The sequence below is a fragment of the Cottoperca gobio genome, chromosome 7 (genome assembly GCF_900634415.1).
Source record: "Cottoperca gobio chromosome 7, fCotGob3.1, whole genome shotgun sequence".
NCBI lineage: Eukaryota > Metazoa > Chordata > Actinopteri > Perciformes > Bovichtidae > Cottoperca > Cottoperca gobio.
In genome coordinates, this window is record NC_041361.1 from 12104287 (window position 1) to 12248180 (window position 143894).

At 42.9% G+C, this 143894-nt stretch overlaps 2 protein-coding genes across 2 annotated transcripts in view; both read left to right on the top strand.

The window, feature by feature from the left end:
• The first annotated feature begins 35366 nt into the window (after nucleotides 1-35366).
• rerea (arginine-glutamic acid dipeptide (RE) repeats a) lies at nucleotides 35367-120055 on the top strand. The gene is made up of 20 exons (XM_029435930.1): nucleotides 35367-35871; nucleotides 52149-52659; nucleotides 61589-61659; nucleotides 86045-86150; nucleotides 88091-88187; nucleotides 89493-89597; nucleotides 95167-95215; nucleotides 96024-96148; nucleotides 97243-97342; nucleotides 98029-98127; nucleotides 106937-107129; nucleotides 113328-113527; nucleotides 113770-113931; nucleotides 114021-114134; nucleotides 114471-115852; nucleotides 116513-116735; nucleotides 116823-117543; nucleotides 119131-119295; nucleotides 119406-119586; nucleotides 119685-120055. The coding sequence occupies exons 2-20, from the start codon at nucleotides 52293-52295 to the stop codon at nucleotides 119716-119718; spliced, it is 4494 nt and encodes a 1497-aa protein (XP_029291790.1). The 5' UTR covers nucleotides 35367-35871; nucleotides 52149-52292; the 3' UTR covers nucleotides 119719-120055.
• A 17792-nt stretch (nucleotides 120056-137847) lies between these two features.
• samd11 (sterile alpha motif domain containing 11) overlaps nucleotides 137848-143894 on the top strand; it is a 65689-nt gene continuing 59642 nt past the window's right edge. The window contains exon 1 of the mRNA XM_029436576.1: nucleotides 137848-137945. The gene's annotated coding sequence lies outside the window, so the exon portion shown is untranslated. The remainder of the gene's footprint in view (nucleotides 137946-143894) is intronic.

Below are 143894 nucleotides of genomic sequence, written 5' to 3' on the forward strand. Positions count from 1 at the left end.
TTGCGCCATCTAGTGGTCAGATGTGTGCAGTACACTTAACTGGACAAGAAAATATAAACCCAAGGGCCACCAAAATGTTTAGACTAAAATGGCATTTAAGGTTTACTTTATTGGGCTTCATTTAAACTTATAGGCGTGTTTCTGGAGATATAACATTATACATGTAAAATCCATAAAAGTGACACCAGTTTGCCACCTAAAATCATCAAATTCATACTAATTCAGTGATTGCACAGGTCATACATACTAAAGACAGCTCCTGGTGCTGAAATGAGGCCTGAACACATTTAATTAAACTATACAATCTGCTTTGATTTCCAACACAAAAATTAACTAATTAAACTAATTACTCAGTATTTCTAAATCAGAAGAGTTTTGCGTCTCACAAACACAATTGGTTAGGCTGTAGTTCCGTTACAAAGAAGACACAGATTGTGACTTTTATTAGGATTATAGGTTCTGAACGCTTTAATTGCAGTTTAACATAAAGATGAATTAATCAAACGAAAAGATAAAATCCAATCGCCTGTCGATAAATTCATATCTTTTGGAGGTATAAGCAGGGCTACTGTGACGGTCATGACTTAAACTATGTGGCAAGAATTATTCCATCGTGAACAGTATTTTATAAACAAACAATCCAAAATGTTATGACCAGTGTTTCTTTTGTACTGCTACACCCCATCCCAGAAAAAAATATAGAAACGGCACCCAACTGCCAGTCAAGAGGACTGTTTCAGCTGTTGTTAAAATCCTGTTTATATGTCCAATTGTGTTATTCGTTTGCTGTATGCCTTATAATAACAAATATGTTCTATTTATTGTATATTCAATACTACAGTCAAATCAAATCTCACAGTAGATATTCTAATCTATTCTGTTTTATTTTATTATCATATTGTTCTTTTCTAATTGTACTAATTGTTCTTTTTAGTATATCCATATTTTCAATTGTGTTCTGTTGTGCCAGGTGTTAAAATCTTTACCATTCTTTTATATTCAATCAGGTGTCCAGGTGTATTTCATTCCCCATTAAAGAATTCTACCCTACTCTATTTTGTGATACCATATTGCTAGATTTGTCATATTGTTCTCTTATAATTATGTAATTTGTTTACAGTATGACTTTAATGTAAATATGTTTTATTAATTGTATATTCAATACTACTATTCTAATCTATTATATTTTGTTCTATTGTAAGTGTATAGTAGTCAAATGTATATTTTTAACTTGGTTCAGCTTTGTTGTCGTGGTATTTAGCCGTATGTCTATTTCTGTGTACATTGTGAGCAACAGCATACCAGTCAAAATCCTTGTACGTGTAAACATTAAAGCTGATTCTGATTTAATGTATGTTCAACACTACAGTTAACTCAAATCTAAGAGAAATATTGTCATATTGTTCTTTTTCTAATTGTGTTATTCTTTTGCAGTATACCCTTATGTCCAGTTAAATTATGCTGTGTTCGATTGTGCCAGGTGTTAAAAGCTGGTGTATTTCATGCCCCATTAAGGAATTCTATGTGATAAAATATTGTTAGATTTTGTCATATCATTCTCTTCCAATTATGTTATTAGTGTACTGTATGCCTTTTATTGTAAATATATTCTACTTACTTGTATATTCAATATTGCAGTACACCCGAATCTCCTGAGAGAGATTCTGTTCTATTCTTCTGGTCTCACTGACAGTCTAAATATAGTCTGGCAGTATCACAGGTTTATAAGGATGAAGATAGACCAAGTGTTGCTACAGAAAAGACACCCTGAGGACTCCCACACCGCCCCTCTCCTCTGTGGATGTTCCCAGTTTTGGCCAGTGGGTGACGATATTTTACCGGTTGAACTTTGAGAACCCCCCAACTGTTCTCACCCCAAGATGAAGAAGGATGCTGTCATGCTGAGTGCCCCTCACACACACTAGTCTCAGCATTCCGGCAACGATTACTCCCTCTGTATTTTCAAGTCCATCATTTATGACAGCATTATATCAAACGTGGTCCGCTCCGCTATAGCTACATAAGAGAAGATATATACAGGTGGCACTGCAGCTGCTGTGCTACTCTGTGTGTAGTGGCGACACTTGGCTAACTAACGTTGGCTAATTGCCCCTGCTGCTGCTGCTGCTGCTGCTGCTATTGTTTGTTGTTGCAGTCTCTCATCAAACAAATCACAGATGTTGTAGATCAAGCTCTTTAAGGTAAGTGCTATGAGCTTCAACCTGCCGTCTTCTTTGCCTTTTGACGTTCATCAGCAAACGAGCAAGAAATGACAAATATGAAGGAACAGTTTGTAAACGTTGGACTGTTAACGTACACCCTTCCTTGCTAGCTATTTGGCTAATTTGCCTATTAGCTTTAGCTAGCTAGTTAGCTGATAGACTTGTTTGCCCCTTACTGTTGCTGGTAACCATGGACTAATGTTAGCAGCTAGCGCCAGTGACTAGCACTGATTGGGAATGCCAGCAAGGAGCAGTGTAATGTCTGGATACAAACAGCTCGTTGACACCGGTTAGCACAGAGCAAATGTAACACACACAACATGACTTCATTTTATTAAAAACGCTTTGTGGTTCTTACGTGCATGGTACTTTGCAATACCTCATATCAATCGTTTTACCATTTTGAATCACCTAGTGTAGTATCTCTGTTCCAGGGAGTAGCCTGAGCCCATTCAGCTATTGTCATTAGCTCAGGGAAACGTTAGCTCGCGAAGCTAACTTGCTGTCTTTGTGTGCTTGACTTGTGCCCAATTATTGTTATCTAGCTTACAGTTTGTGATTATTTACGAGCTTGTTTTGAACAAAGCGAACACTGGATAACGACACACTAATGTTGACTTTTGGATAGAAAGAAGCAAGGCTTGTGAAATCTTCATGGGAGACATTTGTCAACAAATAGAATAAGCAAAATTGGCATGAACACTTTTCACCTCTGGCATGCTAGGAAGTTCAAAACATCTGAGAAGTGGGGACTTCATAAGTTACAGGGATAGTGGTATTTGCTGGGTTTGTGCTTTTATCATTGAAGTGGTGTTTTTGCATGAGGTTAGTGTAAGTTATCATGATTTGTAAGTTTGAAAAAAGTAAACAAAAGACACTGTTTGGCTAAAGACACCATGCATAATCTGTCCTTTAAATGAGAGTCAAAGGATAGTTTGTATTCATGTTAGTATTTATAAAAGGCAAAGCCATTAATAGTGAGTGATTTATAGTTATTGAGTTCTTATGACTCACTCCTGCACATTTGTGGACTTCACCATAACTAATGAATATACACTGTGCACAATGATCAAAAGCGTGAGAAACATTTGATCTGCTTAATAAACACCAAGCTATTTTCAGTCTACTGAAAAAATGTAATTTAATGTTGACAACAAAGCCTGCCTTTCCTTACTTGTCAAAGTGCCACAACATTAGGCAGGGTATAAGGCAATCTTTTATAAATGATCTGATATCCTGACAGCATTGCGTTGTAAAACATAGACATGCTCAACACCGTGTTTAATGACTGTAAACATCTTAACATGGACACGTTTTGGTACAATCTACCACACCATTACTCTACATATCTATTCAGTCATTGCCACCTGTTTAGTCCTCCTGATAATAACATGACTCAGTCAGTACAGAGAGGTCACTGAAATGGAAAAGTTCATACACATATCACGTAACGTCTGTTACACACATGATTTAGCAACAGCGGATTAGGTAAGAAAGTGCATACACATACGTATCAGAAATGTTTTGAGAGAAATACTGCAGCTATAGGGCTGGGAGATAATTCAATATGATAATTTACTGAATTTCAATGGAATCATATCATGATGAAATCATATATTGAGATATCATGATTCACAATTACGTTGACTAAATTGATAATACAAGCAGGACAGGGTTCTCTCTGCATAATAATGGTGGAGAATAATGTGCAAAGGTCCACTTGGAACCCATAATGTTCGTTAAAATAAATTGTGAGTGGTGTTTTCCACCAGTAATGTGCTTGATTTTCATTACTTTATTCATTCAGTTTTATTGTTCAACTCCTGCCTGCTTACACCCAAGAATTCTGCTAATGGGAATAACCCAGTGTTGTTAAATTAAACTATTTTCCTATTCCTCTGTATTTGTGCATGCACTGAAGTTCTTAGTTAAATGAGACAATACTCAGTACATTTCATTTGTCAAGTATTTAATTCACAAAGGTGTGTACAAAAATAGACTTTACCATGTCATATAGACAATTTTTTTTATTGAATTACCAGAAAACATGCTATGTCGTCATATATGCCGTTGTCGAGATATGAAATGACCTATGTCGGGGAAAACCCTAAATGCAGCATTATGTTTACACAGCGAGTTGATTAGTACAATACAATAATAACAGGAAATATTCCTTAATTGCTTAGAAAAAAATACACCTGTTAAACTAAAACATATTCAATCCGCTTTAGATTTTTCTGGACTTTTCCTTTATCAAGTCATTGCAGTTGGATCTAAAGTGGCACCTTTTAATACCTTTTATATATTGTGCATATGGTGCATCTGATGTTTTGGCAGTTTTTCCTGCTCCCTGTAGCATACTAGTTGTGATTTAGATTTTCTTAAACTAAACATGCTAGGTTAGGTTACAGAAGTCTGCCATTACAGGCTATACGTTGATTACTATTTTAGCACAGCGCTGACAGAAAAGCACCTCCATGTTTGGTTTATAGTTTTTGTAGAAAGAGAATATTTCAGGTTCAGCCATGAGGATCATTTTAAATATCTTAAAACAGACCAGTTGTGCTGTTTATTATAATGTGCAAATTCCTTTTTAAATCCACATTATCTGGTTAGTTCAGGGGTCAGAGGAGGTCAGGGTGTTTTATAGTCTTTCAATTTGAATGGGATCTCAAGAGCAGCAGTGGGTAAAATTACTTTGAAACACATATCCAATGACGCACCTCATCCATCGAATGTTAATCTAGCTGGGTGGCTGTAGTAGTAGTAGCCGCAGCAGAGTAATGATAAGAGAAGCGTAATAACCCTGTTATTTTTCCTTTAATGACTAATGTGTGTTTGAGTAATGGCAGCTATCTCTGAGTAATATGTGGCGAGGCCAGACAATGTTAAGGAAAATCCCTTTTCACTTCACTCTGACACCTCTTTGTCAATACACATGCTCGGGAATTCAATGTTTACATGCTGCGCCCGAATGGCATCTTGCTGCTTTTCACCAAGATGCTGTCACTTCATCTTTCCTTTGCCATGACTTGTACTGAAGGATGATTCCCCATAATGATGCCTGGGTCTAGTCTCAGAGCTACTTCATATTGTAGACTGAGGCATTGTGTCATTGTGTTGCAGTACCAGATGGTGCTATAACCTGTCATCGGTGTGGCAAGCCTGTATTTTGAAAGGGGCATTTTACTCTGAGCAAGGCTATTGTGTTTCAAATAAAGGTGATTAGGAGGATTTATTGTGACTTTTGCTCAGGGATTTTGTATACCGTATGAAATTTATGTTGGCAGGAGAGGCAGGTAAGCAGTGAAATGTCTGCTTGACAGAGCCAACACATGAAATAATGGGTAATCAAGCATTCTTTGACATCAGATTTGTAATTAAGAAAGTGTGCCTTGTATTTATATTGTAATGACTATGTATAGATGCTGCAAAGACGTCGCAATCGGGAAGGGAGTGGATAAACTGATTTTGGCTTTTTCCTGTACAGTGTTTGATATCAATTTCATTGCAAGATATCTGGCGGTTACATAGAAAATTAATGCTCTGAACAAAGGAGCAATGTTCGCTCAAAGACCTCTTGATGGGCCATTCAAGTGCTGTATATTCATTAAAAATAACAATCTGTCAGCACTTACTGACAGCACGCACAACAAGCCAAGCTCTCTTTATTGTTCTCCGAAGATGTTTTTTAGTTCCCGTGCCAAGAGCTGGGTAATTGGCTGTAGCAAAGCCTTGCATGTGTTGTTTTAAGATATTGGACTGACACGCACAGGGCACACTGGCAGAAATGAGGCAAGCACACTTCCTCCCTCCCCCCACCTCCTCCTGGCTTATCCCAGCAAGTCAGAGGCAAGATGCTGGATGTGTTTTGTGTTCTTTGACAGCTTCCCTTCACCTCTCATAAGAGGAGATCCAAGCAACAAATCTCATCTTTGTTTGATTCAGGCCTAGCTCTGCAGCGCCACAATTGTGCCAAGGAGATAGTATCGGCAAACACTATCCATGTTAACAATTGTGAGCTGTCTTGCTGCATACTGTTGGTGGTATTTGATGTGCTAGATGTGATCAAATCTGCTTTTTCTGTGAGCTCAGCCATGGTGAAGTCGGCCTCACTTCATTCTGCAAATGCCGCCTGTGTCTTATTTGGCCTGCATGGCATAGATTCATATCTTCACTGATCAGGCACATTGTGTTTTGTGCTGTTGCCAGCCTCTTGGCAGGTCCTAGGTACAGATAAAAACAAAAAGTTCCATATTTGCCATCTTCAATTTTGTATGTGGTTTTGAGGCTATGAGACTGCAAAGTTTTGCAACTCATCACACTTCATTGCCTTTTATGATTTATGTACATCAGGGGTTGTACGGTGGAGTGTGTGGAAACTGGAAATAGAGGGGCAAACATTTGTAAGAGTTGTGAAGCAACAGCAAACATAGGACAATGTATACATGATGTAGTTGTGATCATATTGACTGCACTGCTGATTATTTTTTGTCTCCAATTTGTGGGAGTCTTAGGGATTGTTAGATTTCTCTTGCTAATTATTAGTTACAACACACCATAGCATGCTAAGATTTGCAAGAGTTGTAAAGCAATAGCAAACATAGGACAATGAATACATGATATAGTTGTAATTATAGTGACTGCACACTGCTGATCCTTTTTTGTCTTTAATATCTGGTCTTTCACAGATTTCTCATGCGTTTCACAAATTTGTTTTAGTTAAAACACACCATAGCATGAAGATGATTTCCTATTTAGAGCATTTGGGAAAGACGGGCTAATAATAGCACTTGGTTAATTAACAAAAAGCACAATTTGAAAGAGTTCAAAAATAACAGTCAGCCATTTGCCATCTCAGTAAAAGAGGAAAATGAAATGGTGTAGGATCAGCTGGCTGGCCCCTGAGGAGAGGGCGAGAAAGGGGGGAGAGATGAGGAGGAGGAGTGCTTTGCCGCTGTGTGTGTCAGTGCTGATTAGGTAAGAGATTGCCTCATGTAATGACACGGCATGGCGCTAGTGGTGCAGAAACACAAACAATACATACCAGTGTTTTACTGCGCACACCCCCTGCAGCTGCCTGCCTGAAGATGTTTATATAGACATATACTGTCTCCCTAGAATATTTCAACATCTTTAGATGATGCACTTTTTTCAGCAACACACACATTTACGCCATTCGAATAGCCCTTTTTCTCCGTGCGTTCTTTTTCTTCTGGAGCGCAGATGAAAGATGGAGGTGATTAAAGGAAAGGAGCAGAATAGAGTCTGTGCTGTTTTCTATCAGTGCTTATTGTCACTGTTTATAGCAGTATTTTCAGTTTTCAGCACAGACATGTGATTTTAAATAGGCTGCATCACCAAACCTGCCAAACCCTCTGCTGTGTTCGCTGAACCTTAAGCATAAGGGAGCTTGTCATATTCTGTATTGTGTATTGGAGCGTTTGTACACAGTAAACAGCAACTAACGATGCTTTTCTTTATAGATTATTCTGGTGATTATTTTCTTGATTAATCGTTTGGTCTATAAAATGGTGAAAAATGTCCGTCCGAGTTAATCAAAGTCAAAGATATTCATACAAATATGATACAAAACTGAAGAAACAGGAAATCTCCATATTTGAAAGGATGAAAACAGCATTTTCTGCCATTTTTGCATTAAAATATTACTTAAACGATTAATCGATTACCAAATAGTTGGTGATTCTTTTTCTGTTTATCTACTAATCAGTTAGTCTTATTGTTGCAGCTAAGAAACAATACGTTTTCATCAATTAACTTGGCTGATAATAGTCCGGCTTTAGGCTAAGATCCATAGTGTTGTATCTTAGACAAAAAGGTAAATAAAATCTGTGTTTCCTGACACGGTGATTAAGGAAAATAGACACTTTGTTGTAATTATCAGAGAGCCACCCTTATTAGCAAGTCTAAATGATGCAGTTGATTTAATTGATTGTTTTATAAATAGATTCGTCAATAACAGCTGTCTATTGTCCAGACAAACATGTCTTTATCATTAATTAAAGTGGCTGAAAATGGCTTGTTATGTTGTGTTTTGTTCTTAACAGTGCAGGACATTGATTTTCAACACTGGATGAGACAAATCATGCATGCATCTATTTACAATGTGCATGTTGTGCTCTGTGGCCTCTGTGACTAATACGGGTATTGCCCTGATGTTGTGACTGCACATGAGGCACAGATTGTTTGAAGAGCTGCAGAACCCAGACTTGTGACTGATGTTTTAATGGAGACGGCACACAAGCCAGTGGTGAGCTCAGGGTTCATGCAGCCGTGAGGAAATGACCCCGGTGACATTGTGGCACTATCCTTTTCACAAGGTGCCTCCGATAAACTGTGTCCTTGCTCGCCCTTGCGGGTTAGGCATACCTATTGAGCCTGCCGAGCCTTCAGTTTAGGTGCTGGGACTTACGGCTGGATCGACCATAGGTTTAAGGATGGACATCTTGTCTCTGTGCGTACCTCAGTACCAGCAGCCGGCACAGAGAAAATGAGTTCTGAGGATTGGGTTTATATTTGCCACTGTAGCACTTCAACTCTGATACACTCCAGCTACCATCAGGGGATGGCTGTCAGAGAGAGAGGGGGGGGGGGGTGAGAAAACAGCGAAGCACAGCAGTGCTATCTAATAGATCAATTTGTAATAAATCTGTTGCCTCAAGCTGTTGTTGTTCGCTTCTACTCAGTAAAAGGTGTCTGCGTTTTTCAGGCAAGAAAATGCTTGTCAGGCAGGGCATACAGACCTATCAGTGAATGAGACGCGCCTAAAGCACAGTAAATCATTTTCTCTGTGCTCAGTTTACATAGGTTTAACACATGGCTCTGTTATCAGCACATTCCATTGGTCAAAAAGGGGGGTTATAACCAATCGATGGGGCTGAGCGCCGAAATGAGGAAGTAATGCTCCCCTCACATTAAATTTCCCCATCATTCAATATGACCCATTAATCATAGTGAAGGACCTATTGATTAGGCTATCAGCCATGGTTGGTCAATTTATTTGCCAAGAGTCATTCCACAATGTAAGGATCTGTGGAAGTAGTGCGGCTTCACAAAAAACCAAGCGGCAGAATTGAAATGGCCCCATTATTATGACAACAGTTTGATCTTTAAGGTAACAAAAGAGCGGGCCTCTATAAGTACCACAAGGGACCTCTCCTGCTCCTCCTCCACCAGCAGCCATATGGACCGTACTAATTGTGTTTTACGCCAACCATTTTCACTGATCCATCGGGGACTTGTGGAAGTGCTGTAGCTATAATGTCACCAGCAGTGGGCTGGCTCATGAAAGAAACATTAGCGAGCAAGATGAGAAGACAGGAAGGCAATACACTGCAAGTCAACACAATTATTGATTTTATTCAAATGAAATCTCTGGTTCTATGTTCTGAATCTGATGTTGGACGCCTTTTTAAATAGGATACCTATTATTTCTCTTCCCAATTGCTATTGTCAGAGAGCAGCATTCAGTTCATTTTCACGCATGCACTTTGTCAAGTGGTGAAATCTTTTTAAATCTAGGCATTCTGCCAATGTTTAAAGATGCAGCTAAAAAGAGGACTTGCCCTTGTAATCCCATATATCTCCAAAGATGTTTTATCCTATTAATTCACATTATGATCTTTCAAGGAGGTAGTTCATTCTGATTCTAACCAGCACCACATTTAGCCAGCTGTAATCGCAATTGTCTATCTCCGTTTTGTTTGGTGACGACGCAAACGCTGAGGTTTGAATGTTGAATGTAAATGTGACATTCACATATTTGCTTTGCCCTTCAGGCCAGGGATTGGTTGTAAAGCATTTGAAGTGCTTAGTGTGTGACTGAGGAAAATCAGTGTGTGTTTATAATATGCAATCATGAAAAGGGCACATCTATGGAAATTAGATCCTATGAAGGAGGGGAGGGGACGGGAGGGGAGGGGCGTTGGAGTGGTGACGGTGGAGAGAAAGAAAAGAGTGTTTGTGCGTTTCATTGTGTCCCCGCGAACAGTTTTCTTGTAATTATTGAAATTGATGTTTGCTCCGAAGCTGTAAATCTGCAAGATCTCTTGTTAATAAAGCAACAGAGGCAGCAGAGCCGTTAGGCTGGGAAATAAAAGGCAATCAAGCCTCCAACATCCTGTCCCTCTCCCCAAAATGAAGCAGCAGAAATCCTAATTAACTGAGAGGATGAGCAGCTCTTACTCCAGTGCTCGGCTAGTCGGTGCCAGAGCTAGCTGCTATACTCTAATGAAGACACTCTGCTAGCCGCCCGCAATCTCTCTTTCTCTCGAATCTCCTCCTTCCTCCCTTCCAGCCCTCTCTATCTGGCTCTAGGTTGCCTGAGGTATTTTCTCCCCCTCTGCTCCTCTCTTTCGCTACCTCCTCCTCCTCCTTCTTCCTTGTGAGTGAAGTTGTGGATGTGACTGTTGCACTGATGGAGTGAGGGAAGCTTTGTTGCCTGGAGGTGTCCTGCACAGGAAATCGGTGAGCTAGATGGCCTCTGTGATGCGTATTGCTGCTTATGTAAAGTGCTGTGAGAGAGCGGGAGAGACGGCATTGATCTCCTCCCATTGATTTCATAGATCCTCTTTAAGATGACAATAAAGTTGTCTTCCTGTGTCATTTTCAAGTGCTTCTTTTCAAATCAGTGATGTGGCAAATTGCTCCTGTCATCAGCCGCCCATATTCCAACAGCATTGTGTGATCATTTGTGAGTTGTGAGTCAGGTTAAATCTGGCTTTGCACACTTGATATTTGTTTGTGCACGTGTCTTTGCAGCAACACCACAACTCTTTGAAAATGTCGTTCAGTAATACGTTGGTTATGTATTACTGCTTTGGTGTTAACTAAAGCTCTTAGAATGTATAGGCCTTCAAAAGAGCTGTAATAGAAAATAAGATATGCTCTGTGTACTGAATACTGAGCTATAAGCCACGTCTTTGTTGTTGTGGAGTGAGTGGTGATAGAAACCTGAGCTTGCCTCAGCGCCCAGCCAGCTGCTTCTCACTATTTACCTGTAAACTTGTCCTTTCTGCTTTTGCTTTGTGTATGGATGGCCGCAGAGCTCTTTCTCTTTCACCTGCCCCCATCCCCCCCCCCCCCCCCCCCTCCCTTTGTTGTACCAAGCAGCCCAAAGGCCTCCAGGGATGAACAGACAAATAGAAGACAGCGAGAGGTGAGGCTCGGTCCCCCAATTCTCCCATCTATCTTTCTCCCTTGCGAGCACTCTGCCAGACAAGTTTCCAGGCACTCAAAAGCAGCAAATCGACTCACTGTAGGAATCACTGTCACTTAGCTGAGCTGGGGCATAGCGGCGCACTAGGAGGCCAAATCCTCCTCCTCCTCCTCTCTCCATTTCACCGCCTTCTCAAATGAAGAAAATACTATTTGGCATGGCAATGCTGAGGCCTAGTTTTCTGTGTAGATGAGCTTATTCCAGTCAAGCGCCTCAAAAGCTTCTTTCTTTTTGCCTCCTCAGTTATACATTAGTGGGGTGCTACTGATGACTACTTGATTTGGTGCTTGTGGAAGGGTCTAGTGAGCAGCGTTCTATCTTGATTTGCTCTGGTTAATTTTAAACAACACAATTGGCTGGCGAGATAGTGCGTCGCTATGGCATGAATCTCTCATCAAGGATGGGGATGTTTTGTTTGTGCACAGATTTCACGATTGTGATTGAGTGCGAGGAGAGCACTGTCAGAGTTTCAGTCTCTTCCTTTATTCTTGGCACAAAGCAAATGATCTGCTCGGCACAAAGCCAGTGCTCACTGCAAAACCCAAACACAGTAAGCGGAGTGAGGTGGCGTGTAGCTTCGTATCACCCTCGTGCACATGCACTCAGATGCATGCACAAGCATATAGACACATGCACTCGGTGTAATGAAAGGCAAAAAATGTCTCTCCTCGGCGCGACAGCTTTGTCACAGGGAAGAGATTCACCACCACCTCTGGCAGCCCTCAGAGACCTTTCCTTGGAGAATCCGCAGTCCTCCCTTTCTTCTCCTTGTTTCCCTCTTCATTTAGCACTCAGACTTTTCCTCTAATCAACGACAGGCTTGTGAAAATCTCTACATAAAACAATGCACAAAGCTGCTTTAATTCTTTTTTCTCTTTCCTTCTGCCTGACTCTTCCCCAGAGTTTTTTTTGTCTTGCCTGTGCAGCTGCTGCTGTGAAGAGGATGACAATAGGCAGAGAAAACTAAAAGGACACGTCGTCTTTACCCCCCCCCCTTTTCTTTTCTCTTTTTTCGCTTCTCTGTAAGCAGCTGCTTACATTACACAGGGCTCGTCCACCTTGTATTTGCTGTTACAGAGCGATAAAGACGATGAAAGTGAGCAATACATGTGATGTTCTCTGGGAATTTAGCTTAAGAAAGCAGGTGTGGGTGTACAAGAGGATAGAGGTCATAGCAGTGGATTTATTTTATTTTGATTTGTGTGCATTTTTGTTTGTAAGAGTTCGGACGCTCCTGGGGCACAGGAGTCGACAGGCGTGTTTTAATTGTTTGTGACAGAAACAATAATGTGTGACTAGTGGACCCAGGAGATTACAATTTGGTCAGCCGCTTAAAGGAGTGTCAGAGAGATGCATTACCACATCTTTGTCTCTTTCTGCCCCTCTGAGCCATAAGCCACTCACGAGCATTAGTGTGTGTGTGTGTGTGTGTGTGTGTGTGTGTGTGTGTGTGTGCGTGTGTGTGAGCGCGTGGCCCTGGTTCTCGGCAGATCTCTGCAGCACAACCTGATTTGACTTGGTAATGGGCCATTGATGAGTCTTGGGGGAAATCGGAAAATGAGCGCAAAACACTACTGTGAGGCAGCAGTAAAGAGTTTTCTCAATAGCAATTGACAAAAGAGAGGATGAGGTAAAAATGGAGGACTGTTGAGATATAGCTGTCATCTGTTGATGCCTACGGTTGCCTGCTCTTCCTGCAGCGGAAGAAAAAAGCTTAGAGGTGGAGATTGGCTTCAGCACCCAGGCTTCAACTCTATTTGTATTTTTACTGTACTGAAAAAAGCTGGTTCTCTCTTCACGGCAGCAGATTATTTACATCTTTAGCAGAGATCATTGCTCACAGAATATTGAGTTCAGTGTGGAGGACATAAAAGGTAGCTAAGCCAGGAGTAGTAGGGGAGATAAAAGCAGGATCGCTTAAGCACTCTGTTATTTGAAGCACATTTCTACTGCTGTTGATGTAGCCACCAGCCTAATAATTCATCTTGTCTAGTTTTTATCACTCAGTACACACACACACGCACACACACACACACTCACACTCACTCACACACACACAGAGTAACTACTCACAAACACAAATTCCCCTCTAATAGGTAGGCACCCTCTAATATAAAACAAGCGATTCATAGATGAAATGCTCATCATTCTGCTGCCTCACCATGGCCGTCCAACAGATGAGTAGTGCTGCGAACAAAAAGCTTGGGCTGCCTGCGCTCAGCTCCCTCACAGGGGCATCTTGTCTGTGTTATCACTCCAGCTAGTGCTGCAATTAATATTAATGTGCTTTAACGCACGCTCCAGCAGCCTTGCTTCTCTCTCTCTCTCTCTCTCTCTCTCTCTCTCTCTCTCTCTCTCTCTCTCTCTCTCCTCTCTCTCTCTCTCTCTCTCTCTCTCTCTCTCTCTCTCTCTCTCTCTCTCTCTCTCTCTCTCTCTCTCTCTCTCTCCTCTCTCTCTCTCCTCTCTCTCCTCTCTCTCTCTCTCTCTCTCTCTTTTATGCGTGTGTGTGTGTGAGAGACTGTGAGACTCAGGAGGAGGAGAGCAATAAAGCCAGCGGGGGATAAGAATCTAGGCAGGATATGACTGTCCTCATGTCAGCTGTCTTATAGCTGGAGGGATATGTGGATAAAGACAAGGGATGAAACCGAATCACAACCAGGCTGACAGGCAGGTAGCACGGCGAGTAGGTAGACACTTCCAGCCCTAACAGTGGCCGGGCTGGGGCTGTGCACAGTCTGTTTATTTAGTCATGTTGTAATAATGCTTGACCTTTTCTTTCAAGTCCACGGCCTGACCTTTAGCACCTTGTGTGTGTGTGTGTGTGCATGCATGTGTCTCACACACAAAGACATGCAGAGAGGGAAACGAGCACCTCCTTTGCAGGGAGCTTCATGGTCTGCCAACTCCAGGAGTGGATTGTACCAAATTAGTATGCATTAGGTGGTTAGTGCAAAGCATTTAATTATGCGAGATGGCACTAAACTGTCTATGTTATGATTAGCCCAACACGTTACAACCTTAATCTCTTCATTTTTTTCCCTATCTCTTTCCGTGGGTGAGAAGGAGGTGCAGGGTGGGCTGGGGGTGGCGTGATAGGCTGGTGAAGGAGGATGATTGGGGGGAGGTGAGGGGGGGGATTGCTTTAGACATGCTCCATATTCCATTAGATGTTACAAGTATCCCCAGTATCTCTGCAGCTAATGTTTTTTCCCTAGAAGGATTTTGATATTTTCTTGTCTCCCTCCTCCTCTCCCCCTCTGCATGCCCCCAGATACTTTGTCAGACGATATTGAATCAAGTCACTTCCTTTTATGTGTGTATGTGCACGTCGCCGCTCTCTGTTTTCACTGAGCCGCTTTTCATGGTAGGCAAAGCTTTTTAATCTTGGGCAGCAGGCAGTGGTGGCAGAAGCGGCCGGGGCACAGTCGGAGCGAGCCAGGCTGCCATCCAGGCAGGCAGGCAGTCGCTGCAGTGGAGCCCCAGCAGCTCCCCGGAGGAGCCCATTATACAGGAGTGATATCAAACCATGAATCATTTACGCCAGTCCTCCCCTCCCTCCTTTCTCCTGCCATTGCACGCAGCCTTGACGTCTGGCTGGCCGCCTGCTTGCCGCTGTCTGCATCTTTAATGAATGATTATTGCATTTCATAAACATGGGCTACAGTAATTAAAGTGTTATTGATCCTTTCCATGTTGGCTTCAAGGTGGACAAAAATGTTGTTTCACCCTCCTTCACACAACATCTTGTTTTGTCACTATGCTGGATAGAAAAGGTCCCTTAAGGAACAGCAGACGGTGATTTATTTAGCCTGATGGTGTGATCCCTCTCCTGTTTAGGCATTTCAAGAATAGCCTTCATTCAGGGAGGAGGGTGATACTGATAATACAGCAGGGTGGGGTTTTTGGGTCATTTTCATTGTGCAGTGTTGTGAGTGTTGGTGTTTTGTATTTTGCGTAAAAAGTGCAGGGACACGAGGGTTAATGTGCTGGAAAAGAGTGATTTAGGTCAGTGGTCGTGTCTGCATCTGTCACTCTGACAAGCTGGCGCTTTAGTAGCCTGTACGGCGTTGAATAAAGGACAGAGTGAGAGACAAGTGAAGAGAGAGCTGGCTCTTTCAAATGGAAAAGAGGAAAACCTGACTTGACTGTGATTTGTGCTCTCAGCGACAGGCACCGTGTTACAAGCAGCCGTTTGATATAAACCTAATCAGTTTCACCTCTTTATTGAGGATCAAGACCGTTAAAGCCTCTGCAAATAAGTGCACGTCTCCTTGCCTTCCTCAATCTGTTTTTCTCTCCACCCTCCTCAACTCTCCCTGCTGTCATTTCTCCTGGTCATTTTTCCTTCTCTCTTCACACTTTCACTACGCTTGTCTCTCTCTCTCTCACGCTACATCTTTCCCATGTTTTCTCATCCGCTATTTCAATCAGGAGTGCACTTCAGTTTCTGTGTAAATATCACAATCACCAATGAGGGAAAAATTGCTGCCATCTCCACAGGGGGATTAGAGGAGCCATTTTGTGTATCACTTATTAATGTGTCCATCTCTCCTTTGCGCTATTTCCCCCTGAGCTGTATGGATTGTTTCTTGTCATACGTGCAAACATATAAATCTATTTGCAGCAAGTTTTACCTCCATAATTGTTTGAAGAGTTTAGCAGTTCAATTTCATGGTTGTAATAAATGTCTACACTCTTACCTGTAAGGATTTTTCAGAGTGTTACATTTTGATGGGATATTGGTTACACCTAATTATATGTATTCACAGCTGTTTTCCTTTTTCCTCTTCACAAAATCTGCTCAATAACACGATCATAAAACAATGATCGCTAAACTCAACATAAAATGTGACGATCAGATTGATCCAGCCATTAAAAGTCTGTTTAAAGTAGCCTGTGCTGATTACTAGCCTCCTTTCCTTGCCCTATGGCTTGTCCCTTTTGTTAGTGAGCCACATGGCTCTCTGCAAGGCTTAGTCTAATCAGTGCTAAATATTCAGCGGTAGCCCATAGCCTAATCAGCCAGAGCATAATCATTGTCAACCAATTGCATTCCTCTTGACCTCCCAGATGGAGGTAAACTGCGCTGCCTCTCCATAGCGCTGCCTCAATTACTGCAGCAGTAGTGGTGATAAAGAAAGACCACAGGCTCAAATGAAAATGGCTGATTGATGTGGACACACATGGCTAATAATAGGATTATGAGGATGGACGTTAATGGTGTTAGGGGCGTCATGGTGGAGATGGATCCTAAACACTGACCAGGTATTTAGTGATTTAGCCATCCTGCCTCCTCATCTAATGCAGTTGTGCATCACAACAGTATCGTCACGGGGCTTGGCACCTAAAGCGCAACCCTCTTGTCCCACTCCCAGTGAGTGTGTGTCTGTCGGTGTGAGAGAGAGTGTGTGTGTGTGTGTGTGTGTGTGTGTGTGTGTGTGTGTGTGTGTGAGAGAGAGAGAGTGTCTAAGTGTGTAAGTAAAATGCTTATGTGAGCTGCCAGTAACTGGCTCTCTTATGCTAGTGACAGCTGTGGGTTCAGAACAAAAAGCTGTCTATTTCTAAAGCAGCAGCTCTTCTCGTCCTCCTGTACACACACACACACACAGTCAGTGGGAGAATTTGGGGAGATGAGAACGTTGTCCTACAGTAGTTTCATTGCAGAACAAAGCTGCGACTAAAAGTTATTTTCATTATTAATGTTTTTAAATGATGTGTTTTCCTAATTTATTCTCTAGTCTTCCCTTTCACAACGAGCCACAGCTGAAAGTAATGTCTTGAAATCTATTATGTTGTCTGACCAACATTTAAGGTTCTTTATACAGAATGACAGAGTCGCCGGCTAGCAGCTAACAATGCTAACAGTGAGTTAACCGTGTTATCCTCCGTCGGTTGGGACGGCGTTATCAGCGGTAACCGTCATATGAGCGCTGTTTAAATTGGCGGCCATTAACTAGCCACACACAGGGACCGGACCGGCTATGTAAACAAAGCACAGAGAAGCTCTGAATACAACACCCACTTCCTTCTTTGCTCAGGAGGCCATTACTCTACTATATCTTTACATAGCAAGTTGTTGTTTGCTGCTACATTAATGCTCTGAATGTCGTATATAGAACCGTTAAAAAACAAAAGTATTACATTTACAATGAAATGAAATGTAGAAAAGCAGCAAATCCTCACATTTCAGAAGATGGGAAGACTGGGACATGTTTTAGTATTTTTTTTATTTGATTAGTAAAAGTAATTTCTGTAAATGACTAATTGGTGTATCAACAGAAGGAGAGGCTGGTCAGTCTTGTTGCTGGGGATTTGAGGTTCAGCCCTTCCCTTGTTGTCAGACTGCACTCCATTTATTTCTGTTTATCCTAATGGAGAGCGTTGAGAGAGGGATATAATTAATTGACCCTGGTAGCTCAGGGGCTGTGGTTGAGTCCGGGAGCAGGTGCTGACTGCTGCCCACCATCTCTTTCACTAGTCCTCATTTCAGTGTGCATATCTCTGTCGAATGCCCAACACTCACGGCTGACCGATTGGCTCTTGGTAAGTGCAATGATGCTGGATGCCTGAGCCTGCGTGAGCGGCATAATACCAACCAATGCCTGAAGGAGTGCTCTGCCTTCAGCTGCTGCTTAGCCAAGCCTGGCCAGTGCAAAGCCGAGTGCCTCTTTTTCGACTCTCACTCTGCTCTGCCTGGCAGTTTATTAAAGGGAATACTAGCTTTTTCCTCGCGCCCGGGCGTTTGATTTCAACAGCAGCAGAGGCTGTCATGGCAGATAAAAGGCAGCGGGCCCCAGAATTACGGTGCACACAGCATCTGTATTTACTGCGTCATTCTCCCTGCCTCTGACAAGGGAGGAGGAGGAGAGGAGGAGCAAATGGAGGACAGGCTGCTGCATTCATGTGTCTTTACATTGACATGTCTCATCAGGGAAAGAGGTGGACAGACAGTCTACAGTGAAGCCATCAATCAGCCCCTTTCAATACGCCTGTCCAGCACACTGTAATACTCACACAAAGACTGACAAAAAAGGCATTATTGCTACTGTTGACATATCTTTATAAACCCCTTTTTCAATTGGCCTTGTCAGCCGGAGTAAAATAGTAGGGTGATTGTGGTGTGTGCTGGCTAAAAATGTCAAGAAAGCAGTTTTATTTATTTTTACTTAGAAGCCGTGGATTGATATGATTGTTTTGCTTTGATTTTTGTTTTTCAAATTTAGCACGTAACAAGCGTATAAACCATACAATCACCATATATTTATAGACATATAGTGAGAGAGGTGCTTAATTCTCATCCTGGGTGTAAATTATTTTTTCAGATGTTCTTCTGTTTTATTTTGATTTCAGTTTCTAAAAAGTGTTTTCTCTCTAAGCCTCGCCTTGACAACGACTTAACAGAGTGATCAATTTTCCTGGCAGTAGCCCTCACTGAGACTGTGGGTCATGCAAATTTTTCATCGGCATCATTTTATTGAGCTTTAATTAACACAACAAGGATTCGGTGTCCTCCAGTGTCATCCACTCAGACAGCTAATACAAACTCATTAGCCTAACTCCCAGCATGTCTAAAACAAAATGTTATTACACTGTTTACTGTTTTGGTTTATTATTAGAATTGATTATGTTGATGTATTCATCCACATAAATGAAGGTTTTCAGATCATATCCTCTAGGCCTTCATCTGTTTAGGTCTAATACAAGCCTCTATTTAATACAGTACAATACAATCCTGGTGCTAGTTTGCCTAACCTGCTTCAGCAGCGTTTCAAGCAACCAGCTGTCTGTCTTATTCATGGGTCTCGATGCTCTAGCCCGTGGTGACAGCAAGACTAATGTATTCATGGCGCCGCCACGGTAAGAGGTATTACTTTACCTTTGCTTAATTGAGGGGAAACTCCCCTGACACCTGCTTAGCACAGCACTAAGCTAACAAAGCGGCCAAACTCAACCCTAGGAGCTGAGGCCGCTGAACCCTGACTGAGAAATAACACAACCCGAGACCACCCAGGGACTGCCGAGGGGAGAAATGATTTAATAATGTTGATGAGATATTACACCAACCCTTCCTCCACTGTCTCCACCCTCTCATTACTTTTTACCTGGGGAGGGAGACGGCTCTGACTCTGTGCCTGAAGGTGTATTTAGATGGGGCTGCTAAATATTGCACACCCTAAAGACAGACAAGTGAATGAAGAAGAAGCAAAAAGGGGGGGAAAAAATCAGTGCAGAGGGTTTTGACATGGATTGTGGAGGGAGGTTAGGGAGTGTAGTCAAGGGCAGTCAGGGCAGGCTTGTAATTGGCTGACACCAGAATATAGCGGTGGATTTGTGTGTGTGTGTGTGTGTGTGTGTGTGTGGGGTTTGTGTGAAGTGAATACTGTAATGCCAAATATATCGCTCGAGCCAGTCTGCATTGCTTTCAGTGTGTTGATATGCTGCCATCACCTTGCACCATAGTGAATGTTGATCTCAAGCACAACAGACACAGTGTATTATTTTCTTTGGGCTCCATTACCAAGCTCCCCCTACCTCTGTAGCAATACAAGCAAGGTCCCATCTGAGACTCAGCATGACAGCTCGACTGAGCTCCTGCCTCGCTTTTTTTTTTTAATTGTCCCGTGCCCCAGGGGCCGCTGGGAGCTAGCTGGGCGGGGTTGAACATTTTCTCCAGGGGGGTGAGAAGAGGTGGGTGACAGAACACTCGAAGTGTCATGTGCAGGTGCGGAGAAAAGAGATGGAGAGGTTGCTGACAAGCTTACTGGGGAGAGCCAAATAGTGGGAAGTCACTCACTGGGATGGGAGGGGAGGGAGAGCTTTATATGAGGAAAGCACACAGGAGGCATCTATCACCCCGCTCTAGCACCACTGCTCTCACTGATACATATTATTTAGCTGTTATCAGCTGGTCTGTTAACAGACACCACTGCTAGAAATTTATGCAAAGAGCACAATGTGGCCTTAGTGGTCCAGCAATAGATCTTTGCACTGTGACTGATGGTAGCCTGTGTCTTTTTGTTCAGACACGGTTTTGTTGTTGCAGGACTTTGAGAGTCTTTTGTCTAGTTAATTCATGGCCCAACACTTCCACTAATGATAACATGTGTCTGCTGGACAGAACATCATCCTGGTAACATTTTAAAGCATAACAGTTTAAAGCACAACAGTCTGCTTGATAATCCATTATTCATTTAAGTCATTATTAAAGGAAAAATGCAATGGGATATTTTGATTGTTTTCCTTGTTTTAGAAACTATAAACTGAATATCTTTTAGTGTTTGACTGTTAGGGTTAGACATTTCACAATTGTTTTAAACAAATAATAGATTAATTGAGAAAATAATTTAGTTGCAGCCCTGGATGTGATTGTGTTATCCTCTACATTATATAGCCTGCAGCAATGTCACAATTGACCTGATTCTACATATGTGTTTTTATTAGCTGTTTATGTAGGTTACTAATTTCCATTTACATGATACCCGGCATAACCCAATTAATATCTTAAGACACGTCCTCCACATTATGTTCCAATATCAGTTTCCTTCTAGTATTCAGCCTCGTACCATTATCTCTCCGTCAAGTTGCTACTGTGTTATAGCCTTTGTACAGATTCTGGAATAACACTCGCTTTGTACTATTCATCTTGCAGCAACATGAAAGCTGAGTCAGATGGTAGTGCCTGTTTTATCAAGCAGTTGGATTTCTGTAAAATACTGTCAAAGCTCCGATTGTGATTCATCACTCCATTAAGGTGCGCGCGGATCTTAAATGCTGCTGAATAAAGCAATTGTAATGCACGTTTTAATGAGATTATGCTTTCTCTGAATATTAACGTATTCAGGTTAGGGTAATTAGAAAAGTATTTACATGGTGATTTATAATTCATTGTCAAAATTGGGTAAACAATTGAAAAATTGCGGTCCCTGTAAACATAGTCAATGGACTGTTCCGTCTTTTTTTTCTTTTCTTTTTTTGCAAAACGTCTGAACAATAGCAGAGCTGTTCAGGACTGCTGGAATGAAATGTTGTGCAACCGAGAGGAAGCAGCGGCGTGCTTCTGGGTCTTGCTCTTCCTGTGTTGCTGGCACAGAGACGTCATCCAGCCAGTCACGCTGGGGTCACAGGCTCTGAAAATAGCCCTAAGGGGATTCAGGCTGCACTGATAGCATACCTGCTGTTACGCTGAGATGTTATCCAACTGCAAGCCAGCCCAGGCTCCCTCCCAGCTGCTTTGGATTGTTCTGCAGTACCTCACGTAAAGATGGAGTGGGACCATTACACCTCTGGCTCTGTAACACTCCCTGCAGACACACTCAAATACACAAATGCTTACTTGGGGATTTTTTTCCTTGTGCGGTGTGACGGTCTAAGGACGGAGGGTCAGGGAACATAAAGCACCCTGAGATAAATGTGTAATTTGTGATATTGGGCTAAATAAATAAACTTGATTTGATTTACACCTGCACAAACAGTGCAGCCACACACAGCGTCACTGCATCTAAGTCTTTATACGGTTGTACGACGGATCATGCGACCACACGCACACGCACACATCAAACCAGATTACGCTGTCAACACAAAAAGCTTTGTAGCGGCAACACAGGCAGCCTGGCTTTTCGCAAAGGGTCAGAGTTGACTGCAAATTACAGCTGTTGGCTGACCAAGGCTGGTGATGGATCTCAATGCACTCTGTGTTTACCCACACACCTGCACCCCCACGGATAGGAGAGACGGCAGCACAGCCGAGAGCACACAGCCATTTTGTAACACCTCAAGGAACTCTCTCTCCTCTCCCTGTATGAGGAATAGATGAGGTGGTGCCATTAAGTGAATTTGCTGTTATTTCCCCAGGCTCTTAGCTGAAGATGTCAAACCTCAGCCAGCGAGGCAGCCAAGGATGACTGCCGATTCAGACTGAGGCAAACGCACACACACACGCACCGCACTCTCTGCCACGCAAATGATCAGCTTTCATGCTTCTGTGTAATTTATCAAATTGCTTGGGCATGTGATGAATGGGCCCAGATCTCAAAAGGAGAAAAAAAAAAGACATTTAGTTTGCATTAGGTCGCTGTTATGCCCATGTAACAGCTTAGAATTTAATTACAGTAAATGGTAAACATCGTATTCACTTTTTCTGAAATGATAATTCTGTAGACCTAATTGCTTTGTAGTTTTTACAGACTTACACTTGAGCGATTACACAAGTGGAATCGGCTTCTTAAACAAAAACTGTTCAATCCTATTACTTCTACTACAGACTGCTATATTCTCTTAGCGTGTGGAATGATCAAGTATGCTTAATGCTCTCTACATTTTCTCACAAATGCCCGCACTCGCACAGCCTTACTGTAGAAGAGGCTGGTTCTCTCCTGGTGATTTGTCACAGTTCCCCATTGTATTACACACCACCTCTCCTTCACACTCCAAATCCCCCACATTTTCTTTCTCTCCCTCCCCTCCCTCGCTCCCTAAATCATTTCTTTACATGTGTGGGTGCCCCCTCTTGCTGTGATTCTGATACTTCATAACGGCAGGAGGAAATTGAGCTGACCTTGAGGCTGCCGAGCTCCTTTATAATGCTGATGTATGGGGCTGTGGGCGCAGGCAGCCAGTAAGTGAGAGGCATGTTTTTATTTGCCGGGGAGCAGGGACCAGTGTCAGGACACATAACAGGGTTCATTTCTCGCCCACTCGAGCTAGCTAGTATGCCAGGAAGCTTAGTGTCAAGCATTCAAGTCCACTAGGTGTGATTTACCCACATTAGCCTTTATATACTGGAATAAGTTGCATCACGCTGCTTAAAGCCACAGATAGAGTTAACCCTGTGGATAGATTGGCCTCACTAAAATGTGATTTAGATGGTGTTGCTGCATTGCTAAATTGTTATTGTCGCCAACGCTATTACCTCAAGGTTGGCCTAGAGATCAATTCATACAGGATTGTTTTTTGGTCAGTTTGCATTTTTTTGTCACTCAGTGCATTTAAAAACGATAGTTTCTTTGACAACCTTGCGTATATCACCCCGCCTGTCATTGATGTCATAATTTGTTCATAGCGGATGGCCCACTTTCTTCTCTTTAGCAGCTCTCTGCTCATCAGCGCAATCAGCTGCCTCCTAACACAATCAGCCTGCTCTCAAATTACAGTCATGATTGAGACCAAGTCGGTCGCAGGAAAAGACGAGACCGCTTATGATTCAAGCATGAACACTGTTCAGGAGGTGGACACGATAAACTCATATCTGTAAAATGCAATGCAATCCAATGCAATAGCCCTGCAATAAATGGCACCGGTGTGATGCTTGGAAGATGCAATTTTATTAGAGCGGTGTGGATTTAACTCTGTGGCAATTTAGAGGCTGCATTCTCTTGTTTTGTTATATTTATTTGTATTATATTGTCAGCTGTTTTGTTTTAACAATTGGGTTTAATTAATATCTCCATCCCAGCCAAAATGAAACTATAGCTGCAACTAAAGATTATTTTCATTATTGATTAATCTCCAGATTAATTTCTTAATTAATTGTTAAATCTATAAAATGTCAGTAAATTGGGAAAAAAAGGCAATTAACAAGTTCCCAGAGCCCATGGAGACATTTACAAAGTAAAAAAAAAACAGAAAATCCTCACAATTGAGATGCTAAAACTAGGGTTTGAATGCAGATTCATTTTCTGTCAATCAACTAATTGTTTAATCCACTAACTGTTGCAGATCTAAATTTAACATTAAGCCTCACACAGTTTATTAATCCTGACCAGGACAGCTTTTTATAGTCATACCTACACATACAAATGACAACATTCAGTTTTCATAATTCAGAACTTCATGAAATATTTCACTTCATGCTACAAAAGAAAAAAGGAAATGTTATCTAAATGTCGCAAATCCACATCCTTCGTTGTTTGCTTCAGATTTAAGACAGTTTAAAATGTTATAGTGTAAATATGAACTCTAAATTTAGATCTCACTCTGTCCTACAATCGTAATGCAATATTAATGCAATGCTACTGAAAGAGTGTAGTTTACTATGATACTTGCTTAACCATGCATGTTGAACAAAACCAATCTGTCTTTGCACACATTTTATCTACTTGTCTGCTCGTTGCTTGTTACATCGTCGTCAAAAATAAAACCACTTTGACATTGTGGTTGAGTGACATTTTACAATGACAAAAAGACAATAGAAATGATTTTAAAGTATTCATTTGTTTTCACTTTGTCAGGAATGTTAAAGAGTCATTTCAACCCTAATGTGGAGCTTTGTGTATAATGGTAGTGGCTGTGGTTGACATTAAGATGAGCGCAGGAAGCTCATCAGCCCTGCCAATTTGACTCTCTTCTCATATGGCACACATCCACTAACATAACCCCATGTCTGGATGCTGCACTCTGAAAACAGGCAAGGACCCAATTCATTCACAGCCTATCCAATAACACATTGACTGTGTGCAAAAATATGTTTTAGGAGCTTAACAGCAGCAGACTAATCAATTGATCCAGATTTTGCCGTCCATTGATCTTGGCACACCCTGGGTCCAGACTATTACAGTGCATGTATGATAATGATATAATTAGCAGCCCATTGCCCATCTATTAGGGCAGGGGAAGTGAGAGTAAAAACCACCCAAACCATGCATAGAAACATTTGCACTGCTAAATGCTGGGGCGAATAGTCCAAATCTGCTTTGCAAATGACTCCCTGTCACTCTCCCTCCCTCTCTCCCTCCCTCCACCTCACCACAGTAACAGTAGCGTGGCAGAGAGGCGGGTGAGCCTGCTGGTGCTGCTGACTGGCATTCTGTGTGTTGATGAATGTGCCGGCCTGACTGCTCAATGTGCTTACCTAACAGGAGCTGCTCTACTGTCACACTGAGTTTCTCAGTCTCTCTCGCTCTCTCTCGCTCATGTCTTTTTTCTGAGGTATTAAGGAGAGCGTTTCACTTGACTAGACACTGCCGCCTCCATACTGTTTCTTAAAGGTTAATGGAGCTGCCTCACAACGCACACTAATCACCAGGTAATGTCTTGAAAGCTAAGTTTGGCTGTGATGACCATTTTGGATGAGGGAATCAGGTTGCCAATTATGATTATTTGTTTTTTGATTCTTGTAACAATATGTTGTCTTTTATTTTGAAAACCCCTTTTGGAATCATTGCTCATATCGCAACACACTTACAGTATGGAAATAGTGAAGATGCAGCACAGGCTATCTTTGTGTTCTTCATGTTGTGTTGTGGAGGTGTTTTGAAGTGGTTAGCATGAGCCTGGTGTTAAAATAGTGGCTTTTCCTGACGAGCATGTGGTGGACAGCCAGAGACACTGACAGACTGCAAGGCGGACTAAAGCCATGAGAGCGAAACGCTTGTCTTTGATGTCAGCCAGCTTCCGAAGGACCGTGGTGGTCGGGGGGGGGGGGGGGGGGGGTTTCAGCGCGGGATTAGGGGATTGTCGTGTCAGAAAGGTCTCACTGGGGCTGAGTGTGTGTGTGTGTGTGTGACCGCATGCTTATTTGTATATGAAGACCGAGACCAGGCAGCTAAAGAATGAAAGGCCATTTTGTATATGTTATCATCTACATCAACTCATGGTGCTCACATATAATAAGCCTCAACTCGCAGAGCATGGAAGTGATCTTGCTCTCACATGAGCACACGTATTAGAATATAGGAATGGACATTTCTAGGTCTGTTGAGATTGTTTTAGTTGCTCTGTTGTGACACTTGGGGGAGAGACTGGATGGATGGGCAGTTTGTTTAAGGAATGATGTTGCGTGCCTTGTGCTATTTGGATACAGCTTCTAAACCGAGATATGAGCAGATTAAAATGAAGATGGGTTAGTCACAGGCTGATTTTTAAAAACTGTGATAAGTGTGTGTGTGTGTGTGTGTGTGTGTGTGTGTGTGTGTGTGTGTGTGTGTGTGTGTGTGTGTGTGTGTGTGTGTGTGTGTGTGTGTGTGTTTTCAATGGCCACATTGTATGTCCCCTTGGAAATTCCAGAGTTACTGAAGGGATTTCAAAATAAATGTGAGCTATTCATACACAGATCTAATCCTCAGATTTGCTTCCATTTAGTCTGTGGTTATGGCAGGGCTCTGATGGCTCTAATGCCATCAAACAGATGTCCCTGCTCAGCCACCCAGGTTAGGCTGCACCTGGTGACACCATTGAGCCCTGGCACTAGGTGGCCCACTGCACATTTCATCTTCTCCACTGGTGGCAACTATTGTGTGCACACGTGCATTATAGTGTCACAAAAATCCAGCCAAATGTTTACATCAAACACCTATGACCCCCAAATCCTCTTTGGTTGAGTTTGATCATGGTGTGATCATAAATGTTATGTGCTTATCTGTATGGTTGTGTATTTGTGCTATTTTTGACAGTATACTCTGCTTGCTGTGATGTTGAACAGTGCTGAGATTGCTCAGGCACAAATGTATGATTTTATTATTTTATAGTTATTTTCAAATTCATAAAGAGAACAGACCATTTCACTTAAAAATGCAGGCGGAATTCAGGAAGCGTATTGCATCAGAAGCAGGGAATGAATAATAACAAACGATATCAGTTGGGTACATCTGCTAAATATCATAGGACGTTGCCTTGTTTTGTAATACCATTGCCATTAAGAAATAATTTGTAAAGAAACCTGCCACAACCTTCTTTTTAAAGAACAATAGCTCCGACAAAATCTTACACATATTCATCATACGGTGTCCTACATATTTATTAATCGCTCGTCATTGTGTCATGTCTGAGCTGCATATTATGACATGCATATATAAGCTATACTATATCATTCTAAAACGTATTGACAATTTTTCTAACCCTAACCCTAACCCATCATTCACTTGGTTTTGCAACCAACCAATAAAGAGGCAAACCATTGAATCACATGGACTTACGTAATTGATGGATGATAATTGACTACAATGGACGCCACTCCACACTTCCACAAAAACAAGATCTGCCTCCAACAATTAATTTGGATTGTTGCACCTTGTACCTGACTGCAGACACACATGCAGGACATACATGCACACACCCCCCCGGTCTGTGCAGTATTAAAATGCTTGCATTGAAACCGATTTATAGAGCGTGTGTTGCGTTTCTGGGAGTTAAAGAGAGTAAATGTAGGGAATCTCTCGGTGTGCGGATGCTGAATGTGAAATGTCAATGTTATTGAACAGGTGCTTCGAGGCAGAGCTGTGATGTTTTTATTTCCAAGCTCTTGTCAAGCAAGACAGAGAAGAGAGGGCTCATGGGGAGGTTCAGGGATGGGGGGGGGGGGGCGACGACTGTGTGTGTGTGACGACTGTGTGTGTGTGTGTGTGTGTGTGTTTAACAGTGTGTAGCAGCAGGTATGAGTGCATAGATCTGTGTGTATCCAGAGAGGTTTATTGAGAAGAGGGAATTCTGAATACTGGCTTAGAATAAATGCTCAATCTCCTCATAGAAAATGTTAACTGCACTGTGAGGGGTATTATTATTTTTTGTGCAGCTTCTTTCAGTGGCTGCATTCACCTTGTGTTCGACATGATGCCAAATATGGCTTCCATTTTCACCCATGCATACACCTCTACTGTCAAGCTGTTATCACCTCGTTTGTTCCATTTGCACATCATTTATGTTTTTTTTTTCCCCCCCCTGTCTTCTGTGTGTGTCTGTTCTTCCCCTTCAGTTTTTCTCTTGCAGACTGTCGTTGTGTCAATACTTGTTGAGAGGCAGTGTGGCAGTGAGCTAGGAGGTGAATGCAGTCAAGGTTAGTCAACAATGCTTCGTGACACTGGAGCGCTGACTAACACAGCGTTTTTTTCCTTTCCTCTGCCCTAACCCCCCTCTCCTTCCCCTTAAAATGTTTCTATTCCTGCCCCACCCAGTGGACCTTGATCATGTTCTCTACCTGCCCTTGGTGCTCTCATCCTCACCCCTTATTGTGCTTCGTCTTCTTCACTGTCTTCCTCCTCCCCTTCGCAGCCATCTTTCCCCCTACTTTCTGTTCCAGTAGAGAGAACAGCTCAAGCCTGTCAGCACTTATTCATCCTTCAACTGCTAACTCATGCTAACCCACTCCTGTGTTTGTTTCTCAATGCATTTTTCCCTATGTTTGAGCATTACCTATATGCGCACTTTTCTCCTTCCTTTGCAACCAGTGCAATGCTGTCTTTGACAACTTGATACTTTTAAGCCGCCGATCCACTGTAACTCTACCAATCATGTTTATTGAGGTTTCTCTTGTGATTCTATGTTGCCCTTTTAATTCCAATGAACGCATGTGAAAATGTGATTACAGTCTTGCCATTACCTCTTCTGCCATTTAACAAAAAAAAAAAAGCAAGGAAGAGAGAGCAGCGCCTATCTGAATGTCCAGAACAGCGGCAGAGAATCCAGTCACGATATTGAGGGGGGCTGCAGTTCAAAGCCGACTAGCAGGTTACTTAATGAGTTTGGTAATTGGCTTGCTGTGGCCTGCGCGCATCCCTGCCCTCCTGCTGCTGATGTGTGCAGGAACAGGGAGAGCGCTACGGCTTTCACTTCCCTCACGTGACCCATCCATCTTTCCCTCCATCCATCCCTCTTCCACGAGCTGACTTCTGAAGCTAATGCTGCACCAAGCCTCATCTGTCTATTCCCCACTGTTCATATTATAAAGACAGTTAGCATTCTGCATGTTAGGTTTCCTCTCTGCCTAATGTCGAATATCAACGGCGTTGGCCTATCTCATTTCCCCAGTCTCTTCCACTTGTACGCTATCTTTTATACACACACACACACACACACACATCTATAACATGTTGGATGCGGCATGCATTATGCAGAATATGTGCATCCAAACAAGCAATTTGCAGAATTTACAGCTCACCACTTTTGATTAGTAATGCCTGTGTGTGTCCACAACAACATAATGTGAAACACACTTCCATGCTCAGTTGATTCATAAAGTCCAAACAATAAAGACAAAGAGTAGCTGGCTTGGCATGTAATCATAAATGACTCCTAACATATTATTCTCAGATTTCGGAACATTATCTCCTCACCAGAGACATCAAAGGGACAGTTATTGTTCTAGTCTCATTGCTGTTGTGATAATGTACGGTATGGGGAAAAAACATTGTCAAATCTGGTTTGAATCTCATTAACTCTCATATTAAATTGTAGTGATAATAGTTGGTGGAAAAAAATCAATGACCTTTTACAGTTTATTTGTAATTGAAAGAGGTATAGTTTATTGCTTTGTTTGTTTATAACAAGCCTCTAAATTTGGTGCCTTTGGGGATCTGCACTAGTGAGGCTAACATAATATATATTCTGGCTAATGAGCAAGCTTCCTACCTATTCCCATTCATTTCCATTTTGTACCTTTAAAAAGCCATAAACAAAGCCTGCATGCATTAGTAAATGTAGCCGTCTCCAGTTGCAAGACTGCTGCCTAGCTTTTTATCTACTCCCACAGTTGAGCGGTTGATTCTGAACGCTGCAGGGGTTAGAAGGCCAAAGCACAGCTAAGTGGCTCCTCTTGACCTCAGCACTGATCTCCCAACTGTCTGCTCCGACTGCACACAGACACAGTTTACCATTTCGCTCCCACAAAAACAGTCTAATCTCACAACACAGCCTCAACACCCTGTCTGTGTGCTGTCTTTTTGAATAACACATCCTTTTTTCCATGCGCCCAGTGTTGACATGCTGACCGTACATTTGCCTTTGAGATTACTTCTCTCTGCTATTATTCATGCCAAATTGGGAAAAAAGGGAATGTGATGGAAACGAGATGGAAAAATTCAAGATGTGAAAAAATTAGCTTGAAGGACTTGAGAATCGTGTTCCTCTGACTTATAATGAATTTGCTTATTCTAGTTATCACTATCTATCTGTAAACTAGATGGCTGAATCATTAGCTTACAAACTGAGAGCAGCCAAGTGTGACCAGAGGAGTAATTGATTTCTGAATAAGCATTGGTACTGGAGGGGGAGAAAAAAAAGATACAGCTTTGTGGGCCATTGCACCATATTGAGCATCTTAATACGCTTGTCATGAATTATAGTGTAGGGAGTTCATTTTTTTTGTTTTACACATCATGAGCCTCTGACTGCTCCCCCACTCCACCCCCTTCTTTAAATTTTAGCACAGCAACAGCATGAAGCTGCACCTCCACTCGCTGTCCATAGGGTGGCAGTGTATGGAGGTGAGAAAGCCATGTGCTCTGTGTGAAATGGAGCAGTCACTGGCTATTTGAGCCGATTAGCTTGGAGACAGTAACCACACAGGAATCACACACCCCAACCGCCACTCTCTCTTTTGCTTTCATGACCATGGACCCCATTCGCTTTGCTGCCTGCTGATGACTTTTAAACACAGCTTCCTTCCCCCCCTGCTGGAATAGGGTTTTACTAACTGCTTCCAGAGCTAAGCATCAGACACATGTACTGTTTGTTTATCTTGATCCGTCTTTGTTCACAAAAGGATTTGCCTGAAATGTAAACTTCCTCTTTTCGCCACAGCCTGCACTCTGTCTCTCTACGGCCTTCTTGGAAATACAGTCTCATTCCTCAGAGTCTGTTCTCTGTGCAGCCACGGTTCAACTGCTCTTTTATTCAGATGAATGAGGCCCTGTTTTGCTTGGAGAATCAGACAGACACAGTCCATGTGAGAGCTTAAAGAATGTGGAAAATCAGGGGCTTGGTTAAAAAGCATTTAAGTTATTACACGTGAGCATTTGTTTGTGATTGTTTCCACTTTCTATGTGTGCGAGTTTATGGCCACACAGAGTTGTCTTTGCTGGTTCATTAGCATTTCACACGCTACTCTTCCTTTATCTGAGCTTCTTTCTTCATTTCAACAAGCCGAGATCTAATGGAAACTGTTGACAATGGGAGATCTATAAACAACAGTTTGCTTTTTGCTCTCATATATCAAAGTCTGCTAATGAGCAATCAGGTTTTTCATGTCTTTTTATAAAAAGAAAATGCTCTGATTCCTCTCACTAACATTTCTCTGCCAGGTGGCAGCTACCTCCATCTGGAATAAGGTTTACTTACATTCAAATTTTTAATATGCAATAGTTTTTACCAAATGGCTGCTGCAAGCAAGTTTCACTCTCTTGAGTAGCTTGTGTAGCTTGGCAAAGAGATTAGACATATGTAGCCTACAAGTGTCTTGGTTTTCAGAATGTTGCAAGGCTGCCAAATGTGACTGTGAATAGCTATGTAAACAAGATGGCTATGTGAGGCTAGACCTTGCTCTGATTGCCTAAAGTGAAATGCCATTCCTTGGCTTCTTTCACATTTTTACAACTGTGTTAATGATCGCAAATAAAAGGCTCGATAGGTAGCAGGTTAATTACTAGCTGTCTGCTTGGATTGTCTCCAGAGGACATCTTGATTTTCAGTTAGTCTTCTGTCACCATAATAGGGCTGTTTAGAGATCATTGTAATCTCTATTCCTTAAGGTCCTTTTTTCTTTTCCTGTTTAATGAAATTTTACTCTGTCGAGTACTCTTCTTTTTAGCTAAAGCAATAGTCCTTGAATCTTCATATCCACAAGCTTGTAGTTAACCATATTTAGTTGTATAATTTCCTTGAGTTACTTTGTTGGGAGATTGTAGAGGATTGTTTTATTGCTTCCCTTTCTCTCAGCCCCCTCCAGGCAAAGTCTGTGTTTTAATTAGTCGTGTAAGACCTTATTTTCCCTTTGGATTCCCCAAACTTGTAAAGTGCTCTTAAGAATACTTGAAGGCTAAAAGGGGCAATGAATGATTTGAAGTCAGCGGTTTTTGCTTGCCTACCAGCAGTGAAGGGGGAGGCCTATCGGCACTTGCTGCAGTATGAGGAACAGTAACTTCAAGCAGCAGTCACACTGAGTCTTTGTTCTTTATGGATTTAGTATGTGTGGCGAAGAGAGAGTCACTGCTTTAAAGCCCCATCTGGAAAAGCACTGTTCAAGTTTTAATATGAGAAGAACAGCTCCTGCAGATAATACCTGCCTGAGAATGGTAAAATGGTCTCAAGGTTCAATCTAGCACATCCGTTTTTTCCTCCTCGTATTATGTTTTGGCAGCAGGGAAGTTAGCTTGTTACACTGTAGAGATTTAGTCATGTGTTAAAGTCGAGCTTCTGAAGTACACCCCCACCACCACCGCCACAACCTACCCCTCCTTTTGGTTTACAAGTCTGTTTTCTTCCCGCAATCCCTTTTTCCTTCAACTTGTCTGCTCATCCCTGGTGAATGTATTAAATGAAGTTACTAGATATGAGTGCTTAAGAGGCCAGGGCCTCTGAGGCTTGCCAAGTCTCTCACAGGCTTGGCTAAGTCATCCATGTCGCTTTTTCTGTTGTTTCAGCTACTGGCTGACTTACTTGTATTGCCGAGCACTTTCCCTCTGTCTCTTTCTCGCTTGTTCTGTGTTGTTTCGTTTTTTTTGCCTGTGAGTGGCTTGTTTTTATCCAGTGTGAAAAAATCAGGCTAAAGCAAACAGTGTGTGTCAGCCACAGCTTTTGTTAAGTATTCATTTTTAATGAGCGTAAGTGGCTACAGAATCCTATAAACCATAAATGGAGTAGTCAGACTGGGGGAGGAGGGGGCCATGTTGGCCTTTGAGTCAGTGGCTGTCTTGCAGTCTTTTTGTTTAGTAACACTTGTACTAATTATGTTTGATGTGGATGAAAAAAATATATTTCAAAATGTTAGTTTGTGTTGCTTTATTGTGCCTCCCCCCCCTGCTCATACGCCCCCTTTGGTTTAGCCATTACATGGAATTGTTCTCTTTTAATAATCTTTAGGAAAAAGTCTGTCGCAGAAAAGTGTCATTTTCTCTTTCGAGCAGCGCGCAGCTCTGTTAGATTTAATTTCCTCTGAATTCAGAAAGAGGCACCAAGTAAACCAGGTTTTGTTCTGTCGCGATCGAAGGCACTGTAGCTGTAGAAGGGGGGTGCTCAGGGAAAAGGTATTGTGATGGGCCGTTTGAATGCTGAACAAAATTGAATAGACACAGTCAGCTTCCCAGATACATGCTTAGGCCTGTAGAATGTGGAGTGCTTTGCTTGTAACTGCACTGGTTGTCTCCTTTCATTATCGGTTAATGGTGCCCAACTTGACAGAGCCATGTGATAAACAGAGGAGCTGTGAAATCCTGGAGGTGGAGTTCTCGTCTGCCTGATAATGGGATCTCATCTGCCAGGGAGGGGAGCCTGCCCCGCCAGCCAATCCAGCTTTGCACTGCACTGCCTTCACAGAGGATTCACTGCACTCACCCTTCACTGCTGTCTCGGCCCAACTTAAGCCTCACAAACCGACTGAAAATGTTGGCTGGTTTCTTCTTGTGTAAAGCATGATAGAATCATTTCAAAGCCTGAAATGTATATTCTTTTTTTTTTTACGCTTTGATTGAGCTGCAGAAACGGAGAGACATTCTCATTATCAATCTTGGATCCTCTGGTGTAGCTCAGGAAAGTAGGCAGACTGTGTGTAAATATCATAAACATTGACCTTGTGAAATGCATACATACTGTGATAAGGGTGGAGCTGTGGTTCCTGTGGTGTTAGGTTACTATGTGGAGGGGGAGTACGACTTCTCAGTACAGTTGCCTCAGGAGCTGGAAAAGGTTTTTACCAGCACTTTGTTGCACTCCCCCACTCTCAAACGAAGACGACCAACATGGTTTGTAGCACAATGAAAGACCCCCTGCACACCACCCTCAACTCAATTGCTATTGATCCTTACTGCCTGTCTCTCCTGCTGGCCGTGTTTGGCTTTAGTGCAAAAAGAGCCCAATGCTCAAACTATTTGCTTTAGTTAATTGGATTTCTGACAGTGATCCAATATCATGTTTAAGACTGAAAATGTGTCAAGCTACTTGCTCAGTGAAATGGAAATCATCCTATTAATTTACAACTTAATGCAGTCCATCTTTGTTTTCACGCACCTCTTGTGTGAGGGAGGTTGTCAAATGTATGATAAAGAGAAAAGACATTGTAATGTATCATTTCTACCACAAATTGACACAATGAGTTCTGAGTCTATGGAAAATAACCAGGATCACATTTGATGTGCAATGCTAGCTATTTTAAATCAGCCTCCCAAATATTGCTAATGGACTATTCACTATATCATCCCAGCTTGTTTCTGCCTTTTTAATGGGTGGGGTGACTAATTAATTCATTATCCAAAAATGCAAATGAGCTCCAGAAGCCTCGGCAGCATTCAGTCTCTTTCCTCTTGTGTATTTTCCAGCAGATGCTTCTAGCTACTAATATTTTCAGATATAAATCAGCAACCTGTATTTAAGATAATCATTTTGTGTATTTATTTATTTATTAATCATTTAAACGTGTCATTACTTTGTGGCAATGTGCAGAGGGAGAGAAAAACATGTAGGGTGTTATTAAGCCATTATTAACAAGGCACTACTTCCACTACTACTACTACTAGCTTTCACGCTTTTCATTGTCTGGCTTTAGTGTTTCAGTCACATTCCCATAAGCGTTACCATTGATCGGTTGATGGGTCGGGCCACTTTGGCTGCCGTGCATCTCGCTTCCTGATGCAGTTGCAAGCAAACACACGCACACACGGTGCACGCAGCAGTGTTTCCCTACGGGGCTGCCATCAATCAACAGCCCCATTGGCGCCCCCCCCCCCCCCCCCCCCACCACCACCACCACCACCACCCTTTTGTCCCTGACTATTATTTGAATCCAGTCCATGTTTTTGTTTCGCTCGGATTTTTTTCTCCTTTTTTTGAGTGTGGTCGGGGTAATTCTCCTTCACTAGTGTCTGGATAAAGAAAGACTAGGTCAGCCATGTGGATGCGTCTGTTGAACAGCTGAAGAGGAGGAGGGGAGGAGAAGGGGGGTTTCACAGAGACGAAGGGAGCGATAGGGAGAGCGTGGAGAGTGTGTGCATAGGAAAGAGAGGGAGAGAGAGAGAGAGAGAGAGCGAGCGCGCGCGTGTGTGTGTGTGGAAAAAGGAAGCGGAGCCTGTAAACGGTGAACTCGCTGGTTTCCTACCCCTCGAAACAACTATCAGCGCCGTGTTACTTTTCATGTGGACACTATCTTCGACAACAACACGGCCGAAGGGAATAGGAGCAGTTTCGAGGGGGGGCCAGCTAACGTTATAGTGCCTTTGCTCGGCGATTTCGGACGCGAACAGTAAATCAGTAAAGTGAAACCGTCTTTTGTTGAAGCAAGTGCTCGCCTGAGCCCCTCCGTGCGAGCAGCGGGTTTAAAAGGAGAAGAAGAAAAAACCGGGGGGATAAAAAAAAAAAGTGTCCGTGTTCGACTCGTTTTGTCCCGGTTCTTGGATTTGGCCCAGCTGGCTTTAGTTCGGTGGGTCATCTCGGGCAAGGATCGCGTTTTGAACTTGTTTGCAGCAGTCTCTGGGACTCCAAGAATCACCAGACTGGCGGGTGAGTAGTTGAATACAAAAAAAGATTGCAGGACGGTTGTGGTTGGAGGAGGAGGAGAGGGGGGGGGGCGCGCAGACAGAGAAAGCAATGCGTGGGTGATAAATAAACGGAATTTAGGATATAGTGATGAATAAAGCCGGGTGGCACTTAGACTTTTAGCTAAAAGTGTCCTAATTTTGTTTATACCAGGAGTAGGAAGCGCGTGTGACCTCGAGTCAAATGTGTTTGAGTTCTCCAGCGAGCTGAAAGTTGGCTGCATTGTTGTAAAACTTGGCTCTCTCTAAACTGTGAAGCAGACCCTCAGGCAACCTCCATGACCTGGCCAGCCTGTAACAGGGCTTCAGCAGCTAATGGTTTTTAAAGCAGAATAATGAGGTAAACAAATGAGAGCTTAAAAGGCAACATTGCTGCCCAGGAAACATGCATCAAAGATGTAAAAAAAACAAAAAACTATTAGGGTGTGTGTATTCGAGCAATCAATCAACTTCGAGGAAATAAAAGTTGCACGTTGACAGGAAAAAATGTTGAAATGGATCTTGATGAGTCAGTGGCACATACATTTTTGATAGGGGGGGATTTCCCCACGTTTCACATTAAAATAATTGGCTGTTGGATTTACAGCCTTGCTGGTGTCATAAATTGATTATTGGACTGCACTAATGGGAAGAAGTTGAGTGTTTTTGAAAGAAGGGTAGGGAGAACTTGTGCGGGACACCGGCTGAACCAGCAAACTGTTGAAGGACCACCAAATTAACTTGACTTCCCCCCTTCAGCACCCCAGAGGCTATGAACTCTGGCCCAAGCACATGCAGCTCTCACTGTGGGGGGGAGAGAGAGAGAGAGAGAGAGAGAGAGAGAAGATCTGGGCCTGTTGTTGAAAAGAGCAAGGGGGGCTGGTGGTGTGTGTGTTTAGGAGGGGGCAGTTTAGGATTTGAAAGCAGACTACAGTTATGTCTGAAAGGCAGCTTATCAAATGTTTTCCAGTTATAGTAGAAGGGGGAGGGGGGCTTGTTTACTTAAATCACTGTAAAAATTGGTCATTGTAAGTTTTCATGTGACTCCAGTCAGAAGCTGAATCCATAGGGTATGTAGCCACATAAGCACAAAGAACGCCTCAGCCCTGAAACAAGATACAAATCCAGGATGGGGGGGCATTGATTGCCTTCAATCTCCGCCATATAAAAACAATCCCTTCCTGAAATCCTCCCCCTGCTGCTGCATTTTTCACCAAGCTATTACATGGACTCAGATGTTGCATTGCTAATTGTGAGAAGCTAATCTCCAGCATGCCCAGCTTCCTGTGGCATTTTATTTGTCCCCCCTGCTAACTGCGAAGTGACCTCTAGCTTAATGATTCAGTTGTGATTAATCCACTTGAGTGGGACGTCGCTGCATGGGCTAATGTATGGCACAAGCACTGCAGATAATGGATTGTTGCTGGAAACATAAAGGACATTTGCTCCACCTAAGAATGGTCTTAATATTTGAGGCTCATTCAGTTCTAAAAGTCACACAAATGTAAATATAAGACATTGTATATAACACATGGTGCAATTATAGTTGAAAAGTTAACAGTGGTTGTGTTTCTTAGTGTTCCTGTAACTCACAATGATGAACTGCCAGCTGGTGCTCTCTAACCCTAAAAGGAAGTGATCTTTGATTTAGATATCATTAGCAGATAGAGTGAGAGGACTTTACAGTCAACACGCGTTGTTTGATTTTTTTATTGATGATTTCCGTTCGATTTAACTTGAGTTTATTTGCGCTGCCAGTATTGACTGACAACATGGCGACGTAAACAAGATGGGGTTTAAGCATTCCAGTCACATCGGTGACACTGAGGCTTTTTCTAGTTCATTCGTAGAGAGCTTTTAGACCATAAATGTTTTTTTGTGTTTGGTGGCCACTGAATCGAGTAATATCCCCGTCTCTGAATTGGTAACCAGAAGTGTGACAAATCATTTTGGTTATGTTGATAGGGTGCACTATCATGTGGGAAAACTTGCATAGCCTGTCTTTCTGAACACATTTAGAAATGGCCTCTTCCTCACTTCCCCAGAGGTTAGGATAGCTATTTCGTTTCTCTACTTATCGAGTGTATGAAAGAGGAAGTGGTCCGACCTCTTAATGGAGTTGTACACAAGAGCCCAAGTTGTTCTGCAGTGTGGAATTTGTATGGGAAGACAGCACTGAGGGTTTCACGGTAAGACTGCTATCAGATGTGAATATAGCAGTCTTGATCTTAATTATGTACACACTACTATACCACTGTCTGTATCATTTCACATCATCTCTATTTGCAGTGCTTCATACCAGTGTTTGTGGGAAATTAAATCTGATGTGCAATTTGATCTGGGTCTGAGTCCGCAGTCTGCGCTGTTGATTCATGTAAACCAAAGGGAATCATAGTAGCGGTGTGAGTCACCCCCCTTCATAAACACAAGTCTTACTGCTGACAAGGTACAGAGATCTAGTAAACATTCAGCTCACATACAGGCGCTTGTATGAGTGTCACCTCTGAGGAATCTGAGGGGCGATATCCGGATCAAAGAGGCTGTTTCCGACCATACACAGAGAGAGATGCTTCATAGAGTGAGGCAGTAACGGCTGTCTAGCTGCTCAGAGGCGGCTGAATGTTTGACAGGGCATTGGAAAAACGTTATTTAATCTGCTCGCATGATGGCCCTCACTGGGATTGCACCATGCGGCGTCGCTGCCCCTTTTTTTCCTTCCTGTGTCAGGATGATGGCAGTTGCTGGCTGGTAGAAAAACACTTAGTCTTGTCTGTGAGTTGTTGTTTTAACGGCATGATGTAATGCATAAAGAATCAGAGAAATTGTAATTGATACAATGTTGGCGGGCCTCTAATTGTCTTTCTAATGAGTAAGTCTGCTGGGCTCTTGATATCTTTTCCATTGGGGTAAAAGTCTGTATGCCATTGTAATTACAAAGAAATTACACAGTTGTTATAATAGTAATAATAATAGTAATAATAAGCTACATAAATGAAAACAGATGCAATGTTTGACCTTTTAAACAAGCTGTTTGTAAGCTGCTGATCAAATAGATACAGGTAAATTACAACTCTGGCGTTTTTGCTTGTGTGAATGTGGCTTAACGGCATACATCTCAGCCACATGAAAGGCACGGCTCGCAGCAATCCTCCCACTTTTCACCCTAACAATACAAAAATGCAAGAGCCGCCTTGTCATAAAGCTAGGTGGAAAATCAATGAGAAGTCATGGCCTCTCATACCATTGTTGGTATCATTTCAATCCCCCTACACAGAAGCAGACTCATGGTTTTGAGGTGTGATGATAAATCTCTTCAGGTCTTGTTGATTCTTTGGACAGGTTTCATTTCTTAATGGAACGAGCCAGCTCGACACTTCCTGACCTCATGTCCTTGCAGATAGTGGTTCACCGGTGACACATTTAGAATACATTAGCCACTGATTGACATAGTACACATGAAAAAGTGGTAGCACTGCTAAGGAGGCAGTACCCTCTGGTGGGTGACTACTGAAATAGAGAGAGATGAAGGACTGGAGAGGTGCTTTGATTGTTCATAGAAAACTCCATCTAATTTGTTTTGTGCACAGTGGAAGAGCTGATATCTTTTATTAACATAAACCTTGGGAGCCAACGATGAGTGAGAAATTGGGATAATTGAAAATAGGCCCGTCTCTTTTCCCCCCACTCTGTCTGTACATCCTTAAAGCAGCTGAGCCCATCGGAGGGCACTTTCACACATGTTAAGTGGGGGACATCTGGCCTCGTTAATTCAGTGCATGGTCATAAAGTGGAATGGCGGTCCCCACAGGGCTGCCCGCTCTGAACACCGTCAGATGGAGCCTGTGCGTCCTCAATGCCTCCTCGTCCTCCCTGTTGACTGTCCCTCTGACACCAGCTCTGACACTTCAACGAGAACATCCTCACAATCCCGCTGTGATGTTTAAACAACCATGCCGATGTCCGAGGGAGATAGAGGGACAGTACATCAATTTTCATGTGCCAGAAAAGAAAATTGTGTATACTGTAAGGCTGTAATGTGTGGCTTTAATGATCAATCATACATTTCATTTACTTGGTACAACAAAGAAACGAGACGCTCTATGGGATTTTAGAAACCCCCTACACAAGAACAGTTTATTTTCCCCACACCATATATTGGATATCAGTAGCCTGTGTCCATTAAGTGTATGTGTTATGAGTGGGCTGTCAGAGTCTATATTCCAGTATCCACCTTACGTCTCTGCATTCTCAGCAATGGTAGCAGAACATCGAGTGACAGCAGCAGGGAAGCATTCATGCTGCGCGTTCATATCCTATTTTAGCAAGTAAACATTTAATGTGTTTAAATGTATCACAGCTTTATTTATGCATAGAATCTGCTGTTAAGTCTGAATTATACATTAGCCAATGAATAATGCATCAGTGCCATTCCTTAATGATTATTTGCCAGGCAGCGAATGGTAATATTTGCTGATAAATCTACCCATTGATCTTGCTTGTGTTTAACCAGGCTTGTAGAAATGATGTTCGCTCCATTTTGTGTTTAGGGAGGGTTTTTTTTTTTTGTCAAGGATGTAATCAAAAGCAAGATAATTGTCTTTTTTTTTAATAAGACGTCTTTTAAAAATGACAAATGAGCCCAAAGGAAATAAAGCAAAATGGATGCAATCAGAATTCTCTGAGAATATACTACTTAGCGGTTGTAGTTCTCAATTCACCCCTTTTCTCTAACATCTCAGTAAGGTTGGTGCGTTTACACACCGGCCGCTCTCTTCATGGCTGCTCTTTGGATGAGTTATTTATCCTTAGACCTCGACAGATCAATGTCCAATTACAGTTTTGTCTTTGTTGGCTTGTAGCCCTTCCACGACAAAGTATGTTTGTTTGAAAGTACAGAGTCTAGACTGTGTCTGCTGAGTTCGTAATTTAGCCCATACGCGGTAAAGGTTGTCTTTTGATACCACGTCTTTATTAGCACTGGTCTGAAGAGCCGCACTGAGCCAGATTATTGGCACATTATCCGTATAATGCTCCGAGTCTAGCATTGTCTAAGCCTTGAAACACAGCCTGTTACTGTGCAGATATATTGCTTGTCCACACAATGAGAAAGTATTGACTTGTTGTCACTCACTCATTTGATTAGTTGTGCGGGTGATTCTGCTTTTCATTTGTCACCCTGGCAACGTCAATGGGAAAACACAGCAACAACCTCTTACCATTCAGTAATGAAGCACTGGAGCATTGCAGACTATCACATCTGGAAAACCTCTCTCTAAGCAGGAATGAATGTCTTTATCACTCACGTTGTATCATTGGCACTTGTCAGCTCAGCGAGTATCCACAAAAAGCCAACATTTGACAGCTTTTCTCACTGCAGAATGTGCAGCTGCGTGGGAGGGATGTACTCCAACAATTCCACTTTGATTTTACAGCTTAGTTGAGTGAGATTTATCCGTATATTTACAGTGCTCCATTTTCTTTTGTCTGTAATAAGAGCGGCTTAGAGCAGTGTGTGTGTGTGTGTGTGTGTGTGTGTGTGTGTGTGTGTGTGTGTGTGTGTGTGTGTGTGTGTGTGTGTGTGTGTGTGTGTGTGTGTGTGTGTGTGTGTGTGTGTGTGTGAGAGCCAGGTCATAACGAGAGCACCTTACATTTAACCCAACTGGATTCATCAGTGGCCTTGTTCTTCCAAAAATAATGAGGTAGACAGTAAAGGCTGCCCCAGGCTGCATGTAGGGAGATGATCTCTCTGAACCGGCAAATCATTCCTGTTTTTTATGCTAAAAAGACAGGCTAATGACTATTCTTGATGTGTGTGTGAGTGCTTTTAGTTAACTAGCTTTAATTCACAGAAAGATCTAATGGGCTTGATTGTCAAGCTGAGTCAAGGCAGTCAGTGAGAGTCTTGTGCTCGGGTGGGGGGAGTGTAATAGTTTTTTCTCTTAGGATGGGATGACTGCACAATCCAGATATGTAAACCAGAAGAAACTGAAATTCAATATGCTGATACCTTGTCTGTTTCCTCTTGATCAACCTTGCCTTTGAGATGAAATTCCTAAGCTCTGCTCAAACACTCCTTGGATTCAGCTTGGCAGTAATGGTTGCTTTACAAACCTGTGTATGCTCAATTAAGCATTTCAAACATGTAAATCATATATGGAAAAGGGAGATCATTAACTGTGACGGCGCACCATAAAACAAAGAGAGGGAGAGTTAAAGACAACAGATGCTCAAAGGGTTTGAATCTGCTTATTGGAGCATGACACTTATTTAGTGCAGCGGAGAATCTCAATGCGTTCATGGTAGACAATGATGCTGTGTCTTGCCAATGCCCTGCCAGTCATCTGCTCTCCAGAGGCATTTGCAATATTCATTTACAGTTTTTTGCATTCATCCAAACCTAACATTTCTTTGTTTGCTCGATCCTGGTGTCATTCCTTCAGAATCAGGTTGCTTGTTTGTCTGCACAAGACACCTTGTAATGTTTATCAGGCTGTAGCAGAGTACACTTCCACCTCTTATGTTTCATAAATAACAAAGCCGTTCAGCCCTGCGCCAGTAAAAGAGGAAGGTTGCTATGATAAAGAGAGCTGACTCTATTGGCCTGATAAAGATCAACTTAAGAGCCACCAGGAAGCAGTCCAGTTTGCAAACACAAGGTTTTTTGGGGTTAGTGTTTGAGTCAGCGTCGGGGCAAGACTGGACATCTGTCTCCTAGTGATCTATAACGCCCACAATCCCTCCCACAGACTGTCGGCTTTGGCACTCGAGCAATACACCGGTTGCTGTAGTACACACAGCAGCCACCCACAGCAGTGGCTTATCTCGCTAGCATAACAAACACCGGCCTAACAAAGAGGATAGAAAGCAATAGGACACACAGCAACAGAGGACCTTAAGAGCGCTGTACCATCATAACTCCACTTCAAAATGGAGGCCTTTGTTCTGAGATTGCTGGAGAGGACATCATAGCAAGGTAGCAGCACATCTTTTCATCCTCAAACACACTCACTCCCACTCAGTCTACTGTCGGTGAAGGAGATCCTCTGCCTGATAGGGCTTCAGAGAAAGGTATTCCTCTGGGACTGTTAAAAGATTTCTACAGTCCCCACCATGTGCTGATTAAAGGAACACTTGTAGATAATCCTTTTAAAAATAGGATCTTTATTGTGGCAGTGGTGAAGTGAGGTGAGGTGTGAGGGGCAGCAAAAAGCCCCAGATTTAGATTTTGAAATGGTTATCACCTTGGTATGATCGGCAACTCTGCTAAGATAAATATTTAATGACAGGGTGGCTTAAATAGAGCTGTTACTGACTGCTGGTGAGAAATGGAGCTTCTATTTAGAGCCCATACTGTTCCATAAAGTCATGGCATTGGTAGACAGCCCAAGGTTATTAGTATGGTATGAGAGTAGTGTGTGTGTTTGTGGTGTGTGTGGGCTGCTGAATAGTTCTCACTCACTCTTCTTGCTGCAGTGATATGAGGGAGAGAAATGCACTCAGCTCGTTATTGAGCATTCACTCATGAATCCTTGATGGATTACGGGTGCGTGTATGTGTGTGAGAGAGCGCGCTAATGCACGACAGAGATACTATTCAGGCGCACTTCACTTGAACTATTTCCACAAGCGAAACAGCTGTATGTTTTGCCCTTTACTACCTTAGCTTTGCTCTGTTTCATTTCACATGCTCCCTGCCCTCTGGGTTCTTGTTTGATGTCATTCATGTCATGCAAAATTGATTGCGAAGGCTTGCATCAATGCTTGCTGCAATGAAGTTATCACAGAGTAAAGACAGATTTCCCTACATTGATTCTCCTAACCTTACACTTCCACACTTGAGTGAATAGAACCTTTTAAATTGATGTCAGCCTTGCTTTTAGATTTTTGGCTTGGATTATGAAGTGAAGCCTGTATTAGGACGTGAATGTTACCACACAGCTCATTTACACACTGATCTTGGCTCCGCTTGATTCATCCTGTTTACTTATTACATGATAGCTATGGCGAAAGCAATTACTTTCAGCTTTCAAGTACCTTGCTTTTGGTCACACTGCGGCTCTTATTCATTTCACTGGAGCTCCCATGGCCCCGTGGTTTCCAATCAGACCAGTGAGTGGAGTGCACTAACATCTTGCCTCTTTGTGTAGGAAATAGGTGGGTAAACACAGCAGAGTCCTTGAAGCACTTCCCATCCATGCTATTGGATTACCAACTGCCTTTCCGGGTCTCATCTGCTGAGATGAGTGCCAAGATCAATGGAGCTCTTAGTGCAAAGCTAATTCGATCAGGACTGGCTTTGCTACTGCTGATCAGAGATTATTTTTTTATACGTGAAACAAAAACTTAATCAAGTCAAGCACATGTCCAATAGCCTGTATTTTCAGCCGCTCCAACTCCCATAGACATCAATTAGGAGGCATTTCATATTCATTATTGAATTGTTGAGTTGGCCTGCTGAGAAGAGGTGTGGAGATGGAAGTAGTGAACTGCTGCGTAAAGTGATCCGGCCAGTTTTGCTGAGTGTAGCAGGAATGCTGCCTTTTTCTCCGGCAGAGCAACTGGCATCATAAATAAGCTAAGAGCATGTTTTTTAGAGGGATGAGGTGTCTCCTGCTTTGACGATGAGCAGAGAGAAAAGGGTTGAAGGGCATATTGACCCTCTTGTTCTGGAAAACGAAAAAAGCAGTGCCCCTTGTTCCCCATTAATTATTGTTTGATGCAAATAAAGGAGGGGGGGATGGGGCATGTTATGAAACATAATTATTCATTGCAGCATTTCCCCTCGACGAGCCTTGTTCCCCCTCCCCTTGTGCTTAGCGAGGAAGCTGCCACGGCTGTCAGTTGAGTACAGCAGGCAAAGATGTCCCCTCAGCCTTTTAAGGACGGGACAGGAGGGAGCAGGGTGAAGGGCGCCATTTGCCCAAGTGATATATGAGGAGAGACAGCAATATATGTAAGGAGCTGCTGAAAGAAAGATAGAAGGTCAAGGCACATTACACTCCAGCCATTTATTGGCTGAGCTCATAGTCTGACCTGGACTGCAAATACAGTTGCTCAGCAGCAGCAGCAGCTTTTTATGTTTATATATATATATATATATATATATATATATGTATATGTGTGTGTGCTTGTAAGTGTGCGTGTCAATGACCTACACATTTTAGATTGACACGTGGGTATACACTTAGATGAATGCTGCACTGTAGTGAATATGCTCTCAGTTGCTTTTTATAAGCTTGCAGATGCAGTGGGAAGCTATTTTAACAAGGCTGTAGCTCCACAAAGGTGTCCTCCTAGATTTCTACTAAGCGACTGCGATGGCAGAAGCACTAGAGGCTGATTTCATATGCATGAGCACAGCATATGGTGTGCTTAAACACAATGCAAGCATGGGATTAGTTAACAATTGTGTCTCATAACGTTGTGGTAATTGAGAGCAGTTTAAACAGTTACACCAGCACTATACTATACATATATTTATTTCTTCTGGTGTTGTTGTTTTTTTGCTAAATATCGAGAAAGCAAATCATTTAGTTGATGTTCTCTATATTTTAAGAGAGTGTGTTATTGGCACAGGCAGGCCTAAGTTGTATTTTCATTGTCATTAATGGTCCGGTGATGAGAGGAGAAGTCTGAGAGACTGCCATGGTCAAAGCCTAACATTAACATTCCAGGAATATCTGAGGCTTATTCACAGCAACTCAGCCGAACAGCCAGCTGCGTTCACCTTCGGTTTAAAAAAGACAACAGGCCTATAGTCAGCCTGAGTTATGTTATCGGGCGGTGTTTTTAATGTGCCATTGTTGTTACACAGTGAAGGCGGCAATGTGTAATCCACTATATTGCAGTTTGTAGGTGTTTGTAAAGATGAAAAGTATGCAGCTTGTGTTTGCTTAAGGCAGAGCACACTATCAGTCAGGGATCAAGTCTCCATTTCACACATGAATAGGCAGAGTTAATCTGTGGATCACTACAGTACACTGCGTAATTTCCAGCATCTATTCTCACATTTTCCAAAAAGCTTAGTGTTTTAGCCCCCTGCTGCCAATGTTTTTTGGAAAATAGTAACTTTTGTAACTAGTGTGTATTTTTAGGTTAAGACCTGTGTGTGTGTGTGTGTGTGTGTGTGTGTGTGTGTGTGTGTGTGTGTGTGTGTGTGTGTGTGTGTGTGTGTGTGTGTGTGTGTGTGTGTCTCAGGCAAGGTGCACTAAAATGCTACTGCTGCTGTAAGAGTCCCAGCCACTGCATGTTTTATGAGCTGTCCTCAGAGGATATGGGAGCTCTGAGCTCAGATCCTGCATGTTCCAGTAGTGTTTTCATCACTCCTGGCCACTTCCCCCTAGCTGTTATTTTTTCTCTTTTTGATGAGGGAGAGGAAACGCATCCAGAATAAGGCAATATTTACAACACGGCCCCATCTGTAGCGTGGCTAGCTGCATGGAGGCCCTACAGAGTCATGATTCATATTCTATTCCCCCCATGCGCACTGCAGAAGGTGCTTTCCCCTCTGCCTAAGATGACTGGCCTGCACGACTGAGATGGTGGATGACAAGGCTGAACGCTACACTGAATATTCCACTCTCCTAGTCACCTCCACCGCTGACTGCTTTCTAAAGCCGTCTTTTTCCTTGAACAAACACATCTCCAACTGGTTCACTGACGCTGTCTATTTACAGTGCTTGCACATTGACTTGTGAGTTATAGCTCTGGTTGGGAGAATACTGAAATTAGTATGGAGGGTAACAAACAAAAAGGGATGTAGAATCCTTTTGTTGTATTTATTTTGTAAAGGCAGTCAATCGTGATGGTTGGGTTGGGTGGCTGTTGGTGGTTAGAGGAGATGTGTTTGCATATGAAATAATAGCCCTTCCTAATTAGAGGTAATACCATCCTGTGGTATCTAGAGGTGGAGGTGTTTTTTGGCTCAGATCATTATAAGACATTGAATGGAGGGAGCCCCTCCCCCACCCCGACCATCTGCTCGAGTAAAGGGAAGAATTTGCCACCACATAGCTAAATAATTAAGGCAGAAAAAATGGTTTTGTGTACTGACCTAATGGCTTTGTTTTTGGTAAATGTTCCTGAAGACATCCTTCAGTGCCCCTGCCGGCCCGTGCTGTCAGTCTGAAACCTCAGAGCTGTCTTATCCGTCACTCTAATCTATTTATGTTGTTTTTTCCTCTCTGTTGGCACGTCACTCTGTGTGGCATAGTGATTAGAGTAGCTGGAGGATGTAGGGCAGCCATATGAACACATTTCCTCCTTACCCACGCTCATTTAGACTACCAGTTGGAGTTGAACTGACGGATAGGATCGTTAAGCTGATAGGCAGAGCTCGGAGGAAGAGTGGGGATGTTTGATTGCAGAATATCAGTGCAAGTGGTGCATGATTGAGTGCTCAAATAATAAAATCTCAAGAGTCCTTTCACTCTAACAGACGACAAAATCACTGTTGTTTTTTTCCCTTTCCCAGTAAATCTTTTTACTATATATATATATATATATATATATATATATATATATATATATATATATATATATATATATATATATATATATATATATATATATATATATATATATATATATATATCCTCAGCTCTGCTCCATTTTGTAGAGATAAATGTTTGAACATACATATATGATACAGATATTTTTTAGTGCAAGTCAGGCCTGAATGTGTCCCCGGTGTGTATTTATACCTCTCCTGACCCCAGTTTTACCTCTGGAGACATTTCCATTACAACAGCATAATTCACCAAAAATATTGAATTGTCAGTGCCTCTCCAGAGGTGAAAGACACTAGAAATCCTTTCAAATCAGGCACTTTATTCACACGGCAAAAAAAGCAGCCCACAGATCTACAGGGAAACTCAATTAAGAGCCACATTCATGATAGCGCCGTCTGCTGCCACATACCTCACATTCTCCTGCCTCTCTTATCAATGACACATTGGGAGAGGTCCTTTACTGGCCGGCTCACAATTACATTTCTCAGGAGTGCCTCATCTAGAGGAAAGGGGAAGGTTGACAATGGACAACGCTGGCATTTCCCTCAGGAGCAGTGTCTAAACATGATGCCTGGTGAAGAGCTGCTGAAATGGCCTTCAGCTTTGCTCCAGCCAGACAAACGTGGCAGAATGGGAGGAACTGTGTCTTGAAGTAGCTGGTATTAGGCTGCGAAATGAAGTCCTGCTCACAGACCCTGTAGATAATGGACATCTTGGGTTGTGGAGGGGTCCCCTCAGGGCCATTTCGAGCTCTCGTATAGAGCACACAAACAGGGACTAGAGGAGGATTTAGCCTTCCTTTAGAGATGGAGTAGAGGCTTAGACCCTGTGGAGCTCACAGTGTGATTCTCATGTCTGTGGTTGAAAGTATCTGTGGACTGTTGGACAGAGAATATGTTTGACTTAGAGGATATCGGTTTATAACACAGAAAGAAGGTAACCAATTGCTATTGTTAGCCCAGGGAGATTTAGTAAATTATCCTTATGTTTTTAGACAGTGATGGTTTATTGTTGTGCACAGTGTCATTGTGCATGAGACTCTGCTCTCGCGTAGCCGTGCTTTGCCTTTTACCATGGGAGTCTCTAGGCAGGTTTAAATGTTAATGTTGGAAAGCCCCAAGCAATCTTCTCTCGAGCATGGCTTTTACCTACTAAACTAACCCCGGATGCGGTCTAAAAATAGAACCTTTGTGAGCACAGCTTTAGCAGAGGGAAAAAAGATGTGGTTACTCATCAGTGAATTGAAAAAACAAGTGGAGCAGACAAGTGTCTTTGCCCTTCCAGTGTGAACTAAAACAGAGAAGGCCTCCGAGAATAAAGCAGGCCATAATTGCACCAGGTAAGACAAAGCAGGCGGCGTGCAGAGACCACAGAGAATCCCTTATGAAGTGGCCTACCCCTTGCCTCCAGCTGAGCCTTTCACTGTGCTGTTGTTTCTAGGGGGCTTGGATGGCAGTTTAGATTAGATCGTACTGAGTAATGGTTTGGAGCTGACGAAAACCTGCTACAGCTCAACATCACCACAGCCAGGATCCGTGCACTGCTGAGGATCTGGCTGGTTTATTCGGATCAATTTGAGTTGCCCTCATTGTTAATAACCCTGGTATATTCATGCTTACATTGTTCTCCTCTAATCTGTATTCATGTGAGTATTTCATTCAATCCCTTTGCAAAGCCGACCCTAAATCCTTGCCAATCACATTTTGCTACTTCATAATTCTCCAATTGAATATGCCATGAATGACTTTTTCAGTCTCTCTCTCAATCGCCGTGCTGGATATATTGTTGTTAGATTCTATTTTGCATTACATGTAGAAATGTCTAGTTTCTCTATTGTTTGTTCTATAAAATGTGGTAGGAATAAATGTCCAGCTTTTGCAAATTTAAAATCCAAGATAATCAATTACAAAAATATGACAAAAGATAAATAATAAATAAAATAAAACCCTACAGCTGTATAGGTGCTGAAGCAAAGCGTGATAATTTGGATGTTTATCCATAGACGGGTTTTGATTTAAAAACTACAGAGATGAGCTTGGATTTGGGTAAATGTGGGAGTGATTGGAATGAATAAAACATGGCTTTTCAAAAGGCTGTTCGGAAAACGAAGAGAGAGCGGGGGAAAAAGCTGTGTTTAGTAACAGAAACCTGCTGTGTGGCCATTGTGGGGGATGATGTGTTAATCGAGCCACAAACTGTGTGGTTTTTCAGGCCAGAAGTCTCATTTAAACAGCCATGGAAAAGAGAAATGTATCTTAGCAGGCCCTGCTGGCTGCTGGTCCTTGACTCCATTGCAGTAATGTAAATGGTGGATTAGGTGACGTTGCCTGGGACCCCCCCAACCCCTCTCCAGCCACGGCCCCCTCCTTCTCTTTTCCATTAAGACAGCTGGTATCTTTCAAAGGGTCCTGGCCCAGTGATTGATGTGTAATAGCTCCAAGCCTCACCTGCCCGCTCTCAGCGTTATTCATCGGCCAGGCAGCCAGCGCTGCTTTCTACTATGCACTTTGTTTCCCCGGTTGTGGGTGGAGACCCTTCCCTCTCGCTTTCTCTCTCCGTCTCTCTTCCTATTTCTCTTCCCTGTCAGCCATCAATACATTATGACTTTTCATTGCCACAGTGTTACTACTTCTATTTTCACTGATCCACTCCTTTTTACTCACTCAATTTTCAAATTGCTCTGTTATCTGCATCATACGGCAGCTACCGATGTGCAACAAATTAACCATGGACACTTGGACATATTGTTAATTGACTAGCAACAGTCTATTAAGAGCAAGTGCATGTCTGTATCAAGATTTATTTTTTAGATAATTACAATTATGTTAACGTCAGCAAGGTAATTGGAGATACAAACTTTGGAATAAGGGCAGTATCCAGATGCAAACTAATAGCACCTAGATTGTAAAGATACTTATAGAGGCTTATAGCAGCCCACAACATCAAAGGAGAATGGGCCAGCCCTCCATTTGCAACAGTTCAGGGTCCTCGTTGCTCTCAGTGGAAGAGGCTTATGTTACTGATTAGAGGAGAGAAGCGGTGCTTAGCTCATACACAGATTCTGGCAGCTCCCAGGATTAGAGCTGTGCTATCAAATGGTACCTTCATCAATGTTCATGTTCCTCACACCTTCGAGACATGCTGCTGGATATGGACACAGAAGGGGCCACAGTATGTATTTTGGCACACCAACGGAGGTGTGTATCCGCCTTGGGTGTGTGTGCTCGCCCTGGCACAATGCAAGCACATGCGTGCAAAATCTCCCGAGCCCTCTCGTCCTGTGTGTGCACTAATGTGTTCTTGTGTGTATATGCCGGCAGCCCGTGGTCGCCGTGGTAACTCATCATTAGGTGATTAATGGGGCTGTGACGAGGCTGCGGTTTAATCAGGCCCGGTGTTGGTGTTGAAGCCGACGACAAGAGCAGCTGCCCTGTCAGTTGGTGTCTGCTCACGAGATGACAGCACCCACTTGTGTGTGTGTGTGTGCCTGCCAAAATCCTTTCTTCTACCTTCCTCTTTCCTTCTATTCTTCACCTCACATTCTTTCTCACCCTCTCAATAAATGCACATCCAACTTGCAGACATGCGGTGTAATTTTCACTCGAAGTCCGCTTTACCTGGCTCAATCTCAATCCCTCCTCTTTTTTACACTCTCCCTCTCCCACCCTGCTATCACTACCATGGTAACGCGGGTGCTGATTGCCTGGTCTGATCCCTCTGGGTGCTGTAATAACTATTTCTAGTTAATTTGTTGCGGTGGGGGTGGAGGGGTAAACACTGGCAGTAAATGAGAAGCCTCCTTTGTAGGCACAGTGTGTAGGGGCAGTGTGGAGCAGACAGCGTGCTGCTTCGGCTTTGCCTACTTCACTGTTTATGGAGGATTTCATTATGGCACGAGAAAGCGGTAGCTGGGTTCCTTTTGAGTGAACGACGATAGCTGAAAATGGCAGAGGACTGGGCATGGTAAATGACTGGCTCAGCCTCTCTCCTCTCCCTTTCCTTACCCAGTGGATTGCTGTGTTCTTCTCTCCAGAGCTGTCACTTCATATTAACACAGTGCTGACTGTCAGCCAGGGCAGAGGGGAGGGGTGCAGTCCAGTCCAGTAAGCCAGAGTGTACACGCACACGCACACACACAGATGAGTAAAATTGAGCCTGGTGTCATCACAGATGGTCTGCAGAGAAGCTAGCCAGTTAACTCCGTCATTGAGTGTTATGCCGTGTCTCTCCCGTGGCATTGTAAACGACAAGCAGAGTCTTGTGCCGAAAAGCCCCTCGACACATTATCTCTGAGGAATTCTATTGGCTGCCAGCCTCATACTCAATGCAGCACTACCTCTTTATGCTTATTCAGTTATGACTTCCCTTAAGCTTATTGTGTTACAGCACTTGTCATTCTAGTTTTCTCACTCTCTTTTTTTTCATTCTTTTACCCTTTAATAACTCTGTTTTACTGCCTCTCTGAAAGAATGGAAATATGTTTGCGCAGGAAGCTAAGAGATTCTGTTCTTTGATAAAGCTACTCAGTGCTCTCCAGAGTATACATGGTTGTGGAGGGGAGTGCCACCAATTACTGTGATGTGGAGTAGAGTCAGCACAGCTGCCTGATATCTAGGAACTAAGCTCTTGTATTTCTTACCCAGAAAAGATCTCCTCTAGCACAAAACAACCATTTTACTTGTAGCATATTTTCTGTAAGGATAATAGCTATTGACATGGGGTTATGCTAATTGTCCTTCTTCTCTTATCCACAGCTTTTCTGAAACACTGGGGTTGTTGGTGTGGCCAAATTTTCCCTGGATTTGACTGGTAAATTCAGAAGACTGAAGCCCAGGCTCACAGTCTACCTTTCACGGAGGCCCAGCCGTGAGAGGACTGAGGAAGGCACGTGGCGGATCATGACGGCCGACAAAGAGAAGGAGAGGGAGAAAGAGCGGGACAGGGACAGAGACAGGGACAGGGACAAGAGAGAGTCTGGTAAGTCCCGCCGACAGGACGGGGACCGAGGCGACCGTGAGAGCGAGAGCTCCAGGCCCCGACGCAGCTGTACGCTGGAGGGCGGGGCAAAGAACTATGCAGAGAGCGAACACAGCGAGGATGAGGACAACGAAAATGGCAGCACGGGTGGAGGAAACGGCACGGCCGAGGATGCTGGTAAGAAGGGCAAGAAAAAGACTCCTAAGAAGAAGTCACGCTACGAGCGCACAGAGAACGGAGAAATCACGTCCTTCATCACAGAAGACGATGTTGTTTACAGACCCGGAGGTAAGTCCTCGTCACGGCTAATCTAACTGTCAGCTCGTATCCACCAACTGCAGTGAACTGCAGTGTCAATCTCCATTAATCAATTTCCCAGTTTACCGATAATCATCGTCTTAAAATCACATTCACTATATCCAAATCTGTTCCCAGTAACTTTTTAGGAATTAAGACACACATTTAATTAGTCAATGATTAGTTTCCTAAAGAAACAGTCATCTCTGTTACAATAAGCTGCGGAGTTATTGCAGATTCTCCAGAGTAGCAACTCTCTAACAGCAGAAGTACTCCCTCAGGCTAGAGGCCAATGCATCATACAATCAATTCCAAGTTGACCCACTCTGTGCTTTGTCTTGGCCTAAGTCAATAAAGCAAAGTGGTGCTTCACTAGATGATGTGATAGTGACGACAGCCATGATAATGATTTCATCCCAACACCATCTGACTCACTGAAAGTATGCTATCTCCATTGGGGCCAAAAGGGTTTCCAGTTTCCTGGAGAGATGTTTAAGCTGCGGTATAATGTCTTTATTACATCTGATGCGTGAGGCTAAAAAGAGAACCAACCTTTGCCGCAGTTCTAAACATGGCATCTCTTTCACCTACTGTTTACAAATTGGTTGTATTAGAGGGGGAGGGGGGGGGGGGGGGATGTCAACACTCACTGTCAGAATGAAGCCAGGCTTACTAGTTGTGTGTGTGTGTTAGTCTGCTACTGCTCAGTGCTATCCACCTTGCAACTAAATTATTGCAGCCCTCATAGCCTTTTCATTTATCTAGCAGCTAGCAAAAGGTCAAGTATGGGGGGGGAACCCACATTGCTTGGATACTTAATAGGAATACATTACAGCCAGTATGTTAGGTTATTTTCTTCTCTACCTACCTACCGATCCACACAACCACTCGGCCCTACTTTTTCTTTTCAACTACTAAAGAGACAACTTCAAGTAGGTGAAGTGAAACAGCCAGACCTCTCCACCCTACACGTTCCTTCTAGCTGCGTAATCTTGTTGGCTAAATTATCTCTGCACTGGCATCAGTGGAGGTCTTCAAGCAAGCAGTAACGATGAACCCAAGTGTTGTTGTTGCTCACTCTCTATTTCTGTCTCTCTAACTCTCTGCAACGGACTCCATTCAAGCATTTTTTGCGCCGCATTTCATGTTTAATAGAGAGAGCACCGGCGCTTTGTCTCATAGTTAACCATGCGGAGAGGGGGGAGCAAAGAGGGAGAGAGGGGGGTGAAAAAAAACGGAAGCAGTCAGTCACATCAATGAAACATTCAAAAGGCATATAAACAAAGTCGACCGTCTCAGTGGATTAGCCCTGGCGAATATTTATATTTCCACATCCGAGCGCACAGCACAGCCAGTGTCTGGTTGATGGGGAATATTTATGTTTCCTGTCTTCTCCTTCAATTAGTTTGACAGGCCTAGAGCGGCCCAAGTGTCACAGCCTGCTCCCTCCACATAGACTGTAGCTGCTGTTAGATTGGTTTAGATTAGGGATGAGCCAGGATTGGGTGGTGGGTGGCCCCCAGTACACTAGTTTGTAATTTACCTCCTTTTGTGAACGTAGAAGATCCTCCACCTCAGCTACTGACCTCCTGCTGTCTCCTCTGCTCATTGTTCAAGTGATAAGCCGTGAGTGTATGTGCATGCGTGTGTGTGTGAGTGTGTGCATGTGCAGTGCACATTTTCCTTCTCCTGGTTGGTCATTGGTAGCAGCCTTCTTGCAATCAGATTTGATGTGTGCAGCTTAGGCAGGCACAAAGCCTGCAATGGATTATGCTTTACTAAATGTTAAATCCCTTTATAGCCGTCTAGTGACACACAATATGTAAAACTAACCACCCCTGGAGAGGGATTTGCACCGCCGCAGACATGGGGGAGAGGGAAGAAGTCTGTGATGGTAAGCGGTGCAGAAAAGGAAAGAAATTGTGAAACAAAATACTGTTTTGATTGCTTTTGTCACAAGGAGCTTTAGAAACACACAGGCCCATGTCATCACATAAGAAATAACAGGTAAGCTAGTATTGAAACGGTCTGCACACTCCCAATCGCCAGCCACCTTCCAATCTCTCTGCTCAGCCTTTCTATCCATTGAAGATGGGTTCAGGCGGCTTAGTGCGTATCGATTGGATGGGGAAGGCTGGAAGGAGACGTGCAGTTGGCCAATAGCTGGACCTGCAGCTAACTGTAGCTCTGCTGCTGTTTAAAAAGGATGGAGGAGTGTGTCTGTGGTGGTGGCCAGGGGACTCTGTCCCGGGCCATTGGTATGGTCGGCTGCCGGGGCGAACAGCCTGATGCAGCACGAACAGACATGCCAAATCGATGTGTGCCCTGTGGCTGAGCTCTCGCCACTGCCCCAGGCTCGGTCAGACACCTCCAGAGCCTGTTCTCTGCACTCATCTTCCCCCCCAGATTATAGATCCTCTCTCTGGAGATTATACACACTGCCATGGGGGGATCAATAGGAGACATCCTAGAAGCACAGAGACACACAAAACTTGTCGGTACACACACATACACGGTACACTGATAACCAGTATTTCTGCACACTCACAAGTGTACTGTAACACATATACATGCACCCACCAACACTTATACAAGGCATGCTTTTAACAGTCACAGACACGGTTCCTATCTCTGACAAGCACACTCCTCCAACACACACAGGCTCAGTGAAAAGCACACGCACAGTACTATCCACATTGCTCATCCCTTCTCTCCACTGAAGCAGGACTGCATGCGGCTGGTTGCCATAGCATGTCTCCTTCCTTCCTAACTGACTGGCTGGCTAGTCTGTTTAAAATGGAGAGAGCTAATGGAAACCACCTGCCCCCCTCCACTCCTTCTGCTCCTCCACCTCGCTTTATGTCACACAACATGGCTGCCACAGCCAGACCACTGAGTTTCAGGGCGATAAAGATGAGATTTGATTGGATTCAGTCATTTTTTCTTTGAAAGTGATAGGTTTGTGCTGTGTGTGCAGTGTACAATACAGAGCAATTGCAGGCTAGTCTCAGAAAAACACCTTGTGTGTATGAGTGTTGGGGGAGCTGTTGATGTGGACAGCTGGCGCTTCTTGCCGCAGCCACCACAGAACCCTGGGGAGTGTGTCTGTGTGTCACTGTATGTGTCGTTCACACAGTGCAGCAGGAGTATGTCTGTCACAAACATGTAGATCTGGATAACCAGCACTCCCTCCTCCTTTCTTTAAACTGAAACCAACTGTTGGCAGTCGCACAAACCTGCCATGTTCTTTATGTTTGCAAGGACTTCAGTTTTTATTTTTTAAATATATGTCAGCTGTAATTTTCTTCATGTTGTATATAGAGTTTTTCCTCATTACTGCTTATATGGATAGGCGGAGAGCTCCAGTCGCTCACGACACGGGGGGGAGGGGGGACGCCGTTCCTCTGCACACACTGCGATGACATAGACATAGATATTGTTGAAAATCGGCAAAGTATCTCTTTAAAGCAGGGGTGGGGAACCTTTTCCCCATCTAGGGCTATTTAAAAAAAAATAAATGTTTACAACATCCTTCGAGGGCCATACTAATTATTGAACTCATAACCTCTGACACAGCCCATTCATTTCACTTTTCATTTATGCTGTGCAAAAAATCTACTTTTTTATCCATGTATCTTTCTGTTTTATCAGAAATCACAGCAAAAGAACATATGAAGTAAAAAGGCAGTACACAATAATTAAATAGAATAAAAAATAATATGTTGGGCCAAACTCCGCCAAAGAGCGTTAACTTTATCCAAACGCGCTCGTGCAGTTTGGCATGTTTCGTGCTGACGGTCGAGATTATTTTTCATCACCGCAAGCTAACTAGACACACAAACTAGTCTACAACTACGCACAAACTAGGCACACTGGCCTTTTACTTCCACAAAGAAAAAATCGTTTGTCCATTTCTCCTGGAAAGTGCGACATTCCGCATCCTGCTTTCTCTGTTTTACACTCGCCATGCTGCGTTCACTGATGTCAATGACCGTCTCGTTTAATATTGAAGTTTTTTAACATGACCACGTGATGACACGTTCTGTTCGTGTTGTGTTCAAGGACCCTGACCTTGGCCAGGAAAGACGCCCAAATTATTCTATTGCAGTCTAGTTTTTTTTCTAGTGGATTTTTTTCGTGCTTTTATGAATTACGTCGTATACGGCCCGGAGGTTCCCTACCCCTGCTTTAAAGGGACAGTTAATCCAAAAATCAAAAATACGTATTATTCCTCTTACATGTAGTGCTATTTATCAATCTAGATTGTTTTGGTGTGAGTTGCTGAGTGTTGGAGATATCGGCCGTAGAGATTTCTGCCTTCTCTTGAATATAATGGAACTGGATGGCACTCAGCTAGTGGTGCTCAAAGCGCTAAAAAGGAATCACATTTAAAAAAAAACAACAATGTATCTTTTCAGAAATCATGACCCTCAAGATAATCAACATACCTTGCTGTGAGCAGTATCATATAGAAATGATTTATTTTCCTACCAAACACACCTGCAGATATGTCCAACACTCACACTAAAGTGTAATTTCACTAAAGCTCTCTTACCAGGACAGCGTAGGGGCTTAGCTCTAATACACCAAACCTCTAAATATTGTTACATTCTGCCATTTGGAGTTTGGACCTTAATCTTTTTAAAACGTGAAATGTATTGTAATGTACCTACCATAGAATTCCATCATCTATCAGATTTGCACTGCCGATAAAAAAAATAGTTTGCTAGTTAAGTGCCTTTTTTATATTACATTATTATATATTTGAGTAAAATAAATACACTTCATAGGAACTCAACACATCTGAATTCTGCTTTCAGTACGGATCCTCTTGAGAAGTCCGTATAATGTGGTTCAGTATGTGTTAGATTGGTTATTCTAGAGCCAAGGCTGGAGCTCGATTAGCATAACACATCCTATGTGCTACAAAGGCTAGCTGTCGATCAGTTGGCTGTTTCCAGTCAAGCTAACATTAGGGACAAGCCCTTGGAGTCATCTCATATTGTTACATAGCAATACATTTGTCGCTCACTGAACAGATCTATTTTAAAAATGCCCTCTCTGCTTTCCCATCTCTCCCCACGCTAGAGACTCTGGGAAAAGGGCTTTTTAGTGAAATCCAACCACCTGCCGACTGCTAAATGAGAAAGCGTGAGCTAGCCGAGAGGGAGAGGAGAAAGAGTGGGGGGTGGGGGGTGTTGTCAAAGAGCCTCTGTTTTCCCCTAGGAGCTCAGTCAGCTGTAGGCCTGCCCTATTGTAGAGAGCTGATGGTATCTCTTGCCAGGTATTTCCCACTGCTTTTCCAGTGAGAAGAAGGGACAGTTGTTGGGCTTGTGGATGAGGAGAGAGAGAGGAAGGAAATTTGGTGAAGAAATCTAAATGTCTGTGTGCCTCAAGGCCTTGACTGCCTGTCGCGCCACCCCACTGGGACCAGCCCAGCAGGAAGTGGCACAATGTACCCATGGTCATCAGCTGGTTTTCCTTGCAGAGCCACTGTGGTCTGTGCTGGATCAGTAATAACACCAATCTCTGTCTTCCTTCCAAGCTCTCTTTCTCTCTTGGCCCCTCACACCCCTGAGGTTCCATTATTACATTCCTTGTGCTATTTAATTTTAGGATCAGTATACTCAAGGGGGGTAGCTTTGCTAAAGCCGTGCACTACTCTACTGTGTGTGTGTGTGTGAGTGTGTGGGTGTGGAGAGCACCCCTTTTAACAATGCAGGTGCGTCCTGCCTCATGGCTAACACTTACCACCTGCAAACACAGCTTAAACAAGCGCTCCTCTTGATTTAATAAGCCTGTCTTGTATCCTAAAATATGCTCATATTCTTGATGTGTGTAGCTGATCTCATTCCACAGCACCAACCACCCCCCCCATCCCTGTTTACAAAACATTGGCATATATGACGGTGTTCACAATGTGACTTTTCCATTGTTGGCGGCTCGTAAAAAGAAAGCCAAGCTGATATTATCTAGGAACTCCCCCTCCCCTCTGCTGAAATGCTGCAGCAAATTAAACAGCATCTTATTTGCTTGATACAGAGAGTAGGACACAGCTCTTCTGCTGAGGCTAGGTGTGTTTTAGATTAGACATGCTTGGCAGCCATAAGAGAATGGCTGTCTGAACAATGAGCTACAGCTGAGAAAATTGCTGTGTGTATATGTGTGTGTGTCACAAGGTTATAACAATGACTATTCTGTCGCTTGAACTCAGCAGTGACAATGTAATTGGAGAAACAGTGACTGCCTGGATCAGGTTACAGTGAAGTGCTTGGGTCTGAGGAACTGCGCTCAGTAGCTTCATGATTATCTTCCTGTGTCAAAGTGTTGAACTTTCTCTCGCTCTCTATCTATCTGGGTGGCATGGCGTGGCAGCAGTGGATTGGAGGGTGTAGAAGAAGTTAAAGTTAACAGCTGCGGAGGGAGTGAGAGCCCTCTACTACAAAGGCCCTGCTGTGGTTCTCCCTCCTACAGCGAAGGCTCCATCCATCCAACGAGCACACACTTCAACCCCTAAGAAAACTGCCCATCCCCCCACATAGACCCCCGCCACAGCTAAACCTCTCGTCCCTCCCCTTTCCACTTCTCCACTTGAGCGAGGAGACCCACTTCCAAATGCACAAAATGGCAGGAATGTTTAACAAGCTAGGCAGACCCTGGAGGAACCCTGTGGCCCGCTTTGACGAGCCCCCCACCCTCACCCCACCAAACCTCCCTGAGCTCCGTCGCCTCCTTTTCGTTCAAACGGCAGAGTCTGGAGCATTAACTGGGTTTTAGCTTTCACATTCATTGAGATTCGTGTTATAGTCGCTCTCACAGAAATGCCCTTGAGGTAGTCGACTTTTAGTGCCCAGGATGAATTAAAAATGTGCTTTTGACGTTCGAAGAATAGACTTGCTTGCTGTCTGTGAATGATTAAACTAGATCCCGGCCTCTTTTTTCCCCACCACCTATCTTTTTCACTCGCTGTCTGTTCTTTATGCCTGTTGATGTCCTCTGGGGTGTAGACACGGAGATCTGGCCCCTCTAAATGAATGTGCCTACGAGGTGAAGGGACACTAAACCCTAATTCCCCCGATTTGACTCCTTCGAAACATGTCATCTCATTCAGATTAGTCTCTTTTGTTCTCGGCCCTCCCCCACTCCCTCCCTTCTTGCTCCCTCTTCTTCCACCCGCTTCTCTCCGTCCCTCTCAACACACACACACACACACACACACACACACACCAACGCACACTGTGTTACTCAAAGATCACACAATAGCACTGATGGATATTTTCATTCATGTTATCTTGTAAATGACTTCCAGGGATGGCGAAGAGGAGGGAGAAAAGGAATGAGCGGGGAAAAGCGAGAAGAGGGCAGTAGTGAGAGAGATATAATGCGTCACTCAGAGCCAGCAAGGGCGATAAACCCCCCTCCCCTTAGAACAGCTCATTCAGCCCACAGCAGATAACAAGCCCACCCTGGGGTCACACACACACACACACACACACACACACACACACACACACACACACACACACAGAGTGCCTCTCAAAAAACAAAGACCATGTCACAGACGCACTCGTACACACCAGCCCCTCTACAAATGGTATCTTGGGTGTCATAGCCATTTAATATCTTTGCCACCACTCTTTTCCTCTGCAAGCGGTAAGATAAACCACAGCCAGATCGATAACTCTGTTGACACAAACAAATAAATAACAGATGATGGCAGTGTCGGTCACTAAATAAAGCTAGCCGCTCATCTGTTGTTAGGGAAAGGATAACTTAGTATTTCTGCAAGGAACAGCTCAACGTTCTGTTTTGGTGGAATGAGCACCTGCACTTTGTGTTGTCAGTGGCTTTTTTTAATCAACTTAAGATATTATCCATTTTCATGGCCTTGTGTGCGTGTTAATGTAAACAAGAGTGCTATGCTCCGTTGAAACAACAGCTTGTTGCATTGCTTCCATCTGAAATGAAGGTCAATTTTCAGTGTGTGATGTATTTTTCAATCAATTAAATCTTGGTGGCTCTTGATTGCTTTCCACGTTGCACTAGCAAGAACGGTACTTTATTTAAATCAAAATAGACCTTTTTTTACTCTGTTTTATCACACTCCTGGTTTTGTGTTTCAGCTAAAATCAAAAGGTGAATGGGAGACTATTATGCTAATTTGCCTTTTGTGGATTCAAATCAATTTTTCCTATAATAATTCTAACCCTGGGCTGTTTCTTGAAAGTACTGTGCCGGGCTTAGCGGTAACCATTAGCCATGTCCCCCGCCTTCTCTTCCTTTTCTTCTCCACAGAAGTGGCTGTGTGTTTTTGTCCTCTGCAGCGTGAATGTTTTTGTTAAGGGGATGAGGGTTCACGACCTGGCCATACCACCAGTCACATTCAATTTAACAGCACAGCCTGCCAGGGCCACCTCCTCATACACAATGTGAGGGGGCTGCTTTTAACACTTGTGCGGGTTATGTAATTGTGCAACATTTTAAAACATGAGAGGACAGAAGGTGAATTTCTTGTCTTTGTTTAACCGCTAAGCTAACTCAAAGTTATTTGGACATATACAGTATAAGTGCAATGACAGAAGTTGTCATTTTGTAGGAACGGGTTACAGTGATGACTCGGGGGGGGGGGGGGGGGGGGTTAAAGCCAGTATTACTCACTGGTGTATAAATGAAGTGGAACAATAACATAATTCCCCTTGGGCGTAATGTTTGCTTTGGAAAGGCAACCTTGTAGCGCTCCAAAAGTCCTTAATCCTATTACTTGCATTCCAATTGAATTTGACTCAAGGAGAAAAATGTCTTTTCAGCAGAGGTAGTGGCACCCAAAATAATATATTACTGTCTGGCTGCATAAAAAAACATTAAAGCTTTATGAAGTGTGAACATCTTCTTTTAAAATCACTTTTTTTTTCACTTGCAGATTGTGTGTACATTGAAAGTCGGCGGCCCAACACTCCCTACTTCATTTGTAGCATTCAGGATTTCAAGCTGGTGAGTACATTTTCACTTCCTGTCTGTCCTGTTTTATGACCTTGTGTCCTCAAACTGGCCTGAGGTTCACCTCTAATCTGTCCACCCATCCCGTGTTGCAAGCTGGAAAACAAAACACTGTTGTTCCCAGTGAACAGAAATACCAGAAGAAATCAGGGCTACAATGTCGTGTGCACTAAAATAAAGAGAGTTGCACATTTTTGTAACACTGTGGTAGTCTGATGAGAACTGCATACAAATCATAGTAAAATGTAAATTATAATCAGTTTATATCCTGAGGTTTCTTTTTTTGAAAGGGTTGTGTGGAAAAATGTATATCACTCTGAGTATCAGGCTTGAATATTAACCACCTTTGCGATCCACTGGCAGTGTAATAATGCTTGTAATGGAAATAAAGATGTTTGTCGATGCACTTAATTGATTTAACGAAGGAGACCGTCACCAGTTTTCAATTGATTTTTTTTTTTTACAACCTAATGTGGCCAAATTGCCTCTTTTGCTGAATAAAGAAAGAAATTACTTTTTAATTTGCTACCGAGAAAGGCTGATTCATCAGGCTCAGTCAGTTTAGTGAAGTGGTGCTTTGTTTCCTCTGCAATGAGACACCTAAAATGTATCATGCACACACAGACAAATTGATTTTCCCACACTGCATTTTCTCTGTTTGCTAAAGGGGAAGTTGCATTTGAGGTCACCCAACAGATTTGTCTTTGTTCATGTTGATGAACAAGGATGTAACTGAAATGTGGTTAGATAGCTTGCTACACTGTAGTCGACTCTAACGACAGCTTTAGAAACCATGAACGTCTCACAGCTACCTGCAAGCGATTCAGACTAGCCTTTAAAAAGAAATCCATTTATAATCTTGAATGCTGTATTATCAAACTGGGTGTTTTTTACACGTCCAATAATTATTGTTGGCTCAATGTGGGATTTTTCTCAGAGTTCAGTGCAACCAAACAAGTGTTTCTTTTGGCTGAGGATATTTGCCGGTCAAAGTTCACAGAAAGCAAACTTACCGGTGAGGCTTGAAATTGATTGTTTTTAATTGGTGCTTTGTAAGGGTTACAGCTGCCATGAATAGAGAGCGGAACAAATTTCGGTGCAGGTTTGCCTGCCATTTAATGTGCAAAGACTGCTGGGAATATGTTATCGATGGGTATATGTTGCCAAATGAAGGAGCACGCCTGCTGGGGTGAGCATTGCCTGTCTTTTAACAGATTGGTTGTCTAAGCAGAGTGCAGAGGGCTCGGTGAGGGGGCGGCCAGGCCCCAGGGGGCCAAAGTAATGGCTGCCAACAGCCAGGGTGATGATGGGAGGTCAGTTCCGAGGCCACACACACACACCACTTTTGGAAAGTGTGTGTGTGTGTGTGTGTGTGTGTGTGTGTGTGTGTGTGTGTGTGTGTGTGTGCATGCATTTGAAGTAGGTGTGTTGACGCTTTAGTTTCATGTGTGTGTGAAGGGCAGTTGCTGTGTGTAGAAGGGGTTTTAAGGTGAGCTGGAGGCCTTGCAGAGGGGAGGACAGCCAGGCCCCACAGCAGTAGGGCTTTAATCGGATTGCTGCTAGAGAGTGCTGAGGACGGCAGGAACCCCTCCTCGTACAAACACATGCGGATAAACACACTCCCACAAAAACCCCACGCACCTGCACCTTGATTAAGAGCGCCAGAAGAGGTCTGGGGCAGACAGAGGTAATTGTCCAGGGAGGGAGAGAGAATACAGGCTCCATTAGCTGACCCTCTTTTCTCTCTTTCTCTCTCCGCGCCTCTCGCTCTCTGTTACTCCCTTCCTCCCCCCCCCCCCCCCCCCCCCCCATCCATCTGTAATTAATGAACAGCCATCTGCATGCCTGTATGTGTTTGAGCAGACTGTACCCTTGTCCTCCTATGTTAAAACAACAAGCCCCGCTGGCTCTCTAAACAAGTACAGCGTATTTCAATGAGCTCACTTTGTCGCTGGGCTACAAATCATAAAAAGATTGGCACTATGCTAGCTACATTAAATATTCCTAATCTCTATTTACTAGACCAGCACAAAATCCTCTTTTAGGATGATAGTTTGTAGGTTGTAATTGCATACATTGATATAAAGTACCATCTAGCTGGCCAAACTAAAATGTACTCTTGTCACCCTGCTCTCAAAACTGGGACACAGACTTGTGCCTTTTGGGAGAGAGAAAAATGTTCATCCACTCATTCTGCTCTTTTGTGGGACATAATGGTCAGTGTAATCTCATTTCCTTCTATTGCCACAATATATTGAAAAGGAGAGACAACAGGCTACTTGAGATCCATGTATGTGAACCACGCATTAGATGTCAACTCGTTCTCTTTATTTCCTATCCTCTCATCCCCTCCCTGCCTCCGTCTCCGACCCCCACTTTTTCTTGCCGCACAAATTATCGATCAACCCCCCTCTGTGTGGGGAAACAGGGCTTTGGAGGCGCAGCATAGGGGGAGGAAATTTCATTGGTCCTGAACCAAACAACCTCATCAATATTGCCCCCCCTCTCTCTCTCTCTCTCTCTCTCTTTCGCTCTCTCTTTCGCTCTCTCTTTCTCTTTCTCTCTCTCTCTTTCTCTTTCGCTCTCTCTTTCGCTTTCTCTCTCTCTCTTTCTCTTTCGCTCTCTCTCTCTCTCTCTCTCTCTCTCTCTCTCTCTCTCTCTCTCTCTCTCTCTCTCTCTCTCTGTCTCTCTCTCTCTCTCTCTTTCTCTCTCTCTCTCTCTCCCTCAGTCTTTAGGCTGTAACAGTCTCACTCGTGTACTTTATCTAATGACCTGTGAATCCAATTAGTGGTGTGTAGAAATCCTGAATGCAGCCATCAATCTCTCCTGCGTTGGGAAGAACAGGAATTGAAGCTCGCCTCTGTGTTGCTATATCTTTCTTTCTCTTACTGTGATTATGAGACTAGCCTTGTTGCATGTACGAGTGCTTCCTTGTTGCTTCTGTACACAAACAGCGCTCATTCAGCAATACCGCATGCAAAAAAAAAAATCAACTGTACCCCATTATTGGGGTCATTTTGAACATTTTCACATCAATCCCCCCTAGTTTGTTTACTCAACAGTGGCAGCTGTGGTGCCCACTGTGACCTCTGTGACATATTGATCCAGCCATATAGATTTCAGTCTCCTGCCTCCCTCCTAAAATGTCTGCCCAGATACAGAGGTGACCAGTAGGAGGCCATTTTAACCGTTATAGGTAATAAACGTAATAAAGTCGGGAATGGAAGCAAGACATTGAATTTCAGTCAGTCAATAATTTATTTTCTTCCATGCCAATGTTTAGATGAATACAAAAGGTGAATAATTGATTGAATAACATGAATAACAGTAAAAATGATTTGCAAAACTACATGACAACAAATTTGAAGCAACAAGACAATGGCACTACAAGAAAAATATACGATGGAACAATTAAAAACAGGACTAGAATTGTCACTACAAATGCACACAAAACCAGTCAATAAAAAAGTGTATTAAAAAAAATCTGTCTTTTAATCCCTGTCATGTGATCAATTAGGTCAATTACGTGCCAACAATCCTCCAGTGTGTTTCCCCACAAGGGCTAGTTTCAGTTTACACCCGGTGCCATGACCTTGTAATCTGTTTACAATCTATATTTGATGAGAGTAATGCAGTGAGCTGGCCGACCATGGACGTGTGCATTGTGTGTATGTGTTTAGACATGTGTATGTAGCCGTTATGTTTACATGCAACTTCTTTTCAATCATGCCTTTTGTGCACATATATATGGTTCAACACTACACTTGCACACGGTGAGTTGCCTGTTGCCAGACAATATGCCATCTGACAGCGGCTGAGCACTGAACAATCTTCAGCCACATCTCCCTGTTGACCCTGGCTTCACTAATCCATCCTGCTTTTCTTACCTCGATTGTCTCCTCCGTCTCCATTTCTCTCACTCTCTCATGTGTCTGTTTTTACACTTCATCCCCCCCCTCGTCCCCACTTCTCTTTATCTGCTGTCACTCACCTCCCTCCCTCGCTCCTCCCATCCCATGTTCTAGTCATTGTGTCGTTGTCCTCGATGCTCATTGACCCCCCTCCCGCCTCCCTCTCTGCTTGTATCTAACCTCATTTGCTGTTATTGGCCAAGTCAGCTGTGTTCCGTCCTCCCTCCCTCCCTTCCCCATATCCCTCTCTCTTACTCCCTCTGCTTTCTCCCAGTATCCCTGTCTCCCTCTCTCTTTCGCTAATGGAGTGATTGCAGCGTTTTTCCCTCCGGGAACGCGGGATTGAGGAGCCCAGTACGCCAACGCACACACAAACACACACACACACACACACGCACACAAATCTCTCTGTCACACACAAACACATCTCTACTCCCGGATCTCCCTGCTTATGGACATTTAATTAGATGCCATGTACAATGCAATTATCGTGCCAGGAGTCCAGCTCAGATGTTACAGGCCTGATCAGCTTAAAAGGATGAGGGATTCTCTTTGTCGTATAACCACCACTATACTGTGTGTGTGTGTGTGTGTGTGTGTGTGTTGTGTGTTGTATCCATTTGTTCTCATTTTGTGTCATCAGTTTAAAATCACATTGTGAGGTTATAGTCCTCTCAAGGTTGAGCGTGCTTTGTTTGCACTGTGAGATGTGTGCAAGCAGATCTGCGTTTTTTGTCGGTTGAAAACGTGCTGTGAAGGAGTGTGTTTGTTCGGATTCAGCACTGTCAAACAACATTCCCCTCACATGCACATTTTATGTGTGTGTGTGTAATTGATGTGTGTCAGTCTAATTGATGAAATGTGTTTAAACAAAAGGTGTTTTTGCAAAGAAAACTGATTTGCCTATAAACCGTAGCTCCCATTCAAGATTTGTTCATGTGTGTCACGCAAACTCTGGATGCCTAATCAGTAAGGATGCACATGATAAATTGTTTTAACGGACGCTAAGAGACATGCATCACTCATATTGCTAGTGTGATTTCCAATTTATTTTACATATCGCCCTTTATTCATTTTGATTCTCTTGTAGCTGGGAACTGTCAAATGAAGCAGACATGCGTAGTATTAAATGATCTCTTCAAAATTGGCGTCAGCTCTGCATTTATCTGCTAAGAAAAGAATTTTGGCTGCAATAAAAATTCATTACATTTTCCCAATAACTGTTTTAATAGCATTTGTGATTCCCAGATGCTCACCGAGCCATGTACACTCGGCTACATTTAGAAGCTATTTGACACATTCTCTGTGACACGTGAACCTTTCTGGAAAAGATATCGCCTCATTCATGTTTTTCGAATTGTTGAAATGATTGTTGGGAAAGCCAAAACAGATAGTTTGAAAATTAATGTCAACAAAAAAAATGCAACACAGCACAAAAATGTTTTGGACTATAATAGAATTTGCAGTTATGTTTTAATGAGGCACAAAATAACAAGTTACTACTTGTTCTGCAGATAAGTGTTTTTTTTTTTTAAACAATGCAGATTTAAAACAAAGATTAAATTCCCTGACTGTTCAAATGATTTTATCACCTTATGAAAATGCATTGATTACTTATAGGATAGTTCTCCGTGTGTAGCCAGTTCATATTCACTGTCCATGTTACATGTGTATTCAAATGTAAGTTTGTGTTAGATTAATATAACAGCATACCTTTCCCAGTTGTCATGTAAACAACATGCGTACACCTCCTCGACACACTCCAAATATTTATTGTATCTCACAACTGTTTCACGATTAGCTGGTGCTTATCATACGGCCTTGGAAAATGCCACCTATTCAAAGCACATAGTCAAAGATGTTTGATGCAAATATATGTGCATAAATACGGATGCTTAACAGGAGCCGTTATTAGGTTTTCTGTGGACCCTGAGTACAGTCCTAATGGAAGTGCTGAGAATTAGCCTAACAATGGGATCCACAAGCTAATTATATTGCGGATAGCTTGTCTGCGCAGATTCAGATCCATGCAAAAAAATAATCACTTAATGTACAATGTGGCATTGATAAGTGGAGTTCCCTGCTATCCGCCTGATCCTTCCTCCGATTTCTCCCTTTATGTAAAGCTGCAGTGTCAAAGTGCTCTGTGATGCATGCAGCAGTCAGTCAATGAAAGGAGAAATGTCAGTCTGTGATGCACAACCGGCATGTTTCTTTCACCAAAAAGTCTCTGATTGGTGGTGAGCCATTGAGATGATACTAGAAGGTTGACTAGACAGGCATCACTTGTCTCTTGTCATTGAAGGCTGAGTTCCCTCTTTTTATCTTCCCATTTCTCCCTGCGCGACCTCCCTCCACCCACCCCATCGAACATTTTGAAATGCAATTATGGATCAGTGAGCACCGCCATCAGTCGCACTTCTTGTTAATATTTATCGAGTAGAGCAGCAGCCGCCGCTGCCATCTCTTGAGAGAGGGGCGCTACCCTCATTAGGGGCAATTTTATATGTATACGTGTGTGATCCTCAGCTTTTCCTTTTTATTCCACGGTCCACTCAGCTGCTTTAAGCGAGCTGGTACATATTACAGACATGAACACGTGGAGGTACAGCCTTTCACAATTGTGTGTGGGGCTGTCTTAAGTGTCTGCTCTCTGTGTGGAAGCTGCTTTGACAAGGGCATCTAGGCGTCTATAGACACGGCCGGCCAGCCGAGCCTGCTGCAAGCTGTTTGATTGAAGCATTCTGCCTGTAATGTTCCCCATTGAGTAGCAGCCTTAAAGCAATAGAGCCACAACACAACAGCTTCTAAACCCTGAATGGCCGTTCATTGTCACTTACCTACAAAAGGAAAACAGACCAGAAATTGTAGCTGACATTATACTTCTTAACTGTGGTCGGCTGGAGCAGGTTAACGCATGAAGTGGAATCATTTTTTCAATCTGAACACACCAAATCATGTTCAGATTACCTCCATTTATCTGACAAATAGCCCCCCTCCCTTTCCTCCCCTCACAGTTGGCTGTGACTAGACCCTGTGAGCAAAGGATTTTTTACTGCTGCTTTGGCTGTATCAGGTGACTTTCCCCATTATGACCGCGTTGATTAATGCTCCTCAATGAGGAGGTATGCACCCCCTCCCATTCCCTCCCTCCTTTGCTGTCTCTGCACACTTGAAATTTCATTGAGGTGAAGCTATTAATGCCGTTCTTTGTGGTAACATTAGGTCATTTAGCTGAGGTGTCGGGGTCACTAGCTGCAGCAGCTGCTGTTTCTAGGCAAACACGTTCTTAAGCGCACACAATCTGCAAGACTGACTAGTGCTAGTCCTTCTCTGGTGTCAGTTTGCAAGCTCTGTGCATTTCTCAAATCAGATGGAGACAGGCACGCATCTCTCAAACAGCTACACAGCTCTGTCTCTCTTTGGGGAGGCAGGTAAGATTGATTGTCCACAAGAGCGCAGCGATGAATAAATAAAGCAATACAAATGGCAAGGTTGAGATAACAACACAGTCCAGACTCAGCGAGCGCAGGAGGCTGTACTCCTGCTCTGCTCGTGGGTATGAAACCGAACCCCCCCCCCCCCCCCCCCTGGCGCCTCGCTTCTATTCTCCCTTGTATCCCCCTCTTTTCATCTTTTTGGACAGATAACACTTTTTTCTCTCACCCCCACTGCCCTCAATGTGCATTAGCTAAATGCTGCTATGGAAACTAGTTGTTCAGCCAATAGGATGATCTCTTTCTGTAGGCTAGAAGACGGTAGGGGAGGGAAGTAGAGACGGACTGAAATCAAAATGGGGTTTTGTGTGTGTTTTTATGAGTGGTGATTACCTTCCCAGATGGAGAGGGTGCAGCCTCAGGACAGTGGGGGTTGGTCGGGCTTAAGGGCCAGGCTAGCGGCCATAGCATTTTCACAAGACTCTTTAAAAACTCAATCAATAGCCACCTCTCTGACCCAACTCTGCTAAATTATTCAGCAAAGAAGCCTTCTGCCTACTATTCCCCCTTGGAGTTTAATTTTTAGTTGAGTTTACTTTCCCCGGCTTGGCTACATCGCTCGCACACACAGATGCATGCAAATTTGTCAAGTCATTTTTCAGTGACGGATGACATTTGTACCTTGCATATAATGTATCCAAGTGCTAATTTCACTCCTTGTTGCCGAGTTGTTGAAATATTCAGTGGCTCCTCAGACACTTTTCTTTTTCCTTCTGGCACATCACAAGTGAAAATGTCTCCTCTGATGTGTTCACTAACATCTGAAGCAAATTCACTGCGCTGCGGTGTGGAGCACTACATTTTATCTTTAAAGCAGAAGAGCAAACAGACAGTGCTATCTTCTTTGGCACCAGCTTTGATGAGAAAGTGGGAAAACAAATGTAGCTAAAATGTCAAGAAAGGCAGGCAGATTTCACACTCTCAAAACCTACAGAACACCCAACCTGGTTGTTGTATATGAAAATAATGACAGGGCCTGTTTAATTACCTGACCAGGTCTTCCTTTGAAATTAAAACAGTCGACTCCTCCATAGGGGGTTGCGCGCTAAATGAGAGGGTGAATGGTCCTTTGAAGTAGGCTAATGTTCACAGTGTCTATCAATCACTGGGGCTTGATGGTTTCCACTGTAGATACCATAGAATTGCAGAGGAGTCCCTTCATTATTTAATTTTCAGCTGCAAGTATCTCAGGTAGTATCTGTGGGTATTGTATTTAGAGGAGAATCTCTTGTCTCTCCCTGGCCACCCAGCGTTGAGTGCAGTAACCAGACACTAAACGCATTTGCGTGGATTGGTCAAGCTTTAATTGGATTGGCCTCTGCTCTTAAAATGGACGGCTAATTTTACCCCACCTCCTCGTCCTCTCCCACTTTACATTTCCACTTCCCTCCTGTCCCCTATTTTTCTCCTTTCCACCCTCCACTTTTCCCCGCTCTCTCAGCTTAAGTGGGTATCTGGCGTGCTTCACCACTGGTTCGCAGCTCAGCTCAGTGTAATTTCCAGCTTGTCCGATGTGTGACATGCCAATAAAAAAAGAATGAGAGAGAACAGGAGAGGAGGAGAACGAGGAGGAGAACGAGGAGGGGGGGAGAGGGTAACTGTGTGGAAGTGGAGATTTACAGTGGTATCGGGTTCACACGCTTCTACTAGGGCCCTACTTTTCCCCCTCTTTCTCTGTTAAAGAACACATGGAGCAAATGAACTCGCACCAGTTGAGAGCGCAAAGGGAGGAAGGAAAGAGGGAAGAAGGGCATCGGTCAGAGAGAGGAGCAGACACGACAGGAGGAAATTTCAGGGATTGCTGTGAGGTCTGAGGAATGTCGACACTTTGTACCTTGGAGCCCGCCGCCTCGCATAGCCATTAAAACAACAGCAACACCACCACAGGCTGCCATCTCCAGCAGCTTCCCTGCAGCAGCACAGCATTCTCATTCAGACCCTCTGACATTCTGTACATGTGCTACAGCTTGATTCACTGCTCGCTTTATCTATTCTCCATCTTTAAGTGCTTGTTCATTTAATGCAACGCAACTGCCTCACATATGCTCATGTTTTGATCATAAAAGGGGAATATCACTCTGTTTAAGGGCTCTCGTATGCCATTCCTTTAGCACAACGTCGCCTAGTCAGTATATGTGAACAAGAAAACCCCTCTCTTAAACCCAAGAACCAAGAGACTTATCAGTCATGTCATCAAGATTTAGACACTGGAGCTGCTCCATAAGCAACGAACGGGAGACTTGACGGGCTCACAACTCAAGCTTTTACTGTCAAATGAGGATTTTTTTGTAGATTTGTAAAATCCTCATAAGGATTTGCATTAATGACACATTTAGACTGGCTTTTCCTGGGACACAGAAGGATGATTGTGTGTTTTCCGCCTGTAGTGGCTGTGACTGCCATTCCATGTGCTTTGATGGGCGAGTCTAAATTGTGTTAGCCAATGGATCACATGGACCGAAGGAATCACAGCAGTGAGGGCTTGGAGACACTTCACCACACACTTCTGTGCATAGGTGTTTGTGTATTTTTGTGACTCAAGCACATAACTTAACATCCATCTCCCTCCGTCGCAGCTTCATTTCTCTCCCAAAGATCATCTCTACTGAGATTTCACGCTACTACCAGTTGATTTGTTTTATTGTTGCCTCGATCTTAAACAGTACGCTATGAAGCAGCATAAACACTACCCGCGATGGTAAAGACATTTCCTGGCATCAAAGGGCCGAGCTGTGCTATCCCCTCAGTAGCTGTATTCATTTCTGCTCCCGCCACGCTCAAACGCTCTTTGTTCTTCTCTTTATAGGAATGTACTTAACAGTTTGGCAGTGTTGTGTTTGTGAACAGAGCTGCCTTTGTTACAGCAGGCAGTTAACACTTGTGCACAGAGCAGAGGGAGGAAAGTCTGCGTTATTAAGCCTACTGTTAAATTAGCCTAAGCACTATCTTAATGAAATGATTAAGAAAATACAGACCTCCCATAAGTCCCCCTTTTTTTTGTGCAGTTGTGAAATCCCCATGTCTTTTATCCAATGGCTTCTCCTCTACCCCTATACAGTTGTTAAGGCAATCTGTGTTTGGAGCTTTGTCTAACGCGCTGCTTGATTTCCTCTACTTACTCGCTCTGGAGCTAATTGAAATAATCAGAGCATTTTAAATAAAAAAAATTAATCCAGAATGGCTGAGTGTTTATGGTAGGACTAACACAGTCAGCTATATAGACTTTCACTGCAGCGTCACGACAAGCTAACCTTGGGCTATTGAGCTTAACGGCCCATTTATAGATCGCCATAATGCCCTCCCCATTTGAGGGTGAATAACTCTTTATAGGCTCCCATCATTTGCTCTTTTCATATCTTACGGCATTCCTCACCGTCTTCCCCATTATGTCTCTTCAACTTCTCCTCTCTTCCTCTCCTCTACTGTCTGGTCCTTGTGATAAATCTTGTGCCTCAAGGCATTGTGGGATGGGGGGGCTGATTTGGGCCCATTACTGATGGTGACCCAGCGAGTGGGCATGTCCAAACCGGTTCACACACAAGCTAGAAAGGACAGTGGAGAGAAGAAAAAAACAACTCTCGCCTTCCTCCCACCTCTCCGTCTCCTACCTTCACCCTCTCTTCTCCATGTGAAATTGAATGATTTAATGTTGTAGTGGGTAATGGAGTTGGTGAATAAGTGCGAGAGGCTCTCTCCATCAGCAGGTGGAGTGTGTGGAATGGTGTTGGAGGTGATTGAGACCCCTGTCTGTAGGTGTACTCCTTGTATGGACAGTGACCTCTGACCTTCTCCTCCCTGCAGAGCGAAGATGCACACATTTGCACAAAACACACACCTCATCTCTTCAGCGTGTATGCCACAGTGGAACTTGTGCTTATACTCCTTTAGCTGTAGACTTGTGACAAGACCCGTAGGGGACTGATGGAGCTTGCTGTTAACAGATGGCTGACTGTCTCTTGGAGCACATTTTGGCCCAAAACGTCATCTTTAAAGATACCTCCCTGCATCTTTTGAGTTTGAGTGATAATGAGACATAGTGTTATTTATTTGTCAAAGCACCACTTTAGCTTATTTAAAGCTGCTAATTGAGTGTGTCATGCAGGTTAATTTAAAACTCTGTTTATCAGTTCACACAAATGAAATAAAGTAACTTTGAGCCCGTCGAAGAGGTTATATTGCAGTGCATTACAAATACTATTCCAAACAGTGGAAGGTACAGAGAGAGGGAGAATATTGATTACTACTATTGATCACACACTCACACTGTCCTTGCGCTCTCCCCTTGTCTTTGGTTTGACTGCTAACATTTTAGATGTTGTCGAACCCCTTTATCAACATTCACATCTATTCCACCTCAGCATTAAGCCTAAAGGCAGAGGTATTGGATAGCCTTAAGAGAGTACATTTAACAGCCCTGCTCTTGTGTGGATTGCTGTTTGAGACTCCTCTTTAACTCCAGACACAGCAGCAACTGGCCATAATTAGGTGCAAACTGTTTGCTGCCACACTAAAATGCCATTTAAATGCCAAATGGCAGTGAGGGTGTGTATAATATGTGGGGTCTCTGGCTCTAGTGGATGCTCTGCTGGATTGTTGCTGCTGCCAGAGAGAGGTTACACAGAGATAAGTGGTTGTTACTGTGGCATCGGCCTACACTGCCCTCGTTAGCTCATCAGTTAGGACTCCCCATCCAAATACTTTAGCACTGCAGCAGCTATTGTTAGCAGAGATGCTATCTGGTTAACAGGAGAAGGTTTATATTTAAGTAATGTGCAAGTACTGGCACAGTTTAGCCAAGCTCAGATGTTGGTGTGGAAATTCACTGAACCATGTTGCTTTTCACTCACTTAAGAGATATTTTTTTATTATTCCCAACCTCAGATCTCCTACAACTGTGCACAGCTGATTTTGGCTCCTTGATAAAGTCTTTTGTCTATGTAGCGCTGACACCCACTCTGTGCCGTTTCATTTAACTGCTCTGACTTTGTGGGCTAGCTGCAAGTCTATTGCTTGTGAGCGCAGCACTGCAGGCCCATATAAGGAGTGTGTATCAGCTCTGTGTGATTCTGCACAGTATCACAAGGTGTCTGGAGCCCACCTGTCAAGCCCTACCACAGCCATCTTTAGCATCAGCCCGACAAAAACCACCAGAGCTCAGCCGACAGTACGCCAGCCAGCTGATGTGCTAGCTAACATGCTATAACAACAATGTTTATTATGCTAATATGTCATGCTAAGCTTGTCATTGGTTGCCTTAAATGAAAAGAAGCAGTGTTTTCACAGGGCTGGTGCAGCAGTCGCTGAGCTTTATAGCCTTTAAAGTAAAGCTACACATCCCCACATCCCTACCAAAGACTATAGTGTGTGTGTGTGTGTGTGTGTGTGTGTGTGTGTGTGTGTGTGTGTGTGGCATGTGTAATCACTCTTAGCTGGCAGGCTTAAAGGGAGAGGTGGAATCAATGCAGTGGGCTATGAAGAGAGGAGAGGGAGGAGGCTGATCAATATCATAGCAGCAGGGTGGGGTAATATCCACTTCATGCCGCGATGCCACAAACCGAGAGGATTGTGGGAGTAATGCAGGGGACGCAGAGGAGAAGAACAGAAACGAGAGAGGAGGAGAGGGAGGGGTAAAAAGATGCAAATCTCGGTGGCGCCGGTAAACAAGAGGCTTTGTGTCAATCACCAGATGAAGTGGCACATTTAGCATTCTCCTCTCCTTTCCTCAACCATTCCAACACTGCTGGAGATTGTTAGCTCGGCAGCTGCCTGCTCATTGGTCCAGGCCGGTTACGGGGCGTGGCTGCACGGTGATAATGTATGGACTTCCATTGCAATGATACCCGCTGTTTAAGAGAGTCATCAATAACCCCGCCCTGTTGTATTCCACAGACTGTTAGTCATTGTCAGCTGGATCATTCCATCATCAGCCTATAATATCACCTCTCGCACACAATCTATTACAAGCATCCGCTCTGTTACAAAGGGCCAGCTGTAAGAACAGCCTAATCACCCAGCACCCAAGGACAGGTGGGTGTCAATCACACCGCCCCAATAGAGCAGGAAAGGCGAGAATATGCCAACAGAACGGGTTGAAAGACTAGCTTCACACACAAGCTATAGTACATAAAGCTCTCTTTGTGTCGCCACTGCTTTGTCGTTTGAGGATGCGTGCGCAGTACCAGTTCTCATGCTGATGCTGATTGCATGGTATGGTGAACTGTGTCTCCTTTCTGCTTGATTTAACTTCAAAGCCGTGACTGGGCTGAGCCTAGTATGCTTCACATCGTCGTTTAGAGCTAGGAGACAGGATGTGATGGCGGACATTTGAACTGTACACTGTAAACGGAGACTTCCTCTGCGGTGGGTAGGAAGTCCCCGCCAAACCATATGGTCACACTGGGATGCACAGATCATCTGTGTGTTTGTGTGTGGGTGTGGGTGCATTCCTTGGTTTTCCTCTCAGTGGGTATTTGAATGTGTTTGTGCATGTATTGCTAAGTTCCTGTATATAGTATTTAGCCCTGAATATGCTGTTCCAACTAATGACCCGGCCTATTATCTAACACACCATACAGCCATTTTTAAAGACAGATGCGTGTGTCACATTACAATGATGGCAGGGGCAAGTGAGGGGTGAAAGTGAAGCGAAAGGTGATTTGCAGAGCAGAAAGCACTGTCTCAGACACAGCACTGACCTCTCTGTCTTTTCTTTCTTTCTCTTTTTTGTTCTCTCTTTCTTTCACTCACTGCGGGTAAACAGTCATCCCCCTCTCCTCCCTGACAGAGTGAGCTGAGGCAAGTAATTCCCCCGTCTACAGCAAAATCCTTTACCTCCCCTGCCCAGCCCTGGATGCTGCTGCACAAAGCGAATGCTGTGTGTGTGTGTGTGTGTGTGTGTGTGTGTGTGTGTGTGTGTGTGTGTGTGTGTGTGTGTGTGTGTGTGTGTGTGTGTGTGTGTGTGTGTGTGTGTGTGTGTGTGTGTGTGTGTGTGTGTGTGTGTGTGTGTGTGTGTGTTCAAAGTATGCCTTTTGATTTACAGGCACACACACAGATAAATGGGCGGAGAAGGCTTTGATGTGCCTCGGTTGCAGAGAGTAGAGATGTTGGTGTGTTGTTCAACCTCTTTGTCTTGCGTTCTCTCTCGGTGGGCGCTCTATCCGTCCGTGTGTGTGTGAACGATAACCAATGTGTTGGACACACTATGCTCATCATGACTCCAGTGTTTCTTCCCCATGTTCTCCATTAGTGAGCAATTGTTTTCTTAACCATTTTTATTGTGTTAGTTTGGTGAGGGAGAAGCAGAGACATTGCAGGGGGCTGCTTTTTTAAGACATGCTATTTTCTGTTCTGATTGTCACCTATTGATCCAATACGTTGGCAGCTTAATGTTCTTTTGGTACATTGTCATTATTGTAAACGAAACAAAAAAAGAAGTAATTTTTCACATTCCCTCTAAAGGAATAAATGACATTTAAAAATATAATGCATCATATTACATTATGGAAGATATCAGGCAGGTTCTTGTAAGATGTGTCTAAAAGTGTATTTTATTCACTTGGCAAAGACGATTGTGTTTACAGCATGTCTGCTCAGTTGACGCAAAACAATGGTATGCATGGTGTCTCATTGTTTCTGTCTTACTACATTCAGTCATTTATACCTTCCCACACATTTTTATCTTGCCCTTACACCACCCATTTCTAGTTTCAGAATATTAATCAGTTATATGTAATTTAAAAACAGTGTTTTGCTTGCATTGTTGTTTTTTATTCAGATCATTTTCTTTATTTACATTTTCTTTTGCCTCATTAGCTCATTTGACTGTTAAAGATAAACAATAGACAAAATATCCCTTGATTTTTTTTTTTTATGTGCTGGAAAATGTAAAACCTCTAGTGGTGTGCGTGTGTATGAGGAATGCATAATAATTTCAAACAATGCTACGATTACAGAGATTTGAACAATTACAAATATACTTTGTAATGAATAAAACAAAGCAGGAGTGCGGAAATTGTGTCTCCCCCCCCTCTGGCAGTGAGACTAATAACTATATTGTGGAGACCGTAGTGACGGAGCAGCAACTACAAGTATGACGGAAGAAATGTTTCTTGGTTTAAAAAAAAGAATCTCGGAAAATTGCACGGAAAAACTTTAAGTAGGCGCTCCTGGGTGCAGTGGAGATGCGCCGAGCTCACCTGCACTCACACAAAATGTTCAGACAATGCTCTTTCAATGTGACTTTGAATTCATTTTCAGGTCGAATCAAACGTGCTTCAAATGGACTGAGATGTGGCTTTCTGACACTCAGAAACTCCATCCGTAATCATGCTACAATATGGCGGCTGTTATTGCCGGTCTAGACTGAGAGTCATGCAATACAACTCCTTCTAGCACTGGGCCAGCCTTGTTATTGCAGCTGTGTTGTCTACAATACATCTCTTGTTTCTGCACAGCAGGAGGCTGCTCAAAGCTTCTGGCCTCTGTGTGTGTGAGAATATGTGTGCACACGTGTTATAGTCACATTCTTCCCCCAGCAGAATTCAGAATACAGTCGTTGCGAGTAGCCTTTTGATTTTGGGAGCTGCAACTGTATCTGGTGAAAGGCCTAGTATCTTTTGTTTAACACATACATATGATAGCCTCCCGCTTTTGCATCCCCACTGATATATGGTCACACACATTGGTAGGTAATTTGCATGTGATTATTTGCATATTGTACAAAGCAAGAGTGCCTGACAGACCACCCACTGCTCTGCTAGTGCGGCATCTGGCTGATACACAGCTTACATGATGTATTACTGATAGGGCCAGTGTCATCAGTAGAGACTGACAGACAGGCAAGGTCACCTTCAGACGCAGAGATAGAGCGGAGAGTGTCGGATATCTTCAGAAGCAGTGGCCAGATAAAACAACACAATCACAACTGGTTGAGCTCATGGGGATATGAGCTCTTCAAGGCCGTCTGCAATGCTGTCTGTCCGGTTTCACACGCCGCGTTAAGGTCTGTTTTTGCATGCTTGGCCTCTTCTTTGCTTACTTGCCTTCATCTCCAGCTGTATATCGCCACTCCTCTATCTCTCCTGGGTGCGTGCTTGTGTTCTTACACAGAACTGGTTGCATGTGTATTTGTTGAAATGAGCTTTTGTGTGTGTGTGTGTGTGTGTGTGTGTGTGTGTGTGTGTGTGTGTGTGTTAGAAGGATCATAAATATTCCTATTAGCTGTGTATCGATGCTGACCATACAGAGCAACAATCACACAATAAGCCTCTTGCTTTCTCTGTATCGATGTCACTCTCACACAAACTCCCCATAGATACACTTCTCATGATCTGACAGCTGCTCTTACATTGAGAGGACCTCCAAAGCCTTCACAGAAACTCACATAAATACACACTCTGTTCCTTTTTTTACAACCCTCCATCATCCCACTCAAAGCACATCAGTCTTTGAAGTGGCACACATCTGCAAACACACCTTTCTGACTCCCCAGTGAGTTGTTGACTGAGGCTACAGCCACACTTATACTAAAATGATCTCTGTGCACACAAGCATTTTAGCACCGTTTCAGAAATAAACTCCATCCATACTAACACCCCTGAAAACGCATATCACATGACTGTTCACATACACGGCAAGCGTGTGCCGGTGTAAACAGGATAACGCCGCTGGACAAGGCATTGTCACAATTTGCTTGAATAATAGCTTGCCTCCTGCGCATGTAGGCAGTAGTAACATTATAAACAAGGTCAGCAACGCCTGTACGTCGTTAGCCATGTTGAATAAACCACTGACAGTCAAGGCTGACTTTCTTCTGGAAAAGGGTCATGTGATAGGGGCACGACGAATCAGGGAAGGACATGCCGTGACTGATGGCACCCAATCAGGAAGCGAAGACTTTTCAAAAGTCTCCATTTCTGCCCGTCCAGACTAAAACGTAGTCAGCAATGTTTTCAAAAGTCTCTGTGCTAGGGGTTTCACAATGACGTGGTGTGGACACTACATGTAAACGTAGCTAAAGTTATGCGCTTAAACTCAAACATATTAGTGTGGATATAGCCTGAGTTTTAATGCACACACACACACACACACACACACACACACACACACACACACACACACACACACACACACACACACACACACACACACAGCCTTTCACACATGCATATCCTACCCGAATCCTATTTGCTTTCCAAATATATTACTACTGCATTAACCTACATATTGGCCTGAAATATGTGTATGTGTGAATTATACCGAGGGGGGATCGATTAGCATTGGCTTAAGCAAGCCTTCTCATTTCCTGTCTTCCATTGCAGTGTTCAATCAGCCCACAGTTCCTTCCTTCTTCTGCTCAGGAGGCTTTCACTGGTAGTCGTAAACACACACATACACACGGAGGGTCTGGATTAGCTGGCTGGGCAGACGTCCAATATGACACGCACACACGTCTAATATTCATATCCTTTCTGCACACCCCTCTCAGTGAGCAGCCCCCCCCCCTTCTTCCTCCACAGCAGTCGTCCAGTCAGTATTAGTAAGATGTCTCATTACCTCACTAGGCTATGCTAACAAGGCAATGCTAACACAATGGATCACAGGCAAACAGGCTTCCAAACAAAACACCAGGCCGTTTAAACACTACACAAAGGAAGCCTGTGTCGTCCAAAACGCCTGCATTCTCGTGCGTGTGCGTGTGTGTGTGTGTGTGTGTGTACGTGTGTGGCATTACCTTGAGTCCAGACAAGTTTCTGCTCTCAAGAGAACATCCCAGGCTACAGAAAACACACACACACACACACTGGCAGACACGCACAGGAACCCAGGTATCAAAGCGAGATGGCTTTGAAGCGGCTAAATGAAAGGCTGAAGGCAGAAATGACAATGTTTTCTGGCAGGCTCTAACTGTACGTCTGGCTGAGAGGGAGGGCTTGGGAAATAAAGTCAGTATTATGATCTGAACACCCAGATATGAGCTCTCCTAACCGGCTCCATCTGTCCTTGCACAGCCTACGTTTGAAGTCTCACTTGGATCTGCATTCTAGTCTATACCTTGCTCGTGCTGCAAGGATTTCTGTCTGTGTTCTTAAAGAAAGAAAGAAAAAGAAGTGCCTATTTATTTGCGTGTATCCTAAATCACTGAACACAAGTTGTCAGGTCCCCGATGCTCTGTGTCTGTGGTCTGCAGATAATGATCATCATTAGTGGATGTATTTTTTATATTCTCTGTCCTTTTGCCTTTCACGGTGCTGCTCTCTGTACCATCACTTAACTCGTCTTAAATTTCTTGGCTATAACCGCCGTGCAGCAGGAGTGTGTTGGAGGCAAAGACAAATATTTAAGTTGGACACAGCCTGGCTATTTTATGGAGCAATCAGCCAAGGCTGGGTTTCTCTACCTCACTGCCACTGTCTGTCTTTAGAAGGAGGGCAACATGGTCAACATCATACATCCTTCTCATTATTTCTGCCATTCATTTTCTTTCTCCTATTGGGACACATTTGAAATCAAGGAGAGATGAAACGAATACTGGTGCAATTAGTCCTGCTTGTTATCAACATGGGGTGAAACACAGTTGTAGCAGTCATGAGTGGTGCTTGTGACTCTGCAGTGTGTAAAGTGTGCCTTTTGGTTGGCATTATGATCCACCAGTAGTGGCCCTCAAGTCTTAATTAGTATCATCTGTGAGTTCCGCGTGACTCGACCCTTTCTCTGCTTTTTCTTCCTTCTCTCCATCTCTGCAATAACCCTTCCTCTTTTTACCCTGGATGACAGGAGGACCTGTTAACATCCTCACATGTGTCGTCAATCTGTACAATGACACGACTAGTGAGTCTGTCGTGAGGTGATTTATGCGTGCCTGCTTGATTCCTTGAAGGGGGGGGTTAAATTTAAGGCAGGCGTGGGCGCTCGTGTTCAAAGGCACACACACAACACACACGCAAAGAGCAACAAGAGCAAATCTGCCTACTTTGAAAAGGCTAATGCTCATCCAATCCAATATGGAGCCGGGCTGACAGATGGGCCCAGTGTGTTCAAAGCAGAGGTCGCCGATTTAATATCCAAGCAGGTCAAGCCAGAGAGAGGCAGATAGAGAGACACCCCTGTGTAGGCACGGCGCAAAGGTCTTGCCAGCACCGCCACCACAGCTGGGACTCACGTCACCTCCTCCCACACTCTCTCCATTGGTTCTTGTTGCCAGGCGGGGAAGCAGACTGTGTACAGTTCCTTATCGCAAACATTATAATCAGCATTTGTTTAGTGTTATTATATGTGCCTAAGAGAAGGAGGCTTGAGGGGTTATCCTTCCTTCTTCCAAGTAGCCGAGTGCTCACTGTGAAGCCCACAGGGAGGATAGGAGGATGGCAGAGTGGAATCCTGCTGCCGCTCGCTCTGACAGCCTGATTTAGAGGTGCTTTTTCTTACCTCTGACACCTGAGTCCCTGCCTGCCCCGATCTACTGCAGGGTTGGAAGAAGAATAGTGGTGCTTATCCTGAAAGCCTGTTATTTGTGTGCGTGTTGTGTGTGTGTGGGAGAGAGAGAGAGAGAGAGAGAGAGAGAGAGAGAGAGAGAGTGCATTGGCTTGGATGTGTGTGTTTGCTCACACAGCATGCTGGCATTTCTTTTTTAACAATCTCCTTTGTCAGTCACTGAGATGTTGTAGATTGCGTGAGCACAGCAGATCTCTTGTACCTCGCCAGTGTACGTTTATACACACACACACGCACACAGTATTTGAGTGTGTGTGTGTGTGTGTGTGTGTTCCGTCGTCCAGATGGAAGTGCTTATTGAGTGCTGGCAGATATCTCTGTCTCGGAGTGAGCGGGAGAAAATAAGGAAGAAAAGAGGAAAATGATGATGCGAGAAAGCCAAGTGGAAAACCCTTCCAATCAGATCCTTCATCTTTGTGTGTGTGTGTTTATGCGAGTGCATGTGTGATCTTCCCAGCCAGCTCTTCCTGCCTCCCTTCTCTAATCTTATCATGTTGGAGCAGCAGATTAGTCCTTCCAGATCCCATCTCTGCCTCCAAATGCCACAATCAGCCTTTTGTTCTTTGGTTGTGCTTACTCTCCTTTTGCGGCTCGGCAAGGTGAACACTCCCACAATCCGCCATCCGTGCCATTTTGAGCCTCTGCCTGTCAATGTCACACCGCTACCAGCCCTGATCCACCGTACTCGAGCCTCCCCTGCCCCTGGGGCGTTAGCTAACTGAGCTGTTAGCTCAGGAACCTGCTAACCTTGCTGAACTGCTTGACATTCCTTGCTAACACTGAGCTGCTGCTGCTGCTCTTGTCTGTTTGACCTCCCCCTCCTCCCTCCCTTCCTCGGTCTCTGCGCTCTCCTTTGTCTGTGTCTTTTGGATCTATCTTTCCTTCCTTATTTCTGGCTGCCACCTCCTGACGGAAGTCATAGATCCTGGCTGCTGATGTCACCAGTGAGGGGAGGGAGGGATAGGAGAGGGGTCACTAACAGGGTTAGCAGAGGAAGAAGAGAGTGTTTGAAAAGCAGAGAAAATAAACAGAGGTTTCCTGTTAACGAGGTGCACTGGGGGCCTGTCGTGTGGGAGCGGGATGGTCTGGTTTTGTTTAAAGCAAAACTCTAGTGTTACAGTGCTGGGAGGAGGACGAATACGGCATTAGGTTTGAGGGTTACAGGTTGTAACAACCTTCTCTTGGTTTTGTCACAGCTCTGCTTGGCTGCGAGGCAATGACCATATTGTAAAGGCCACTGTGAGCAGATGTGGGAGAAAGCCTGGGCTCGCTTCTACCGCCGCGCCACTCTCCCAAACATTAAACGGCGTTGGCGTCGTCATTGGTTTTTAATTGAAAAGCACCGTATTGATTTCACAGTCTTAGTTGAAAACAGTCAGTCCATCTTTTAAGTGTACGCCTAACAGAGCTGGTTTTCTTTTCAAATTTAAAGCCTGTTCTTGTTAAAAAGGAAAGTCTGCCCTCTGTATTTCCTTCTTTCCCCTAGTCTTTGTAGTGGTGTGGTCGTACACGGGGGCCCCAGCTCCAGAGTTGACTGCACACACATGCAGCCACACAAAGAAAACTGCACAGCCATTATGGATCCAAGGAGCCAGCCACCTTTAGCTAGTCAGAGGGAGAATTAACAGACTCACACAATGCCTGGCTTCTCTTGGCTGCTTTTAGAACAGTGATGCAGATGAATACATTGATTTGTATTTTATTAATAGTGGTTTTGAATGAATTCTACAAGAAATGCACTACCTCATATATAACCTTTTGATTGCCCTCCTATAATCCAACCCCTGTCTGATGTGTGTGCCCAAGAATGCCACAGGCGAGGCTGAGCCACTGGAGGGAGGAGGGGTACCATTGTGCTCAGCCCCAAAGCATGACTCTCAGATTTATATCTCCTCAATGAATAAAGGGGCAGCCTTGTACCCTGGGGGTTTCAGTAAAGCAGGAGGAGGATAGTTTCAATTTTAAGTATGAGGAAATGAGAAGGTCCTGCTCCTCCTACCTTAATCCAACTCCTCATTTCCCCTCCTCTATCTCCTTTGCTCTGCTTCCTTGCACTTTCTCCTTTTTTTCCACCTTGTTTCATTTCTTTCCCTCTGTAGTAGGTTAGTAAGTCTTTTGGCCTCTCTGCAGTGAGCAGCATTCCCAGGGTTTAGGGCCCAGGAGGAGGGAGGGCAGGGCCATGTTTAGCCTCTGGCAGGACAGACAAAGATGGCTGACATTGTGCGGGGCTCAGCTCTCTACAGGCAGCGTGGAATGTCTCTAATCAATTCAGCATTGTGGTTCCCTCTTATATGTCCTCTCTCTGTTATTTTCTATGGCAGGCTTAGAAACAACCCAGACAATAAAACTAGTAGTTCGTATGGCGAGTCTGAGCTGTCTATCATCCCCCTTCATATTCTCCTTGCGTTATCTACTCATTTTTCCAACCCGCATGTTTATAGAAATGTGATAATTGAAAGCTATGCTTCACTCCCACTACGTGCTCCATATGTTGCACTCTGTCTTTCTCTCCATCTCCCCCCCTCTTTTGCCTGAGAGGGCTTAACGCCGCTGTGAGCTTCTAAACAGCAATCTGCTCGGGAGAGCGACAGCTACTCTGTAGTGACGGGGATACTGATGATAGCTGAAGTAACATTCACTCTCTGCTTTGGTGCGTTTGGTTGGTTTAAAATAATGCAGTCTCATGAATAAGGTGTTGTGTGTGTGTGTGTGTGTGTGTGTGTGTGTGTGAGACTGCGTCTTTCCGCCTGCTTGTGCTTTGTGTTTGCATCAGAATCGATGTCCCTGCTCTCTGAAATCCCTTTGATTTTGTGGTTTTACAGGCAGAAAATGAAATGTACAGGTAACACACTCGCAGTATTTACAGTCTCCTTAAAGTATTAATTATGTATAAGCAGCTGATAACTTCTCGTTCTGCTCTGGCAGGCAGCCTGTTAGTCTAGAAGGCAACAGTGTCCGTACACTGAATAGACAAGAGGTTGAGATGGGTGGGCTAACTGCTGGGAGGGGGAGGGACATTACGTCATTGCACACATTTCTTAAAACACGGTATATCTACGTGCTTGGGGGGGGGGGGGGGGGGGTGGGTCTGTGTCTCAGTCCATCAGTAAGGCTCACTCTTGAATCACAAGCAAATAAAGTGTGTGTGGTTGTGTGATGTTGCGTGTATACTCACACAATCCTCCGGAGCACTAAACGCAGCTGACTGACTGCGTGCCAGCTGCTGTTTAACACGTCCAGCCTCACTTACTCAGTCATTCCTTCTCCCTGCTCAAGGTTGGAGAAAGGGAGGAATGAGGGAAGGAAAATTGAGAGGTGGTGGAGTGGAGGGTGGGATGAGAAAGATGGAGGGAGAGAGTAAGAGGAGGAAGGAATGAAGAGAATGGTGAAACCAGAGGTGCGCTTGAGGGTTTAGTGAGGTGATGATTTGCTTGGCTGCATGTGCTCAGCCTCCTCCCCAGTGACATAACAGAACAATTTACTCTAAAGGCTTTAAATATCTTTACTCTGACCTCATGTTCCTGCACACACAGATACAGTTGAGAGCCTGGAAAGAGCGGAAGTTACACTGTCTGTCTTAGATTACCATAGACTTTCCCCCTTCTTCCATTTTTTTTCCATATGCTCATTGCTCCTTCACTCCACGGGTGGCATCAGTGGTGGTGCAGGTGTCTCCGTTGGTTAGTGCGGTGCAGCATAGCCGAGTCCCTAATAAAGATGGCTAGTATTGTGTCGCATTCCAGCACCCAGCCTCCTCTCTAATGTTCTTTCAAACCACTGTGACGGTCAGTTGGGCTTGTGTGAAGGCACAATAAATATTTTATAGCTTGAAATGAAAACACTATTTTGCCCTTTTCATCTCTCACCTCAGCGCTGGCCTCAGTTTTCTTCCATCCCCCCCCTTTCCCTCCCTCTCTGTTGTTTTCATTGACTGGCCCTGGAAAAGCTCTCTTCTCACCTCAGTGCTGCCACTTGCTGGTTATGAAAGGGATTGCAAGCCTTTGCTGATTTACACTTTATCAAAGAGCCAGTGGGTGGCAGCACTTAAAGACAATAAAGCCCAAAGCACTGTAAAGAGATGCATGCCTGTTCATGAGTAAACTTTAAAAGCCTTAATAGTATTTTCATTACATAAAATCATTAGAGTATTGTCATTAAGTGAAGAGAAGGCAGAGGATTGAATTGTAGGGGATTGAACACTCATGATTCCTCTCTCTCCACTTCCTCCAGCAACGGCCATCCCACTGATTACTTTATTAAGGCTCTAAATGCTCTTCAATCCCTTTTTAATTGACTTGGTCTCTCTGCGTGCTTTTTGGCACCAGCATGTGTGAGTCATAAACAGTGCTACCGCACAGCATCACTGTTTGCCAAGAGGCCAGTTTGTGACGTTGTAATCAAACAAAAATGATGTCTGTTTATCTTTGTGTGCCATTTTTTGTCTCCTGCTGACTCGCTCTGTGTCTCTCTGTGTTGCAGAGTAAACGGGACCATCTGCTGATGAATGTGAAATGGTACTACCGCCAGTCAGAGGTGCCCGACTCTGTCTACCAGCACCTGGTGCAGGATCGCAACAATGAGAACGGTGAGAGTGCCTTTTGTTCTTTGAAACACATCCGCACATGTGCATATATACAGTACACACACACACACACACACACACACACACACACACACACACAGAAAGTCAATACACTTACTCAATCTGTAACACAACACTCTCCTTCACAATCACACACACATCTGCCTCATCTCTCCAGGCTGCTGGGGGATATAAGAGCGAGCTGTTTGCATTTCAAACAGAAACCAGAAGACAGTGTCCCAGGCAGCCGAGCCAATCCCGTGGCTCCTCGCTGTTCCCCGGGTAACACTCCTTCAGGCCAGACAGCAGCACTGTCGAGTGTTAATAAGCCGCAGTGTCATTTGGCCTTTGAGCACACACTCTGAACGCCATCAGTGTCAGTGGACTCATCACGCTCTTAACACATTCACATCTACAGGAACATAAGCACTGTCCCTGTTCTTTAGCAGCTGTGATCAAACCCTGATGACAAGAAGGAAATGTCACGGAGGAAAGTGTACTTGTTGGGATAATCAGTTGATGAATAAGAATTTGTATTTTACATGATAGTTTCTGCGTTTAACAATATTTTTACTGTGGTTTTTTTATTACAACAAAAAACAAACATTCATCAAATACCTAAGTAATTTAAAACATAGTAATTTAAACAGAGGTGAATATATACTTATATTACAATGAACAGAAATCACTTTATATTCTAGTTATAATGTTATATATGTTCTTGTATTGTAGCAACTTAAGTCGCATGCCTGAAGACTTGAACACTGGCAAGTGTTGGGTTGTTCTTCTTCTTCATATTATCTTTTGGATTCTTAACTACGTCTTGATTAATAAAGTCGTTACATATTTGTGCATGTAAATCTCTAAACGGCGTGAATTTGCCCTCAACAAGTTATTAACTGATCAGTTGCTTATATCCATCAATAATATTTTCACATTCCTCCTTTCAGTCTTACAGACAATATTGTCTTGAAAGTGTTGGATGTTGTACTTTGAGTTTTCTCTCTATGAAAAGTGTGTTAATACTAGATACTTGCAGTTTGCTTTTAGTTTTGTATTTGGTTTTAAAAGGTTTATATTTAAGGTGTAATAAAAGTGTTCACTCAGTCTCATGACACACACTTAGCAGTTCTGGTTACTGAAAAAAATACCCAATCCAATTAATCAATTATATAAATTGTTTCACATTTAATTGAATAGTTAAAAAGAGGGAACAAGCGTGCGCACATCCAGGCAAAAATACAAAAATAAATCTTTGACGGGGCACAAAGGAAGTCTGCACACTGTAAGGCTCCCAATAAATAATTCATTTTTCTCTTTGTGGCATGGCAACATTTCAATCTGTAAGATCTTCTTCAGGCAATTCATTTAACAGTTGACAGCGATTAATCTTTGCATCTCTACTGTTTTCTCTTTCTACGAACATCCAAGTATCTCTTGCTTCATAGGAAAGGATTAGTTTAGGTATGTCATTAAGGTTATCAACCAAATCCACTGTATGCTGTTTCCTCCAGGAACATCTCCAGTGCAGCGCAGTCTCTATCTCGCAGCAGAGATTTAAAATTATTAGAATTAATGTCACAATGCCGGAGCACAGTGGTCGCACCACGCCATAGCTCCGGTCATTTGTCAATGACGAGTGCCAGCTCGTCTCCGTGCTGATGCGTCTTAACCCCCCACCAGCATCTTTTCACTTGAGAACTGAACATTAAGTCCTCTCAGGAGAATGCACTTTATTCGCCTTATTGAATTATGTAATATTGACCTCTGCAGAGGCACTTGTTACTTACGCAGAACCGTGCTTGTGATTTTCATTACTGAGTTCAAATACCACATCTACTTTATCTCTGTTCCCTCTTTGTCATAGAAGAATGAGTTGGGTTGACTTAAGTATTATATATCATGTGGATCTGTTCAGTACAACTGTGTTTTTCTCCCTCCAGACTCAGGCCGGGAGCTGGTCATCACAGACCCAGTGGTCAGGAGTCGAGAACTCTTCATCTCTGACTATGTGGACACTTATCATGCTGCTGCTCTCAGGTAAACAAACATTAACAGACACACACAAGCTCACTGAAATGTTCCGCGAGCTCAGGCTGAAATTGGAAAAACTCTGAAAAATATTCTAGGGCTTTTTTCTTTTTCACATAACTGTATTTTATTTTACATCTTAAATATCCAAATGTATCTGTCAAATGATTTTCCCTAATTGAAACGTTTTAAGGAGACAAAATAAAGACTTAACTACAAAGTATCTGTACCTTTTTAGAACAGTGGCAACATAATAGAAATAGTTCTGCATTACTGCTGTGTTTCTATTAGATGCTCATGAACCAACTTTAAAAGCAATCCCAGTAAATTGTTCTCTTAATTTAAAATGACATACCATGCTTTACTGCTGTGAGCAGGTGCTGTAGAAATAGCCCAGATGTGTAAAGATGCAAAGCCATGAATGAGACGCATGCCTCAAGCTGTCTTACATTAAAACACTGATTGAAATGGCTGTGCATCAACTCCCCCATACACACCTGTCAGAACACGAGCCTCTCGAGTAAAACTGATAGCGCTGCTTAATGTCTTCAGAAAGGAATACAGGATTAATCTTTTATTTCTTTGGTCTGAAATGAGATATTCTGTGTTCCTGCCTCTTCATCCATTCCTGTCTGACCACCTCTCGCACTTCCCCTTTTCTTTAACCGAAACCATCTGTGAGGCGCGTAGCAGCAGGCAGTCAAAGCCATGTCTCCCAGAAACCACTGATTTCAAGGCAAATTAGCTGCAACTTCTCCTACACAGAGCACCCTTTGATTTGACGTATTTTCCGGGCTTTAGATAAACGGGAGGGAATTCCAGTGGGATGCTGTAATGCCGCAGCTCTCCAAAGACAGCCCTCCTTGGCGCTCTTTATTCTTTTTAGGGGGAGGAAGATACCGTTTCTATGCGAGGCACGCAGCACCATATGCCTGTGATATCTGTTATTTAGATAGAGCCAGACACCAGTGTGCTGGAAACAGGAAATGGTATCAAGATGTGGTCAGAGCTTCACCCCTCTCGGCTCATTGGGGGGGATTGTGCCGGTAGGGAGGCGCACAGGTTGAATTCCTGTCCAGATTCCTGCTGCCGCAGACAAGGCTGGACTGGCATGTTCAGCTGGTATTTATGGGTTATAGTAGCCAGAGCCTGATGTCTCACCGCAAAGTCAGCAGGCACTGACAGGCACTACATATCTGCTGCTGTATTTGTCACCTCCGATAGATTCTAATTAGGGCTGCTCCTGCTCCTGCTAGGGTATCACTTTGTCATGCAGTTGTTTTTGTCTAATAAAGCCCGTCTTCTCTCTCACAGGGGGAAATGCAACATTTCCCATTTCTCCGACATTTTTGCTGCCAGGGAGTTCAAAGCCCGCATCGACTCCTTTTTTTATATCCTCGGATATAACCCAGAGACCAGGTGAGGAGCTTTCTATCCACTCAATTCCACTGATACAGTCCCCTTCTTAATCCTCCCACACCCAACAGATGCCGGGTCACCTTTCTGCAACTCTCATATAATTAAATTAAAAATAATGGCTGCAACCAGCCATTATTTTCTTCATTCATCAATAAAAATGTTGTCAAGACGATGTAAAAAAATAATAATCAAAATTCCTTCTTCTTCAAAACCCTAAAATGATCCATTTACTGTCCCATAAGACAAAGAAAAGCAGCTCACAATTGAAAGGCTATAACTGGATAATGTCATTTTTTTCATTATTACTTGAATAATGACTCAATTAATCAATTATGAAAATAGAATAATCTATTTGACTAATCGTTTCAGCTATGAATATTAAGTTTATGGGTACGTTCAATTTAATGGCAAAAAAACTACAGCCATTAGTTACAGCTGAGCAGGATACTGATATAAAATTATATGAGACGAGATGGTGGGGTTTTTATTAAGTAATATCACAAAAGATACTAAATAGTACATCCCTAGTTGGATTAAATAGTGTTTGTTGCACCAATTTGATTCAAAATCTAGTATTGAGTCAAAGATATTGGGATATTTGCTTTTTTGTTCGGTATTTCTCATCCGTTGCATAAATACTATTTAAATTGGATGCATTTTTTAGAACAGGAGATGAAAAAAGTAAATTTTCTCAGTTTCACAACACATGAGCTTTGTGCTTTTTTGGCTTTGGTTGCACCGTGTTCTGTCTAATGATGCTTTCTTCTCATTTCTGCTGTCAATGTTATCAGTGCACAAAGAATGGTCCTAATGTGGTGTCATTGTGGGGAATGAGCCGAGGAAACCCCCGTGGCCTAATGATTGTTGGGGCGTTCATCGATATTTGTTTCAATTACACGTCAAGTTTTAAATAATGATCTTTCCAGCAATGGTATCAAAGCTTGTTTGATTAGGCTGAAAGGCCTTTTTCACAGAAGACATTTTGACACATCACAGTATGAAAAGCACAAGTGTGAATAATAAAAATAATAATGTTTCAGGATCCTGGTGTTTGCTGGCTCTGTCAAAATGTCTGCAGTGAAAAACACTTAACCTCTCGCACTAATTATCAAATACTACATGCGTTTCATCAAGTCTAGTGGCATTGTTGATTTAGTGGTCATTTTGTAAATTATTAGCATAATCATAATAATTTTAGTTTTTGGATATCAGTACAGTTCAACATTAATGTACTGCTGGAGTTTTACATTTAATTTTAATTTTAATAACAACGTCTCCTCACAGTTGAGATTTAGTTTAGCTGAGTTTATTATGAGCCCCATTAGCTACAGCATTGCAGCAGCTATTCTTCCTGTGGTCCCATAATAGACTTTACATAGTGACAACGCAACCATGTGCTTACATCATAACCATAACATTACAGAACAACCAGGACAAGACTAAAACACAGACAAGACAAGCTCCTGACAATTCAATAATCACACAATTTGAAATAGTCCGTTACACTCTAGTGTCCCCAACTCATTGCAAATCATAGTATGGTCTGTTTCACTCTAACATCCAGAGATGTTGGTGTTCATGCGCAAAGAAATTGACTTCTGATTTAAAATAGACTTTTAATCCGTTGTTTGTTATACACGACTAATATGTATTGGAACACGCCATCAGATATGTTATTTAAATGCAAAAGTACATTACATAATATTGTTGTTTGTTGCTAGAAGAGTATGGTGAATATCTAGGCATATATTTCTTTCCAGCTTTATTTGAATATTTTAACGTTTCAATTTCTCATTTGTATCTTATTATTTACAATGTTATCATTTATGTTTTATAAAGTTGTCCCTCACTTTGACTTAATTCAAGTTATTTACCATCATATGCAACACTTAGAGAGAAGCAGTTGTTGAATTCCCTCCAACAATGCTCATCAAATATGTATAAAAAGAAAATCTCACAAGTAAAAGCAAAATGAGAATCTAAGACGTAAAATATTGCAAGTAAAATAAAATATAAAATTAACAAGCTAATATAAAAGTAACACATATTCCTAATAGTACAAATGTGTCTACTGTAAACACTTGTTGTTCGGTGCTCAAGCGATATTGGTGATTGTTATTGTGCACTGGTGGTGTTTGGTGTCTCACGTGTTGCAGTGACTGCTGTCCCTGTTATTGGCACTGAGGGTTGCCTGTTGGGAACCCCCTCCTTCAGGGCCCTGTTCAGGCTCAGGCTCCCTCTCCCTCCCTCCCTCCCTCCCTCCCTCCGCCGCTCGTTTGGTATTCTGAGCGGGCTGTCTGCAGCCTTGCAATTTCACTCTTGTTTATTATGGCACAGGCATAGGAGATGAATTCCGTATCCTGCATGCGTGTCTGTCTGCCTGCCTGTGTGTCTGTACGTGTGTCTGTACGTGTGTGTGCTTGTGTGAGGTCGCAGCACATGCTCAGTAGCGTCTATAGAGGAGCGAGCCGAGCTCGAGACGCTGTACGTGCAGGCTGAGGTCACAGCACAAGCTCAGTGAATACCTCTCCGGAGCGAATGCGTGGTTCTCCATTTTGATCACCTAGAAATAGGTGGGAGAGGGGAGTTAATTCCAACGAGCATTATACACAGTGTCACCACCCAACCTTAGGGCTCGATGTCGGAAATGGACGATTTGTTCAGTCCCCGGAGGTAGGTTTGCGATCATATTATCATGCTTTCTCGTGCCGATATTAGTTGCTTCGTGAGTGTTGTCTCATTTCCAACGGTGTGATGTTTGCGAGCTGTCCACATCACTGTCATTGTGTTAACCGACTGTATTTGTGTCGGGGAAGAAGACAGCGAGTGTGCACATTGTGTCAGTAGCAGGAGAATTGAATGCTGTTGAGCATGCAGGCTGTCGTTGCAGAGCACATACCGTTACGCGTTTGCGCTGCAATAATGGAAATGCCGTCGTATAACACCTTCATTAATATGTTGCAGATGAATGCATATTGGTTGCGATGCATCCGCGTGTATTGGGCTGATAAATGTGCACCCTGTATGCTTATATGACGGTTATAAGATCCGGAGAGGCTAACGTTACCCTGGCTCCATTTTGCAGCTCCTGTTTACAATCGCGACGACATGGCGTATGGAGCAATGCTGCTCTGCACACAAAGCTCAACCGGCTCTGCTGCTCACCCCTGCGACCAGCTGTGAAGTGTACACGCTGCTCGTCATGGTAGTTAAATACCATAAAGTTGAGTCTGTTTTGCTGTGCTGCAATTATGTCAGTGTGCCACAGACTCGCGTCGTGATTGGCTGAAATTGATAGAGGGGGGCGGGGCTATCCTTGATTGCATACGCAGACAAAGTTGACCAGACTGTCACGTTGTTGTTGTTTGGGTTTAATAAGTAAGCCTGTAATTATTTGGGAAGACTGTGTGCTAATGCTGAGTTGGCTCTACACTTGTGTGTACAACTGGGAATGTTTTGCATTGTTTAGTGTGCTATGCAACAGGCTTTGTGCAGCTTATTAGAAGAAGAAAAAAATAAACATTATTAAAACAAGTCGGTATTAATAACATTTAGATGATGCTTGATGTTTGCCTTTCTTATCTACATTAAGAGCCAGGAAATTAAAATACTAGCTTATGAGTCATTTCCTTTTCCAGATTTGTCTGCAAGACATAACTTTGAACATGGGTATTTGTGATGGACAAAACTTGGTACTTTGCCTCTTCTGTAGGCTGTTTCTGATCAGTCTTTATGGAAACTCCTGAGAGCTTCCTGCTGCGATACATCTGTATTCTGCCTCCTCTCTAAGGACCTGTGCAGCATTCCATCTGAATGTAGACCGTCTGCTCTCAGGATTTGCCTGAGTAAAACATGGCTGTTCTTATTCTGGTGCACAGGTCCTCATTTGTCATCCTTACAGCCTCCTGCCAAACCGACCTGGCCGACTGCACATTGTCAGGAACACGTTTGTAGAACTTTTTCTCTGCAGGAACACAGAGCAGATTCACATTCACGCAGACCGTAGACTACATGCAGACATTCTTTTGTTATAACTGTTCAGCATTGTAGATGTAAAGTATATCTGTATGTAAATATATGCTTTAAGATTTCTGTTTGTTAGTAAAAAGAAATGTATTTATTTTATTCAAGCTTTGTTCATCTCTAATAAATCCAAATAAATTGTTATTAAGTTATTAGTAGGGCTGCAACTAACTATTAATTTCATTGTTGATTAATCCGTCAATTATTTACTTGAATAATTGATTAGTTGTTTAATCTATAAAATGTCCATCAGTGTTTCCCTAAGCTCAAGATGACGTGCTCAAATGTCCTTGTTTTGTCAACAACTAAAAGATTAAAAGTCGTAGATGAGTAAAGAAACCAGAAAATCTTACCCATTTTACAAAGCTGGAATCAGATCATTTTAACTTAAAAAAAGTAACTCAGAAAGAAAGAAAGCGATTAATCCGTTATCAAAATAGTTGGCGATTAATGTAATAGTTGTAATCACTATTTAAAAACTTTCAATGGAATAACGGCGAAAGAAAGAAACTATTTACCCCTGTCTGCCTAATTCTTGCTTTACATTGCGTTTGTCTTATCTGCCGGGAATGTTTGTAACAAAATTGAATTAAGTATTTCGACATGTCCTGGAGCAGCAGGCGTTCCTGGCAGGCCGGGGTCATTTACTGCAGCTGAAATTCAGGCTTTTTTTGTTGTTGGCTTGTGCAGATATCATCTGTGCCAGTGTCTGTCAGCCGTACTTCATAAGAGTATATAGATCACTCCTGTAATCGCTCTCCCCTGTCTGAAGGGAGGTGGAGGTCTGTTTAAGAAGGGAAAAGGGCCGTTGGGTCAAATATGTTCCCGTCATAGTGTTTTGTGGTCGGAGGACTGTAAAGACACCAGACGGCTGTGGCCTCTCAGGTTTCCGCCAGGTCTCCATGATGGGGTGTGAGCTTCTCCGGGTGCAAATCACGCTGACAGATTCTGGGCCGCCCCGCGTTCGGCTGTATGAAAATTGGCGCTGTTACCTAGGCAACAGAGGGAAAGGCTTTTCAAAAGGAACATCTTGTCATTTTCTTTAATCCGCTGCAGCTGGAGCTTCTGAACACTATTATTAAATTGCAGTTGCTATGGCTACCAACATTTGCACCAGCAGCCGTTTCACCCTGCATATCCAGAGCCAGCTCCCCCCACCTCCACCTCCTTTTAGGGGATTCTGTTTTATTGCTGCATCCACAATATCAGGCGTGTAAATGTGCTCCCCTCAGCTTGCTGTGCAGGAGCAGTCAACTGGGAATATTCTCCTGAAATCTCTATTTGTTTGTCAGACCAAAACACTACGCTTTTCTCACATGCCCGTAAAGACTTCCACAATACAAAGCACAGCCCTCGTGCCCTCGCACTGTATCTGATCTTGTCCAGGTCAGCTTCAGTCAGTCAGGATACCCAGTTGTGACTTTGTAGTTTGTGCCGTTGTTTAGCTGATTCAACAGGAACAATGCAGACAGATTTATTTCAGCTAGCTTTGAAATGTTGCCAAGTAAATATTTAGTTTCAATCTGCTCTCTCTGTCTCTTCTCAGGCGACTAAACAGCACACAAGGAGAAATCCGAGTGGGACCCAGTCACCAAGTAAGTCATTGTACAGCACGCATCCGCCGCCAGCTGCTGACTTCAGAGATTTCTCTGCTGTTGTTGGAAACGGCATGCAGCATCTTTGTTACAAAATGTCTTGGATGTCTGGACCAAAAAATAAATCAAAATTGGACTTGTCTCTTACCTCATAGATGCCATTTAGTGTGATTCATGGTATAGTTTGTCATTTAAGATGTAGTAGAATAATAACGTCTTGCCATTCAGCTTCACCACAATTTCTCCCGCTAAATATTTTGAAGCTGCTGATAATAAGCTAGTTTGGTTTGCACTGCAATGCTATTCCTACAAAGACGAATAATGACATCCAGTACATCTAAAACTTTCTATCTAAATGTTAAAACAAAAATACAACAGCAAGTTTATCAGGTAGTGATGCAAGTGCACGTAGTAGAAAATAATATGACACTTGTAAACACCGGTGGAATCAAGTTTGCATGATACTTTATTAACCGTAACAATTGCATCTCTCATGTTAACGTTCTGTAGCTTTGGGTAATTGCTACAAACTTGCTTGAGTTTAGAAGTTATTCATGGTACCACCAAATTAAGGGAATATCTGCTTCATCCTTACATATGTATAAAGAAAAAAGGGAGGTCATCTGAGTACTGCCGTTCTGTGTTGTGTTAAGATATTCATCATTCATTGTGGCTGTAACTTGTCCCCACCCCGCCACTCTGTGAAAAGTTGATGACAGGGGGTTGAAAGCTGATATTTTGTTCAAGCTTGCTTGCTATTTGTAGTGTGACACCATCTGTCCCTCTCCTTCTCCCTGGACCTAATTAGGCCAAGCTCCCTGAGCTGCAGCCTTTCCCCTCTCCTGGTGGCCACGCCGTGACCGAGAACGAGGAGCTGGTCTGGATGCCAGGGGTCAATGACTGTGATCTTCTCATGTACCTCAGAGCCGCAAGGTGAGTGAGTTCCGACCTGGCAGGGCTTGCAAAACTCTAACCTATGTATACAGAGTTCTTTCTAAAAGATGCAACTCCAAACTCTCCCTTGCCCTCACTGTATTGAAATGATTTGGTACTTTCAAATATCAAGATATCAAAAACTTGCCTTTTACCCTGTTTCTGTACACAAGCTCAGTCGAGCCAAATGTCTGTAAAGGTTACTTTGTAGTCTCAAGAGTGCAAGGTTATAATAGTTTTTATTTTCGTTAGTTTTCAGAGTATGTGTGCTAGTTTTACTGTAGTTTTAGTTTGTTTTTGTTAGGGCTAGGTATAATGTCTCAGAAGTATGTCGCTTCATGTACATACAATATACATGGTTGGAGAACTGTGTAGGAATGGACATAATGGTAAGAATGTTTTGATTTGCTAAACAAGTAGATTACACATCACTACCACACCGACCTTAGTTAACATCAGACCTGAGCTGAATAGCTTGATTAAATGGCCTCTGATCAACTGCAATATTAAAATGTTGTTGTTGTGTCAATTCTACAAGGCTATACTGCATGTGAAAAACAATCGGCAATGCAAAGAGTGTTATATTAATACTAATTATTAATGTTACACTTCATCAGGTGTTGTATATCAGGGATAAAATCTTCCATCAGTGTTCCCTGAGATGTTAGTTGCAGTGAAAGTGATGTATGTTAACGGGTTTCTGTGTCGTGTTGTAGTCAGGGGCCACAGTGTAATAAATCTGTCACTTTGACCGAGTTGTAAAAATTCAATCAAAGTCCATATTTATCCATCATATTTGTTTTCATGCTTACCAGCTTTACATAGATATACCTTGTGTTGCATGTGTTATGCATACGGTATACTGTGCATTATAGCGCGCTTAATGTCAAAGCCCTGCTCGTAACAAATGTTGAAAGTATTTTTTCTTGCGGGAAGTATCAAATGTGCTCAAAACAAAAAAAGAAATTACAATACTATGCCCATAAGACTTGATAAGAAATGACCTACATGGAAGTTTAGAGATATAGAAACATCTCTGTAACCAGACGTGTGTGGCCGTATTAATGTTGACTTCACGTGTGTTGTGTCCACAGGAGCATGGCTGCCTTTGCAGGGATGTGCGACGGAGGCTCAACAGAAGACGGGTGTTTAGCAGCCTCTCGAGACGACACTACATTAAACGCACTTAACACTGTAAGTAGCCATAGAATAATAGAATTACTGGAAAATGTGGCGTTTGAATTGCAGGGATTCCACTGTTGATGCTATGATGCAGCTCTGCAGTGATGGGCAATGATAAGGCCCCTGAGCCCGTAGAGTAGCCCCCTGTAGTAAACCCAGCCTCAGAGGCTTACAATGCATTAGGCGTAATGAGAGATTTGTCTGTCACATTGACAATGAATACCGAGGAATCAAGCACAAGAAAGAGATTAGAATCATCATAAACAGGGCATTTATATTCCGACTCTATAAACTGCAAAATTAACATAGCGAGCAGGTCACTGTCTCTCGACCTTAGTTTCTATTTGCAATTCCAATGAGTAATGCTTGTTTATTCTCAGGAGGTAGAGCTCCAGCGCTGCGTGTTTCACCAAATTGAATGTGACACAGGGCTTAAAGCTGTGCGGCGATTGCCTTTGTCACCGTGGTGTTTATTTCCAGGCTGGTCCTTGGATTTTTTGAAGAACATTTCCTCTTGATGCTCGAAGATCTCTAGTTAAAAAAAAAAAAAGTTCAAGCACAAATCGGCTCAATAAAATGTGTCTGTAGAGCTCAAGATGTCCCTCCTGTGTCACTGTAAAGAAGCTGGCTCCTTTAGTAAATGTTAATTTGATTATGTATTTGAATTTAAAGGCTGATTTTGTTGTGATTGTCCTCAGCTTCACGAGAGCAGCTACGATGCAGGAAAAGCTCTCCAGCGTCTGGTGAAGAAGCCTGTACCTAAACTGATAGAGAAGTGCTGGTCTGAGGATGAAGTGGTAAGAGAACCCTGCCTTTTCATTTGGAAATGCATTCAATTAATTATTCAAAGGATACAAGTTGGCATACACAAGAAATAGAGTTTTCTTGACGTTGGTATTAATTGTGTGGGTGCCTGCTGTCTGTCAGAGCTTGGTTTGAGTCTTTAGAGGGAGCTGTTGAGAGAGAGTTGAAACACTGCTGCCCTTGGCCCAGTCTCACAAGACATCAGGAAAAAGCACTCGTCAGTTTCCAGCTCCTTCAAGGCCCAAAAGCAGCTGCATCCTGTTTATCACCCACAGAATAAATCTTGAGTGTGGAAGTCTGGAGAGGGGGAAAAAGATTGAGGGCTGGTAATGTTCGCCTCCATTTGAATTTAGATGTGGATTTTACCACAGCTGTTGAAGGGCTGAAATCAGAAAATGGCAGCCCTACTGTCAAACGGCACGGTCATGAACGGGTAGGAGGGAGAAATGAAAGTGCTGGATGACACCATGTCAAAAACAACTCAGAGCTGCGGCTTTGGCCTTGATGCTTTATGGCACACTGCACTACATGTTTGTACACACAATCCTTTTTAAGGATAACAATGCTGACTGATCGGACTGACTGTTAGTTTTCCCTTCTTCTCTGTGTGACTTGTGCTTTTTCCACTTTGCTAATGTTTGTTATTGCTGATGCTTGGCAGTGTTTTGTTGAGCTTTGAATGCAGCAGCTCGGATCCAGAGGAAGTGAATGGGTGTATTTGTCTTATAATTGAACGAGATGGGCACATTTGAATAAAGCCAGAGCTAACTGCAGGATAACGATATATCGGCCGATAGTTATTTCTTATGTGTTTTTTATATGGAATTTTGACCACTGAGCGACATTTTACAGTATAAAAATAAACTTCAGTGCTCTCTGGTGGACAAATTATATAGAACAATGTAACTATCTAAATCAGCGGCCAACCTTTTTTATGCCACGGACCGATTTCATGTAAAACAATATGTTCGCGGACCCTGGGGGGGGGGAATAAATATGACGGGAAAAAAACGATTCGGCCTGGCATAAAAACAAATATGAAGCGCATAAAAAAACTCACCATTACGCTGAATTAGTGGGAGCCCTGATCTTGTGTCTCTGCAACGAGCCGGTCCAATATAGGGGTATAAATTCTTCACCAATAGTAAAAGGTTTCTTCTCTTAGCGATACAGTTAGTCACTAAGTATGATGCTCTCAGTGCACTCACATGTGCTGATGTGGTGCCATCAGTAATTGTTTATGTCCTTCTTGTTCGTGTTTGTTCCTTTCAAAAAACTCCAAGGGCTTGTCTTTTAACGCCGGGTGCCTCATGTGCGAGCCTGTATATTCTGCAGAGCGGCGCATGAGAATCACCTGTAGCGATAAACACGTATTTTAAGTGACTCCTGATGTCGTCTTTTAAATGTCTCCTCATTGGGTCTTTTCCCTTTTCCAAAAAAGCTCTTTAAAGACGTTTGTTTTCCTCTCATTGTTGCTTGTGGGCTTAATTTTTTGAAGTAAAGTATCACGTGACAGACGAGCGTCTTGACGTGTGTCAAGAGACACAGACGCACAGACAGATGTTATCCGGTGATTTTTCAAAAAAATGTATTCAATCTTTCTGTGCGGCCCAGTGGTTGGGGACCACTGATCTAAATGACCTCAAACCTAGTTTGTCATTTCCGTACTGACATTGACCTGGCCGATTTTATTGGTCTTGCTGTATTAGTAGTTTATTTAGGTCCATATTTACAGTTTCCAAAAATAATGCACATAAATAACAAGGTACTAAATTAAAGGGAAGACTCAACAAATATTGAGGGAATAGGTGTAGTTTAAAGCTTAAGCTCATTATACCTTTACATATAATATGCTAATGGAAAAAACCTCTCTCTCCTAGCTTTACAAAAACCAAGTTCCAACCATTTCATACACAATAATAATCATATCTCAGTTTTCTGTGTCAATCAAGTGAACGACACATTCTTAATTCCCTGTTCCAAAAGTGAACCTGCTATGATCATATTGTTACAAAAATATTTAACTCTTAAGCCAATAACATTGAATTATTGCCCGGCTCTGAGACCTTAGCTCGTTGAATTAACTCTGTAACCCGGGTCAGGGCAACTCCATCCACACTCAGAAGAGTTTCATCATGTTCAGACAGCATCATGTAACTGAAGTGGAGGAGCTGTCGGGGAGTCCGGTTCATTGTGTTAGCCATGTTAAGTGGCGGCGCGTGTTTTGTGTCTGCGGGTGGAGGCGGTCAGCAGGCCGTTAGTGCTCCACCTGCCCCACAGTGTCCACTGCCTGGAGCAACGGCAGCTTGACTCTGGCCGGCCAAGGACAAAGCCCAGCCCACTGTGATCTGATCACAAGTTGTGCCTTTTCAGCCCTGCAGCCTTGAGGGACAGGTGTAAATGTAGCACCAACCTTGACACACTCGCAGAAACCAGCCCTGCTGCTCTTCATTTATTTATCACCCCTTCCTCTGCCTCTCATCCCCTCCAGGACGGGCTTCATTATTCCTGCCTGCATTCCTTTAGAGATGTGAGTAAAAGTGACAGCGGGGGCTGCTGAAATGACAGAATCAGCCTGTCTGCAGGGTCACTTGTCACCCTCCCCCTTTGACTTCTCTTAGCACACCCCACCTCTCTTCTGTTCAGCTGCTGCCACATAACACTCCCTACCTCTAGACACATATCTATAATGTCTTCCCACACACCTCCCACAGAGAGATAAGACGACTGCCATGATCAATTTCCAGCCGTTTCATTACTGCGGTCGGTGGAAGTGACAACCTTGTTTAGTTTTTATTGTCTTCTCGCAGGCACAGAAAATAATTTCTCTTCAGTAAATTGTGCTGCCGTCAAGTCTGAACGATCTTTCACTGTGAGATTATTAGTACAACTTTGAGTAACTGAAAATCCATCTCCTTGATGTGAGCACCACTCAAACCGTTTCGTGCATCAGTAAGGTGATAACTATAGATTACACCAAAGACAAATATCATATGATACAAAACAAATTAAATATAAAACTATAAATATTTCACCAGAAACATTTACTGTGCAGTATAATCTGTAATTATGGTAGACAGTCAGATGTGGAATAGTCCCCTGCCTTTTCTAAAGTCTAAGTGAGAGAGGTAATCCCACCACAACACTTCTTTATGTGTTTTATCAGAAGCCAAAACAATGCTGCCCACTCGCTTCCCATCCTTTTGATTGTGTGATAGTCTCAGTAAAAATAAACTCTTTTAAACCGAGAACAAAAAGCACTTCAAGTGAAGTGCGAAATAGCAGGAATGTTACAACACTGACAGGATATGATCATACACCAGTGGGAACAACAGCTTTTTACATCAGTAAACCCTGTTACAGATTGTAAATGGACAGTTTTAGGTGACTCCTGGGCTGCAGCTGGCCACTGCTGTTACTTTCTGGCCAACTACAGATACATGTTTTAGATTCAAATGCTTGCACATGCTCCATATTATGAAATGAAGTTGTGGCTCAAAGATTGTGGAATCCTTTAAGTGGCAAATCCACTTTGGTTAATAATATGATAATTTGTAACAAGACGACTTTGGAAAATAAAGATGCTACCCAGAACACAGGCGTTACTTTTTAATAAAGTGTTTGTAGACTCAAATCATTTTTCTTTTCATTGATTTATTTATTTATAAGGACAACAGACATTAATCAACATTTCTGTAAATGTGACGGTGTTAGCCAGCTGGCTAATCTTCAACTGCGGTCCTTTGACAAGATGTTTTGAAACCAGTGAGGTGATGTCTCACATTTACAGACGGAAGACGAGGAGACACCATAAAGACAGCAACAGCAAGCTAGTGCAGAAGCCACGCAGAGAAACATGAGCAACAAAGTCCACTATTCAACACTTATAGCCATGTATCATTTATTCTATAGTTGTGAAATGTGTTATATTATTATACACAGATGCCAGTTTAAACATAATCACCCTCCTCTTTCCACTGCCCACATGATCTTTACTCAAAGTGTTATGACAGGATTATGATGTCAGAAAGTAAGAAATGATACATAGTCTCTCACAACCACCTCTTCTCCCACCCTCCCCCCACCTGAAATAATCTTTAAAGTAATATATATGATAATAGTTATGCATATATTGCGTTCAGTAAGTTGATAAACTGATAAAATAATAGATTTATAAAAAAACAAGATATGACCACAAATGAATTTAAACTTATATGAACATATACATTAAATACATTATATCTAGTATCCCACACAAATATTAACCCTTCAGTTCTCACCTAGCCCCAAATGCGTTGCTTATGTCTGCTGTTCAACCCTGTAGAGATCTTAAGCTATTGTTGACCTAAATCTCAAAGAGAATCCAATGAATTGATTTTATTCTAAAAGTGATTTATTTAAATGCACTATATCTAAATAAAAGTCAGCATTACGTCATCTGTACCTGCAGACTCGGTGAAGGTCATTAAAGGATTCCTGCTCTCTTCACCTGAAGCTGCTGTCAGTCCTGATTGTAAATAAGTGGTGCTAATAATGCATCGGCCAACAGGAGGTGCCATATAAACCATCAGCAGCGGCGGCAGTCGTGCTATGTGTCGCCATGTCAGAGACGGAGAGGTTGATCTATGACTGCTGTGGGGCGGCAGGTCTATTCCTCCGCCAGCTGCACTGTGCCGCGGCTTATCTCCGGCTGCGTCTTTAGCTGATGGATGACTGGAGCAGGCCGGTGACAGCACAGAGGTGGGAGGGGAGGGAGCAAGATGAGGGAAGGGAGAGAGAATAGTGGCCCCCCAGTGGCTGAACACAAGTCTACAGACCGAGAACACACTGCACAACCAAAAACACCACAGGCGTATAAAAGACAACACGCCGCTCTGCATCCTCTGCTGCAGGCTGTGGAGTATTTTAAAGTTAGATGAGCAGCTTTACTTCAACAGTTCTCGTCTGCCGAGGGAGGTCTGTCTGCTGCACGGAAGATTTATAACAGTGCATTTTATAACCCTTATGGTACAGTGCCAGCAATGCTTTTTAGGTTTGTTTAGTAACTAAATAGCAGGCAGGATGGGTGTGTGCTGGAATTTCCTGTCACCTTTTGTGTCAGTACAAGCGATGGGAAGCAGAGGACATTACTTTGCCTGCTGAAAGTTGGCAGAATATCTCCATGTTTTAAAATATAATGTAAATATAAAAGCAGGACTTCTCCTCCTGTAAAAGTATTTTCTGGGTTTTAGGTTTTTTAAGAAGGGTGTCTAAACAAAGGCTATGTCTCCTTCTCCTACATCTACATACATCTTTCTAAACATAGCTTGTTGTCTTTATGTATATTGTCAGAGCAAAGAGGATGTGGGTAGTCTGGTGTCTGTCAATGCGATATCCCTGTCTCTTCTTCAAGCATGTTGTGATTTGCTCTCTGCACACCATGGCCAATCTTATTACTAGCTGATGTTTCATAAGAGTCGGCCGTGTTTTTCCCTTTGGTTTTGGCTAGCTGGCTGATTGTCCGCAGCCCTCAGAGTTTATACACTGCAGGCTTTGAAAGGTCAGCTTTTAACAACGAGTCAAGTATAATGACTCGTCATTGAGTGAAAGTGGCTTTGTTTGCTGTTGGACGGTCTTGCGTCCGTGTTTTTATGGAATGACATTTAGCAGGAATTATGTTCCATGTGCGAGCCTGCGCCCTGTTGGTCATCATGATACTATCTTTGTGCGTATGTCTGCGTTTTACAACAATCAACTCTCAAGCAGGAAGTGCGCACACGCAACAATGGCCTATTGAATCATTTTTTCTCTCGCTCTCCTTCTTTTATATGTCTCCTCTCCAGCCTCACAATAGTGCTCTGTTAGTCTCCGAGGGGAAACTTTGGGCGGGTGAAAAGCGCCCGCTCTCTGGAACACACTCGCAGAGAGAAGCCTGTTGTTTCTGCACAGCGGATGGCCATTTGGTAGCGCTTCCACCCAGCCCCCCCCCCTCCTCATCCTCTCTCTTGCGCTCTCTCTCTCTCTCTGGCCCTCTCAGCCCCTCCTCCGCCGCTGTGTTGCCTAGCAACGGAGGGCTGGAGCAATCGGAGCAGGGGCAGAGCGATTCAGGGAGCAGATTGGCGGATGATTTATTAGCTGGGCTGTAGAGCAGTGAGCCCAGGCAGCTGAAATGGAGCCTTAAACTGGAGCCGACGTGTGGAGAGGGGAGGGGGGGGGAGCCAGCGAGAGAAAGAAAACAGAAGGGGGGAGAAAGATGGGGGAAGGAGAGGAGGGAGGAGAGAGGGAGCATGCACACAGCTCCTCTATGGAGACGGACGGACAGGCTGTGTAAATAGTACAGTTGGGGAACATAATTAAGGTGACATAATTAGGACAGACACACAGGCTGTATGGGCAGGTCTAATTATTGACTAGTCCTGCCACCACTGCGAGGCAAGAAATCTCAATCCAAACTCTTCTCCTGTGCGGTCCCTCTGGGATGAAACCAAACTCAATTCGGTCAGCAGACTCCCCTCCGTCTTGTAAAATAGAAGATCTACCTCCTCTAAGAATAGTTTATTACTCACCTTTAATTATCTTTCTGACTGTCTCGATCTCTACATCCTTCTCTAGCTCTTTAAAACAAAAAAATATTATTATTTTAGAAATATGATCATTTTCTAGGTACTGTATGTTCCTTCATGATTGTCACTTGTGTCGGGGGGACATGGAGCTGAGTGTAGAGGCACTTTTCCAAGTGAATATTTAGCTAGTTTTGTCATCGCCTGTCAAAGAAGTAATGTTGATCCTCTGCATCTGTGCGGTGGCGTTCCACTAGTTATACGTATCTCTGTGGAAGTTTGACTGACAGTCCAAATGGTAATCTGCTCTTAACCCCCTCGAGTGGTTGGAGATGGGTGTCGGATGTTGGGGTGGGGGGGAGCACTTGTGTTGGAGACGGCTCCATCTACTGGCTAATCAACCGTTACACCTTCGGTCTGATTAATGCAAATTAACTGCTGTCTCATGTCACTGACGAGGACGGGCTTTTTTTATTCAGCTGTCAGCTCTTTAACATCTAGCTTTGGATCCGTTCTCTTATGTTTCATTATTTAGTCTGGTTTGAGTCAGACTTATACTTTAATATTTAGTTCCTAACAATTACACTGTTAAACTCTAAAACTTGAGACTATTGAGTTAGTTTGCATAATGGAGATAAATACAGTCATTCTTTCCTGTTGTTGAGATACGTCTTTCTTTGTCGCCTGTAATTTTCCCTCCTAAAACACAGTTGTGTTTTGCAGCTGGCGGGGTTACTTCTGTGAATTTGGCCTTTGTTCCCCACCAAAATCTGGGTATGTAAACAATCTGTGGTTACATAACGTGCTGTTCATGGCGTGGAAAATGAACTCCTGTCACTCAGGACAGACTCCATGTCTGGTTTTCCTTCTCACTTGTCTCTTTCCACCATGTCCGAGACCTTTCTCCACACAAATTGTATCAGCCTTCCTCCCCTCTCCGGCTGGCAGCTAGTTGAGTTTGTGCCTCTGTGTGCGTGCTCACCCCAAAGCTCTGAATGCATTTAAAGGACTTTCGTCCGTGGTTCATATTGCAATGAAGTGTGCAGCTTTGTTGTAGTTCTAATAACAAAAAGTGTTCTGGCTTTTCCCGTGTGGGGGGGGTAGAGACATGAAGCCTGCTCATGCAGTGTTAGAGGATCAAGAACAGACTGAAATGAGCGCCGTGCTCGACTCTAACATGAAGCACAGGACTCCACTCCAGGTTTTCCAGCCTGCTGCGAACCAGAGGCTCTCTTGCAGAAAGATCACATGTAAAGCCTTCCCCTTTGTAGTGGAAGAGCAGAGAGTGACAAGCTATTTCTTGCTTGTAAAAGAAAAGCAGAAAAAAGGCAACGTACCATCGGAGACATTGTGGATTTGCCCCATAATTTTCCCTTTACCTGTGGCTGGACATAGAGATTTGTGCTGTGCTCCCGGAGGACTTTTCCGTGCTTTTTTCTGGAGTTACTTGGTGGAAACGGTCGGCTGAGATCACTGAGGAGCGGGGCTCGCCTCTGGAACAAGAAAGTAAATCTGTTGGTTGTCTGCTTCGCTGGTTATGAATGTTTTCAGCCTCCGCTTTTTATGGCTCGCGGTCTGTGGCTCTTAAAGGAGAAGAAATACATTTAGGTTGTTCTCGCTTTCTGCTATTTATTCTTTTCTGATGTTGTTTTCATGCTCATTGAGGTGAGGTGGCATGCTCACATTTCATGTCAGATTAAATCCGATGTTTGGAAGTAGCAAATGCTGTCATCATGCCGTTCATCTCCTTTTACTCATGTACGGTTATATTTGTCCATTTAAAATTTTGACTTTTTTTTCTGTGCTTTTAAAATTGCCAAGATGTAAAGACAAAAATAGAAACTGTCCTCCATGCACAGCGAGGTTATTTTCTCTCTTTACAACTCTCAAGTTTAGGCTTAAACTTTTCACTTTTCACCAACAACACGTTCAACATGTATACTCAAGTATGTTTTTATATTAGATTATATATATATATTTTCCCTGCACATGAAAAGAGGAGCTTAATCTCAGCGTCTCTGCCTGCCTTACTTGTCATTTCCTTTCTCGTTTTGCCCTGACATGGCTGTGTTTTCTCCGGAGTTTAAACGCCGACAGAGATTTTTTTTAGAAACACATTAAACCTCAACCACAGACTAGAGAAAAGAAAACAATGTTTTTTTGTTGTGGTGTTAGCCTGAGACTTCACGCGGTCACAGTTTAGCTGACTTCACAGATACTAACTGGTTTCTTTTTCTCTCTTTTCCTCTGTGAAAAATTTCAGAAGCGCTTCATTAAAGGGTTGAGACAGTTCGGCAAAAACTTCTTCAGGATCCGGAAAGAGCTGCTGCCCAACAAAGAAACGGTAATACCATTTAATTCTCTCTATACTGTTGAACTTTTTCACTGTGTGTGTGTGTGTCATTTGTTTTATAGCACTGAAACGTATATAAAAACGAGCTACATGTGGTTTGCTCGTAACTAAAGCGTGAGCAGTAAAACATTTTTAGTGTGATATTTTGATTTTTAACCAGAGGCCTTATTGATAAGAAGTAAGTGCTGCCTGCCAACTACTGTGCTGCAGTATTGTCAGATCTCCCTTCAGGCTGTCTGGGGGGGGGGGGGGGGGAACATCTCGTTTTACCTGAGAAGAGAAAAGGCTAAATGTACTTTTACAGAATGAAAAACACTGAAACCTTACAAGTGACATGCTGCACAATAATTAGCACGCTCTGTTAGCGATCAGTAAATAAGTTGTGCAGATGTGATGGCAGCCACTGTGTTAAAGCACATCTCAGGTCTGAAGAGCAGCCTGCTTCATCTCATGTGTGTGAGGGTTACAGCAGCACGCAGGATTGTTTCGTTTTTTTACATTCTCACCAACTTTTGGAGTAGTTAACTCTAAAGTGCAGCATAATGGCTTCCACGAGGATTAAAAAGCAGGTTACGTTGGGAGACCTTTTAATAATACATTTAATTTATATAGAGCTTTTCTAGATACACAAAGACGACTTTGAACAACAAACACAAATTGTTGTGTTTTTAAAGGAAACAATTGTATCTAGTGTCTCTAAGTGGCAAATTAAAGTTGAATTATAGACAGACATATGCAAGATGTAAAATTAGCTTTTATTTTGTGCATTTCTTTCTCCACTGATCATAGCTGAAAAGCCAGGCCTATCAACAAAACTTAAACAGCATCCGAAATTATTTATAACTTAGAATATTTTTGTTGCTTTAAAGTGTGAGTCGTTGTAGTGTGAGACCTGAAAGTGAAACTTGAATTTGGCGTAGGGCTCACTCTTCTGTTTACATCTGGAACACAGATTATTGAGTGCTTAACTATGTTAAAGGTTAAATTATAAGGTGTGTTCTTCTTGCATTATACTTCTTCTATCTTGGTAGTTTTAAAATCACTGAAAAACATTTATATTAAAGTGATTTAATGTCTGCCGCGCTTTAAGGAACTATTTGTGTTGTTTATGTAATCGGGCAGTAGGATGTCAGTTTCCCTCCTCTGTGTGAGTGTGTACACACGTCAATGTGTTAATCATTGCTGAACTGTGACTTATTACATGGTACAAATGGGTTAAATCCAACCTTATTATATGTATTCATATGTATTCACAGCAACCACCTAGTTTGTGTTGTTCCTCTTCGAGATGACCTGCAGCATTTTACTAGAATATTTGTCTCATTATACCTGCACAAGGAAAACTAAGAGCTTGAGAAGTGCTGGATTTTTATCTGGAGATAAAGGGAACATGCTGTACATGTTACTTCAAAGTCCTCTACACCTTTGACTAAGCTGTTAAATTATTCTTAGATAGGCATTTTGATTCATAAAACAGTGCAGACCTTGCGGTTTCTGTTATGCTGCTCCTGCTGGAAGTATGCCGATACAGTGCTGACAAGAACATCAAAGGCAAATCGAAGGTGTTTGTCATACTTCTCTCCACTTCATTTCCTTGTCTGCTGTAAGCTGAGGAAGTGTCAGTCCTGCTCCTTAAACACCCCCTACATATCATGTAATATTTTTACTCAAGAACTCTTTAGTGTCACCTCCTTTGTGCTACATGTTTTATTCCTCAAAACCAATTTGAACCTCTTGAATAAGAGATTAAAGTGTATGAACACAGTTTCCTCGCAGAGGTTTCTTCAATTATTCTAGCTGGTTTTGAAATATACGACTAGTCCAGTTGATTGGCTATAAAGGAGGTATTAATGTAATTCAACCTGGAGGGTGAGTCTACTTGGCAGGAGAGGTAATAGACCTCTTCCAGGATCTAGGCCTGCCACCACCACAGAGCAGCGAGAGATTAATTTTCCCCCTACAAATGGAAAATAAACTGCCATTTAAACATGTGAAAAGAGGAGAAAATGACTAGGAGAGCACAGGGAGGGTAGCAACAACCGGAGGAGAAGGGGTATGTGAGGCGCTAGCTCAATATAGACACTGAAAAGCCTGTGTTGTCGCACAGGAAAAAATAAACTCTTTGCTTATGATTGAACTTGCTTTTGTGCTGTAAGACTAATCTGAATGAGTGCCAGTCAATACCCAGAGGAAAGCTCCATTTATATTCTACCTGCTGATTCCCAAATCCTATCTGTGGAACATGAGCACAACAAGATATTTTAGGTCCTGAGATTTTCCCATTATCTCCAGTCACAGGCATGCGTTTCTGTCATTCCACTTGCATGACAAACCATCAAAAAGAAGCTGTTGCAGAAATGAGTTCCTGCTTCAGGTCCTGCCCGAAACACTGTTGTTGAGCATGAGTTCAGAGCATAAAGCCCTATGGGCTGATATCCAGAGGTCCAGTACAGTGTGTCTGCCCCTCACTGTTCCTCCCGCTAGCCCCTATTAGCTGCACTGCCCCTGAAGTGCCAGCACGGCTCAAACACCCAGTGCCAAGGGTAAGCACCCAGCGCTGTGCAAACACACCAGGCCTGACTAGCACTCAGGAATGCTTTATATAAAGTCACATAAAGGCCCAGAGGGGGGAGTGGGTGTGTCGTCTGACCGTCTGCAGCTAGCTCTGCTGCCACCATTTCCTTCACTCCAGAGAGGACGTCATGGAACATGAGCCTCCAGTGTTTAAACAACTAAATATGCTGAAATGGCAGATCAGATAACTCTGTTCCTGATATTTTCACTGGAGGCTTTTTCATAAAAATGTGGTTTTAGGGGATAACAGCGCACAGTATTTGCCGAACATATAGCTCTGTTTGTTGTGCAGACAAACGGAGGAATTGACATTTGAAAATGAGATCGAATTAGAAAGTGTTGGCTTGTGTCCATACAGGACTGAGCCCAAACTGTTGATGGGAAATGATACTGCAGTTAATTTGCAAGTTAAATGTTGTTGAGATGTTAATGTGCAAATAGGATTATATCGACATCACTATTTTGTTCAAATGAATTTCTTTATTTTTTTTGTCATGTGCGTCACCGAGTAAAATAAAACTGCAAAATCAACTCGTGCCTGAAACTGTATTCAGTACGGCTTGTGTCTTTGTGTCCTATGAGAGAGATTATGAGTCTTTATAGTCACATATCTGTGTATTATGTTTTTTGATTTATAAATCATAAGAAATGTCTCACAATAGAACACAGAGGAACCGTAATCTAATAAACTCGATCGAGTTCTATGCTTGTAAATAGTTTTCCCTTGCTTTTGTGTATGTGTGAATGTTTATCAGTTTAGTTTCCCCCCCGAGGCTCCATTCCTGCATCCTGTTGTTTATTCTCTCGTGACTGCTCCCCTTTAAATATTGAAGTTCCTACAGTATAGGGGCACAGAATTAGCTTTAGCACCAACATAGTGAACTAATCGTATTTAAGTTATACTTTGTAGAAATTGGGAAGAAATTTTTTAAAAACAAGTTTAGTTATATTAATCTATATAGTAATATAATACAGTTTTAGTGATGCAGTCAAAGCAAAAACATCAACTACAAGTCATGTAAACTTATAGGATCGGGGGGGAAACGGCATCTTAGAGACATTCTTCTGCTGCTGGACCTGCTTTGTTTTGGCATCGAGGTGGGAAAGACCGAACGGCAGTGTGTTAGAAAAGCTAACAAAGGCGAAACCACAGTGTGTTTATGGTTTTTGTTAACAACACAAGTCAAACAAGTGTCTCAGATGGCAAACAGCTTGATTACAGCAACAGGAAAAGTAGAAAAATATACCTTTTTAATTTCCAGTAGTACTGGTGGCCTGATTTAGCAGCCTCTTGTGATGTGTGCTTATTGTTAGCTTTTGGGCACGCTGTGACTGTACGGCATGTTTAGTATTTTACGGGCATATGGCTGACCTGAGCTGTGTCTGATTTTTAAAAACGCTGCCCTGCTTGTGTCGACATCCAGATCAGCCAGGAGGTGATGTGCTGAGCGGCTCTTGCAGCATCTTGTTCTATCTGAGCAAAGAGAGCACTCTTCTTCTCCCCCCCCCCCCCCACCAGGCCCTGTCATTTACAGGATGGCCAACAGGAGAACAGTGTTCTCAACACAACCTCGCAGCAGATGTTTGCCCCGGTACAATCTGTACAAACGTCAAATTGAATTCATTGCCATGTCCTTAGCTCGGCAGCGAGAACCTTGGGGATGACTGTGATTATAAATACTTTGGTTCAAACACTAATTAAAGCAGCTACAAACTACAGGGGCCCGGTCCAGTTGGCAGCAGCTGTCAGTAATATGACAGAACAGCTTTCGTGTTTGGTAAATGATATAACTTGTTTAGGCAGTGAAATCACTGTCGGCTGACGGAAGCTCAACCAGCACGTATTGATGTTCTTTTAGCAGACCACAGGCAATTTAGCGCGGCAGAGTGTGGGCAAAATAATTTTTTCAGCCTAATAGACGGCAATCCGGAGCTCCCTGTGTAATTGAGTTCTTTGGTGAGCTTCATGTTGTGGTTTTTGGGGATCCAATCTGCTTTCACTGGCAAAAGCGCTTACAGCAGGAAAAACACGAGTGCTGATTCTTCAGCATGTGCATCCCTGACCTGTGAAAGTAGAGCTTATTCAGTCATTCTCCAGCAGAAAGGCACTGCGCAGCAGGGAATGGCTGTCTGTTTAGCCGCCTTTCACATGCACTCTGCTCCACCAGCCCAGGCCCTTTCACTATTCCATCACAGCTTTTTTTTATTTAATTTGACCCAATATTCGTATTAATTTTTGCAGGAATATTTTTCTAAAGTTTTATTTGCATATTATGTGACACATTCCTAGGGAACTGAATGGAGCACGAATAGAGCAGTTTTGTCATCAGTATCCTAAAAAGATTAATTTAATAAAAAATGTAACATTAATAGGAATGTTGTAAAAAGACTCGCGATAAATAAACACCCACTTTTTCCCCTTCAGGTCATGTCAGATGACTCTGCGTGCACCGCAAATACACTTCTACCACGATAGCGTTTACTAAGTTACCCCCTGCAGTTAGAGTCAGCGTGAGGAGGACAGAAAAGTCAAGCACCACTCACTGAAACGATACACTGTACAACCTGTCATGACTGATGAAGAATACCATGTCCAGGGGTCGAGCACATACATAATTAAACCCTGGTTTGATTTATCTCAAAGAAATACATCCCCCTTCACCTCACCGAAATGAATCAGGGAAGCAGTTCTCCCTCCTCCGGCTGTAGGCTGTGGAGAAAGCAGGAGGGAGCACAGGTTCATGCTGCACTAATGGATGTTTACACAACTCACTATCAGCCACCAGAACGCAGAAATCACAAGCGCTCTGCGGCTACACTGCTCACCTTACGTTTTTAGCAGACGTTTTTATTTGCAGAGATGTTTCTTTAGGAAGTGTTGTGGTTGGATTTGATGTCGATTGTCCATTGTTATCCTCTGCTGGCTCTTTATTCCTCCCTCTCGGCTCTCCTCCACACTCGGCCCTCCCCCTCCTCAGCTCACCCCTGTACTCTCCTCCTTCCCCTGCTCTTGCCAGTAACGGCCTTAACCGTTTGGCTTCATGTCAAAGCAGGGGCCTTTTGTGGCTCTGTCACAAATCTGCCAGGAAAAACAGAAACCATCTGTTCAGGCCTGGGCCTGAGAGGGGATGAGGGTGTAAATACACAAGTTCAGCCCTCACCCTCAGCCCTGCCCACGCACACTGGACCACGAGCCCTGCAGAGGACCCTGCACTCCCACTCAGCCTCAACCTGCACTCCCACCCGCAAATAAACTGTAGTCTACAGAGGTTTCAAGGTTAACCTTATTGAGTCTAAATCTTACAAACGGGAACATGAGATGGTATACAACGGAGTACAAAACCTGTTGACTTCTGTTTCAAAAAAAATTCACTTGCCATTAATGAAATCTCATTTTATTCGAATGATGAGGTTAAAATACGTTAATATGTTTATTTAAATAATATATATAAACCGTGTATTCATATCTAAAGAGCACAGATCATTTTTTAATTAATTTATGCTAATTACAATAAATAGAAGAAGAGTACACATCTTTGAATGATGGATGTACAGATAACTTATCATTGATTCATCTCCTGCATGACAAACAAGATTTATATCATCAGATATACTGCAAAGTTACTTCCTCTATATTCTACAATATTTCTGTGGCTCTGTGTGATGTGTGTTCTTCTCACTGCCTGTGAGAGTTTTTGATTTCACAACTGTAAATGGCTTTCCCCAGCCTCCAAGGACTGGCACCACGGGGGCCGGGAGAACATCTTGCTGTGCACAGACTGCCGCATTCACTTCAAGAAGTACGGTGAACTGCCCCCCATCGAAAAGCCAGTGGACCCGCCGCCATTTATGTTCAAACCTGTCAAAGAGGAAGAGGATGGACTCAGCGGGAAGCATAGCATGAGGACCCGACGGAACAGAGGCTCGGTGCGTACAAAGATATCTATCCCTCTATTTTCACCTTCAAGAACCACAGCAGAGTTAGACGCAGCAATAAGCTTATCATCAAGCAGCACAGGGAAAACACTTTGCCATGCATTGTTTCATATGTTTGGTTTTAGAAAGATAGTCAAAAAAGTGGGATTTGGATTTGTAGGATTATGTCTATCCTAATTTCTTCTATCTATTCGTCATGATTCATGTTGACTTTTATTGTTTGTTTTTATCAGATGTCGACGCTACGTAGTGGTCGTAAGAAGCAGACAGCCAGTCCTGATGGCAGAGCCTCACCTACCAACGAGGATTTGCGCTCCAGCGGACGTACCTCTCCCAGTGCGGCAAGCACTGACAGCACTGACAGTAAGATAGACTCCATGAAGAAGCCCAGCAAGGTAAACACAGCATAGAGTGCTTGAAACTTTTTCTTTTTCTATATCTCTGTGAAATGTACCCTAACGGTTCTGCTGCTTTGGTTCCACAGAAGATTAAAGAGGAGGCTCCTTCACCTATGAAGAGCGCCAAACGGCTGCGAGAAAAGGGAGCCTCAGACACAGAGGAGCCCGAGAGGGCCAGCGTCAAGAAGTCCAAGACACAAGTGAGTCCAATGGTCTTTGTTTTGCTGTTCGGATCTGTCCATGGAATGCATGGACTTGGTGTTATGATTTATCGGACAATAACCGTGATATTTAAATTAAAAAATGGTGATATTATGTTAATAATACACATATGATAATATTGTGTAAATAATCCAGCACCTCTTAAATAATTGTAGTTTCTTTCTGTTCTCGCTTTTGCAATATGATGGCGTTATTATTATTATAACATTTTTTCAAATGCGAATTCCTTTGACTACAATAATCGTGTAGTGAAAATCTGTTGCCGAGACAGCCCTATTTATGGTACTCATCCTTCTCTCTGCTTTGTCCCACAGGAGCTGAGTCGGCCAGACTCACCCTCAGAATGCGAGGGAGAAGGGGAGGGTGAGGGCGAGAGTTCTGATGGGCGCAGCATCAACGAGGAGCTCAGTAGCGATCCTAAAGACATTGACCAGGACAACCGGAGCTCCTCCCCGAGCATCCCCAGCCCCCGTGACAATGAGAGCGACTCAGACTCGTCTGCCCAGCAGCAGCAGCTCCTGCAGAGCCAGCACCCTGCTGTCATCCAGTGTCAGCCAGGCACCTCAGCTGCCTCCTCGGCACCGCCTCCGCCTACAACCTCAGCCCCCTCACTGCCCCCACAGGTCTCCCCCACAGCGGCCTCCACCTCTCTACCTCCCCAGCCTCTGCCCCAGCCAAGCCCCATGTCTCTTATCCAGTCAGGAGCATCCCTCCACCCTCAAAGGCTCCCTTCTCCACATTCACCTTTGTCTCAGGCTCCACCTCCTGGTCCCCCAGTCCCACCTCCATCATTACCCAGCTCGCATCACGGGCCTATGCCTCATCCGCTGCAGCCGGGCCCCTCACACATGCCTCACCCTCACTCCATGCCCCCTCAGGGCTTCCCTGTGGGTCAGTCTCAGGTCCCGCCCATGCCAATCTCTGGCCAATCACAGCAGAGGCCGCATTCGCCTCCCTCCCAGTCCCAGTCATCAGCTCAGAGTGGAGGCCAGCCTCCCAGAGAGCAGCCACTGCCCCCTGCCCCAATGTCCATGCCTCACATCAAGCCCCCACCAACCACACCCATCCCTCAGATCCCCAACCCACAGTCTCACAAACACACGCCCCACGCGTCAGCGCCTCCATTCCCTCAGATGCCTTCGAACCTGCCTCCACCTCCTGCCCTCAAACCCCTCAGCTCTTTACCCACCCACCATCCTCCATCAGCACACCCACCTCCACTACAGCTCATGCCTCAGGGGCAGCAGCTTCAGCCGCCTCCAGCCCAGCCTCCAGTTCTCACTCAGTCCCAGAGCCTGCCCCCATCAGCAAGCCACCAACCTCCTCAAGCTCCTCCTGTGCCGCCCTCCGCAGCAGCAGCAGCAGCAGCCTCACACCCCAACGGACCACCACAGCCGCCATTCACGTCGCATCCTTTCAATACAGTTCTACCTCCAACCGGCCCTTCTCCTTCTTCATCAAACTCTATGCCTGGTATACAGCCTTCATCTTCCTCCGCTCCACCCTCCTCTATCTCCATGCCACTGCCTGCCTCAGTCACTTGTGCCGGCCAGGGCCCGGTACTACCAACTGTACACATCAAAGAGGAGCCTCTAGACGAGTTAGAAGAGCCAGAGAGCCCCCCACCCCCACAGAGAAGCCCCTCCCCAGAGCCTACCATCGTCAATGTGCCCAGCCATGCCAGCCAGTCAGCACGGTATGTCTACACACGTTGATTCCTTCCCAAACACTATCTGTAAAAGAGGAAAACACACACCTACACAAGCTGTTGTTTATCAGTAGTCTGTGGAGCTGCTTACTGTCTTGTCTGGGGATGCTGATTAGCTCTCAAACACACCAAACAACAAAGAGTCGCTGCCTTCAGAATTTTAAGGCTTTGATGTAAGCAACAAATCGAATGTCCTCAGCAAAACAGGCATCCAAGGCCACAATTAGCCTTGAGCTCTGAAGGGCTGATGGCGAGGAATTATCGGGGATAGAGAGCGGGGAGATTAATTACAGTGAGATGCGAGTGAACCAAAGCATCTGAATATGAGTATCTGTAGTTGCCTTGTGCTTAAGTGGCGCTCAGACTGTCAATGAATAGCAATGAGGGATTTAATACATACTCAACATAGCAGCAAAAGTGAATGCCAAGGGAGTTTGTTTCCTTTTGAATAATGGACCCATGTAAGCCAATACAAAACGGTCTTTTCATCTAATGGGACATTATCCCGGCATTCAACATGCAAAATTTAACATGAATATCTCTTAAGGCTATTTTGTTTTGTTTGTAACAAGTATTAATTTATGAACTGGAACATCTTTCTATTTTTCTGAGTGAAAATCAAATGTTTTATCTCAACCATGACCACAGGTTCTACAAGCACCTGGACCGGGGTTACAACTCGTGTGCTAGGACAGATTACTACTTCACTCCGCTGGCTTCATCTAAACTGGCCAAGAAGCGAGAGGAAGCTCTGGAGAAAGCCAAGAGGGAAGCAGAGCAGAAAGTAAGGGACGAGAAGGACAGAGAGAGGGAGAGGGAAAAAGAGCGAGAAAGAGAGCGGGAACGAGAAAAGGAAGCAGACCGGGCTGCGGTGAGTGGTTTTGTTTTTCTCCCTTTAGTTCGCCAGTGATTTATTTAATTTTTTATCTTATTAAACTTGTTGTTTCTTTGCTCACAGAAAGCCTCCAATTCCTGTCACGAGGTCAGGATGAGTGATCCTCAGATGATCGGCCCCATTCACATGCGTCAACAGTACGATGGCCCCCCCACTTCGATCGCAGCTGTTCCTCCGTACATCGGCCCTGACACTCCTGCCCTGCGCACCCTCAGCGAGTACGCCCGACCCCACGTCATGTCCCCCAGCAATCGAAACCACCCCTTCTTTGTGTCCCTCAACCCAGCAGATCCGCTGCTGGCCTATCACATGCCCGGCTTGTACAACGCTGACCCGGGCATGCGGGAGCGTGAGCTACGGGAGAGGGAGATGCGTGAGAGGGAGATTCGTGAGAGGGAGCTGAGGGAAAGGATGAAACCAGGTTTTGAGGTTAAGCCTCCAGAGATGGACACACTTCACCCTTCCACAAACCCCATGGAGCACTTTGCCCGGCATGGAGCCATCACGTTGCCCCCCATGGCCGGACCTCACCATTTCGCCGCTTTCCATCCGGGCCTGAACCCATTAGAGCGTGAGCGGCTGGCCCTCGCAGGGCCCCAGCTGCGATCAGAAATGAGCTACCCAGAGAGGTTGGCTGCAGAGAGACTCCATGCTGAGAGGATGGCCACAGTGGCCAATGACCCTATCGCCCGTCTACAGATGTTCAACGTCACGCCACACCACCACCAGCACTCGCATATTCACTCCCATCTCCACCTCCACCAGCAAGATCCTCTTCACCAAGGTAAAAGAAAGCCCTGTATACATGCATGCAAAGACCTCTGTGCTACTTAACATTACGCAATACAACAAATCGAATTATAACAACTATATCATACATTTTATTATGTTCAAAAACATATATTTAAACGAATTTGAAAGGTTGAAAAAAACTATAAATTCTTGGACGCTAATTGCTCATTATTTGGCAAACATTGTCATGTTGCCTAAAATGTATTTGGTTGCAAATTGTTAAAGTAACGTTAAGATCTTTCCTTTTTTTTTTATAATGGCAACCATTTTGTCAGAGTAGCTTTTTTTATTTCCTTAAATGCATATCTCATTTTCAGCGTTTAGTGCTATCTTTATGCATGAAACAGTAATGTCAATATTTTTTTCAAACACTTTTACTGACACAATTAGCCTGTGTTTGACACGTCAAACTTTTGTATAGTTCTATATGTTTTGATATGTATGAATATTTTAACTTCATTTTCTGAATGTTTTATTGCGTAATATTTTTTACTTATGCATTTTTACATAGAAAGGGAGATATGTGTTATCAGCACAAGTATAAGAAAAATATATTTATGTAAACCTTTGGTAAATATGAATTAATAAATAAAAATAATAGAGGACCAAGAATAGAGCCTTGGGGCACTCCCCAGATTAATCGTTACTTATTCAAGATGCAGCAATTTTGGGATACAAATAGCTACTATTTAAACTGCTATCAAGCCATTTTAGTAATCCATTATGAAGTAAAACCTTTCTTGTAGTATTGTTTATATTGTGATTAACGGTGTGAAAGATTTTGAAGAGAATTAAAAGGGTCACAGTAATCGGAGGCAGTAGAAATCTTGCTAGCCAGTCGGTGCCAAAAGTTATAGGAAGAGAAGTTTCCTGGAAGAATATTTGAAAAACAAAAATTCGATTATAATAAAAGCAGGAATGCCTCCTGATTTGTATGAGCAAGTTACATAATGTACAATATGGACCGAGAATTAGGTTTTGAGGAGGTTAATATTCGTCAAATGTCTTGTGCTTTAATATTAATGAAGTTGTCTGTAAATAGAATTACTGTATAAATACAATATATAATACTTCTCTCATAACAGTGAAGAGTGAAGGGACTTTGAATTAAAGATAATTGCACTTTCATCTTTTTTAGTTGCATTACATTTTACATTACAGGTCATTTAGCAGACACTCTTGTCCAGAGCGACTTACAGTGCACTAACGACAGGGACAGTCCCCCTCGAGCAACTTGGGGTTAAGTGCCTTGCTCAGGGGCACAATGGTGGCAGCCTGGTATTGAACTCACAACCATCTGGTGTTGTATTTGAAACGCCAGCTCATATTTTATTATTGCTTTAGGATTGTACAACATTGACATATGAGCTTGGATAAAAGCATATTATAACGTCACTACATTTCTGATAGCGCCAGCAGATGCTTTACAGCGGATAAATATAGTAACATACTCTCAACCTTGAGAGGAGTAACATTATATAAAGCTGTGTATCACTAATAAAACACCAATGCCGGTTGCACTGTCTGTGATACATGTGAAATGAGTGTACCCTGAACCTCAGTGTCTGACACACAATAGGTGGGGAATGTCTTGTGTGTCCTCCAGGCTCCGGGGGCCATCCCCTGATGGATCCCCTGGGAGGAGGACCTCACCTGGCTCGCTTCCCTTACCCGCCCGGCGCGATCCCCAACGCTCTCCTCGGGCAGCCGCATGAACACGAGATGCTGCGCCACCCAGTCTTCGGTAGGCTTTCTGCCAATATCATCTCTCATTAACGGCAATATCACATCCAATCTATCAATACTCGCTCTGCCAGATTGCCTGATCAAATCTTATGTTTATGCCTCCTCCAGGTACTCCATACCCCCGGGAGCTACAAGGAGGTCTGCCACCGCAGATGTCCGCAGCCCACCAGCTGCAGGCAATGCATGCCCAGTCCGCTGAGCTCCAGAGGCTGGCCATGGAGCAGCAGTGGCTACATGGACACCATCACATGCATGGAGGTCCGCTGCCTGGTCAGGAAGACTACTACAGGTCAGATAAACGACATAAATTAGACGAATAAACATTTAGATAAACTGAGTGTGTGTACCTTGATTTGCCAAATATTAATACTTTGTTGTTTGTTTCAGCCGGCTGAAGAAGGAGAGTGACAAGCAGCTGTAACCAGCCAAGGGAGGCAGCGACTGACAGGTGCAGGACACGGGAAGTTGTTACAGAGTTGTTCATTCAGTTTTGAAGAACGGAAAAGGCCAAGTGGATCGTCTGAGAATTCTTCTGATATTTGCTTTTTCTTCCTGTCAAGGACCTTTTTTTTATTATTATTATTTTTCAAGACATTGACTTTCTTTGGTATATAGCCAATAGTGACAACGTCATCGAGACTCCTGCATGACAAGCTTTTCTGACATTTTTTTTGTAGGTGCTAGAACAAGACACTGTGCTTATCAACAAAAAAAAAAAAAAGACAAGACCGGTCAGGCCGTTTATGGAAAAATAACAAGTGCTATCTTAAACTCAACATTTATTTTAATACGTTGTTGAAGGTTTTTCATAATTTTAAGAAAAGCTACAGCATGGCGTTTTTGAGTCTGTAAATAGTATATATAAACATATAATTATTATTATAATTATTATTATTACTAGGTGTGGACTCCAAACCAAGTCGTTTCAACCTCCGATATAATTGTTTTGAAGCATTATCCCTTGTTTCAGAGGGGAGCACCATGGCATTATATGAGCAGTTTCTGAGAGAGTTGTGGTTCAGTTGTAACGTTCCTCTGACATCACTGTGTTAGATTTAGCCCCACATACACTATGTAAAGCATAAACCTGTCACACACACATCCATTCATCACACACCTTTGACACGCAGCAGGTTGTCAGAATGTGTAAACTCAACGCATTGAGTTAATGATTTGAAACACTTGAAGAGGTGACACGGAAGTCACCGAGGTTTCTGTGGAGTGCACACTGAAGCCATGGATTTAAAAGAAAAAGTTTGCACTGAGAGTTTCCTTGAGCTCCACTCGATTTGGTTTTATTCTTTTGCTTAAAATCAATATTTAAGTCCAGACATTGGAGTAATACTTAATTACTTTTTTGCTTTTACAGAGTTATTTTTATTATGATTTTAAACATGAGGATGCCAGAAACATATTTGGCTGAAAGAAATTTAAAAATGCTTCGAGTTTTTCTTAAATGACCAGGACCTGGATTTTAACTTTGTTCACTATATCAGGAGGCTAACAGGACTTCAGGATTGTTTTAAATGTGTGAATGGTTTGTGAGTCGGTGCTAATTGTGTTGTGGGTGTCCCCTTCTCTTCACCTGGTCCGGTCACCCATGTTCGTTGCAGGGCTCATGTCCGACTGAGACATCCTCCAACTAGGCTGTAATAATGTTCACTGTGACACTAGAGGGGGGCCTGCCGACACGTGACGACCAGGAGGTAGAGGGTCCATGATTGTGTGCGAGCGCGCGTGTGTTTTCCTCACAATGTTTCCGTATGCCTTGGTTCCTTAGGGATACACACACACTCCTGGGCCTCAGAAGTGTGTGTGATCGTGTGTGCCACTGACTGTTACAAGTTGTGTTGACCTGTCATACCAGTGCACATGAGCCCAAGTTTTTCTTTTTGCTGTAGCCATGACAAGAGTTCTGCTTTTGTTCCATGCACTAAGACTGTTCGACCGTCATGGACATTTAAAAAACTGTGGCTTTTTTCTTTTCTTTTTTTACCAAATGAAGAAACTGTACTTGCATTTAAAAGTGACCATATCTTCCCTTGGAGCACTATAATTTACATTTAAACGCGTGCAAACGTCATCAAGCTCACGCCCCCTTTTTAAAAATCCAAAAAAGTCTTTGAAGCCCCGACAAGAACCCGTCACTTTGTCTTGCCATCTCCCACCAATTCCTGTCTCTCTTCTGACGACGTTCTCATCATCTTCATCATCATCATCATCATCATCTTTGCCTCGTTTTCCTGACGATTCCCTTGCCTTTTACTCCCTCTTTTTGTGTCTCCAAAACCTTTGATGTTAAGTGTTGTCAATGGTTTAGCTTCTTGTTTCAAAGCGGCAATAGCAGAATGTAAATTCTGACTGCTAAGATTTATATATATACTGGTATCTTGAAGCTTATTGTATATATGAGTAGTCGCCATGGGATGACACAATGTAAACAAAAAGTAGAAATAATAAGAAAAATTGTGAGTCCTGTGTTCTCTCCATTTGAGTATTTTGTAATTTTTTTGAAAAATTTGTGGAATTAAAATAAACGACTAAGTTACACCACAAGAAAATGACTTGATCTGTTTTTATGCCTTCTGATACATCATATTAATTTATTTGTAAACGCATTTGTTTGTACGTTGAGGTAGAGCAGACTTCTAAATCCCGTCAGCCGTGAGACGCGATGATTCTGTTTTAGGGGAAAACATTTTGATTACTCACTGCTCATTCGCTAACAACAACCAAAGAAAGCAGAAAACGCTCTTAATTCTTTCTGTTTAGTTTTTTTTTTACATTTGTGAAGTATAATTCTCCAGCTGAGCAGAGGGACTGATGCTGGGTCTGTTTTGATAATATTCATGTCCTACATTTGCGCTGGAATAATAGAGATTTTGGTTGACGGGAGAAACGTTACAGAATAGATCAAGCATTTCTGTTTCTTATTTTTCCCCAGCCTTCCATTTTCTCAGCTACACAAACAAACACTGAGCTTTAAGAGATCCCACCCCAGCAGCAGGTAGTAAATCTCAGAGCTGAATATTGCACTGCTATGGTATAATAACATCAAAGCCAGTCTAAGCCAGAAGGAACACTTGCTCAGGCAGAGATGCCTTGCTATCAGCGGGGATGGGCTGTCATTTCATCCTGTGTGTGTGTGTGTGTGTGTTGTGTGTGTAGTGATGGACCAGCAATCTGTGATGGTGTGCCGCAGCGATGGCTGTCATTTTGAGAGCGAGCTATTATTCTACTGCTGCTCTCTGAAATGATGCCCTGTCCTCTCTAAAATTGAGGTTCCTTGGATGCTCTATCCTGGGGCTGTCATGTGACGGCCTCCTTGTGAGGAGGTGCTGCTTGTTGTCGCTGGCTCGCCTCACCTCCCCATAAGACACAACAAGACGTCAGAGCCGAGCAGCGGTGGCTGGTTGAATAATTCATCTCCCCCCCCCCCCCCCCCCCCCTCCTCCTCCTCCTCCACACCGGCGATGGAGCGACTGTGACTCATGTCAACTCAAATCCTTCTCATAATACTGTGTGTACCCCTCAGGCAGGCACACAGGGATACATCGTCTCAAAAAATCTGCTCTTTCTGTCTGAATAGCAATATGTCTTGTGCTGTTCTCGCACTGTTATTGTATCTGTTGCAGCAGGTCTCGGACATGGAGCCTCCTCATCTCCTCCATCCTCCTGTCTTTTCTTCCGCTCCACCGGGCCTGCCTGCTGCAGAGTGTGATGCTCAGTGGCAGAGAGGAGCCTACATGCTATTAGTGCGCTCAGTCGGAAGGTAGCTGTGTTCCTTCAGCGGGTAGCTCTGCGGCTGCCCTGTTTATCTGAAAATGAGCTGTGTTGACACAGATAGCAAATCTGCTGTTGGTGCTATTCTTCATCCAATGTCTGAATTCGATATACATGATACTAGATATTTCCCATGTGTGGTATTCTCCCAGACACCATCACCCTGTTTGTTAGTTGTATGTGTTTGGTGCAGAATTAAAATCATTGGCTTCGTGTTTTCTCTTCAGATCTGGACCGATATTCAATCACTTAGAAAACAAGCAACCTGTGGTAAAGCCTCCACTCAATAAATTGAGCACAGCTGTAGGAATTTAATGCATGCAACTAAAGGTAATTACGCACATCTAAAATGCAAATGAGCTCTTCTCAAGCATGCATACATGCATTTTATTTAAAACAAGGTTTGTCTCTGCATTTCAAACATCTCAATATGTATATCAATGAGACAACCTTCATTTTCCAAGGAAAGGTTAAAGTAAGGTTTTGCTATTAAGCTCTGGAATGATAACTACACCTGAGAGGATACACTTTTAAAGTCTGCTCTATGGTAAAACGCTTGTTGTCATGTTGCAGTCCGCTTTCAAGCACTCTCTCTGTAGAGTCAGAGTAAAGGTCGTACAAAGCAGCCGTGGGAACGAGCCTGCTGCTTCATGAAACACAGAAACATCCTTCAGATTTCCATTTAAAAGACTCCACAGTTTATGTCTGACCCTCTCCCCCAGCTGTGATCATCTCCCTCCTCACCGAACATGAGTCCTGTCTTCGTCCGAGTTTCTTCTTCAAGTCTGTAAGAAGTGAGTTCAGAAGTTAACTGGAAACAGGAGGAGAGGATGTTTGGCCTTTTGACACGTTTAAATAGACATGTTTATGTTCTGGGAATAAGAGCAAACACAAGTAAACTATTATGTAATACTTAGTAATACAATATTAGTATTTGTATAGTTTGGTATTGCTACCATTATTTAAGCAAATGATCGGAATCCACTGCTTTATACTCTTACTGCATTTCAGTGTGAACTATTATGCTATATACATCTTTACTGTAGTTACTTTTCAGATTAAAATGTAATCCAAATCATTTGAGCATTTAATGACATGCGTATAGTGCATTGTTATATCCACTCAGACTTATTTTATGGTATGATATACAATAAGACTGAAAGGAGCCATGCTGCATGATGAGATATCTTTGACCTTCTAGTAAATATATATTCTAAGTATAAGTATATTCTATGCATGCTTCTTCCTTTTTATAACCTGGTGCCTTCATTACCCATAATGTAACTTGATCGGCAACAGTTGAGTCGTTAGACCCGGGTGTGTTATGCTAGTAGCGGCTAATGTAGCTCCGAGCTGCTATCCTCAAGCAGAGATGAGAAGCGGACTACAGAGGTCTGATAAGATCACTTATTTCTAAGTCATCACCAACCATTTTATTCTTTTTTTTTTTTTTACTTGTAGCCTTAAGCCAATGCCGACTCGGGTGACATCACTTAAGGCGATTCATCAGATTTCATGCAAGCTCGAGTCACAAAAGGGTTTGATGTGTATAATCGGTATAATTCCCCTTTAGATAAATTATCTGAACACTGCTGCACAGTCGAGGTGGAGTTTTACAATCATCATAAGCACAATGGAGCTCTATATTACATCTGGGTTGGTAACCAATAAAAACATTTCTGAAATAGAAGAAGGGGAGGATACTTCTGCATACCACAGCAGAATATTTCATGTTCAAGAGTCGGCTGCCATTTTGATCCACCTAAATGTTCAATCCCTGTATCATGTGTGCTGTAATGACTCTCCCAGTGTGTGTGTCAGTTTATCTCTGTGTATCTGTTTGCGTTGCTGCCTGCTGTGTGTTTGAGGCCAGGGCTGCAGCTCCCATGAGTCTAATGATATCCTGCTCTCACATTCCTGTCATAGACGATCTGGATTCCCCCTTGTCTGCACCATCGGATCAACCCAGTGCGGCCCAACACACACACGCCCTTAGCAGGCCTTTGCCGACGCCTACCGCAAACCTCACACACACACACACACACACACACACACACTGCCTCTGGTTCTCCCACAATCCTTCTCCCTTTCTATTGTCTTGAGTTAGATTTCAAGGGAACAGCCTGTAGCCTGCAGAGTGGTAGGAACTCTTTGTTCAATAAGGCGTGCCAGGTTTGGTTCCTCGCTGGCAGAGGATAGACAATGCAAGGCTCACACGCTAGACTTCCAGGCTCCTCTTTAATGTGTTGTCATAAAACATGCAGCTGGCAGAGACTTAGCGTTCAGTGGGACTCTGCTGCAGCACACTGAGCCCTTGGTGCTGCCCTTCCAACTGTCCTCGTACACGTTTCTCTCTGCAGCGTCTGTGCACCGTCAGAGCCACACAGAACTGACATTTCAGATTCACCACAGCACAACCTTTCAATTCACCGTTCATCCGGCGGACAATCTGAGGAAATAAAGAGACTTCTGGGGCAATACTCTACAAAAATGTCATCTGCTGTCATCTCATAATATTGGGACAGTGGAGAGATATTGGCTTCTTTTGGCAGTGCACTATTTCAAATGTATTTTTTAGATTAAAATAAGACTTCAGGCTGTCTTCTGATTTACGTCTTCTCTGAAAGAGAAAGGGATTTAGGAAACAGTCTGCATACTGCCATGTGGTTTACCCCTAACCCATTTTAATGTAGTCATGATGGTTTCATAACCTTTTATAATACAAAAACAGATTTGTTGTACTCTTGCAATTTACAAACAAATTATGTTAGTCCTTAAACCAGGAAGAATATAATAAATCCCAAACCAACTTGACGCTGGCGCTGGCTTAATGATACCCTTATGATAGATATGTCTGTTTGACATTACGAACTTCATTACAATTTCTTTTTACAAACTGTACTTCAGTTTGCTCCGGTTCTGTATGCAGGTGGTGGCATTTTATTCTTTCTTCCACCAGATTTGCATCAAGTAAAGTGAACTTTCTACATTTGTGTTATTTATTTTAGATATTAAAAAGTGATCCCATGCATATAGACATAATAACGTAATAAAATAACTGTTTCTCTTAAGGCAGGGTGAGAACTGAAACTAATACAAATGAAATAAAGATATAGTTTGCTCATCCTGACAATTCATTTATAACAACATCAAGTTATTCATCCTGTTTTACCTTAGAGCTCTTGTTCATGTAAAGGACAGATGTTTGCTAAAACCAGGTCAAACTCTTTTTCAGAAACAGGAAGCTCACAGTATTGACAGACATGGGTCACACACAACGCTGTATTGACTTTATTTAACCTCTTACAATGACAGCGGATACAGTCCAGAGAACTGAAGTCAGTTAAACCTGATAGAAAGCAACCTTTTCTGAGTAGAAAACACGCACCTCACAGTGCTGCGAGCTTCCTGTTCACATTTATGGCCTTTGCTCAGGCTGAGGTGCCCACTAGTTTAGGCATGCAACTGGAGGTCCACTGCTACACCCACACGTGACATTTGCTACTTGTTATACATATCCGACGCACCCTTCGCAGTCAGGCAGGTTATTTAACCCTTTAAAGCCAATGATAGGGTTAGTTACAGCACACTACTTACTAAATCCGAGTAAGGTTTGATTTGTATTCTCACTGGAAGAGTAGTGAGTAAACTCAAAAAATCATACGTTTTTATTGTGCTGTTGATGAACATTATTGTCCTACAATGCATTAGACACAGGAAATAGAGAAGCTGCTCACAGCTGGGAAATATTAAAGCACATTGTGATCCAGGAATGTGTCAGTAAACACAAAACGGCAAATAAACCCGTGGAAAGACATTTTGATGTTTATTTGTGAAGTTAGCAGTGAGACGCCAATGTTGTAGTTTGATTGACAATTTGGTGCACATAATGTCTCATTTCCTTTTGCTAGAAAACTGTTAATGTTGATTTTTGCATGTATGCAAAAACAGTTACCTATACTAAGTCAGTTAGTATACTGCATACAAATAGTTCTGTAGTAAGGAAGTGGGACACGGCTAATGTTTGGGCTGTTGCTCTCCGGCAGATTTGTGTCTCAGTCTCTGCTGGCTGCTCATTTCTGCTTATTTCTCTACAGCACCTGTTTTATTAGTGTGAATTCATGTTCATTGTTGTTGTTGTTTGGCACTCCAATCTTTTGTATGATAATGGTAACACATGTTTCTGCACAGTGATGAAATATGAATATGGTTATGGGCTAACTTTGGCAGTTACCTGTTGGCACACTGCACCTGTGTGGAGTAGAGGGTGTACTGTGTCACCGGTAGAAATGATGTAAATATGACTTTTGCCAAACTCAAGATTGTCACATTGACATTTCCTCCTCACACATGCATATTAGAAAACTATTTCCCTCAGTCATTGCAAAGTTTAACATGTATAACAATTATTAACATATTCACTGATATAACATTTCATAGAGGAGAGCACCTGCTCCAAACATGAATTTTTGAGGGTGAATTTAACATGAATAATAATAATGTCTTAGCCTGCATGTGCATCGGACTGTATTGTCTCTGCTGTGCTGAGCTCGTGGTATGATGATCTCATAACCTAGATGCCGAATATTATCTTTCTACATACTCCTTATTCTCATTAGGGCTGTGACTAACGATTGTTTTCATTATTGATTCAACATTTAGTCTTAACATGTTGAAAAATGGCCATTACAATTTCCCAGAACCCAAGATGACGTCTTCACGTGATATTTTATGTCCAACCAAAAGTCCAAAACCCAAAGTTTCAGAGTGGGTTAAGGAGAAAAGCAGCAAGAAGCTGGAACCTGCAACATCTTTTCTTCATAAATTACTTAAACTACAATTTTCTTTGTCATTAATCAACTAATTAATTAATTAATTGAGTATGCATTTCAGCACTAGTTTACATTACATCCTTTGACTAAAGCTTTAGGCCTAATGAGTCTTTTTTCTCCAAAAGAGTTATTTCACAGGAAACAATATTTTAATAAGGTCCTCGTGAATCATTTAATTAGCTTTCTGCAAATCAACCCATGTCTGTTCACTGTACTGATCATCTCTCCAAACACTGTGTGTTGACTGTGTGTAACTTGATTTCAGCGATGAGCACCACAGATGTGATTTGGGGATCAAATGGCAGTATCATTAACTGACTGACCTAATATGCTTTGGCTCGGCAGCTCCACACCTCACCCAGCGTTCATATAACCCAGATTCAACCCTGGCCTGTCATACCTGCTGTGGTGGCTTCATAAAGCCTGCCTGTCTCAGGGTAGCAACAGCACCAAAGCTAAATAAATCACAGCCGGTAAATGGCTCCTGCTCCTCAGCAATTTCCTCAGCTATCATCCGTCTGTGGGGCCAGGACTGATGGCATGCTGTCAGTCGCCTGCTACCTTGGAGTAGCACAGTATTGGCTTTCTCTGCAGTGCTGGCCTCACCTCCTGTTGTTCTGAGCACTACAGCAAAAGGAAAGGGTGGTCCAACAAGTGGCTTAGAGGTGCTTCTTGGGTTGCCATGCTGTGTCTTGGGGGCCAGAAGAGACAGGTAGCACCCTGACCTTGTGTTTGTGTAATGGCCGTCTCCGTGATAGATGGCGTTGTCAGAGTATACACCTGCTGCGCCATGGGGCTGTCCACTTGCCCTGACGCAGATGGATTGGCCTTTGTTTTTTCCCCCTCACCTCCGCTGTGTAATTAATCTCCAGTGCGAGTCTATGGAGGAGAGTGCTCTGTGGGCTGAGAGCCGATGAACTCACCGGCGGGGCGGGTAGAGGCAGCTTTAAAGGCCCAGAGGACAAGCACCACCTAGGAGATGGCAAAAGAAGATGTTTAAATGCGTGCGGCTCCAGGCCTCCTCCCTCACCTTGGTTATCAAAAGAAGAGGCGAGCGGAACAATATTTGTCCCTGCTCCAGAGTACAATATATTTTGGATGAAAACAGCATCTCTGGGAAGATTCAGCAGTAATGGACCCTCTGCAGCACCGCAGCCATCACATACTTTACACTGAGGCCCGGTTTCTCTCTACCTACTGCTTCACCACATGTTCTCTGCTCCATTTCACAAGATAAAAAGGCTGTGGGCTAAAATGGCCTAAAGCAAATGAACATATCTGTGCAGCTATTTCTGTTTGAGTTTATCAGTATGAAGACTGCAACCTGACCACATTCGGTGATAAGGTTTGGTTCAGCAAAGGCTACACAAGTAAAGGAAAAACATAATAATTTACAATTCAAATATTACATTTTGTCCCAAAATTTAAAATGTGAATATTAACATTTTAGAAGGCAAGCTTTGATACTACAGAATACTTTCTAGTTCTTCAGTTCTTTATTTGGGCACATGATAAAATACAACAAATGAGAAGAAATATACAATAACATAATAAAATAATAATGAATATTAAAGAATTACCCTGAGGGCTTTTAGAAGGAACCCACTTAACATTGAAATTAAGTGTATATATATATATATATATATATATATATATATATATATATATATATATATATATGCTTACCAACAATTTACAAACAGACTTAAAATATATATTTTTTTATATCTAAAAGAAAAAACAATAACATTTCTATATTTATATAGGTTTTACATAGAGCTTAATATTTGACCTGATAGGGTCTGGCTGTCACATTTATACAGTATCTGCCCATCTAGCTGTATTAAAAGACTGCATCCAAATAGTTATAAGAAAATGTAATGACAGGAAACGGTTGATATCTTTATAAGGATGCAAATTAATATGGCATCTTTTGAGCATTGTGATCCAGAGTGTTGTCGGCAGTGTTTGTGATTTAAGTATGAAATCCTCCTTGCGGTGCAGTAGTGGGAAGCTAATCAGAGGCTGTGGTTAATCCCTTGGCTGTGGAGCTTCTCACCAGCTGAGAGCAGTGAGGTGATGGACAAACTGAAGCCCCCTCGAGATGGAGGTGTGAAGCAAATCCAAGCAAATAACTGAGCCTTGAAATGAGCCAAGCGGAGACGAAAATAAAAGAGGCATATACTGTATTTTTTTCCTAAGGAAGGAAAGTCTTCATAAAGCTTTAATACTGTGCAGAGGGACAGGTCAGTTTAATGAGGTGATGTGAAGCCTGGAAATGAATAGTGTTGTGATATCCTGCAGCACAGCAAATAGAAGCACTGGGAGCCATTGAGCTCCAGAGCCTGAGGCGCAGGACTGCAGAGCAAACACAGTGTTAGTCCACTAAATGATGCAGAATGGATGCTGGATAATCACCACACTGCTCATAAATTCTCCTTTAAAGGCACCTCATAGGATAGACTGACTGCATTTTCTGTAGTCTAGACTACATCAATATACCGTGCAGATAATCATTTCACCATATGATCCAAACACATGACAGAAATTATATTATAATAATCTGATTTGAATTTAATTTGATGAGTAGACGTGGCTTTACTCTTGTAAAGCAGAGCAGATGCATCAAGCGGGATGCACACCACTCATCCTGATTATCTGTGTTCATGTTAACATTTCTCTGCAGCCCCTGGGGTTATGGAGGAACAGTGCAGGGTTTAGTCGAGCCCTCCTCCCTCCCTGTAAGCCCTCAACTCCGGTGGCTGGCTGCAGATTTAATGGGCTTAGCAGCTGTTGAGGAAAAGCAGTGAGGGCTTGTGGCATATGCTCTGGTTAGAACAAAGAGCAGCGAGCACACCACACAAGCTACAACTGCCTGAGCCGATCGCAGTGCTGCCACAGGGGCTGCAGTTAACTATTAAACTGTTTTACAGCTTGTGTTCATTCGGTTTATTTGATTTGCTTTTTGTTAATGTGCTGTTCTGATTTTTGTGTACTATTATTAGTGTCCCCTTCCCTAAAATAATTTGCATGTTGCATGTTTGCCTAGCAATGCTTACTTTCTTGTTGCTGTGTGAGGGTTTACAGTAGGTGTGTAAGCTTTTAATTCATGAAATGTGAGCAGAGGATGATGTATTTCAAAGGTTTTTTTTAAAGGCACTTGACAAGGCCGCCCTCTTCAGGGAGAGCTGTAACCCCTCCAGCACGTCTGCTTTCAATGTGCTCCACAATGTTATCAGGATAGAAAGTGGTGCAGAGAGTCCTCTAGTGGAAATAGTGGGGATAAACATGGCTCTGTGGAAAGTTTTCGCTCCGGCTGACAGATGCATCAAATTAATGACAATACAAAATTCGACTCAGATTTCTGTATTTCTCAAAAGGGAGAGAAAACCAAATTTTAATGAACTCATTTTAATTTTCTGCCCTGAGCATTTTTATTTGATTTGGCAAAGTGCTCTACTGCTGCCTGTAAATATGATTATTAACTAAAAACTAATTAACTCTGCCCAATACATGATCCTCAACAACACTCAGGTCACGGTTTTGTTGAGCAGAATAAGCAGTGAAGAAGTATTACTTTATTACTCTGCTTTATTATAGTAGTATGAAATGTACAGCATTTCCTGTACATATAACAATATGACAGTTTGCTTTTCTACGTGTATATCTGGCCCATGCAGTCGGGTTACTCCCACAATTACCAGCTGTTGTGGACACACACACATGCTGATGTAAATTTTATTGCAGTTTGCACAGTTGTTCTGTGCATATATGAGCTTCAACAGGCAGTATGTGTAAACAGTGATAATGTTGTGATAGTGCAGCATGTGTGTGTGTGTGTGTGTGTGTGTGTGTGTGTGTGTGTGTGTGTGTGTGTGTGTGTGTGTGTGTGTGTGTGTGTGTGTGTGTGTGTGTGTGTGTGTGTGTGTGTTTTGCTCGGTTTCCTAACTGTTAGCAAACACGCTATGGTGCCATGCTCTCCCACTCACTGCTGACAGAAACAGCTCAGTGACTGTGTGGGTGTGTGGCAGGTTTGCTAACTGTCTGTTCTCGTACAGTACAAGCTCTCTAAATCAAGGAAGCTGCTCTGTGTGTGTGTGTGTGTGTGTGTGTGTGAATAAAAGTAGGTAGTAAAAGCTGTCTCTTGCATTGCCTGCTTACCCTCATTAAAGGAAAGAAATGTCCTTGTACAAGCTCCGCTGCAGACATTTTAAACAAACCAAATGGCTTTCAGGGGGAGCAAATAAAATGTTACGCACTTGACATTGTGAAAGAGAGTTATGAGAGGGCATCCTGTGAAGGGGAATGATGGGAAAATGAGACCAAGCGAAAAGCCACTGGGTGTACAAAGGCTTGTCAGTCTCATCATGGCCGACCTTGTCTCGAGCTCTATTATAAGCGTGACCCTCTGTCCAGACTTGGCAGTGTGGACCCTTCTCACTCTGTCTGAGAGCCGCTCGCTTCCACACCAACCACCCGGCAACACTGCCTCTGTGTGCGCCTCACTTACTTCACAGTGTAACAACATGAAGTGCAGCTGAAGAGAAATAGGTTACATGGGGGGAACGTTTCTCAAAAGAAGATCACATGTATTGTACTGCAGTGCTGTATAACTCTGGGTGTTTATGTGTCTGGGTGGCACTAAGGAGGAAGCTGGCTTAAAGGCACAAACGCTGAATAAAATGTTAAAAACTGCAATACCGTATTTGTCCTTGTTGTCCTGAGGGTGGTACTAGAGGAAAGGCCAGCATGAGTGAGGTGAGCATGAATGAAAAATAGAAAAGGGCACTGATTAACAAAGATACATTGATGAATTATAGCAAATATTGATAAGTGTATTTATTATTTTGATGATGACATGAATAGTTATTTTGGTTGCTCTGTATTCCAGCTTGACACTGGTCAAAATACTATTCATTCTAACTCAATAACCCTTTAGATACTAAAGAGAGAAGATAAAGATCTGGTTACTGTCCTCCATAAAAAGAAGACTGGCATGTGTCTCTTACATTTTACATCAGTCAGTATTCAGACATGTAGTAACTCACAGTAAAAAACAAAACAAAACAAACTCCTAAAACACTTGATCACAGCTTGAAACGCAGGAAGAGTGTGATTTTAAAATTCAAATTGTGGTGAAATCATTCCCAGGGACAGATTAAGCCACAAGGGGGACATGGAGGACAAATCAGATGTGGGCCCCTATTGAGGCACCACACATGCACATTACCCCAACACATTTCAACAATACCACCTTGCCCCGAGTTGTTTCATGCCAACTGTTTTGTGATGATTCGACAAAAAACAGATGACAGCCTAATACCTACAGTAATATTAAAGGTAATGTGTTTTATGATGACCCTGATGAAAGCAACAAACCGAAACGTATTGGTCTAACAATAAGGTTGTACTGCATACAAAAATTGCAATGCCCTTGTTTTATTTTACAACCCAAAATATCCAGTAGTTTTTGTATAACTACACCGATCACAGGATTGAGGGCATTCGCACAAGCTCCATAAAGGAATTAATATGTTTTAGAAAGGAAATTCAGCAAAGATGCAAAGTGAAGGCAGTGTGGTGTAGCCAGCAGAGGGTGCCATAGCAAAGTCCCAACTAATCTGGTAAATTGGTTAAATCGATTTAGTATTTAAGTGACACAGACAGGACAAAAAAGCATAGTAGAACGTTGTTTTTCCCCCAAGCTCTTCTGTTGACTCTTGATGCTTTAGTGTGTGCTCATTAGTGAAACAGAAAATACAGAGTTTTAGAGGGGCACATCTTAATCAGCTCTGTAGGGAAAGCTGTCAATCTTTCAGCCAATTTATTATTTCTCTTTACTTGAGTCTTGTTTGTGCAGTTTTATCAACCTCATATGTCTGTGACTATACTGTATACATTCTGAGAAAATCTTTTTTTGGTATGGGGAAATATCTTGTTACACACTCAGACATCAAAATCAATGGTGCTCTGAGTAATGTAGCAATACACATTTCTCTTTTTTAAATTACATTACATTACAGTTCATTTAGCTGATGCTTTTGTCCAAAGCGACTTACAAAAAATACAAACAATCATGAGGATACAACTCCGAACAGTTCTCTTTAAGAGTTGCATGCAAACATTGCCTTTATGGAAAACAAAAGTTTACATTTACCTTTTGCACTATTGCACACCATTCCAGTAGTTATTTTGTGATGTAATTTAATTATTTCCTAAGGAATTTTCTCCACAATGCATTTCAAAATCCTCCTACAACCATACTTACTGCATGTCTGTCCATCCAGGGTGAGGGATCCCTATTGAGTTGCTTTTACTGAGTTTTCTTCAATTGTTTTCCCTGTAAAAGGATGTTTTTTAAGGAGAGTTTTTCATTATCCAAAGTTGGTCAAAAGACAGAAGGTGTCGCATGCTGTGCAGATTTTAAAGCCTCTTGAGGCAAATTTATGATTCGTGATATTGGGCTCTATAAATAAAATATACTTGACTTACTGTAGCCTATCTCGAGCATACTGTGTAAAGTTTGTTTACACTGTAAACAAATACATATTTTACATTGAAAACTACCCGGATGTGCAGTTTAGCATCACCTTCTGCCCACCTAACAGTCACAACAGGTGCAGACAGTTTCCAATCACATGGGTGAATGAAACAGTGAATTGCCGTTTATCAACAAACAGGTAAGTAACACTGCAAATAAAGCCCATTAACCGTAAAAATATAAGTCACACAAATAGCTGTCCAACGAGAAGAAGAGAAGTAACTTAAAAACTCTAAAGCTACCGTTAAAATCACCAACTACCAACATCTGTATGAGCTAGCAAGCAAACGTTAGCTAGCTAGCTTTAATGTTTCTCACGGTTTCTCCTAAAACAATGATGAGGACCGGATGGGTCATATCAAATCACAACGCAGCCACAGTGTAATAAGCTTGTAGTTTAATAACAAAACTTCTACAACATTTTAAAAACACTGACAACAACACAGATGACCGTCGTAAACCTTAACCGGTGTTAAGCTAGCTAAGTTTATTTAGCGCCGTCAATATACATAACAAATATCTGGAAACATTTCCGCCTGTTTTACATACTTGGTTACAATATTCAGTTTGAAATAAGGACGGCCAAATACTATGACATTTAAGTTAAATGAAAGTACTATAACTGGGCTGTTGGGTTTGGTGATGTTATTAATTAATAACGTAACGTTATTCCTATAGGCCGAATCTACAGTATGTTATATACACAGTGGGGAAAATAAGTGTTAAATATGTCCACATTTTTTCATTAAACATTTCCTATGCAGCTATTCACATGAAATTTAGACCAGACATTGTTAACTCAATAAAACTACAAAGATTAAGAAATCGTAACATTACACTCACAAAAGGTTTTGAACATACTAACCGAAATGTATTTAATACTTAGTGGAGAAGCCTTTGTTTGCAATGACAGCTTCAAGACGCTTACTGTACAAAGAAACTAATCTCTCACAGTGTTCAGGTGGGACTTTGTTCTTCTACACAGACAGTCATTAAATCTTGAAGATTTTGGGGCAGCTGTTGTATCTTGATCTTCAGTTCCTTCCACAAATGTTCCACTGCAGGGATATTCAAAGAGGTCCGAACCTCATAATGTCTAAATAACATCCTATAGCCTACCCCTACCTCTATCAAGTAAAAAAAGTCAGATACTTAATGCATGTTACATGTTGCAACTTATTGTTGCCAAAAAGTTAGTCAATGTTGTGTACCAAATTTCAAACAAGCTTTTTGGCAAGAATACGACTTGCCATGTTTGGAGGAGAAATGGCTCTGCATATGACCCTAAAACTTCTTACAGTGAAGTTCAGAGGTGGAAGCATCATGGTACCAGCAGAATCCACATTATCAAAGGGAAGATGTATTTAACCATGTACCGGGAAATTCTCGAGAAGAATCTGTTGCCATCCACCAGGACGATGAGGATGAGTTGTGGGTGGACCTCCAAGTAGTCAGTTCCAGAGGAAGAAAACAAAGACCCAGTCATCAACAGACATAGGCTAAATCTAATAGAACATTTGTGCAAGGAACTGAAGAACAAGCTTCACCAGCATCCCCAAAATCTTCAAGATTTAAAGGTCTTTGTGGAACAATACAATCCCCCCTCAACACTGAGAGATTAGATTCTAAGTACAGGAAGCTTCTTGAAGCTGCCATTGCAAACAACGGCTTCACTACCAAGTATTACATACATACATACATCTCATTTAGCATGTTCAAACCACTTTATTGCCCATAGCTGTTTTATGGATTGGAATGTTATGATTTATTTGTGTAGTTTAATTGAGTTAATCTCAAAGCCTGGTCGAAATTTAAAGTGAATAGCTGCATTGAAAATATGTTTTATTGAAAAAAAGTTGACCTGTTGAATATTTAATTCAAGTAAACAAATATTGCTACTCACATATTTATTATTCAAGTGTTTTATCAATTTACACAACATAACACATAACATCAGAGGAAGATGACAGTGTTTTAACACATCTACATATTTAACAAATATGTTTTCACAGCTGTCTTACTTTTTACTTTGGTGACATATCAGTATTGGAAGACATTTCTTTATAATTTAGTATCAATAACAAAACACAAATCTTTGGCTATGTCACTGTTTGTAGGACAAAGGAACATTTCTCTTGTCTCACCTTCTTTTGTTGAGCCAGTCCTCTTCCTCCTAAAATAGTTAACATCAGTCAAATATTTGGGACTCAGATAAAAGATGACAAAATGTTTTTTCTCTTCTGATTTAAGTTACAAGTTACATTTGTTATCAAGACTGAGTCATTTTAATGAATAAAGCTTTATTTTCCATATGGTTCACCCAAATAAAATCAAGGATTTCCACATTTATATGATTTATGTTATGTGCGTCTAATACTGTATACATTTCTATATTTCAATGTCAATTTCAATATTTCAGCTGTATAATTACACCCCCCCCCCCCCCCCCCCCCATGCAGATCTTAAGAAAACAAAACTTGCATATTCTGTCAGTGACACCTGGGAGATGAGATATCTGTTTCTCTCCACAAGATGGAGCTCTAACCAAATACGTCTGTTTTCGGTGCGTTGGCGTTGTAACTCTTCAGTGTAGATGAGAACCAGGAAACACTCATGACAGGATTATAGTATACAGTAGGTGGTGCTAGAGATTTATCATCTCAGCAAAGACCTTGTAAACTGCATAATTGGAGGTTTCAGCTATGAATAAGCAAACGTACTTTAAATGTTTCTATTGATTAATTGTAATTGCAAAATTCATCTTCATAACTGATGTGCTTCATGATATATATTAGTGGTTTGTTAATTAGACGGATTGTTATTACTGGACAAAATGCAAGCAATTGTAACTGTACTGAACTCTGACTGCCAGTTAGCTTCAGCTGTCCCTCCCACATTATGTAGCATAATGACTTGAATTGATAGTTAAATTCAAGCTCAGAGCAATTCACTTCAACCTATCAATCTACCCATCCTGGTCATTTGTACTGAATGAAAGGAGTATTTCAATTCAATCTTATCACATGATGAAAGTAAATCAATTATTTTTTTTGCAATAAAATGTGTTCATAATCAAACAAATATCATAAATTTGTCTCAAACCGATTGTAAAAGGCTTCCATTGGCTTTCTGAGGTGAATTTCAATGTGGCCACCTCTCAGTCATATGGCTCTTTGCCCAGTCAGAAAATCACCACTATGCCCAAGAGAGAATTATAGTAATTTCCAAAAAGATTGGACTGTAGGAAGAGAGTGGGGTGGAATCTGTGTGTTGTGTGTGTGTTTGCATGTTTATGTATGATTTGTGTATGGGGGATGTGGGGGGGGGGGTGGTCATTGACATTCATTATAATGAAGTCTTCGCCCTTTCACCTCTCCCACAGCGGCTACAAGCATCACGCCCAATCTGCACTGGTTCCAGTGGGAGGAAAGACCAAGCAGATCTACATCCCACATGACCTGAAACCTCAACCAAAATATGTCATAAGATACAGTAAGATGTATTTTCATATATATACATTTTACCACTTTACCACTTTACCACTTTAAATGCCCAACCTCCGTTGGGCATTTAAAGGTGCGTGCCACTGAGGGTATTCCAAGAAATTAACTGGATAATCCAGTTTTATTATCAGTTAGCATGGCTTAATTCACTTGATTTGGTTATATGAAACAAGCTTGCACTGATCCTGGTGAGATTTTCTTCATTAAATCGGAACTTTAAAGCTCAATTTTGATCACAGACTTAAGCTGTTTTCAAAATCGCATACTAATGTGCTGCATACTAAATACTCAATCACTATGTACATACTGCCTTCTAAATTAACAATTAAGTAGCCTACGCCATTACCAGCAGACTGTTCACACTGAAGTATACTCGAGCATTAAGTCTTCTCTGCATCACATGACTTATCGATCGCGAAGTTACCGGTCCGAGCTGCTGTTGAATAAATTGTTCATCACAAATGTAAACCAACATTACCTCTTCCACTTAATTTGATATTTCTATTTCTATTTTAGTATTAAGTATGTTTTCTACAGTACATTATATATGTGACCTCCCATGTTTTTCCTCTTAACTATACCTTAATGGCATCATTCGTAATTATTTTATCCAATGGTTAAATATTTAAACCGTCTCCCTCGCAGTCTGCGAATAGTGAATATTATGCTAGAATGCGATTTTGAACACAGCCCTTTACAGTAGAAATGTGGTTTTGTTTTCTTGTTAAAAATAAACGAGAAGTTAAGTCCAAAAGCCATGCCGGACCGCTACTTCTCTGCCCATCAATGTCTGCAGAGCCCTGCCCTCTCTCTAAGAAATAGTAATACTACACAAACTCATAAAAAGTAATACATAAATATACTCAGGTGAATTAGCTCCAGCGACTTGCTTTCCTATCTTGAGATTGAATCCTAAAATGCAGGCAATGCTTTGGCAGTATATTGTACACAATGCTCTTGAGTGTGTGGTACCTTAAACCACAGCTAACGAGAGAAATGTTGCCTTTAGCCACCCACTATCTCAAATAACCCTAGTAGAATAATGCAGGCCCTGCTATAATATTGATCTTTTCTATGATATCTTTGTTATTGTTACGGACAGCTATTTTCTTTGACCTCAGGTTACCTGATAACTATTATTGTTTTGTAGTATTTCCCCAATTAGCTCCGTGGGGCTAAGGGTAGGATGTGTGCTTCTGTGAATGTGAGTGTGTGAGCGTATTTATTCATGTTTATATTTTGAGTGTGTACCCTCATGTACATATGTTGGTGTATATCATGCAGCCATACATTGTAGTATGTACTTGTGTGTGAACAAGTGTGTACTTGTGTGTTGCGGGTGATGTTAGCTTCCTGAGGCTGATTACCACCCTCTTCCCAGCGTCTTGTTTTTGCCCGTCTCTCCGCCTGTGTGGAAGTTGTGTGGGCACCCTCTGGATTGCCTCACCGCCGAAGCATGCCGGACCCTGTTATCCAGCTATCCATCTGTGTTATTGATTTTTTTTTTCCTCTTTGTAGAGTTTCATCTTTCCTCCACTTTTCTATAGAACGATGGAGAGGGAGGGAGAGCAAGAGAGAAAGGAGGGGCGAGCGAGGGGGGCAGAGCAGAGATCTGAGAGCTGGAAGAAGGGGGGATGGAAGGATGGAGCGTTGGAGGAGCGGAGCAGCGGTGGGGCTTCTGAGGGTAGGGGTGTAAGAGGTTGGGGGGGCACTCAGCCTGGACTATGGATGAGCAGAGAAAAAGAGGCACTCTTGAAGTGTTGGAGCTTTTTTTCCTCTCTCTCTCTCTCTCTCTCTCTCTCTCTCTCTCTCTCTCGCTCTCTCTCCTCTCTCTCTCTCTCTCTCTCTCTCTCTCTCTCTCTCTCTCTCTCTTCATTTCTCTCTATTCTCTTGGGAGCGCCCCCCTCCTCCTCCTCCTCTCCTTCCTTCTCCATCCTGCTCCGAGGCGCCTCTGGTACACACGCTCCACTCGCCACCCCCTCCTCTTCCTCCTCCTCCTCCTCCTCCTCCTCCTCCTCTGCCTCTCGTTCCGTCCGCCTGCCTGCCGTCTCTCCTTCCCGAGGGGCTCGGGCAGTGCTGGCGGCACAGCCGTGATTTGCAGGAGATTTGTCTAAGTGAGAAGCAATTAGTGTGCCTAAGCACCGCTAATGTATGCATGCTGGGGCCGCCGCAGCCCCTCCTGCTTGGCGGTGCCATACCAGGCCAGACCAGGGCAATGTTGGCGTTCTCTCTCCCCGTCTCGTCTTGTCTCTTTTCATCTGCAGGCCGTCATCTTGCTCTAACTCCCCTTCAGATGACCCAGTCCTCTCTGATTCTATTAGCACAATAATTAGTAGAGCAATAGTGCTGAAGTTTGTGTTATTCTTTAATGTGTCACATCTGTATATATTACTCCTTCCAGTCTAGAGAGTGGGGTTGTGAACCTTCTACCTTCTAAACTTCATTGAGGCTCATGGAGGTGATTTCTGTCCCTCATCTTCTCCTACATATGTTTCCATTGTAGATTCGGAGGAGGCTTTCGTAAGCCTGGAAATTTAAGTCTGTCAGTGATGGTGAGTGGTAGCATAATTTGAGTGCAGTAATCCACACACTTGAGTATACACTCAAATGAACACACAGACACATCACAAACACACATGCACAACAAAGTGGAACAGTGGTGGGTGGTAGGGTTCCCTTTGAAACCTGCGGTGTAGAAAGGCTTGTTTGTGAGCGCGCAAGCATGAGGGACGTTCTGCATGCTGCGACGCCCCAACTGCTTGAAGTTGAACTTTGGCCTTTTCTACACATTCACTCACTCTTACTCAGACAAAAACAAGATTAAGTCTGCTCATCTTTACGCCGCACTGACTGCCTTCCAAGTGGGAGCCTACATGGACCGTGGGTGGTTTTGGAGCGAGGTGCTCGTTAATTAAAGATAGGCTAATTACTGGAGCTTCTTAGCCTGGCATTTGCGGCGCTGATAAGAGGATAATCCTGGAGAGAAAGGCGGAGATCGAACTGGTCCCCGGTAGACCGGGCCTCCTGCTCGACTGGTCTGGAAGGAAAGCGCCCCGTCCACCACCACTCCTACAACCCCCAGTCCTGTCTCAGCTTCTTTAAAGAGCAGGACTTGCAAACAGAGAGTATAGAATATTCAAGCAGGCTGCACTTAAGCTGGAAGAAGCCTACATAAAAGACCATTGCTTGTTAGGCTGAGGGTTCTGAGGCTATTTTAAAGCTACATCCACTGGTTTAGCTGAATTTGGCAAAAAAAAAAAAAAGCATAATGGTGAATTGTAAAACAGTGACTTTTTTGATTCCTTCATGGAATTTTTCTGGTCACTGTTTCCTTGTGGGAAAAGTCTTTGAGACAACATCAGCTATAGAGATACATCTCTAAAACGTGTTTATTTAGTGCCTTGCTCAAACACACTTGTGCTAATTTGGATGCTTGTTTATGCTCACATTGACTTGTTTATCCACTGGAGCCTTCCCTCATTCCAGATAGACAAACACACATGCAGACATGTAAATAATCACATTAACAATCCACCTCACATTCACATGACTGAAAGGTTGCATGACCCGACTATCATTCATGTGTTTCTAACCCATATTTTGTCATGGGGAGTTAGCCATTAGCACTTGCTGGGCTGCTACCATATGCTGGGCCTCCACAGATCTATAATTCAGGGGTGGCAGATGTCCCCATGCATTATTCATGAGTTTCGTTCCATGCCGGGCTCGCAAGCGAGCCAGCGGCAGGACCGTCACAAGGTCCTTGCATATAGGGGGTCTCTTCCATGATGACCTGCGAATGCACCTTCGCTGCAACTCCTTCCTGCAAATGGACTACAGCGAGCTTCAGAAACGGAGAGCTGCAAGGGACTCTCTCAGAGTACAGATAGCATCATGGGATTTGGAAGGCACATTGATGCTGTTAGTGATGTTCCTCTGTTTAGTATGTATACTTTGTGATAGTCATGTAACATTGGAATTCTTTTTTTTAAAGGGACACACCATTGATTTTATATGTCAATTTACTTGTCACAGGGAGTGCTACAGTCTGTCTTATAGTTATTGTCCTCTGTGGCTCTAGAGGAGCTTTGTCAATCTGGGAAAGCCTTATAGGAAGTGTAGGATCCAGTTTCTGGCATGCGTCTGATTAAGGTCAGGACATCTTGGCCTCTGCTTTTATTTTATGGACATCTTTATGGAAGTATACCACGAGAGTGGAAAAACATATTTTTCACTTACCTCTTGTGGTACCTAGCCATGCAGATAGTTTGGCCTTTATTTGCCCAGGTTTTAAGGTCTCTAAATTATCCACGGTGACCCAGACATTGTCTCTGGAAATGCAGTCAAATTGAATTTATCTCTGTTGTACTCAGATGGCATCAAAATCTCTTAGACTGATATCTCGCATTAAAATAAAACTAAAACTAACTGCATGTCGAGACAGTTAGAGGGAAGTGAAAACACATGTTTGTTGAAATTTGGGTCTAAAACTCGCCATCTCTTCTTATTACATCTAGGACTGCAGTATAGAATATTCTAGGTGCTTTGGAGCAGAGGAAGAGGTCGGTTTTTGCGTGCGTGTGTGCGCATGAGTGTGAAGCATCTACACTGTAAATCACACCTACATACCTGGAGGAGACAGCAGCGTTATGTGCCGATACCCTCAAAGAGTGGGAGATAAAACGCAAACACACACACACACACACACACACACACACACACACACACACACACACACACACACACACACACACACACACAGGCACCCAAGATCACAAGCTGCCGCCAGCGCCAAGCCTGGCCGGCGCTGAACCGGCAACCCGATACCTCCTCCGGAGCCGTGCGGAGGGGGAGAGTGGGTGTGGGAGAGAGGCTTCCATAAAGTCTGTCCCGCCGTTTGGCCGTAACATGAGCTCCCAGCAGACAGCCGCGGTGCCTTGCAGTCAGGCACGGAGGAGTGTGTGTGTGTGTTTTGAGTGTGAGGGAGTGGCGGAGCGACGAGCTACAAACATGGTCAATTGTAACTATTTGTATTCCATGTTTTAATCCATGAATGTTTTATATTTGCAAAACTTTCCCTTAAAGTAAAAAACTCAAATGCAATGTTTATCTATTTTTGTCTATGAGCAGAACTAATATTGTGGATATAATGTAATTATAAATTGTCACACAGGATTATAGTTAATTCATTATTATTAATGGTCAGTGTAGCTTGCTTTGTGTTTTTAAGCCCCTGACCTCTAACCCTTCTGAAAGATGGCTGCAGAGAATCCAGGCCAAGAATAATTTCTTAATGACTCCCTCACATTTATTAACAGCACGCTTCAGGAGTTATTGCAAAGTGAAAAATTGAAGTTATGAAGGTTTGTAGGTTATTTCCACTTTACAACAGCCAGTCAAGCCGTCAGTTATGAATGTTAATAAGTAACTCGGGCAGGACACCAAACTCTATGGAAGGGTCCTTCCTGATTAAAGAGCTACTTCAAAAGACACAATAAGCTATAAGCTACAGACTAAGTGTGATAGCTCAGAAGACTGATTTTTAAACTTACCAAGAACTCTAGTTTCAATTATTTTCCTTCAGATCCTCTAGTTACCACATCTGTAAATTCGTTGAGTAATACAGCTACAGCTCAATAGGTTGAAACTTGCATCTATTCATCTTCATGCCGCTCATCATTATTGCTTCAATTTCTATAATGACACTTAACAGCAGCATTTATTTTATAGATTTATTATAGATTTGGATCAGAACTTCAGAACACATCATGACTTTGGGTAAGTGTAGGTCCCTATTCTGGTTGGATACAGTTTTTTGGACCCACAAAGAGCTCTGTCAAAAAACTTTATTTTTGTTAGTCTTTTTGTAAAATAGTATTAGCCTTTCTAAATAGTTTTCCACATGTGCCACGCTTTTGTCCCATGTGGTGGTGTTTCC

Excerpts from the sequence above, each read along its gene's own strand:
- rerea (XM_029435930.1), top strand. The coding sequence starts at position 52,293 with ATGACGGCCGACAAAGAGAAGGAGAGGGAGAAAGAGCGGGACAGGGAC. Across the intron at positions 52,660-61,588 it reads TGTTGTTTACAGACCCGGAG|ATTGTGTGTACATTGAAAGT; the intron begins GTAAGTCCTCGT and ends TTTCACTTGCAG. Across the intron at positions 114,135-114,470 it reads TCAAGAAGTCCAAGACACAA|GAGCTGAGTCGGCCAGACTC; the intron begins GTGAGTCCAATG and ends TTTGTCCCACAG.